The 144,179-nt window shown below is 41.3% G+C and overlaps 1 protein-coding gene across 4 annotated transcripts; it reads left to right on the plus strand.

Moving 5' to 3' along the window:
* Positions 1-66,471: 66,471 nt before the first annotated feature.
* Positions 66,472-107,732, plus strand: LRRN1 (leucine rich repeat neuronal 1). Of its 4 annotated transcripts, none has more exons than XM_089519963.1 (3): positions 66,472-66,896; positions 68,418-68,503; positions 104,664-107,732. In XM_089519963.1, the coding sequence occupies exon 3, from the start codon at positions 104,886-104,888 to the stop codon at positions 107,034-107,036; it is 2,151 nt and encodes a 716-aa protein (XP_089376089.1). In that variant the 5' UTR covers positions 66,472-66,896; positions 68,418-68,503; positions 104,664-104,885; the 3' UTR covers positions 107,037-107,732. The 4 variants fall into 4 exon arrangements, with proteins under 4 accessions (XP_089376089.1, XP_089376069.1, XP_089376099.1 ...); XM_089519973.1 differs by lacking the exon at positions 66,472-66,896 and adding an exon at positions 67,021-67,116; XM_089519943.1 differs by lacking the exon at positions 68,418-68,503.
* Positions 107,733-144,179: the final 36,447 nt, after the last annotated feature.

The following is a 144,179-nucleotide window of genomic DNA, read 5'->3' on the forward strand; positions in this document are numbered from 1 at the left end:
GTTGAGAATTACAGGGTGTGATACTTATCAGTCCTGATGATAGGTTCTTGGAAAATAGAGTGGGGTTCAGGGAGCTTCTGAGAGCAACAAAGTGAGTCAGAGAGAGCATCTGTGCACATAGCATCTATGGACAAACTGAGCAACCATGGCGCAGGACAGACCATCCAAAAAGGATGGTATTCCAGCACCCAGCTTTGCTCCGCAGGGAAGCCGCAGCCTCCAGACTGCGGGACTTCCCCATGGAACAAAAAGAACCCGCAAAAAGCCGGTTCTTCTTGCGGCACCATTATGATGCCGCAGTGAGCCAATGGTGCATTCGTGATGTCACAATGGTGCTGCAACATGCAGACGCTAGGCATCTGTCACGTAATGATGGTGGCGCCCATCTGTATGAGGTGCTGCTATTTTGACGCCCTCGTCAAGTGTGAGGGACGAGGGGGGGGGTCTAGAAGCACCACCCCTCGCACGTGACGAGGGCATCCTATCACACCCATCTGGACTGGGCCCATGAGCACAAAATGTGTGCAAAGCAGCTGTGTCTAGGGCAGATATTTATATCCCATTTCATAGCTTCTAGGGGTACATGATGCTATCTCACAGTGTAACAATTCCCATGGAATTGTCAAAAGGAGCCAGAACAGCAGATGGTTTTAACTTTTGAGTGACAAAACATTGATAGGATTTGTGACAATCCCTGGATAGGACAGGAAAGGTAAATAGAAACAAAGCCTGGGATGGGGTATAGTCTTTAACAGCCTTTGCAATGGGACTCCATTAAGAAGAAGTGTGAAGAGCCTGGGGGAGGGCGGAGTAAGCAGCAAACCATTTACCTTTTATTTTAATAACATCTAGGTCTCCCATGAGTTTTCAGGTCAGCATGCCTTCTCACATGTGTAACTTCCTAGTGTTCCAAAGGCCATTGTGACCTCTTAAAAACATGCAAATGCTATATATCAAATAGGACAATTAGAAACCTTATATTCAGTGAGAGGGGTGTAGGGTATGCTAACAATATGGCACAAGGTTCCCTAATCTGATCAAACTCTTCCAATTAACTCTTAAAATGTCCCATGGCAGCTTCTGTAATGAATTTTCCACTGTCTCATATAGTTTGACCCTGAATGAATAATTTGACTTCTCTGGATGAATGACTTCTTTTGGTCATAATAACTGGGAAATATATTGCCTGTAGCCCAATCTGAAACATATGCTCAAAAATAAATCAAACTGAGTTGAACCCATTGAGTTAAATGTGTATTGAATTTCACCCTTAAACCTGTTGCATTATGTCAGAAAATTAGGCCAACATTTCTATATATATATTAGCATACCCACACCTTCAAAATGTGATAATTTAGCCTGGAGACTATAGGTAACTTGTTTTTGTTTCTTGTATGAAGACGATTGAGGAGAGAGAACTGAATAAAGAGAATGGAGATGATGAAGATTATTTTGAATTGATTTTAACCTGCTTTGGAAACCTATAGCCACTTTCCCTCCTTTTCCTTTTCACGTGAACTGCAGATGTCTGAAAGATTGGGTAGTGACTTTCCAAAGCTTCAAAAGAAAGCAAAGGGATTTCATTGATTTTTGGTCTTTTTCTGTAAATCCTCCTCATGCTGAACAAAAGATGAATCACTCAAATCTTCTGTTCCATTTCTGAGCCAACAATGGAGTACTGTTTTTTTAGCAACATGAAAATATTAAGCACCATTTCCTCAAAATAAATGGCAATTTATAGCAGTTTCCCCAAGCTGCAGGATGCCAGGTAGTTCAGAATTATACCGATCCCTCTATTATTACCTTTGGTTTTAGTGGAATCTGTACACTTTTTCTTCTTTTCAGAAATACACTGTATTTAAAATGGGATGGTTTGGTTTTTTAAATTTTCAAAGGCAATGTGGTTCATTGTTCCTTTTTGTGCTGCATTTGAAAGGTAAACCATTATTTTGATTAACAGTTTAAAAGACCACCTTTACATATTTGGTGTGTTTGAGGAATTACAGAATTTGACTTTTTGTTGGTAATTTCTAGGTAATTGCTTTCCATAATCCCTGCAATCATCATCTGCTCAAATCATTCTGCTTTTTATGGCATTTGAAAGTATCTACCTGCAAACAGTTATGAATAAATAATAATAGTTACAAAATCAAGCTACTTGTGATTTTTTTTTGTAGAGAGATCTTATAGTACCTTTAGACTAACTGAAATAAAGAAGTTGACAGCATGAGCTTTCGTAGACTTCAGTCTGAGAAAGTAGACCGAAGTCTATGAAAGCTCATGCTTCCAAACTGTTTGTTTCAGTTAGTCTCAAAGGTGCTACAAGATCTTTCTACATACTGATTCTACAAACAAACACAGTTATATCTTTGAATTCGGTCATTTTTTTATTTTCTAAATAATGAAGGTATAACTATCTTGGGTGGCTTGTAAACTGAGTGTGAGGGAGGGGTATCCCCACAACCAATTTGGGATGGTGACCTCTCTTGGTCCACATCCAACACTGATAAGTGCATTTTGTCACAACTGTAACATAATTAAGACCATCTTCACTTCCCCTGAGTCAAAACTGTAATATGTGAACATATTTTATTTAAAATATTTGGTTAGGTGACCTCACTAAACAGCAGAGGAATAATATAACATGGCTTGAGCCATGTCACGTGTTGCTATTCCATGTCCTGTTAAGGATATAGATATTGATGCAACAGTGAAGTAGACAGGAAAAAAGATGGGCTCTAAGATCTTCAGAAGAAGGCTTTATTTTGATCACCATTTCACTTGATGAGGACACAAGAGAGAGCCTTCTCGGGGGCTGCTCCCACCCTCTGGAACTCTCTTCTGCAGCAGACCAAGCTGGCTTCCTCCCTTCTTTCCTTTTGCCACAGGCAAAGACATTTATATTTAAGCAGGCTTTAAATGAAAAGTAGGCTTTTTTCATAACTGGAGATGTTTTATTTATCTTTTAAACTTTTGGTTGTTTTTAAAAATGATTTTAATGTGTTTTACACTGTGATTTTAATCCTTGTTAAATTTTAGTGCAAATACTGTTTCTCTGGGAGAAAGGTGGCATACAAATGAAACAAACAAACAAACAAACAAACAAACTGGTGGCCTGCACGATTAAGTTTAAAAAAAATATATAACTAGAATTACAACTTTTTGAATCCTCAGGATTATAACTATAACTAGTTAGTTTTAAAATTAAATGTCTGCACTCACAATTTCGGGCTAACAAAGGGCTCCACCTCAACTCTACCCTCCCTGCCAAGGTTTAAACTATATATTGCACTCATTGCATGGCATGTGTGCTCTCGATCCCTGCCCCTCCTGGTTGACCGCTCAGGAAGGAGATGCAGTAACTACGTTGTTACAATCCATAATCAATGCATCTTTTCGAGAGGGAGAATTTCCATCCAAACTAAAGCTAGCAGTGGTTAAACCACTACTGAAAAAACCCTCTCTTGACCCCCTAGTGAGAAATAATTACAGACCAGTTTCTTTGTTACCATTTTTGGGCAAGGTGATTGAGAGAGCAGTTGCCTTCCAACTCCAAGCTGTCTTGGATGATAGCAATTATCTAAACCCATTTCAAACCGGCTTCAGGGCAGGCTACGGAGACAGCCATGGTCGACTTAGTTGATAATCTCTATCTGAGCGCCGACAGGGGAAGTGTGACCTTGCTGGTGCTTTTGGACATCTCAGCGGCTTTCAATACCATCGACCACGGTATCCTTCTGGAACGCCTGAGAGAGATGGGAATTGGAGGCACTGCGCTCCAGTGGTTCCGATCCTACCTCTTAGGTAGATTCCAGATGGTGAAGCTGGGGGACACTTGCTCCTCTAAGAGGGAACTGACATCTGGTGTCCCTCAAGGAGCTATTTTGTCCCCCATGCTGTTCAACATTTACATGAAACCGCTGGGAGAGATCATCCGGAGATATGGGGCGAGGTGTTATCAGTACGCTGATGACACACAAATATGGTTCTCTATGTCTCCAACTGACGCAGTGTCTAAGGACGGCATCTCTCCTCTAAATGCCTGCTTGAAGGCAGTAATGGGCTGGATGAGCGAAAACAAACTCAGACTGAATCCAGAGAAAACGGAAGTACTAGTGATAGGCCCCCAAGGTCCAAGGAAGGAAATTTGTCAACCCATCCTTGACGGGGTCACACTTCCCCTGAAGGATGAAGTTCGCAGCCTAGGAGTACTTCTGGATTCGTCCCTGCAGTTGACATCTCAAATAGATGCGACGGCCAGAAGTGCTTGCTATCAACTTCGGTTGATACGCTGACTGCGACCGTACCTGGACCAAAGGGACCTTGAAACAGTGGTACACACACTGGTAACCTCTCGTCTAGATTTCTGTAATGCGCTCTACATGGGGCTACCCTTGTACCAAGCTCAAAAGCTCCAATTAGTACAAAATATGGCAGCTAGACTGGTCACCGGCTCTTCAAGGTTTGACCATATAACACCTATATTGAAAGATCTTCACTGGCTCCCTATTAGTTTCCAGGCACAATACAAGGTGTTGGTTATGACCTATAAAGCCCTATATGGCTTGGGTCCGAGTTACTTACGGGACCGCCTCTCCCCATACAATCCACCCCGCACCCTTAGAACATCAGGTAAGAATTTATTGGAAACTATGAACCCCAAATATGCGTCCACTTCACAAAGAGCCTTTTCAATAAGGGCTCCGAGATTGTGGGATAGCCTTCCTGAGGACATCTGTTCGGCGTCCTCATTGGAGATATTCAGGAAAGCAGTTAAAACTGAACTATTTTGCCAAGCATACTCAGATACGATGTAAGATAATGACTGACATGCCCCTTGAATGAGATGCTGCTTTATTTCCTCATTATATTGTATTGAGTATTGTATTGCTATTTGTAATTAGTAGTTAACATGCTGGATTTTAATGTTAATAATTGAGTCGGAGAATTTTAATGTATACACTGTGATTTTATTTAGTCTGTAACCCCTCTTTGATCCAACCGGGAGAGGCAGGGAAACATAAATTATTATTATTTTATTATGTAGCTATATGTTGGGAGGCAGATGTTGTTGTTATTGTTGTTGTTAGAATAATTACAGTCATGTGAGGGAAGTGATCCTGACTTTGCAATATGCTAAGGTCAGGTTTATGTATTCACCCCAGAACAGTTCTGGTCAAAACAAAAACACTGTACATGCATAGTTGGATGTGGCCATATTCATTGGGGGATTATGGAAGCTGTAGTCCAATCTCCCACCCCCATTCTTTTCACATAGCCAGAAACCTAACAAAAATAAATCTCAAGGGTGTGAATCAGAACTTCCTCCCCCCCCCCCCCCAAGGCACTAATATTGTGTGGCAAGGAGGGTTTGGGTATATATTTTTTCAGAGAGATTGGGACAGAAATTGTGCCCACTCCCCCCATGTCTAATTCATTTTGCAGGAAGCCAAGATGCTACATGGTAACTGTCATGTGGAATTTCAGCCCCACAGCAACTTTATTCCTTAAAGAAAAGAGCATCAGATGTTAGCTTCTGTTCCAAGAAGCTGACTGTTTTCTTTTTTTTTTTTTTTGGGGGGGGGGGTGTAAGAGAAGGCAAGCCAGAGATTGAGACAGAGAGAGACATATCGGAATGTTACATTTTCAAACTAATCCATTAGTTATACTATAGTTATAGTTACTGATGGTTACTGCTGTGTTAGAATTGTTATGAGCAGTTCTATACTTTCCCATTTTCCCCATTTTAGTTAGTCTATCTGAAAATCTGAATATTGGCCTGCCATGCAAAATGCACTCTTCTCTATCCACCTTGTCATCGTCACTTCACATTATACCTTCCCCCAGGCTCAGAAATCTCATCTTCAGACAAAAACTGTAAAGCAAAACTCCCCACGAGCCTCCTTGACTCTAGCATTCCCACAAATACCTCCTATGGTGTGAAGATTCTGCCTGGAATCCTGACTCTTGAATTATTACGGAAAAGACAGAAGGTTCACCTTGAGAAGCATCTGGATGGATGCTCAGAAGCATACAAGAAGCATCTGGATACATGCTCGGAAGACAGCATGCTCCCTAAGTGGCATCTTCTCCCAATGTAGTACTAGAGTAGGATGCAGCACAGTACATACTATCTAATCCTGCTCTATTTTTTCCAAACAGAAACAGCATCTGTTTTGGTATAAATGAAAGGAGGGGTAAAGGAATCTAGTGACACCTTGAAGGCTTAATTCATTGGTTGGTTGCTTCCTTGGTTATTAATCCTGCCCTAATTATCCACAGATCAGCTAGATATATTTTTGGGTGTTGATGACACTACATTTGTAATGTCTGGACATATTCTAAATTGAGCATAATTGCTTCTAAAGTTCTTCTAGGGCCAGAAAGGTCAAGGGAGTATCTGCATATGTACTCATAACCAGAATATAAGTTGCTTTGTGTGTGACACAGGGGTTGTCAGGGACCAATACTACTAGCTGCTCCTGGATGCATCCCAAAGTGAAATAGGCTTCAAGGAGATCCTGCACCATTACACCAAAAGAAGGAAATGAAGGGACTCTGTATTTGTGGGTTCTTTAAAAGTTTGGGTTATTTTAGACAGCCAATTCTGGCCTGGCAGTTCTCACAACAAAAAACTCTGCTTCTGCATTTTCTTCCTTGGCTTTCTTAAGTAATCATTCCAAGTGTTTGCTTCTTTCTGATAATAGTATGGTGTCATCTGCATATCTTAAAATGTTCATGTTCCCTCCTCCAGTTTTCATATCTCCCTGAAAATCTAATCCTACTTTTTGTATGATATGTTCTACATAGAAATTAAACTGACATGGTGATAAAATAATAATAATAATAATAATAATAATAATAATAAATTTTTATTTATATACTGCTGTTCCTGTGTAGATCATAGCAGTTTCCAACAAAAAAATTACAACAAAAACAATTATAAACAACCTATATCCCCCACAATGTGCAAACCAACCACCCATAGCAATTAAAACTATACAGCATCTAAAACCAATTATCTACAAAGCATTAAAACCATAACAAATAGCTGGATTGAACAGTATACATCATCAAGGGGAGATAAAAGATAACATTAAGGCACATGGGGAAAAGCCTGGTGGAATAGGAAGGTCTTCAAATTCCTCTTAAATACATCAAGGGAGGTGACAACACGGAGCTCGTCGGGCAGGGAGTTCCAAAGCTGTGGGGCTGATATGGAAAATGCCCTCCGAGATTAAGTATATCTTGCTTTAAGAACTCTTAATAAATGTTTCCTGCCCAATCTGAGAGTGCGAGACGGACTGTATGGGGAGAGGCGGTCCTCCAAGTACCCTGTGCCCAAGCCATTTAGGGCTTTATAGGTAATAACCAACACCTTGTATTGCGCCCGGAAGCGAACAGGCAGCCAATGTAGATCTTGCAAAACTGGTGTTATATGGCTGGACCTGGAGGATCCAGTAACCAACCTTGCTGCCATATTCTGTACTAATTGAAGCTTCCAGGTTTGGTACAAGGGTTGCCCCATGTAGAGCGCATTACAGAAATCTAACTGAAAGGTTACCAGGGCGTGTACCACCGTTTCAAGGGCCCCCCGGCTCAGGTAGGGTCGCAGCTGGCATATCAGCCAAAGCTGGTAACAAGTGCTCCTGACCGTCGCATCCACCTGAGATGTTAGGTGGAGCGACGAGTCCAGAAGCACCCCCAGACTGCGAACTGAGTCCTTCACGGGGAGCGTGACCCCATTTAGGACAGGTGGAAAGATTTCCTTCCCCGAGCCCGGGGAACCTATCACAAGTACTTCCATTTTCTCTGGATTCAGGCTGAGTCTGTTTTCCCTCATCCAGCCCATTACCGACTCCAAGCAGGCATTTAGAGGAGAGATGCCATCCCTAGTCACTGCATCAGTCGGAGACACAGAGAAGCATATTTGGGTGTCATCAGCGTACTGATAACACGGCGCCCCACGTCTCCGGATGATCTCTCCCAGCGGCTTCATGTAAATGTTAAATAGCATGGGGGACAAAATGGCTCCCTGAGGGACACCAGATGTAAGGGCCCTCTTGTCGGAGCGACAGTCCCCCAGCTGCACCATCTGGAATCTACCCAAGAGGTAGGAACGGAACCACTGAAGCGCAGTGCCCCCGATACCTAACTCCCTCAGGTGTTCCAGAAGGATACCATGGTCAATGGTATCGAAGGCCGCTGAGATGTCTAAAAGCACTAACAGGGACACGCTACCCCTGTCCATGCCCAGACGGAGATCATCGACTAAGGCGACCATGGCAATCTCAACTCCATAGCCCGCCAGAAAGCCAATTTGAAATGGGTCTAGAAAATCCATTTCATCCAAGATCCCTTGAAGCTGGAAGGCAACCACCCTCTCGATCACCTTCCCCAAAAAAGGCAGCAGCGAGACAGGCTGATGATTGTTCCGAATTAGGGGGTCTAGGGAGGGCTTTTTTAACAAAGGTTTTACAATGGCCATTTTTAAACTAGATGGAAACCGCCCTTCCCTGAAGGATGAATTGATAATACGGCGCAACATATCCATTACGGCTGTTCCCCCCCTGAGCTGCCAGCCATGAAGGACAGGGATCGAGAGAGCATGTCGTCTTCCTAACACTACGAAGAATCTTGTCCACATCCTCGGTACTTACAGACTCAAAATGATCCAGTATAACAGAGTCCACGGAAACTCTGGACACCTCTACTCTAGATTCTGAACAAATACTGGCATCGAGATCAGCCCTTATCCGAGAGATTTTATCCGCAAAGAAGTTGTTAAACTCATCACAGCAGGCCTTAGATGGTTCAAGAATGGGGTTAGAAGAGGGAGGCAGTTGGGTGATGCATCCCCTTACCAAGTGGAAACCATTACCAAACTACAAATCCCAAGATTGGATTGGATGAAACCAGAACAACTACTGCAGTCAAACAACTACAACTCTGTAGTATCAATACACTCTTACATTAGCATTGTGGATTTCATTTTAAAGCAAAACAACCCAAGCTCAGTTTGGGGTTTATGCCTGTAATGTAGATATTCTACGTTTCTCTTACACATGACTGGATCTGTCATTTATTCCCCTGTCAGACACCAGGCCTTTGCAGGATGTGGTTGTACATTGCATATCTGCCTGCCCCAGTGTTTTCTCCCATTTAAATGCTAATTCTTCTTGCAACTAAGCCCAGATGCATACCTCAGATTACATAAAGTCATTAATGCCTTATCTTGCTTTGATTAGCTTTTCATAAGGCCTTGAATTCTCCTTCTTGTTTGATAGTGATTTTTCACATCACCACAGAGCAAATTTCTTTTTGCCACCTGTGAAGGATTTTGTATGTTAAAGATCTCTGCAACATATTTGGCACCCAAGAGATTCAGATTTACACACAGCTGGGTGTTGTGGTGATGGGATAAGCTTCCCAGTTCATGCTTCCTTTATTCTCTGGAAGCCTATTCAGGAGTTCACCCTCATACAATTCCAGTTGGGTATGCAGGGATCCTGCTCATTGAAATTACATCCAACTATACTTTTAAACAGAATGAGGTGCATGTGCTAAGTGTGTGCAGGAAAGAATGGTGGCCAGATGCTGGGGGATGTCAATGTGTGCCTCATCGTGCCTGTTCTGTTAACTATAAGTTGTCCTGTTGCCTCTGGTATATGACAAAGTGGGGAGTTTTTTTGATTGCCATTGATGAACTAGAATCCAGTGCTCAAGTATGCAGAATGTTGCAGAAGTGCAAGCTGCCCATTCCCTCAGGAAGCCTGGACCAAAACTGAATTCAAATGGCTGGGACGCTGAAGTAGTTCCAAAAATAGCCCCTTCTTCTGCACATTTGTGCAGAACTATTCAAACAGAAACACTAAATACTACTGATATCAGAACCACTGACAGATTCAGGAAATGAAGGGGGAGAAGATGAAGAAAACTACAACTTTTTGTTCCAGTTGAACCATTGACAATCTGGCCTTGGTCATGAATGGCATCCACTTCATTTTTAGGTCCCTATCATGCAGCCACTTGATGTCATAGAGATGGAAAGTATGAAGCAGGTACTGTAGTTATCTCTTTGTGGGTGTACACCCTCCTGTAGTATTGCTGTGGCATTGTTCAGAGTTCTAGATCATGAGAAATAAAACAAAACTGGAGAAAAAGATGTTTCTAAATTTGTAATATCATCCATAATGTATTATTATGTGTACAGTCATGCTAATCTTGTAACTGAAATATGTATAAATCTATACTGTGCTATGTAAATGATATGAATATTACAAAGACATTGTTAACAGCCATATAAAGATGTAGGGTAAGCACTTATTTATAAAAAAAATACTCAGAAAAAGAAGATATGCAGAAAAGATAGTAAAGTTATGCATCAATAAGTAGGGGTCTTCGGAAGTCTTTTTTTTTTTTTTTTAGATTTGTCAGTCTTCATGTTATTTAATTGTCGCAACCTGTCTTAAATGTTTATGTTTAATGTATTTGTATAGTATTTGTATTTGCATTGATTGTTTGTCCATTAAAATTAATAAAAATTTAATATAAAAAAGAGTTCTAGATCGTGCAGAAAGTGTATCCATGTAGACTAGATTCCCTGCTTCAAACATTCACCCTAGTGCCAATGCATGAAGGAATATGAGTCTGAGAAACAGGAAGACATGGATGGAACAGAGCCAACCATTTGGGTCCTGTTTCTTGTATTTTGAAGCACATAGCAGGTGGATGCATAAATATTACTTGAATTAACATTAACTGGGACATAATGGGAGCTGACACTCAGACTTCTAAGCCCTGGATATGGCATTGGCAAGCAAATTTTAAATCCTGAAGTATGTAATTATGCAAGTATGAGCCAAGAACTGTTTGTATAATCCTGGCATAAAAAAAAAAAAAAGGTTTGGTTTTCAACCAGCATTGAAGTATCATTTTTCTTTTGAATGCCAGAGAAATAAGATTTCCTAACAATAAACCTGTATTTGGGTGTTACTGTTTAATGATACTTGTTGCATTGCTGTTGGAAAAACAAAGCACCAACATTGCAGCAAGTTACCTGAACCACCTAGGAGTGCCAGACATGAATAATCAGGTGGGTGTGGGGATCTTTTCCCTTCTTGACCTTAACATAGATGGAGTCTTCTTGCCATGGCCGAAGTATCCTGGCCCCAGACCTCCTCCAATTATCTCAGGTCCTCTATACTGACACCTGGTGGTTATTCACACAGTGGCTTGGAACAGCCACTGTGTGAGTGAGTCACTTGCTTTGGAGGTCAGAACAAGGTGCCCAGCTTCAATCACATGGCTAGGCACCTCGCTTTGACCCCAGACCGCTTTGACTCACCACCATTGTGGCTGTGCTGGGTAGCACAGCAGGACTCATTTTCAAACGGCTTCCAGGCTTCAGAATGGAGGGTTGTGGGTCTTCTGGAAAGATCTGGAGCACACAGAGAATGTTCAAATGCATTTTAAGAGGGGTATACACTGCGTTTGGTACTGAATGGTCTCGATGTTGTCTGGTCTGTTCACATCAAACTTTGCAGTATTTGGGTTGGGTTGGGTTGGGTATTTTCAAGTTCCCTGCGGAGAGGACAAGAGGAGGCCAGTTTATTTGGCATATGCAGACAGGGCCCATGATGGCTAATAATAATAATAATAATAATAATAATAATAATAATAATAATAATAATAATAATAAATAATAATAATAATAAATTTTATTTATATCCCACCTCTCCCTATGGATTGAGGCGGGTTACAATAACACAAAATAGTAATAAAATACATAATACATATGTACCAACAAACATACTTTTATGCTGAACACAAAGGGTGCTCAACAATGGCTCCTTTTCATCCTGGAGAGAAGTGACCAGTGGGATCCCACAGGGCTCTGTCCTGGGCCCAGTGCTATTCAACATCTTTATCAGTGACTTGGATGACAGAATTGGAAGCATTCTTAGCAAATTTGCAGATGACACCAAATTCGGAGGAGTAGCTAACACTCCAGAGGACAGGATCAACATTCAAGATGACCTGAATAAACTAGAAAGTTGGGCCACAGCTAACAAAATGAACTTCAACAGGGAGAAATGCAAGGTACTGCACTTAGGGAGTTAAAATAAAATGCACAGATATAGGATGGGAGACACATGGCTGAACAAGACTATGTGTGAAAGGGATCTGGGAGTCCAAGTAGACCACAAGCTGAGCATGAGTGAACAGTGTAATGCAGCAGCTAAAAAGGCCAATGCAATTTTAGGCTGCATCAGTAAAAGTATCATATCTAGATCAAGGGAAGTAATAGTGCCACTCTATTCTGCTTTCGTCAGGCCCCACCTGGAATATTGTGTCCAGTTCTGGGCGCCACAATTCAAAAAGGACATTGAGAAACTGAAGCGTGTCCAAAGGAGGGCGACAAAAATGGTGAAGGGTCTGGAGACCATGCCCTATGAGGAACGACTTAGGGAGCTGGGGATGTTTAGCCTGGAGAAAAGAAGGTTAAGAGGTGATATGATAGCCCTGTTTAAATATTTGAAAGGATGTCATATTGAGGAGGGAGCAAGCTTGTTTTCTGCTGCTCCAGAGAACAGGACCCGGAACAATGGATGCAAGCTACAGGAAAAGAGATTCCACCTGAACATTAGGAGGAACTTCCTGACAGTAAGGGCTGTTAGGCAGTGGAATGCACTTCCTCGGAAGGTGATAGAGTCTCCTTCCTTGGAGGTCTTTAAACAGAGGCTGGATGGCCATCTGTCAGGGATGCTTTGATTTGGATTTCCTGCATGGCAGGGGGTTGGACTGGATGGCCCTAGTGGTCTCTTCCAACTCTACGATTCTATGATTCTATGATTCTATGATTGTAGATTTATTTGATTTTGGGAAAAGGCTCTAGATGGAAGGCTAATTTCTCTTGTTTTTAGGTTTTCTATAGGTAGAAGAACATTTACTCATTTTAACCAGCAATAAATAAATGTGTGTGTGTGTGTGTGTGTGTGTGTGTGTGTGTGTGTGTGTGTGTGTGTATTACAATTCCTAATGTTAGCATAGAAGTGTTTGACCTATCTAATGGGGATATGATTGAGAGGGTCTTTTTAGTGGAATATCTTGAAGTCTCCATAAAAATTGGATTGTAATTTAATTAGCTTCCTTTCTAAGTAATTAACTCAGAACTTCTAATCATTTAAGCTAAGTGTGCTTTGATTCATTAAGTATGTTATTCTAGTTTTATCTTTTTATTAAGTTATTAAATGCTAATGTTCAAGAGAATATAGTCAACTTGTAGCCGAGGCAGAGGGGAATGGGCGTAGGAAAAGTAGCCATTAAGTTGATGACAATTTTATGATTACATTTATTATTCTATCTACCTTGTAAGATAGCTTTCTTTACTAGCCATATCTGTAATAATGCTGTTATTAGAATATTAAAGGTCATACTAGATAATTGATTAAAGACAGACCTAACAGCTATACTTTTTTTATCTTATTCTAGAGCAGTGGTACCCAAATCGTGCTCTTAAAGGGATTTTGGACTTCATCTCCCAGAATCCCAGACTATTAGCCAACGTGGCTGAGGCTTCTGAGAGCTTAAGTCCAAAATCTCTTAAAGGGCATAGTTTGGGGACCACTTCTCTAGAGAAAGTGTAGATGATCTAATCTGGATTGGAATCCTCAAGTGTGAGAGGTAGGTGCACTTTAACTATTAGTTACCACACTACAGCAGCTCTTATTGTCAAGTGATCCATTTGTTAGATAGATTTCTTTTTGGCAAGCAAAAAATGCAGCCCCTATGATGTGGATGAGGACCCAAGTGAAAGGTCAAGGAAAGGTTAAAGCACCTCTACCTCCCATAAGATTGTCCTAATGTATACTGGATCTTTTGTGCTTTATGTGGACTAAAAAAATGTAACAGATAGTTATGCCTTTAAGATATTGTCCAGTTTGGCTTTCAAGAAGCCATGAGCCAGTGCCTTCTCCCTTTACAACATCTGCCCAATAAATATCTACAAGTCCAATATGAAATATGCTGATTAAAAATGCAAATGTGTCTTGCCAGATTACACCAAATGTTCATCTAATCCCAGTATCCTGTTTCCAACAGCATCAAGCCATATGTTTCTATTCAACTATTTGCTTGTGAGAAAGTGGTATTCTGAGTCTTCAATTCCTTCTTTTTCAAGCTCTGGAAATAAGGCCAGGGGACTAGAGATCTCTCCATTCACTCCTTTGTTGTATTTTGCTGAGGCATTTCTTTTCTTCTTTGTCCTGTGCACAGTAATGGCAGCATAACATGACAGTGGGCGAGGAGAGACAAAAATAATAAGTACAAGAAAGAATTCTTACCACGCTGACTTCCCTCATAACAGATTCCAAAATATACCAGTCTGCTTGGCATTATTACCAGGAGAGATTTTAGAAAATATCACTGAACAGCCGCTATGTGAGTACTTAGGAAAAAACGCTGCAATTTTTTCAGAGCCAGAATCATTGGGGTGAAGCAGACGGGGCAAAAGGAGCAGTCGGAGGTCACTCCGTCCCCGATTGCTCTGGGATGACCACATGCCATAGTCCCAAGGCTGGCTACTGCCACTGTCCCTAGTGGGCTGTGGCAGGAGTGGCTTTTTGCCACTCATTTTTGAGCCACCTTTGGGCCTCCTTAGGCATCCTCAGAGTGATGTCCAGGCAGTTAGAGGCTATGTGTCATTTGTGCGTTTTGGGCCTTCATCTAAAATCTAGCCATGACAGATTTTTTTTTTAAAAAATGAATTACATGCTTAGTAGATCATGGGAATGACGTGTATATTTTGTACAGTACCTTGGTTTCAGCAATGTTTTCAGCAAGGTTCTCCATGCTGTTCTCATGGACAGCTTGGTAAAATATGGGTTAGATGATGCTACTGTTAAGATTTATAACTAGCTGAGAGTTCAAACCCAAAGAGTGATCACCAGCGTTTTCTTTTCATCCAGGAGAAAAATGAAAATGTCATTGCCACTGAGTGCTGTCCTGGCCCCAGTATTGTTCAACTTGTTTAATATAAACAATTTGGATAAAGGAGTAAAAGGGATGCTCATCAGATTTGTCGTTGACATCAAACTGGGAAGGGTAGGTAATTCCTCAGAAGAGAAAATTAGGGTTCCAATTGACCTTAACAGATGTAAAACTGGGCCAGTTCTAATCAAATGAATTTCAACAGGTATAAAGATCTACATTTAAACAGGAAAAAATCAGATGCAAAAATATAGGATGAGTGACTCCTGACTTAACACAGCCTCATGTGGAAGAACTCTAGGGGTCTTAATAGACCATAAACTAAACCCAAATCAATGGAAGCAAACAAACCCAGCAGTTGATTTCCAGCCTGCATCAATAATGTCAAGCTCAAGGGGAGCAACCATACCCAATATCATCTATTATGCTTTCCTCACCTTTGACCTGATATTCTGTGTTTAATTTTGAACATCACTATTTGGAATGGATGTCTGTAGGCTGGGACATTTACAGAGTAGAGTTATCAAGATGCTAAAAGCTCTGGAAGCCAGCCCTCTGAAAACTGCTCGATAGAAATAGGTATACTTAGTGGTCTGCAGAAGAGAATACAGAGAGGTAATGCAGTAGCCATCTTTAAATGTCTGAAGGACCATCATGTGGAAGAGGAAGCAAGCTTATATTCTGCTGCACCAGAGTTTAGGACCCAAACCAATAGTTCAAACTACAGGAAAAGAGATTTCAGCTAAACATGATAGCCATTTGACATTGAAACAGACTTACCACTAGAAGCAATGAATTCTATATTATTGGAGATTTCTGTACAAAAATGGATGGCTGTCTATCAGACATGTTTTAACTGTGGATTTCCTAAATTAAATCTCAGGGACCCTTCCAACTACAGTTTTATAATTTATATAATTTTATAGAAGTATATGAAAACAATATTCATCAAGCTTAATTCAGGAGGCAAATCTGTACTTATCTCAGAGTATTTATTTCTGAGTAGACATGCATAGGCATGCAGAGTGAGGGAGCATTCACATTCATTTTTTGTCCTGAGGAGATGCATATCAGGCTTGTTGTTCCCATTTGGGTTTGCAAATCTCTTCAAGTCATTGTAACACCTGTGTTCTCCACACATGCCATCGTTTGGGATAAAATGGAGCCACCTCCCTTCCTTTGAATGATACAGAGCAATCTGAATCAATTCAGAAGCTTATTTATACTGCCAACAATGCAGATCAATGCGGCTCTTTTAGGAAAGGCTGGGGGGGGGGGGTATAGTTATTGAATATCCTGAGTTAAGTAGTTTTTTTACCAGCTTTCCCCACCAAACTTTATCAGGATGCGTGTGAATAACAAGGATTCATCCTTGATTATTTTCATCATGTGAACGGGGCCTGAATTTCAGGTCCTCTGGGAGTAACCTATTGCAGCCGAGAAAGACTAGGCTTGCTGCGGTTACCCAGAGGACCTTCTCATCGGCCGCTCCTAGACTATGGAATGACCTGCTGGAGGAGATCTGTCACATTATGACTCTTGATGTTTTTAAGAAAGGGGTCAAGACAGATCTCTTCCAGAAGGCCTTCCCTGATTAATTGACTGATTGATTGATTGATTGTTCCATGATACTGATGTGAATTGCCCTGTTTGCCCCATGATGCCTCATTTTAATTAAGTTTAATTTAGTTAATTTTATTTATTGAATGTATTTTATGATGTGTGTTAGTTTAATTGGAAGTAAGGGGATTATGTTATTTTTATAATGGGGTTTTATTGCTTTTAATGCTGTATTTTATTATTGTTACCCGCCTCGATCATTTGGGGAGAGGCGTGCTATAAATACATTATTATTATTATTATTATTATTATTATGCTTATATAAAAGTAGATAAACATGCCTAGCTTTTTTTAAAAAAAAATTCAATTTTGATCATAAACATTTCCCAAACATTAAAAGAAATCTTCTTCAGAATCAGCAAAAAAAATGTATAGCAGTAAAATAGCAATTTCTTGCATACCTAGGTTGTGCTTTTTTCATCATTCTGCTACATAGAGAAGCTATATATGTTGGTGAAGTATGAAACTGACATCTAAATGCATATGAAGCATTTTAGAAGACTGAAAATATTCTCTATGAGGAGCAATTTCTGCTATCAGTTGTTGGTCTACTTGTAATCTAGTAAATATCTTTCCCTTGCCCTTGAGCTTACTGGCAGAATTTTGTGTTCAGATGAGAATATGTTTGGTTGCAGGAAACCTGAGACTTTTTTTTTCTAGTCTAGGCTGAGAAAATTGAGATGAATCTTACATTTTCAAACTCCTCCATAGTAAATAAATGTGGCATGGTCTAGGCAATGTGATGTGCCATGAAACTTGCACTGGTATTTTCTTCCTGGTTTTGTGTTTAATTCCTAGAGATCTAGTACACTTAAATCAAATTTATCACATGGCAAGTTTGACTGAATCATTTTTTTTTATTATGCTGTGAATCAATATGAAAATATACACTCTAAAGAAGAAAGAAGATAAGGATAACATGAGTTATAGCCATTAATCTTTTTGAAAAGCCATTTATACATTACAGTATGCAAAAGCAACAACCTTCTTGAACTGGTTGAATTGAATTTAAAGTCAAAATCATAGCAGTGTGAACATATTTTGTTTATCTCCTTCTAGTTTTCAATCAGAACTAGTCCCTTTTCTTTCAGATAAATTATTGTGAATTGTTAACATCATATGCCTAAATGAAGCTAGTGATTCAGTAGGAGGAGGCGAATACCAAACACTGATGCTTAGAGTTAGGGAAATAATGATCACCCACTTTTATGACTCTTCAGAATGAGAAGCAATTTACAATATGAATCCAAGTATCATGAGACCCAGAGAAGGCAGGGGAGCAGGAGGGTGCATAAAGAGAATAATTCTTACACTTTTATGAAGAACATTAACTTCACACGCTGCAGGGAGTTAAATGCAGAAGCAGCTGTTCTGGCTGAGAAGTGACTTTTGCAGAAGCAGCACTCAACACCTGCTTTTGTATACTGATGATGCGGCATATCCGCAGCTCTGTTGGCAGGATGATAAGGATACCTGGCACTGAGAAACTGAATTGTAAAAGTAACATCATCTGAGGCAGGAAGGACCAGAAGATAAATGTCAGACTTAGAATAGGTTAACTAAAGCTGCATCCGTACTGCAGAAATAATCCAGTTTGACACCCCTTTAACTGCCATGGCTTAATGCTGTGGAATTTGTTGTGGTATCAGAGCTCTCTGACAGAGAAGGCTAAATGTCTCACAAAACTATAGTTCCCAGAATTCCATACCATTGAACCATGGTAGTTAAAGTAGTGTCAAAATGGATTATTTCTGCAATGCAGATGCAACCTAAGTTGCACAGGAGTGGCAAAACCTTACCAAGGTCAGGCAGTCAGAAAAAAGGACTTCTCAGAGGTGCCCCCCTGCCCTGAAGTCTTTTTCATGCTACATGTTAAAGCACTTTGAAACCACTCTAAATGCCATTGCTGCATCCTATGGAATTCTGGGATTTGTAGTTTGGTGCGGCATAAAGGAGCTCTAGGGCTGAGAATTCTGAAATACCTCACAAAAGTAGAAATCCTAGAATTCCAAGTAGTCATCACAATTAAAGTGATACCAAAGTGCTATACCTGTGTAGTATGAAAGAGGTGTTGTTTCTGTTGTGTGCCTTCAAGTCATTTCCAATTTATGGCAACTCTAAGTCGAACCTATCATGGGGTTTTCTTGGCAATATTTATTCACAGGAGGTTTGCTATTGCCTTCCCCTGAGGCTGAGAGTGTGTGACATGCCTAACGTCAACCAGTGCGTTTCATGGGCGAGTTGAGAATCAAAGCCTGGTCTCCAGAGATACTGGCTGCTTTTTGGAGAGTTTTTAAAGATTTCTCTTCTCACTGGCTTATTTGCTGCTGTTGGATATTTTGAATTTGTTTTGACTGAAGCTGTTTCTATTTAAAATACTTTATATTTAATGTAGTTTTTATACTATAAGCCATCTTGGGGAAAGTATGGTCTTGAAAGGTGCCAAGTCATGGAGTCAATAAATAAGTAAATAGCAGCAATGAATCCATATTGAATAGATTGCCAGCCTTCACCTGGAAGCCAGAACTCTTGAATACGAATCAGCCTGAGTAACTGTTCTTTTCCATTTTCAATAACATTACCACACACATCAGATGGGAGGAAAAAATATTGATTTAAAGAGAGAGGAAAGGAATTGGGAAAGCAGCTGCAGACAACTTTTGACTTGGTTGGTAAAGATTTCATAAGATAGACCAAAAGCCATCAACTTCAGACCCTTTGGCTACTTTGTTCACTTGGACAAGTTGTTTCTATTTGCTTCTGGATTTTGCAACAGAACCTGGAAGACAGAGTTCTAGCAGCAGTTTCAAGTGAGCAGTGCTAGCCTTCAGTAGATCCCAATATACAAAGGCAATGCACAGCTGCTTCATGTGTTACTTTTCCCCCCTAAAAGTGTCCATATAAGATGTTTCATATGGAGTTAGCTTGTTTTGGTACTTATTATATTATTTGAAAAAAACAAGTCACTGTTGTCACTTCTTGCAATGAAAATAAGAGGTGACTTGTTTTTGGTAACTGTTAAAATATTCATTATTTTTCTATTATTGATGTTACTTATTTGAAGGGAGGAAAAAATCTTAGCCTTGATAATCCAGTGACATAAAAATGGGAAATTCCTTTGAAAAAGCCTATGAAATGCCTTTCAAACATTTAAATGTAACTTTTGAAAGTAAATGTATGCCATTATTTCTTACATTAATAAAGCAATTGCTTTTCCTGATTACATTATTTTTTGAAATGTGCCTTAGTTATAGCCTCATTGCTACCACTCCTTCAATGACCAATTACCATTAATTGTATTACTTGGAACCAGTTATTTAAAAACTCTTCTTAAAACTCTGTGTATCACAATCTGTTCAAACATACCCCATTTGTGTTGCTCTATCTGTGGGTCTACATGCTATACTCACTACTTTTCATTCCATTATACACATGTTGTTCTTGTTAACCTGCCTCAACTTCCTACTCATGGCAACCGTGTGAATGAGACCTCTCCAATAGCCCTTGTCCTCAGTCTCTCTGTTCAGGTCCTGCAGGCCCAGGCTTGTGTCTTCCCTGATCAAGTCTAACCATCTGGAATGTGGACTTTCTTTCTTTCTACTGCCTTCCACCTTTTCTAGCATCATTGCCTTTTCTAATGATTCATTTTTCATCATAATGTGGCCAAAGTATGATAGCTTCAGTGTAATAATTCTGGGTTCCAGGGATAGTTTGGGCTTGATCTCATCTAGCATCCATTTGTTTGTCTTCTTGGCCATCCATGATATCCTCAGCACTCTTATCCAGCACCACATCTCAAATGAGTTTATTTTCTTTGTATCATCTTTTTTCATTGTCCAGCTCTCATATCTGTACATGGTGATGGGGAATACTGTCAGGGATTTGAAAGGTTAAAACACAGCACACAGGGAAATGCTTGATGTGTGTGTGTTTGGCCATGAGCATTCAGCAGAGCAGCAAGGTTGATCAGCACAGCTGAAGCTCATTGGCTCAAGGCCACTTCAGTATCCAAGTGCACTTAGCCATGGATGATGAAACCATGTGTCTAGATTGCACAGGAGACACATGACATGGTTACACACCTGAACTCACTGGGTTTGGGAGACCACATGGTCTGGAGATTATATAAGCCCAGGGGTTGCAAGGGTGCGGTGTGAGTTTGTAGAAGGAGTTGCATTGGTATGGTTTGGAGTTTTAGAGATCTAGTTTTGTATTATAGCACTGTGAATAAAGAGCACTTTGAGGACTTAGTTTCTCTGGTGGTTTATCAGAAGAAGCTACAGCATCGGTTTGCTGTGTGTCCCCGGAGGTTCCTACATTGCTGCAGTTCCTGGAAGACATCCAGTTGCTGTCATCCCAATTGGACTTTGGAGCCACGCTTCGGCTTCTGGAAATTTGCCAGCTCTGCTCCAAGGGTCTGATTTAACCCCAGGACTCGTTTGAGTTGCTGATAGTTGTTGTTGGACCCCAGCAGTTGCACTGACAAATACAGTGGTTTAGACTATCCTCACTTTAGTGTTCAGAGTTATGTCTTTACACATTATGATCCTGTGTATTTCTCTCTTAGCTGCCCTGTTCTCCTTGTCGTCTTCTGATTTTTTGACTGCAGTCTCCATTCTGATCAATATTTGAACAAGATATAGGAACTCTTTTAACTATTTCAATTGTTTCGTTGTCTAGGGTGAATTCATGTAGCTCTTACAAGGTCATTATTTTTGTTTTGTTTTTTAATGTTCCTCATTAATCAAGTGACATTCTGCTAATTGAAGAATGGGCTTCTTACTGTCATTGACTTGTTTTGTTCCTCAAAAAATGCTACTTTAAAAAAAGCTATTTCCTAGTTGATAGCTAGTCTGGTAAATGGGAAAAAATAATTTTGATCCCTTTGCTGGCCTCTTGTGACATAGTTTTTGTTATTTGATGTTGATGAACATGAGTCAACAGTGCAATGCGGCAGCTAAAAAGGCCAATGCAATTTTAGGTTGCACCAATAAAAGTATAGTGCCTAGATCAAGAGAAGTAATAGTGACACTCTATTTTGCTTTGGTCAGGCCCCACTTGGAATACTGTGTCCAGTTCTGGACAACACAATTTAAAAAGGATGTTGAGAAACTGGAGCATGTTCAAAGGAGGGTGACTAAAATGGTGAAGGGTCTGGAAGCCATGCCCTACGAGGAACGACTTAGGGAGCTGAGGATGTTTAGCCTGGAGAAGAGAAGGTTAAGAGGTGATATGATAGCCCTGTTTAAATATTTGAAGGGATGTCATATTGGGGAGGGAGTAAGCTTGTTTTCTGCTACTCCAGATCACAGGACCCGGAACAATGGATGCAAGCTACAGCAAAAGAGATTCCACCTCAACATTAGGCGGAACTTCCTAACAATAAGGGCTGTTGGACAGTGGAACACACTCCCTCAGAATATAGTGGAGTCTCCCTCCTTGGAGGTCTTTAAGCAAAGGCTGGATGGCCATCTGTCAGGGATGCCTTGATTGAGAGTTCCTGCATGGCAGGGAGTTGAACTGGATGGCCTTTGTGGCCTCTTCCAACTCTATGATTCAATGATTCTATGCATCCAATCCACTCACCTCCCTCTAGAATTTGTTGCACTTTCCAGATTGTAATCCCCACATTCTTTTTCTGTTTTTCTTCCAACACCTCATTTCAATATTTTAAACATTTGCTTTCTCTCTGCAGGATTAGCACTAATTTAGCAAGATGAAATAGAGTAGCAGCGGGAGGGAAATGAAAAGAAATGCAATAAACACCCATACACAAACACATATACAATTTCTTTTTTAAAATCTTTGCATTGTCACCCAATGATTTGCAGTGCACATACAAATACCATAGTGTGTCTGTCTCCTTCCCTCCCACCCCCCTCTCTCTGTTCCCCAATTCCATTTCAAAGTGATAAAGATATAGATTGCCAATTTCTTGCATTAGGAGACAGGATATAAAGTACAGCTTAGATGGAAATTCAACCTATCTCTTCTCTTACACACTCAGAAATCTACTTTTAATGCTATGCATGTCCCCAATGGCCTAATAATCCTAAAGGCACCAGATCCCATCTGATCTTGACAGCTAAGCAGGGTTCACACTGATTAGAACTTGAATGGAAGACTGCTAACCAGGTGTGGTAGGATATATTTTAGAAGGAACTGGCAAAATCACCTCTGAGAATTCCTTGCCTAAGAAAACCTTACGGAAATTCATGGAATCACCAAAAATTGACAGCTGACTTGAAGGCGCGCATGCGCGCGCATACACACACACACACACACACAAGCCTTTTACTGCTCTGCGGAGGAGGAGAAGTGACTCCGAGGTGTCCAGCTCCATGCCTTTGGCAGGATGCAAAGTGGTGCCCTGAACCCACAGGACAAATGAAATAAACTGGCCAGTGGAGGGGGAACAGCTGTGGAGCAGTGGCACAAGGCTAGACACCTCTCCATTGCTTTCCACCTCCACTGGCCAGATTTTATTTTATTTTTTCCTGATTTTCTCCCAGAATGGCTGTGTTGGGGTGCAACATGTAAAAACTAGTTTGGGAGGGCAGATTTTAGTCACTGCATGAGAGGGGAAGACAATGACAACATTTAGCGTTATGCAGACTTAAACTGGACTTATACAGTCGTCCCTTCCCTTACGTGGGGATCCGTTCCGGAAACACACACACGCCCTCGTGTAAGGGAAAAAACGAATGGGGCCCATGCCCATGGTGGCATGGCGGTGGCAACGTGGGGCGCACCATTGTTTTCTTCCGGCGTGCGGCTCCCTTCCTTCCGGCGTGGCTGGAAGCTGCTTAAAACATGCCCGCATGTAACATGGGTGCAATGTAGAAGAGTATGTCAGCAACAGCATGCCAGCTAGATGTATTCCATAGATACAGATATATAAGCCATATGGAAGGCCATACCACATACTGAGGAATGAGGGATAAAGTGGCTCAGGTGGTTAAGATACTGACTCTGTTGAATGGAAGATTGGCAGGTTAGCAGTTTGAGGCCTGAGTGCTGCATGATGGGGTGAGCTCCCATCACTAGTCCTAGCTTCTGCCAACCCAGTAATTCAAAAGCATGCATATGCAATTAGATAAACAGGTACCACTTTGGTGGGAAGTTAACAAATTTGGTGCAGTCATGCTGGCCACATTACCACCAGAGCAGTTTTCGGACAATGCTGACTCTTTAGCTTAGAAACAGACATGAGCACCACCTCCTACAGTCAGTTACGACTAGACATTCATGTCAAGAACTACCTTTACCTTTTACCACATATTGGCCTGAACATTAACCTGATTCTTCCTGCAAAAGTGATGTAGGCACATTTGTCACAGAACAGCCATCTCTTTTCATTTGCATGCTTTTCATTAAAATGGAGATTTGGAACATGGAATCTCACTGTGGGTATTCAGATATAGAACCATGAGACAGACTGACATGAGCTTACTTTTTGTTTCAATGGACAATGCATAGATAAAAAGTTAGATTTTCAGTGAGTGCCACATAAGCTGCCATCAGAAATGCAAAATAAAGAAGTATAGAACAATAACAAAATCTATTAAATATTCATTGACTGCTTGGTGAGAATTCAGAATAAGTAGGTTAATTTAGCAATGGCTTGCATGTAATAACTGCTTACATCTTTTCCCATACAAAAAAAAAATGAATTAATACTAATTCATTAAGTTTAGATATGCCAGCAAGGTTTAGAATCAGGGCTTTAGAGGATAGGTTCATTAATAACTTCCTGGCCTGTGCAAGAAATGCATTTTCCCTGGTTGTCGATAACTGAAATTTAAATATGCAGCATTTTAGAGCAGAGAAGAGAAATTTCTAGCTCCAGGGGCCAGATTGTGGGACCATCTGGGTCACCACCACGCCCTTCCACCCAATGCTTTGTTACTTAGCACCATGAAATCTTAGGGATACCTTTAGAGCTTATCACATACTTTAAAAAACCCCGACTTACCCCATCCATTTTCACGTCTATTATGCGATACAGTTGGGTATTGTCTCAGGGAAAATGCCACCGATACCGCTGCCCGACTGCATCCCACCTCAAACCTGGATAGAAGCCACACTCAGCTGGCTGATTTGCAAAATTATATGCCCTTTATTTTCAAGATATGCTTTCACCCTAAGATTTCTCTCCTTGCCCTGAGAACAGGAAAAGAGGGAGAGAGGGCAAGGTCTGGGTATGAATTCAGCCTGAAGGCTGATGGTTCTTCATCTTCATTCTAGAGTTTAAGGGTTGATTTTACAAAAGTTACTTTAGAATCACAGAATCATAGAGTTTGAAGATACCACAAGGGCCATCCAGTCCAACTCTCTTCTATGCAGGAATGCAGAATCAAAGTATCCCTGACAGATGTCCATCCAGCCTCTGTTTAAAGAATGAGAGTCCACCACTCTCTGAGGGAATGTGTTGCATTCTAGAACAGCTCTCATGGTCAGGAAGTTCTTCCTAATATTGAGTTGGAATCGCTTTTCCTCTAGTTTTAATCCATTGCTCCAGGTCTTATTCTCTGGACCAGCAGCAAACAAGCTTGCTCCATCCTTAATATGACAGTCTTTCAATATTAAAAAAGGGCTATCATATCATCTCTTAACCTTCTCTTCTCCAGGCACAACTCCCAGAACTCTCCAGCCAACATGCCATCAGCCTGCTTCTTGCTGCCTCTATTCTTGGTGCCTCTGTCTTTTGAGGAAAAGAACAGTTATGTTCTAAAGAGCATTCAGTCTTGGGCCATGTATGCATGGGCCAGAATACTCTAGGAAAAGCCTGAAGTATTTTGGCCCCAAAGTTGCCCTATCATCTACACAGAGTGGTGGTTACATGAATTGCTCCCTCTCAGGCCAAAACTGAGATGCCCAGTGTCAAACACATGACTGGATGCCTCGTTCTGACATCAGAGAAAGTGACTAGCTTCAGCAGGTGGCACAGTGGGGCACACTGTAAACAGCTGCTCAACATTGCTCCACAGGGCCCTGGATCTTCTGGAAAGATTAAGAGCAAAATGTGACTTTTAAAATCCACGTTAAGTATAGTATAGTATAGGTATAGGTTTGGGGGCTGAACTGGCCGTACATCATCCAGACAGTTTGCACCAGAATCAGAGACTGAGCCTTGGGTCCTCCAGATGGATCATAATAAGGATGCGGGGAGGATTTGTTATTTGGCCCATGTGGACATAGCCTTGGTTACATTAGCTGATGATGTCATTGGAGCACTGTAGGAACCAATTTCAGAATGTCTGCATTAAATATTGATCCCCTTCCCCCCCCCCCCCCCGCCATCACCTCACCCTGCTGCCTAAGTACATTCCACAATGAGATTCAACTAGGACGAGAACATGTTCTCAATTTTCTTGAGGTTTTTCAGTGAAAATGAATTGTAAAATAAACACTGCTTATACAGCACAAAGAAGAAAGCAATTTCAAAATTATTCTCCTGGGTAATACAGTAAAAACAAGGCAGAGCCAGTAATTCATTTTGAGACATCCCTGCACATTTCAATGGAAATCCTAATACAAATAATGGACTCTGTGCACCTGTAATTTCTTTTCTATAAACCCCATTTACATGAATGGGGCCTGTGTGACAGGGTTCTGCAAACTAATGCAATGCCTGCATATGTCAATGGCATTTGCACAGAAGAAGCTGAGTATGTAAAGCTTTATGAGTTGTATGAATGAAAGCCTGGCCCTTACGTAGAAACAACCACAATACAAGGAGGACATTGTATTTGTTGACATTAACAAAACGCTGTCAACAAATATTTTTTATAGCATATGGTTTCCACTTACTGAATATTTCAACAATAATTCAGAAGACTTCCATCCCTCCATGGTGACAGGCCAATCTATGAAATGATATCTTATCCTGATATATGAGTTACAGTAAAAGACACAGATTGAATATGAAATAATAATAATAGTTTATTTATATCCCGCTTTTCCAATTTTTGATCAAAGCGGCGTACAAGTTTAAGTAAAAAAACATCAAGATAAAAACAATTACAACAGTATCTAAAAACAGTCACAATAACAATAAAAGCAACAGGTTCAGCTAAGTGGGGAAATCCATAAACATCACAAGGTTGTCAAACCGAGGGGGTGAAACATGAAGTAACATCTCATGGGAAGGCTTGAGAAAAGAAGAAGGTCTTAAGGTTCTTCTTAAAAGTATCTAAAGATGTGGTGGAGCGGAGCTCATCTGGAAGATTATTCCATAATCTTGGGGCCGAGATGGAAAAGGATGGCAATGAATTGTGATATTTAATGACAATTTTACATTCTCTCTAATGATATGTAATGCTATTTTTGTTGGGGTTTTTTAAAGATTGTTTAATAATGACTTCATAAATAAATTTCTCCAAAGGGGGGGAAAAAAGCAAAAGCCACACAGTGCATCCCTAACAATACAGGTCTAGTTAGAAATACCATATATACTTGTGTATAAGTTAGGAAATTTTAGTCAAAAAATCAGTCCAAAAAATCAGAATCAGCTTATGCATGGGTCAATGTAAAAACTGCACCTCAACTCTGATCAAAAAAGGAACCATCCTCTTATCTGAGTAGAGTGGCAAAAGGCAAGAATTTAGTCCATCCTCGGATAACCTAAAAGAAGCACAACCCACCTCTACTCTCTCTGCCATGCCTCTGACACGTCTGACATATGTTGAGTGCATGGATAAAAAAAATGGTGGCAGCTCTATGGTGCTTCTCAAATGAGCATTGAGAGAGTAGAGGGGGTCATGCTTCTTTTATACATGGGATGGCAATGGTTCCTTTTCTGATAAGAGTTAATACTGTATCTTAACTTTGATCAAAAAAAGGAAACACTCCTTCTCTGAGTAGAGGGGTGAAAGGCCTTTTCTAATGCCGAGATGGGGATATGACGGTGACTGGCTCCCTGAGGTGGCACTGGTGCGTTCACCTCAGTGGAATTGATTTGAAGAGCCCTGTGCTGAGCCCCTAGGTTTTCCAATGGGTGATATCAAAATCCATAATTTTGGCCTCAAACCTTGTCCTTAACTTATATATGAGGTTGACCTATACATTAGTATATATGATAAGTTTCACAGAACTCAGTGGAATTTACTTACACCAAGGTACATGGATGCAAAATTGCAGCCCACACATAATACAAAGCTGAATGAAATAGTGCAAATGTTTTTCTGTCAAATATTGCTTTGTTAGGATAATATAATTTCACATATTGTCAAATGTTGATTTCCCAAATTAAATTACATTTGTTCAAAGACATTTTTGCCAATTACAAATGGGTAGAATGCTGTGCTTAGTGTAAATGCATTCATTCATAAGAGTCCTCTTCTCTCTTCAGTGGAAGAAGTTATGCTAAATGACTGAATGAAAAAAGACCATGCAATACACATTTGATTTAATATGATCTCTTGAAAACAAATCAAGTATTATTGCACTAATTTCATTGTCTAAATGCTAACAAATGAAGTAATTTGCTTATATATATTTCTCCACCTTTATTCTGCTTTTGCTCACAAATGATTTGTCAACTGCAGTATCCAGTCAAATTCATAATATATCTTATTGCGACACCAGAATGTAAGACCAGGATTCAACTGAAGTATGTGACTAGTGTAACAGTTTGTTACACTTGTGTTTTCATTTCTTTGAACAAAGAAGATGTGCCAGCGGCAGTGGGAGGAGATGTCTTCTGACTCTTGCTGGCTGTTTCTGAAATGTCTGGCTCTCAGGGGTTTCACAGACCCAATGCAGTATGGAAGGCTTGGGTTGGTGTGATGGTCTCAGAATCTTCTCCTGCTTCTGCTTTGAGTGGGATGGGACCTCCAGAGGCTATCTATGTTAGCTGCCGCCACCCATTGATTTGAGTTCCCCTGCATAGCAACACAAGGGGATTTTGCTGAGATTCCACTTATACTTTCAGTCTTTGACTCTGCAAAGATTTATTCACTCACTGTCCAGGTAAAGAAATTGTGAGTGAGAAAAAGGCACAAGATAAGAATGTGGAAGAGAAGAAATATTTTTAAAGGAAGGCTTTGAGCAAAAAATCCAAATTAGCAAAAGGATGTCTCTCTTCATGAAGGGAAACTTTTCTTCAGGTACATTTAGAGAAAGTTACAAGTTATAGAATAGAATAGATCATTTCAACCAAAGTTACCACAATAACCATAAGCCCTCATGCAAACTTGTTAAATAGCTACTCACAACCAGATGGGATCTGGAGTTCTGGTTTTTCATGGGAGTAACTAAGGGTCTGCACAGACCGCCCCTAAGGGGTGACCTGCAGCCACCACTTTTAGCACCAGATCGGGACCACAGCAACCGCATGCACTGGCCCCGATCTCACCTTTCCGTGGCACAAAAAGGAACCACAAAAAGTGGCGGCACAGCTTTTCAGCAATCCTTTGGTGCTGCGTCATGTAGATACAGTGCCAGAGGAGTGCCGTGATGCTGCTTGCCATGTGGTGTGGCACGCAGCATCATGCCGGCCTGGGGGCAGAGTCGGGGTGTGCATCGTGTGGACACCATGCCCCAACTCTGCCCTCAGGCAAGCCTTAAAGGCTGGTCTGTACAGCCTATAAGAATCTGAAGCTCTCCTGAGGTGGGACAAATAGGTTCCCCAGTCCCCAAAGCATCCTTTTGCTCTTCTTTGTTAACTCTGAGAGGCTTTTGTATCATGGTCACCTGAGGCTTTTAAAACCTCCCCTCGAAGCATCTGAAAGCTTCTTCTAACTGGCCATCTCATTGTGCAGTTGTCTCTCACAACCTGTGACTTCTTCCAATGTTGACCCCCCAATAAATAATAATATTAATAATAATAATAATAATAATAATAAATTTTATTTATATTTCCCGCCTCTCCCTGTGGATCGAGGTGGGATTACAACAAAAGAATCAACAAAACAAAATACAAAATACAATATTATCTGAAAATAATGTACCTATAAACTCAAAACATCATTAACCCTTTGTGTCCCTAAATAATAGAATGTCCAATATGGATAATCAGTTGGATAATCATTTGTATCACATGAAGTGTGCTTGTCCAACCCATCCCTCTTATGATATTTTTGTTTGATGGTTCCTTTGGAAGTCAGCCATTTGAGAAATCAGGAATACAGGGCAAAGAGAATTCTCTTCTCACTGCTATTGCTGATTACTTTTCCTTCCTTTTCCAAGCAGTGTTTTCTTTTTTACTTTACCCATACCTTTTAGCATTTTTATACCACTGGTGGAGTCAGTAGGATCTTGGACCATCTGATTCTAACTTCTGATGTGAAACTTCCACTTCAAAAACCTGAGGGGGACCATTCAGATGTTCCTTAAACCTATGGGGTTCAACCAGCCATATCACTGTTAATTTATTTACGTCCCTTACAATAATTAAAAGGAGGTAGGTAAGTGGGTAGGTAGATAGGTACATGCTGGCTTACAATTGCAAATTCACAAATTGTCTAATAAATGTCATAAATTTCATTTTTAAAATTTTGGATATGTTAATACAGTTATGAAAAAAGTCAAAGGCCCCGTTTGCAAATTTGTTGTACTTTCTCCTCATACTGCATGAATGAGCTGTTAGACAGAAGGCTCAATATATGACTGAAGCACCCATACACAGAAAATCTTCATTGTGTGCTGAGTATGCATCTGTACAAACTGACAACCACCCCCCAAACACACACACACTGAAAGAGAACTTAATGTCTATGCTTGAGCACAGCTTTACTTCCATCTCTGGATTTCCTTTCAAATTTTCTCCTTGGCATTTCCTAACAAGTCTGTTTTGTTCTACTTTGGAAAAGCCCAGAGGGCTGCCCTAAGGCCTCATTCACCATGGCAGACATAAGAGTATTCTTCTGTGAATGGATGGAATCAGCCATCCTCAACTAACTTGTTTCCCTTATTTGCCAGTCAACTAAAGGGAAGGCTAAATAAACAGAAAGGCCACCCAAGGGAGCAAAGTCATCATGCAGTATGAAGGCATCTGCTGCAGTGCTGAGGTAAAACAACAACAACAAGAACACACAAACTCTAGCAAAAATCAGCTATCTCTTGTTTTTCTCCCACAATATAGAGAAATGGGACAATGGATCCACAGGCTGCTAGTCAAACTGGGAAATAAAATGAAGCAGCACCCAATGCAAAATCCTTGCAATACAGTGAATGGAAAGATGGATGAGATGAATTCAATAATGTTAGAACTGGAGGTAAGAAATGAAAGATGACAGAAAGGAAACATGGCTATACCATATTTTCACACGTTGAACTTGATTGGGATGGGTGAGAATTTCGTTTCAGTTTGTTTTTGACTGGAATTTACCAAAATCTGATTTTTTTTTGGGGGGGGGGGAATCCAATTGATAGATTTGCCCATACCTGCCCTGAAGCAGTTTCCATTCATTTTACTGTTGGAAAATCAAGATGAATTCGGTTCATGGGACGGGCTGCAACTGAATGCATACTTAACTGACAGCAAGAAGCAAGGCCCCATTGGAAAGGAAGGGGAGTTATAATATGCATATGATTGCTCTGTAAGTCATTTTCAATGAAAAAACAGCCCTCCTGGGTATAAGATCTTGATTCCTTCGTAATCTCAAATTTATGAGAGTGGTTGGCAAAGAAAAAAGCTAGAAGAATAAGAGCTATACTTTAAATGAAAAGTGAAAGTTCTTGTCCACTCTTGGGTGGAATCTATGACCCATCCCTGGTCCAATTAACCTAATCCCTGGTTCACTCAAGGTCTCTTCATGGTCTCCCCTGGCTCATTTTCCCAACCTTTGCATCACTTGTACTCCCCCACCCTGAGCTTTCTGTAATTCTTCTACAGGACTATTCTGCCCCTCACCCTTCACTTCCCAACTCTGCCTCTAGGTCTCACAGAGTGAGAATGAGTGAGAGAGACCTTGTATTCACTGTGAGCACAAACCGCATGCAAAGAGGCTGTACCTGGGGCTAATATTTATATCTCATTTTATAGCCTTGAGGGATAGTTTGTGCTATCCTACAGTTTAACAAAGCCCTGATGGTCTTCCGGGGAATGGACTATAGGATTCCAGAATGACTGATGATTTTAATTTGGAAGTGACAAAACATTTATTGGATTTGAAAGAACCTCTGTATAGTTGGAGAGGAAGGGCTAAACAGGGACACAATCCAGGGTGAGAAGGAAATATCATCTTTAACTGCTTTACAGAGGATGGAATAATCAACAAATCCATTCAACCTTTATTTATTGCTATCTGGGGTCCAAAACACACTGCAGAAACAATCCAGTTTCAGACAGCTTTAACTGCCTTGACTCAATGCTATGAACTCCTGGGAAGTGTAGTTTATTGTAGCACCAGAGAAGGCTAAATGTATCTCAAAACTACAGTTCCCAGAATTCCCTAGCATTGAGCCAGGGCAGTTAAAGTAGTCTCAAACTGGATTATTTCTGCAGTGTGTTTTGGACCTAGGTCATCCACATGTCTTGGGCAGCGTGCCTTTCACATGTGAAACTTCCTAGTATTCCAAAGGTCATTGTGACCTCTTAAAAACATTCCTAATGCTAGATATCAAATGTGAAAATATAAAACCCCATATTCAGCAAGTGTAGGGTATGCTAACAGCCTTTCCCTTGATCCTGCAGTACCTATCCCTCTTTTGCTTCTGTCTGGTAGCGAAATCTGGAATGTAAATTGTACCTTTTTGTATACCCTGTTTAATATCATGTCCCACTGGTGATTTTATACCATTGCATTAGTGTTTTTTCCCTTCACCCCCACATGCCAGTATTGCTGCCATTTGTGTTAAAATTTGCTGAATGAGGAACGGCACCCAGCTGGCCATGGGCATAATAAAAAATAATAATTTGAGATCAGGGTACTAGGTGGGATGAATTGACAGTCATAGTCCACTGGAGGAAAAAAAGGAGTAGTAGTAAAGAGATGTGCAGATATGGAAAAGGAAGAAAAGCTGCCAAAATGCAGTCACTTTATCAGCTGGATGAAGGTTGGAGACTTGCCTCATTTCCCTACTTCCTTAATGGGGGCCGCTGGCAGACTAACTCTGGACCAAAGCCGAGCATTTTAGCAATATATACCTCTTTATTTATGGCTAGGATTGTTTATATGGTGCCCCAAAGTCCAGATTTATCTTGCTTTTCATTAAATATCTTGTTGTTCAAAGAAATGATAGATAGATAGATAGATAGATAGATAGATAGATAGATAGATAGATATAAATATTTTGTTTTAAAAGGCGTAACTAACTGCTCCACCTAAAATGTGAGTTCCTTTACAAACCACTGTTGCCTTTAAAAACCATAAACCATAGCAGGAATTGATTTAAGAAAAGAGAAACATAATGTAGGAACAAATTCTCCACATTCCCCAGGAGCACCAAATAAAACAAACATAATATGCTGGAAAAGCACCCATATGTACACATGTCAGTGGTCTAGCACTGGAGGAAATAACAGTTTGGGGAATGTAACTGTTCACATTGCTCTTGCACTGAGCTATCATAAAAACACCAGATTTCATCATGTACACTCTCCTGTTATTTTCCTCATTGAATAGCTGGCTTCATCTTCATTAAGGCAGTGCTACTTCAGAAATGAAGAGCTCTTCCAAGATCTTAGGATAACCCTCTTATCAACAATAAAATCAAAGCAAGCAACCTATAAATATGACAGACAGGATTTTCCTTGATTCAGTTTTGATCTTTAAATTAAAACATTTTCTTTCTTTTTGATCTTTTTAAAAATCTAAACAACAGCTGGCGCGATGGGGGTGGGAGCGCATAGACACAGCTTTTCTATCTAGTCTATCTAATCCTTGTCCACACTGTGGCAGGATTATAAATCTAGTTGCTATGTAGAAATACACATACAGATTAGAAACTCCTAATCACATGTAACTTGTCCATTAGGTTGACTTAAATTCTGAGAGGCAAATACTGTGATTTATGTACACCCTGCTTTCCTGATCAGTTTTGTTTTTTAAAAACTGAAGAATTAATACATAAAGTTGGGTTTTTAAAAAAAATAAAAGTAGATGTGGGCTCCTAACTGGCTCCCAGACTTTCCAAAATTGCCCATATCTGCATTGTAACATTGCTATCAACCAGAGTGGATAATACTGAGCTAAACAGACCAATGTCTGACTCATTATAAGGCAGTTTCAGATGCTTTCTGGTCTTTTCAAACTGTACTAGACTTACCATTAGACAGGGTAAGCCAGAAATTTTAGAAATAGACCAAAATAAAGCTGCTTCAGGTCACTTTGGAGGTATGGTATTTCAATGATGCATGTGTCCTAAGAGTCTGGAAGCTACACCAAAGCTGCACTCCAGTCCTTAGGTCTGGAGCGTGGCTTTGGTGGGGCTTCTGGACTCTTAGGACGCATGTATCATTTAAACAGCATACCTCCAAAGTGACTCGAAGCAGCTTTATTTTTGCCTTTCTGTATCAGGCCATTGTCTTCTTTAGTGGTCCATGGTTTCTCAGAACTCTTCTCCATCTCAACTGAGTTGATTTTTTTTCCCCTTTCTTCATTGTCCAGCTTTCACAACCATCCATAGAAATGAGAAATACAATGGCATGGACAATCCCATCTTTAGTATTTAATGATATATCTTTACACTTCAGGATCTTGTCTATTCCTTCATAGCTTCCCTTCCAGGTCCTAGTCTTCTGATTTTTTTGTCTGCAATTTCCACTCTGATTAATGACTGAGCCCCAGTATGGAAAATCTTGAACTATTTTTCAGTTGCTTCGTTGTCTAAAATTATGTGGGTCTTCTGTGGTCATAATTTTTGTTTTCTTGATGTTCAGCTATAAGCCTGCCTTTGCACTGTATGCAGACATTAGCCTCACTGTATTCAGAGGGATTTATTTATTCCCCAGTAACAATGTTTAGAACTGCAGTACAAATAAAAAAAATTGTAGTTGATACAATTTGCTTGCATTTTGCTTGTATCATATTGTAAGTCCTGACTAGAGTAGAACCATTCAGTCAATGAAGTTTAAATATGTATTGACTCACCAGACAGCAGTTGATCCAATGGGACTAATTGGGACTAATGAACAGGATTCCAGGCAATGGAGTCTTGTAATGCCTTGAGAACTAATAATTTTACCATAGGACCAGATTTCATAGACTATTACACTAGAGCAGTGCATCTCAAGCTATCTGATGTGGGAGACAACCATTTTTTCCCCATGTTTGTGACCAAAATTGATTTGTTTTTCTTTTCTGGAAACTTGCCATGTATCAGCAGCCAATGGCTGAGGGACTGACACCAGTCTGTGCAACATTATTTTGACTAGCAGTGTTATAGAACATCTGATGAAATGGGCTCCTGTCTATGGAGGTTTATTCCACAATAAATGTCTTCATATTTATGATGCTGCAGGACTATAGACTCTTTATAATCCTTCAAAAGTGTCATGTATTAAGAATGAAATTCACTTTTGACATCCCACAGCATACACCGGACGATGTTGGTAAAATTGTATACAATGTCCAGAAACAAAGCATACAACAGCACCTTAACTTTGCAGTTAACTTACAGTTAACTTATTTACATTTAGCAGATTTTCAGGTAAAAAATATAATTCCTATAACATTTTTAAAAAATTGTGATCTGGCAGCTTCATTTCATCAAGCCGCTAGTACGTGTAACTTTTAAAAGGCAGTGTATTGATCTGTACCGAGTAACAACTGTAGTGCTATATTTTGATTTATGAGGGCAAAAATGTTGACTCCCCACTCGTTTATTATTGTTCTAAACAGGTTTGTGTGCCAAGAAGGTTTAAGTGAATTTGAGCTTAGTAATTAAATATTTTGTGAATCTGGTATTAATCAGTCATTTCAAAATATCATGAAAATGAAAGACCTATCAAAAAAGGGGGTCACTATAAATAGTCATCCATGGAATAAATAGATTTAGATTTTTCCTACCTGAATGTGGATTTACCTGCTCCATGGAAACAGAAAGAATGAAAGATTAGAACAGTAACATGAGAAGCTTATGAGTTGTTGCATACAATAAGATACAGTGATATTTGCTTCTTTTAAAAAGCTCATTTGTCACAAAAGGGAGTGATTTAAAAAAACATTTAGAGTCATTCAGTTCTTTTGGCAGAATAAGGATCTAAACTGAAACTAGACCATGGAAGTCTGCATTTTTAGATATCCCTATGTATTCAGCACATGAATTAAACCTCTGGGAGAGATCATCTGGATTTTTTGGGTGCATTGCCATCAATATGCCGATTACACCCAATTCTACTACTTCTTTCAACCACAATCTAAGGTGGCTGTCCTGATCCTGAACCAATATCTGTGATCAGTAATGGACAGGATGGGCAAACATACTGAAACTTAATCCAGACAAGACAGAGGTGCTCTTGGTCAGTTGGAAAGCAGATCAAGGAATAAGGATTCAGCCTGTGTTGGATGGGGTTACGCTCCCCCTCAAGATGCAGGTTCAGGTGTACTCCTGGATTCAGCTGTGCACCTGGAGGCCTAGGTTTCCACAGTGACCAGGAATGCTTTTGCACATCTAAAGCTGGTGTGCCAACTGTGCCCATTCCTTGAAATGCTGGATCTGGCTACAGGGTACAAGACTTGGTTACATCCTCTTTGGATTACTGTAACCCACTCTACTTGGGGCTGCCTTTGAAGAGTGTTTGGAAACTTCAGCTGGTCCAAAGAGCTGCAGTCAGTTTGTTAACAGGGTCAGATTACAGAAACCACACAATGCCCCTGTTGAAACAGTTCCACTGGCTGCCAGTTTGTTTCTAGGCACAATTCAAAGTGCTGGTTGTGACCTATAAAGCCCTAAATTTTTTAGAGTTCCTACCTCTCGGGCAGATTCCAGATGGTGGAGCTGGGGGACTGTCGCTCCGATAGGAAGGCCCTGACATCTGGGGTCCCTCAGGGAGCGATTTTGTCCCCTATGCTTTTTAACATTTACATGAAGCCTCTGGGAGAGATCATCCGGAGACACGGGGCACGGTGTTATCAGTACGCTGATGACACCCAAATAGTTTTCTCTTTGTCTCCGTCTGATGCAGTAACTAAGGATGGCATCTCTCCTCTTAATGCTTGCTTGGAGTCGGTAATGGGCTGGATGAGGGAAAACAGACTCAGCCTGAATCCAGAGAAAACGGAAGTACTGGTGATTGGCTCTCCTGGTCTGGGTAAGGAAATTTTTCCACCTGTCCTAAATGGGGTCACGCTTCCTGTGAAGGACTCTGTTCACAGTTTGGGGGTGCTTCTGGACTCATCGCTTCACCTTACTGCTCAGGTGGATGCAGCGGTCAGGAGCACCTGTTATCAGCTTCGGCTGATACGCCAACTGCGACCCTTCCTTGGCCGGGGGGACCTTGAAACCATTATACATGCTCTGGTAACCTCTCGATTAGATTTCTGTAATGCGCTTTACATGGGGCAACCCTTGTACCAAACCCGGAAGCTTCAATTAGTGCAGAATATGGCTGCTCGGCTGGTTACTGGATGTTCCAGGGCCAACCATATAACATCAGTCCTAAAAGATCTCCATTGGCTGCCTATTCGCTTCCGGGCCGAATACAAGGTGTTGGTTATCACCTATAAAGCCCTAAATGGCTTGGGCCCAGGGTACTTGGAGGACTGCCTCTCCCCATACAATCCGCCCCGCACTCTCAGGTCGGGTGAAAGACATCTTTTAAGAGTTCCAGACGCTCGATATGTATCAGCTCAGAGGGCTTTCTCTATTTCAGCCCCTCAGCTCTGGAACTCCCTTCCCAATGAGCTCTGTACTTCCACCTCCCTCGATGCTTTCAAGAAGAACTTGAAGACTTTTTTGTTCCGCCAGGCTTTCCCCCCGTGAGCCTTGTGGTCATTCTTTTCCCCGTGGCAATGTTTTTGTGTATTCCATTCTACACAGCCACTTGTATAGGGTGTTGTTAGTTTTTGGGTTTTTTTAACTTTTTTTTTAACTGTTCTTAATTATTAACTTTGTATTATTTCATGCTAATGTTTCAATTGTCTTACTCTTTGATGTACACCGCTGTGATCGCTGGAATAGCGGTATAGAAATAAAATTTTATTATTATTATTATTATTATTATTATTATTAAAGACTCCAGTCCAAGCTATTTGGGAAACCATATCTCCCTGTATGAGCCAGCCCTGGCTCTGAGATCATCTAGAGAGGCCTTTAATCTCTCAGTACTTTAATCTCTCAATACTGGGTCTTCCTGAAATATTTTTGAAATGAATAAAATTGTTATATTCCTCATCAAGAGCATGGGTTATAACCAGCACTTTTTTCACCTCATTCTCTTTTACAGTGAAATGGGATACAAGGCAAGGATGTCCATTGTCTCCTTTAATATTCAATTTGTGCTTGGAACATGGATTTGTTCATGTCGGTTTAGAGTTTAATTTTTTTCTTAGATGATCTATTGTTGTTCATTTCAAAGCCCTAGGAGTCAATCCCTGTTTTGATTAATTTGATTAATAATTTTGGTAAAATATCTGGGCATTCAGTTAAATGGTCCAAGTCAGAAATACTGCTAGACAAACTCTAGTGTATTTAAAGCATGGCAGTTTCGATAGTGGTCAAATTCTATTTCTTATTTCGGTATAATGATCCCTTGGGACTTATCTTAGATGATTAATCCTTAATATAAGTTAGCTGATAAAAGATATTGCACAAGATTTAGAAAGATAGCCAGGCTTAAAGATGAATCTGTAGGGTAATGTAAACATGATTAAAATGAATGTTATACCTAGAATTGTTTATTTTATTCGTGGAATTCCTCTACTTATACCTTGCAAGTATTTCCAAAAACTAAATGTATTGTTCAGGAGATTCTGGAGGGGCTAATCTCTTCCTAGAATTTCAGTTAAAATGATGTAAATGCTAGTCAAAGGGGGATGGGATCAGACCTTCCAGATCTTACATACCATCAGGCATGTCATGTATTAATTTTTGGATGTATCCACAAAGTAAGTAATCTACCATGGTCAGCCTTGGAATTTTCATTTCTGGCACCTCTGTTCTAATGGAGAGTGCTTGGTTCTCATTTTATTAAAAAGGGCAGTGCCTTGCCAACAATTTCAGCAGTTAGAACTGTGTGACAAATATTGTCTTGTCAACTGCACTTTGATCCATACACTCATGCCAACTTGACTATATGGAGGAACCAGATTTGAAAATTGGTAAGGAACCACTTTTATGGAATGTGTGGGCTGATAATGAGATTGTTACCATAAATCAGATACTTGGTGTTGATGAATTTTTGCCTGTTTCAATTTTACTTAAACTACCTCAATAAATAAGTCTATATATTTTATTATCTGTTATCTATAAATTAATATGGCATGTGCGATTTACAACAAGAATGGGATAGAGAACTGCAATATAAATTCTGACTAATAAATGGCCCTTGGTTTTAACATCGATAAGTAGTATGGCTGCAGATCTCCAACTACATTTTAAACAGTAGAAATTGCTCTTTTGAGTGTATTGGTTTCCACAACATCTATTCAAGCAAGGATTTTCTAAATCAGCAAATTTAATACTGCTAATGCTTCCTTAATGCAAAAGTTTTGATATTCTCTCATGGTAGCTAAGGCTGCATCTGCACTACAGAAATAATCCAGTTTGACACTATTTTAACTGCCATGGCTCAGTGCTATGGAATTCTAAGAATTGTAGTTTTGTCAGATATTTAGCCTTCTCTGTCAGAGAGCTCTGGTGCCACAACAAACTACAGTTCCCTGAATTCCATAGCATTGAGCCATGACAGTTAAAGTGGTGTCAAACTGGATTATTTATTTAGTGTGGATGCAGTCTACATTTTGTGAGATAGTAATCGTACAAGGAAATTTGGTTTTGGAAAGTTCCTTGATATTCATGGATGTTCATGTTCTTTTGAATTCTTTACCTGTTTCTTGAAAATTAACAAATGGCCAATAGAAGTGGATTTTTGGCAGCCTTTTGACTGCAAAAAAGATTAATACTTCCTCACTAGAAAGATCATATTTCTCCACCTGTGATCCAATGGATAGAAGATCTAATACTGTTTGCAAGATTTAAAAGAAGGATGTACAGAAAAAAAATACAAATGGACTTATATTTGGACAGCTATTATAGAAACTTATGACAATGTGATTTATTTTTCCTCCTTTCACATCTTTATTTGCCTGCGTTTGTTATACTGGAACCTTATTGTACGCAACTGAGATCCCTTTTGAACATAAAACAGGTCCATTAAAATAAATGGAACCTAGGTTAGCTGTAGCTTAATGGGTTTTCTCAAATTTTGACAGAGTCTACATCCAACCTTTCCACAAACATGACATCCAATGGTGGGTGGTGGCTTTCTAGCCAGAGGGACACTGAGGCTGCTCCAGGTTTTAGTTTGAAATTCAGTAGTGTTGTCCAAGGTGTTTAATATCCAGAGTTGCTACATCACTCTACAGACATGGAACATTATGTCAGAGACAGTATCAGAGTAGTTGAGAATTAAGGAGCACCTCACAAAAGGGCAGTTCTGGGAATTTTTCCATGACTCAGATTTTAACACAAGGTGAAGCAGCATTCAGAGGCCTCACAACAGTCACTCCTTTAAGAAAAGCATTATGCATTCCCAAAGCACATACCCAAGCTTTAACTTGGAGACTTTCATACCACAGAATGATTCCACTTTAACTGCCATGGTTCCATCCTGTGGAATCCTGGGATTTGCAGTTTGTGAAGGGGCATTTAGAATTCACTTGGGCCAGTGTGGTGTAGTGCTTTGAACAATGGGCAAAGTCTTCAAGAGACCACAGTTCCAATTGCCAGATACCCATGTAAATGAGTAAAGTAAAGATGAGTTTATCTTAAAAACTAGGTCTGAGGCCTTTAAACATCATTATAGTGCTATAATTCAGTTTGCCACAGGAACATCCTATGAAGATCTGGGATCGGGAGTTTAGGGAGAGGCACTCAGAATTCTCAGCTGGAGAGATCTAGTGCCTCACCAAACTACATGATTCCTGAGGATATAGCCAAAGCAGCTAAAATGGAAGATAGTGCCATAATCACTTTGTATGAAGTGTCCCCAAACTGTACCAACATCTGTATGGGGTGTAGAGTTGGTGGAGAAGGCACTGACAGTTTTCCAGTGCATGTTTGGAGGTATTTTCTGGCAGGACCCATCCCCTTCACTATACAACTTCATGTCCTGCCCTTATCCTTAATAAGATTTATTCCCAACAGACACTGAAGGGGGCAGAAATATATTCAAAATGTTCCTCTCATGGTTCTGCAGTTTTCCTCTGCACTTTACATTTTGCATATCTAAACAATTTGTTTTGTTTCATTAAATTAGCAGCTACCTTCTTTGATTAAATGGTACAGCTCCTCTTTTAAGTTATTTTTGTCTGCAATCATTTTAAAATTAAATGAACTTTTGAGTACCCTTTGGGAATAGCTCATTCATCAGACTGTCCCCCCTTTTAAAAGCACTATAGCGGAGAACATTTTTGTTTAATTAAGATATGCTTTTTGTCAATTAAACCAAATGGTGGAATATTAACCCTAGTTTGTTATCTTTAAAAAAAGAAAGAAAATACGATAGCATAATAAAACACCTTTTCACCTCAAGTGATCATTGGCAAGGGCAAAACTTTTGTTCAGACAGCTGACAGCTTTAATTGTAACATTACATTGGCTGTGATTAAATTCTGTTTAAGTAAAGCTCTCCAAAAGAACCTTCAGTGTTTTATCCAGTTCACATCAGATTAGCCTTTCAGCAGAAAACGTCTTAGTGCCATCCTGCTTTTCTATCCATATCTCTTGAAGCTTCAAAACCTGGTTTAATTTAGAAGAAAACATTTTATTGGTTAGTACAAGGAACCTGTGTTCCTACTGTCAAGACTGAAAAACATTTAGCACAGTGTACAATTTTTCTCCTTTGCTTGTAAAAAAAAGGTTTTATGATTCTGACAGTGTGGTCAAATAGATTGCCATTAAGTGTTTGGTGTATTGGTGTTTGACAATGCCACCAATAAAAACCGAATTAAAAATTATTGTTCATAGTAAAGGATTACAACTATACTGGGATGTTATATGGAACTTGTAATGGTTTCCATTGTTAATTTCTGTGACCCACAATATTCACGTTTGAATAGGGGATCAGAGACCATAGCCATTGGCCATGCTGCCTGGGAAAAGTGGAAGTTCTTATCAAAGTCATTTGGAGGGTAACAGTTTAGGAAAGGCTGTTCTCAGCTGTATCTGCACAGCACAAATAATGCAGTTTGACATCGCATTAACCAGTTTGACACCACGATTTGACACCATCATGGCCCAATGCTATGGAATTATGAGATTTGTAGTTTTCTGAGATATATAGCTCCATCAGGGCTAGCCTGAAAAAAGAGGCTCCTCCTTCCATAACTGTCATCTTTCAATCTGTGAGGGAGAGAATAGGCTGGCCCAGCTCCATCAGGGCTAGCCTGAAGAAAGAGACTCCTCCCTCCATAACTGTCATCTTTCGGTCTGTGAGGGAGAGAATAGGCTGAAGAGATTCCACCTGAACATTAGGAGGAACTTCCTGACAGTAAGGGCTGTTCGACAGTGGAATGCACTCCCTCGGAGGGTGATAGAGTCTCCTTTCTTGGAGGTCTTTAAACAGAGGCTGGATGGCCATCTGTCAGGGATGCTTTGAATTGGATTTCCTGCATGGCAGGGGGTTGGACTGGATGGCCCTAGTGGTCTCTTCCAACTCTACGATTCTATGATTCTATGATTCTATGATAACTGTCATCTTTTGGCCTGTGAGGGAGAGAATAGGCTGGCCCAGCTCCATCAGGGCTAGCCTGAAGAAAGAGGCTCCTCCCTCCATAACTGTCATCTTTCAGCCTGTGAGGGAGAGAATAGGCTGGCCCAGCTCCATCAGGGCTAGCCTGAGGAAAGAGGCTCCTCCCTCCTTAACTGTCATCTTCCGGCCTATGAGGGAGAGAATAGGCTGGCCCCACTCCATTAGGGCTAGCCTGAAGAAAGAGGCCCCTCCCTCCTTAACAGTCATCTGTTGGCCTGTGAGGGAAAGAATAGGCTGGCCCAGCTCCATCAGGGCTAGCCTGAAGATAGAGGCTCCTCCTTCCTTAACAGTCATCTTTCGGCCTGTGAGGGAAAGAATAGGCTGGCACAGCTCCATCAGGGCTAGCTTGAAGGAAGAGGCTCCTCCCTCCTTAACTGTCATCTTTTGGCCTGTGAGGGAAAGAATAGGCTGGCCCAGCTCCATCAGGACTAGCTTGAAGAAAGAGGCTCCTCCCTCCTTAACTGTCATCTTTCGGCCTGTGAGGGAAAGAATAGGCTGGCACAGCTCCACCAGGGCTAGCCTGAAGATAGAGGCTCCTCCCTCCTTAACTGTCATCTTTCGGCCTGTGAGGGAAAGAATAGGCTGGCCCAGCTCCATCAGGGCTAGCCTGAAGAAAGAGGCTCCTCCCTCCATAACTGTCATATTTCGGCCTGTGAGGGAGTGAATAGGCTGGCCCAGCTCCATCAGGGCTAGCTTGAAGAAGTAGAGCCCTCCCTCCGGTACATCTGCTTTGATCCAGGCCTCAGAGGGAGAGAAGAATGCTGGACCTGATCCCCTCCCTCCCTCACCATTCCCTTCTCCTTTTGTGTCGTGTCTTTTAGATTGTAAGCCTGAGGGCAGGGAACTGTCTATTATCCCCTCTGTTGTAAGCCACCCCCCGGATTCCCAGTGATTGGGCGGCATATAAATAAATCCTATTATTATTATTATTATTATTATTATTATTATTATTTTCCTTCAGAAAGATCTGATGCCATAACAAACTCCAGATCCCAGGATTCCATAGCATTGAGCCACAGCAGTTAAAGTGTTATGAAAATGTATAATTTTTGCAGTGCTGATGCAGCCCTAGACACAAAAAGCTGAAAATGAACTTTGAGAAAAACAAGAACACTGTTATAAAGAACTCGTCCATCCATGACAGGAGCAACAACACCAGCAAGTAAGAATCATTGGAAGGTGCATGTCAGGTGAGTAACTGGTTGCAGGGCTATTTGACCTTGCGACAAATGTAAATATACTCTCATCAGAGTTTTTGATTTTGGTACACCAACTTTAAGAACTGGTATGAATCAGCAACAATTGCTAACAGCCCAATCAGGAGCATATGTCTATGCAAAAAGTAAGATTAATCACTTTCGGCACACTTTAGTCCCAAGCAAGTTGATATAGGACTGCAGCCTAAATCAGTAAAATATTAAGACTGATTTTCTGTCTGTGGTTACATACAGGGAGGTATTACTGTGCATTTGATTTACTGGCAACATACTCCCTTGGAAAACCAGATCATCAAGTGAAGCCAGTTGGAACCATTGATTAAGTATTGATTCTGTATTCCGGCCCTGAAGAGACCTAGCTCTCTGAGACTTCATTTGCACTTGTGGTATGTCCTCAAGCAATGAGGCCACAAATAGTCTTCCTGTAATGTGCGGCCAACATTAAGTGTTTGAAGATGGGTTCCCAATCAATGAGCTTGATCCAGACTTAGTCATACTTACAGCAAAATCATTTAAATCAATGGGATTGGCATTAGACTTAAACTGTCTGAAGCCACATTGATCTTAATCAGACCCCTTAAATGTGGCTGAGTATGTCTTGGCCCATTATCTAAACATATTCCATCATTTTTATATATTTATAGAGTTTGATTTAGAACTTCATTCAACTGGTGTTTTTCTTGAAGTTCCTTGCATGCCCTTAGTGGTTTCCTCTTGTATGTATGAGAACTGACCTGACGGGAGACAAAAATGACTTCATGGGTACATGATGCTACACTTACCTGTATATGCCAAAGCTAAACTGTCAAATAACAGTTTAGGGGAAAACCCTGTAATGCACAACATAACATAAATGTCCCACAGGTGGTATTGTACTACATCTTCCCTCTCAACCCTCATGTCATTTTTTAGCTGCTGCAGTGCCCCCATAACATTGATGGCTGGTAAAAAGTAGTGGGATCTGAGTGTTCATCTACACTGTAGAAATAATGCAGTTTTGCAGAACTTTAAGTGCTGTAGCAATATCCTATGGAATCCAGGGATTTGTGGTTTTAGCTTTCTCTGCCAAAGAGTGTTGGTGCCTCACAAAACCACAAATCCCAGGATTCTGCAGGATGGAGCAATGACAGTTAAAGTGGTGTCAAATAGCACTATTTCTAGTGTAGATGTTCTCTGGATTTGCCCTTCTTGCCAAACACAGACTGATAACATCCGAGGTCGATCAGGATCCTCTGGAAGTCTCAGGGGGCAAAGTAATCATTCTGCATCTGGCTGGAGTGACATCGCCAAATACTTCTCTAACCTCGCACACTAATCTCCAGGGGTTCCTGGATAAAATGCATTATGTACATCCATTTGAACATGGCTTCAGGCCTGGTTTTGAGATAGACATAGAATCATAGAATCATAGAGTTAGAAGAGACCACAAGGGCCATCCAGTCCAACCACCTGCCATGCAGGAAATCTGTCAAAGCATCCCTGACAGATGGCCATCCAGCCTCTGTTTAAAAACCTCTAAGGAAGGAGACTCCACTACACTCTGAGGGAGTATGTTCCATTGTCGAACAGTCCTTACTGCCAGGAAGTTCCTCCTACTGTTGATGCGGAATCTCTTTTCCTGTAGCTTGCATCAATTGCTCCGGGTCCTAGTCTCTGGAGCAGCAGAAAACAAGCTTGCTCCCTCCTCAATATGACATCCCTTCAAGTATTTAAACAGGGGTATCATATCACCCCTTAACCAGGGACGTAGCCGGGGGGGGGGGGTTCTTGGGGTCCGGACCCCCCCCCCCTTCCATTAGAAAAATGAATGGTGTGTGCTGCTGCGCCGCCGCACCCAAGCCCCATTATAATGGTGGCACTTAGTCTGGACCCCCCCCCTTCCTAAAATCCTAGCTACGTCCCTGCCTTAACCTTCTCTTCTCCAGGTAAACATCCCCAGCTCCCTAAGTCGTTTCTCATAGGGCATGGTTTCCAGACCCTTCACCATCTTAGTCGCCCTCCTTTGGACATGCTCCAGTTTCTCTACATCCTTTTTGAATAGTGGTGCCCAGAACTGGACACAATATTCCAGGTGGGGCCTGATCAAAGCAGAATACAGTTGCACTATTACTTATCTTGATCTAGACACTATACTTTTATTGATGCAGCCTAAAATTACATTGGCTTTTTTAGCTGCCACATCACACTGTTGACTCATGTTCAACTTGTGGTCTACTTGGACTCCCAGATCATCACATGTAGTCTCATTCAGCCAGGTGTCACCCATCCTGTATCTATGCATTTCATTTTTCTGCCCTAAGTGCAGTACCTTACATTTCTCCATGTTGAAATTCATTTTGTTAGCTTTTGTCCAGATTTCTAATCTATTCAGGTCATTTTGAATCTTGATCCTGTCCTCTGGAGTATTAGCTACTCCTCCTAATTTGGTGTTATCTGAAAATTTGATAAGTATGCCCCCAATTCTGTCATCCAAATCATCGATAAAGATGTTGAATATCACTGGCCCCAGGACAGAGCCCTGTGGGACCCCACTGGTCACTTCTCTCCAGGATGAAAAGGAGCCATTGTTGAGCACCCTTTGGGTTTTGCCAGTCAACCAAATATAAATCCATGTAACATTTGCCTTGTCTAGCCCATATTTTACCAGCTTGTTTGCAAGAATGTCATGGGGAACCCTGTGAAAAGCCTTACAGAAATCAAGATATACTATATCCACAGCATTCCCTTCATCTACCAAGCTGGTAATTTTGTCAAAAAAAGAGATTAGATTTGTCTGGCATGACTTGTTTCTCTGAAACCCATGTTGACTTTTTTTGTGATTATGGCATGCCCCGCTAAATATTCACAAACTCTCTGTTTAATGATCTGCTCCAAAATCTTTTCTGGTATTGATGTAGGACTAACTGGACGATAATTGTTGGGATCTTCTTTTTTTCCCTTTTTGAAGATTAGAAGATGGGGACAATGTCACACTTTAGCTTTTCTGACTTTACCCCTACATGTGCTCGCTATTTGTTTGAATTCCTCTTTGGAGATTACCCCATTTTTCCATGTCTTATACTTGGCTTGGGTCAGTGGATGACCTACACAAGGAAATGGACAGGGAATTGTGTTCTGCTGAGCCGTTTTGCTGCTGCTTTCCATACCATCTACCATGATAATCCTCTGGACTGTCTTGCTGGGTTGAGACTTGGAGGCACTGTTTTACAGTGGTTCTCTTCTTCTTGGAGGAACCAACCCAAAAGGTGGTGCTGGTTTGACAGCAGGATTCCCGGCATTGGTATGTGGTACCCCTCAGAGTTCTTTTTGTCGCCAATGCTGTTTAAAATATACATAAAATGCTGGGAGAGGTTGTCTGGAGATTTGCGAAATTGTGTCATCAATATGTGAATGACACTCAAGTCTCTCTCTCTTTTCCATCTAATTCCAAGGAAGCTATCTTGGTACTAAACCAGTATCTCTTATCAGTAATGGACTGAATAAAGACAAAACAAAATGAAGCTTAATCCAGACAAGACAGAGGTGCTCCAGATCTTAACTGACAGAGGTAGAGGGGCATGCAACAGGTATGGAGTTTTATAATATCTAAAATGTGTTTCATGTTTTTCCAAAAGTCTTTTAAATTAACATCTTAAAAGGAATATCTAAGGAGATTATTGCATTAGCTTCTCTGCTGGGATAGACCTGGGATATAAGTTTCTTAAGGCGGATCCTATCTCATTCCCCCATCGCTGGGCAGTATGCAACCCGTATGCAACCTTGGCAGCTTTTCAAGAATGGGATTTACCTTGAAAAGATTCTTGAAAAGATGCGGACCAAGCCCAGAGAAGCTTGGGTTGTATAAGGGGTACATATTACACAGCGATGGGTGAATTTGATATGAATATTACGTCCAAGGTCTGTCCCGGCAATGTAGCTCATGCGATAATCTCCTGAGTAGAACTGAATATTTATTGCTTTTAAATTTTTGCATTACATATTATTGCCAGCTGTTTGAATTCCATTTTGGGAGACAAGTGGGATATAAATCACATAAATAAATATCCAGCAAAATCCTTCACTATTCTGGTTCTATGTTGCCCCCATATCTTAACAGGTTAAGATAACAAACTCAGTGTTGTCCCTGTTATTTGTGCAAGCAACACACCTCTGAGAAATAATAATCATATCAGTACTTACTATATTAAACTGCAATTTTTCAGAAGTTAAATGAGTAAATGCTTGTTTCTCCCAGGAATAATTATCATCATCATCATCATCATCATCATCATCATCATCATCATTTCAGGGGGATTCAGTGGTGCATATGATATGCCTATAGTCAATAGCACAGTTTTTTGTGTGTGAATTAAGGTTACCAGATTGGAAGTTCATAATTAAAAGATACCATGGAGCAGCACTCTTTGTTCCATGAAGATATATTGGCTGCTCAGAAATAAGGGGCACCCATTATATTCTCTTATAGCCTGTGGGCCTGACAGTCCTTTGGAATGAGGGCAGTCTTTTAGAAGAGAGACATCTGGCAATCATAATATATGTTCTAATGAAAGCCCCTGCAGTTTGTGCAAATAATTAACTGGAGTGAGTGTGTGCAGTTGGAAGAGAGAGAAAAGGTTACATGAGTCTACAAAGTAGTGACCTAAGCAAACCACTGAATAACACTTACATTCATTCCATTAAAAACATGGTACTTAAAACTTTATTTATTTACTGCATTTCTCCCAGGAGGGTTACTTAACTGTAAACTCTTTGTGTGTGAACAACACACACACACACACCTTCAAATCATCCGTTGACTTATGATGGCCCTATAAATCAAACAGGATCTGGTACCTTTAGGGCAGTGGTTCTCAAACTTTTTGCCCTAGTGACCCCCTTTACATCTACAAGCATTGTGGTCCCCTGCTCAACATAGTATATGAATACAAATATTTTGTTTAGTGTGCATATTTTAATTCGCATATTCATGCATATTTATACCTTAATAGAAATAATAATAATACCGTTCAAATTAGAACAGATTTATTTAAGTACATTCAATATGTAACTCAACATGTGTGTAAATTTTACACATATTTGTCTCACGTACAGCCACACTCACATACCCTTGTGCTCATGGATGTGTACACAGTCATGCTCTTTCATTTTCTCTTTCACTCACACATATATTCATTTATTCTCTCACGCACAGTCACACAGAAGCAGCAATTCCCTTGGGGCTATGCAAGCATACACAAATGCATATGGGAGCATGTACAAAAGAGATGACGTGTGTGTGCATGAGAGAGAGGGAGAGAATTCTTGTGGGTGTCCGGGAAAGCAGCCAAAGGGCTGATAAGGCAGCTAGTTCCCAAACAAACAAAGCCCCTCCCAGCACAGCAAAGTCAGTGTGAGCTACACAGTCCTGGAGATTCACAGTAGTTCTACCAAAAGGGATTACCAAGAGAATTGTCAGACGGTCCGAGGTTCAGGGTAACAGATAGGCAGGTCAATAAAGCAGTCCAAGGTCAAGGTTTCCGGGTAGTCAAGACAAGAAGCCAAAGGAGCCAGAGACAGTGTCTTTCCTCTAAAAGAGTCAGATATCCACTGGCCAAGAGTCACACATGCTCCAGGTGCTTAAGAAGGCAAGGAGCTGGCCTTCAGCTGTGTCTGATTACGAAGACGCTTCTGATAAAGCCTCCGAGATCTTCGAAGGCCCTCTCTTTCTGCTCGACGCTCATTGAAGGTAGGCACACTGCCCAGATCCTCCTCCATGTCCACAGCTTCAGCACCAGGCAAACTTGACTGCTGAACCTCTGGAGGGGCCATAGGCTCTGCTCCAGCAGAACTAGGGCCAGCCTCTGGCTCCTCCATTACAGGTTCAAGCCCCAGGGGCTCTGGCTCCTCCATTACAGATTCAGGTCCCAGGGGCTCTAGCTCATCCTCTGAGTCCTCCAAGCCATCCTCCAGGCTGGGCATGACAGTGGGAGACTGTGTGTGAATGAATGTATCTGAGGAGGAGAGAGTCAGTTTTCTCCTCCAGGGCAGAAAGGAAGGAGGGGAGAATCAGGACATCCATGTCATACACACACACCCTTGGTGTCCTACTCCACAGTTTGAGAACCACAGTTTTAGGGTATTTTGGACCCCTAATGTTAAACATTACAAACACTTAATCTTAATCCAGAGTCCACTAGGGAAACAATAAATATCCAAAGTAGGTTCTTCCTGGAAGATGGGGAGGAGGTAATTTTTTGGCTAGTTCCCCCTTTCCCCTGCAATGCATTGTTCCCATGAAGTACCATAACATCCCTAAGTCTCCAAACATTCAGAGAGATATGGAGGGGGGGTTGCTGAAGGAAGGATGAATCAAAATAAAGCCACCTCCCTGCCCCTTTCCCTCCACTATCAGTAGTCCCTGAGCAAATTTCTGCTCACTGCAGCTTGGGACCTAAGTATTCCATTTTCCAGATCCTTTCCACTCCCTATGTTTTGGATATTAAAAGCATTGTCTCCCTTGCCTACCAATGCTTTAGGGAAAGGAGGAGTCAATGAAGCATTGGCTTTAATTTTGTTTGCAATAATTTGCTTTGATTCTTCATATTTAGCTTCATCCATCTAATTGATTTTTTAAAGCATTCTATTTTCTCTTTAGCTATTCCCTGAAAATAACTAATGGATATCTCCCTACAAGGGGGCATCATAGTTAAGCACAAATGTAGACAAACACACACTTACATTTTTTTGGAAACAGTGTTAAATTGTTTTAAAGGCAAGCTCTGTTCTCATGAACCCTGAAATCATTAATAATGTTTAATTAAAGGAGTCACTTGAATGTGAAGTAGAAAAGCAGCTTTAAAATGAACATTTCTGTTTGTCTGTCTGAAAAAGAAACTCTACATCTGATTAAAAAAAATCTGTCTGAGCCCCCAAAATAACAGGTGTTCGGAACGATAAAAATCAAGACAAAAGTGGGAAAGGCTTTTCACATAGTTTCCTCCAATTTCTACGGCAACCCAGCTTTTGACAGAGGGCTTCTGACTGCTCAATTTGATGGCCATACAAACTTATAAAAGCTGAAGCATGGCGTTTCCCAGGGGAAGGCATAATGAAATAAATGCATTCATGAATATGTATGGCAGTTGGCGGCCATCTGTTCTCCAACATCTTTTCTTAGAGCGACTTATATTTGCGCAGAAAAGTTGTGTCTTCATACACATTCCAAACACAAGCCCCAAGCAGCCCTGCTAGACATGCAGGATAACCAGTTCAGAGTAACATAGGTTGTATGTCTTTCCAAGCATGGACCAAATGGCTATTACTGTATAAATCTCAACATATCTTTAAGATCATTGTGTGGCTCAATGAGTGTCAGTGGAGGTTTAGTGGTTGATAACACCCAGTTTAAAACTCACTAGGTGACCTGGTGTGGGTGATAGCGACATTAAAATAACAAGGGCTGCATCCAGGCTGCAGAATTAATGCATTATGATACCACATTAACTGTCATGACTCTATCCTGTGTTATCCTGGGATTTATAGTTTGTCATGGCACCAGAGCTCTCTGACAGAAATGTCTAAGTATCTCACAAAACGACAAATTCCAGAATTCCATAGCACTGAGCTTTGTTCTTGGGACAGCTTACAATTAGAAATAAGTAAACAACAAATGTTGAGAAATGTATAAACTATAAAAATAACTCCTATAGATAGGACACCACCTTAAATTGGTTTCAAACTTCATTAATTCTGCAGTGTAGATGTAGGTAGGAAGGAGCCATGTATGCTACTCTGAGCTTGTTGGAAGATAGGTGAGATATAAATGTAATTAATAAATAAATGTAATTAATTAATAAATTAATAAATAATGTTTCTCTGTGTCTCCGACTGATGCAGTGACTAGGGATGGCATCTCTCCTCTAAATGCTTGCTTGGAGTCGGTAATAATAAAATAATAATAAACTTTTTATTTATATGCCACCCTTCCTCCGATCAGGGCGGCTTACAACATATTAAAATACAACAAATTAAAATACACACCAAAAAAATACACACAAACCAACAGTAAAAAAGCCCCATAGGCCAACCTCTTGGCCACGAAAGAGGAGGGAGGCCCACAGGATATTTATTCGGGGAATGCCTGTTGGAATAGGAAGGTTTTAAGGTCCTTCCTAAATTGGGCCAGGGTAGTAGACGAGCGGAGCTCTGTGGGCAGCGCATTCCAAAGGGCTGGGGCAGCTATGGAAAATGTCCTCCGAGAAGTGGAGGCTAACCTAGCCCCAGGCACCTTCAGTAGCTGCTGCCCAGTCGTTCTGAGGGTGCGAGGCGGAATGTACGGTAATGGGCTGGAAGAGGGAAAACAAACTCAGCCTGAATCCAGAGAAAACGGAGGTACTGGTGATAGGTTCCCCGGGTCCGGGTGGTGAGATTTGCCATCCTGTCCTGAACGGGGTCACGCTCCCCTTGAAGGACTTGGTTCGCAGCTTGGGAGTGCTCCTGGACTCATCGCTCCAGCTGACATCTCAGGTGGATGCGGTGGTCAGGAGCACTTGTTATCATCTTCGGCTGATACGCCAGCTGCGCCCCTACCTGGACCGGGGGGACCTAGAAACCGTAGTACATGCTCTGGTAACCTCTCGATTGGATTTCTGCAATGCGCTCTACATGGGGCAACCCTTGTACCAAACCCGGAAGCTACAGTTAGTGCAAAATATGGCAGCCCGATTGGTCGCTGGTGGTTCCAGGTCAGACCACATAACGCCTATTTTGAAAGACCTTCATTGGCTGCCTATTTGCTTCCGGGCTCAATACAAGGTGTTGGTTATCACCTATAAAGCCCTAAATGGCTTGGGCCCAGGGTACTTGGAGGACCGCCTCTCCCCATATAATCCGCCCAGCACACTCAGGTCAGCAGGGAAGAACTTGCTAGAGGTCCCAACTGTACGTTATGCAAGGACCTCGCAACGGGCCTTTTCCATCTCTGCCCCAAGACTATGGAATAATCTTCCAGATGAGCTCCGCTCCACCACATCTTTAGATACTTTTAAAAAGAACCTGAAGACCTTTTTCTTTTCTCAAGCCTTCCCCCCATGAGGTGTTAGTTTAAGTTCCACTCCCTCGGTTTTTGACAACCTTGTGATGTCTATGGATTTTCCCCATTCAGCTGAACCTGTTGTTTTTATTGCTATTGTGGTTGTTTTTAAATACTGGTTTTAATTGTTTTTATCTTGATATAGTTTTTCATTCAAACTTGTACGCCGCATTGATCACAAATTGGAAAAGCGGGATATAAATAAACTATTTATTATTATTATTATTATTATTATTATTATTAAATAGGGCCCTATTGTATATTGGGTTTTTGAGGGGGTGTTTACTGAAATAGAACTGTGCTAATAGCCTCACTTGGGCTAAAGTAGAAAAATTCAGACTTTACAACTGTAGCCAAATAGTATCCTAATAGATATTTGGCTACTAGATGGACATGAGCAACAACAGATGATCTGTCTCTTTTACTCTTGGAGTTTTAGGTCAGGCTTGATGGCCTGTTAACTTTTGCAAAATTATTGCTGATGCTGATAATGGATTTTTATGCTGATACCGTTGTTTTTAAGAGGATTGTGCTCTTGCCCAATCCCAAACTATACAGCTTCAGAGACATAGCTATACTAGTCTGGAATATCAGTATGGAAAGGGAACTTGTAGCATATTTGAGACAAAAAAAGCATCAAGTAAAATCATCAAATAGTATCAAGTAAAATATTGCAGGAAAATAAAAATAATGTCATTTATGTAAAGAAAAAGATGAAACCATTGAGCAGCTTATCAGTTTATGCAGCTCATAAAAGTGTCATGATAAAATGGCTGTAATGATACATATCCTTGAACAGTGACTGCAATGGGTTGGATGTTGGTGAACAAGCTGAAATGTAGCCTTAACAAATTAGAAAATCTACTGGTCACTAGGAAATCTTGCCTGTAGATTGAGATTCAACCTATTTTGAAAGTGGTCATCTCCCACAGAAGTTCAGCTTTATAGTTTGAGAGTATCCCTTTACTCTGTGCTGTCCCTGGACAATGATGGCAAGAAGTACTTTAGCATAGCACTTCTTAGTGCACCAGCAATGACTCTTCTTGCATTGACTAAATTGGCAACAGTCATAAAAGTCATCTATGCTTTAGTTACTGATAGCAGAATGTGAATTCACAGCATGTGTGTATTCAGATTGATTCCCTCCTGGATATTAAACTGGTTAAAGAGCTTGTCTAATTCCCTGGAAAGCAATCATACAGAGCCTGCTTTCTTGTTTAAATAAGAAAATAACTTTTATTAACAGAAAAAACATTGAGATAGAAAGGTAGGATAGATGTAGTTCTAAATAACTAAACAGCCAGAAGAGACAGTAGGATAGATCTAGTTCTAAATGCCTAAATAGGTAAAAAGGACAGTAGGATAGATCTAGTTCTAAAGAGATGGTAGGATAAATTTAATTCTAAGTAACTAATAGAGTGAAGAGACAATTGAATAAACCTAATCCTAAATATTTAAATAAGCAGAAGAGACAGGGGGAAAGATCTACATAACTAAAAAGGCAAAACAGACAGTAAGATAAATCTAGATCTAAATAGGCAGAAATGTTAGTAGGACAGATCTTGTTCTAAATACACAGAAGAATATACAATAGTATATAGAACCTGTTCTAAGTAACTAAATAAATGGAAGAGATATGTACCCTGCCATGGACCACATGTTTCCCACTCCTAAATTCAAAAGCAGCTGGTGGATCTGCCACTGTGGAGGTGGCAAATCTACTCTGGATTTTAATGCTGCCCCTTGCACAGCTGCCATGTTGAACAGGAGCTTTGTCAGTGTCAAACCTCTGAAGGGTTGGTATCCAGCACCAGAAGAGCTTCCATTCATTTCAAAACAGCTATAGGAGTAGAAGCAGTAAAATCAAAGGTGGATTCACTGCAGGGACTGGGCCTCCAGCCATTCTTGCCTTAACGTCACCAGAGGCAGCTAAATTGTTGAGTGATACATGGTACTGAAATCACATTACTTTGATACTGAAAGATTTACACTTGGCTGTTGCGTTCTGAATCCATTGCAATGTACTAACACGTCTTAAAACAGAGGTGGGATCTTCATTTTGCTCCCATTTTGTGGAAGGCATTTCCCTCAGAGCTGCAACCAGTTCCCAGTTTTGTTGCTTTTAGAAAGGATGTAAAGCCACATTTCCTGCAAGTGACCCATTTTGATGATTTTATTGCCTCAGCTTTTCTTTTAAATTTTTTGATTATTATTATTATTATTATTATTATTATTATTATTATTATACTTATTTGTATCCTGCTCTTTTCCTGGAACTGGGACTCAGGGCAGCTGAACAATATTAAAAGAACAATACGATTAAAAACATAGTGTGTGACCCTGTTGGTTCTATTGGACCTCTCAGCGGCTTTCGATACCATCAACCATGGTATCCTTCTGGGCCGCCTCTTTAGGATGTGACTTGGAGGTACTGTTTTACAGTGGCTCCATTCATTCCTGGAGGGGCGAACCCAGAAGGTGCTGCTGTGAGACTCCTCCTCAACCCCCTGGCCATTGGCCTGTGGGTTCCCTCAGGGTTCTGTGTTGTCCCCTATGCTATTTAACATACACATGAAACCACTGGGAGAGGTTGTCTGGAGTTGTGACACTAAATTAGGGTTGCCATTAGTCAGGGCCTCCAAACCGGGACAAATGTAGGACAAAATTTTCAAATGTAGGACCTTTTTTGGGGGTCCTACATTTGAAAAAGAGCCTCGCTGAGGGGAGGATTCCTTCTGCGCTTGGGCTCCGTTCACGGAGCCCAAGCGGAGAAGGAATCCGCCCCCAGGGAGGCATTCTTTTCCCCTTGGACTCCGTTTTTGCCAACGGAGCCCAAGGGGAAAAGAATCCCTCCGCTCAGCAAGGATTCCTTCTCCGCTTGGGCTCCGTTCACGGAGCCCAAGCGGAGAAGGAATCCGCTCCCTTTCCCGGCCTCTGTGGAGGCTTGGCCTTCACAGAGGCCGGGAAAGAGGGAGGAGAGCGCCCGTGATCGCCTCAATCGCCGCAATCGCGGGCGGCCCCCCCTCCCTTTCCCGGCCTCTGTGGAGGCTTGGCCTTCACAGAGGCCGGGAAAGAGGGAGCAGAGCCAGGCCACCTCCCTCGGTGGAGGAGGCCAAGCAGGGAAGGGGCCTTGCTCATGCGAGGCTCCTTTCCCTGCCTGGCGTCCGTCGCAGGGGGGGTGTCCCGGGGGTGGGGCCAAACCGGGGCGGGACCGTGCGGACTCGCCCCAAACCGGGAAAGTCCCACCCCCAGGCGGGATATGGCATCCCTACACTAAATTCTACTACTACACTTCAATCCAAGGAGGCTGTCCTAGTCCTAAACCAGTGTCAGTCATCAGTAATGGACCCAATGAGGGCAAATAAATTGAAACTTAATCCAGACAAGACAGAGTTTTTGTTGTTCTTGTTACCCTGAGTGCTCTTTTTAAATTGATAGACAGGACAGAACTGTAATAGATTTTAAAAAAAATTAAATTAAATGCAAAGAAAGAGACATTGGGGTTTTGCTTCAGGCTGCAAAACCTCTTGACCAAGCACTTTTGGCAGTGTTGAGAATACGGTCTCTTCATTGCACCAAGGATTTGTGGTGGAATGTACCCTAATGGAAGTGTGCTTTGTAAGAATTGCTTTTCATTGGTTAGTCCTCCACGTGGAGAAAGGTGTAATTGCTGTCAGAGGCCATGCATCCTTTTTTTCCCCCTTGCCTGTCCCCATGAATTGAGGAAGGGAACAACAGCAAATTAAACACATATTATCATCATGTTCTCATCATGTCATCTCTACACACATTCTGGAAGGGTTCAGACTGTTTCATCCAACTGGATTATGTACCAGCATGGTATAGTGGTTTTGAGCACTGGACTATGAGTCTGGAGACCAAGGTTCAAATCCCTTCAGTCATGAAAACCCATTGGGTGACCTTGGATAAGTGACACACTTAGGAGCCTCAGAGGAAGGCAAACCCACTCAGAACATATCTTGTCAAGAAGTCCCTGTGACAGGGTCACTATCAACTGAAAACAACAAAAATCTGATTATGGCCATCACTCCAAAGTCTCTCAGATAGCAAAGGAACAAAACTTGCACAACAAACAGAAGAACTATTTCTATTTGTTTGATTTACATAATGTTTTCTATAGTGTAAGATTTGTTCCATGTACTTTATTGTGGTGGTAAATGTGTAGGTAAATGTTTTCCAGGTTTTAGTACAAAATTTAAATTAGTTATACAACATTCTGAACTATCTTGGGGACAGGGTACAACCTCTTTAAAATTCAGGTTAACCTTGTATCCGACTCAATGCTCAACTGACATGGAAGCCCCCAGCCACCACTGTATTTTATCTCATTATTAGCTACTTTGGATAGTACTGTGTGATGTAACTTCAATTTACAATTAATTTAAAGAGATATTTAATTATTATTTTTAAGCCAACTGTTTTCTTCCATATGTACAAACAAAAGAAAGCACATGTATGTAATCATTGTACGTGGCAATCTATCCCAGGCTGTTTGCCAACTGAAACACAAAAACAATTTCCATATAGGATTTTTAAAACAAACAAACAAAAAATTACAAACCATCCATCAGGTTTAGAACCGAGATGTGTGGGGATATATATAAATCCTGTACAGCAGTCAAATATACATGTTATATTTATTCAGCTGCTAAAATGATTGTGAGATTTAGGCAGTTTAATCCTATTACACTAACTTTGCATGGTTTTGGTTGTATTTGTTGTGTTGCAACCCTAAGGCAAACCAGAAGGGTGGGGCAAGTATCATTTGCCTACCTCTAAGAAAGTATCACTTTCCCTGTGGGTTTCCATGGCTAAATGGGAATTTCAATAAAAAGGCACTGGAAGCAATATACAGAAAAGTTATATGAAAGAAATGAAAAAGATGAATGTCACGTGGAACAAAGAACCACATGAAGATGAATTCCAAAATCTAAAAAGCGAGGTGGAAGCTGCAATAAAAGAAATTAATAAAAATAAATCACCAGGTACAGATGATATTCCAACTGAACTGCTACATTCCATACAAATGAAATCAGATCTAGTGTTAATTAATATATTTCAACAAACATGGCAAACAAAATGGTGGCTAACAAACTGGAAATGATCAATATACATCCTCATCTACAAAAAATGAGACACAAAAGACTGCAGCAACTATAGTACCATAGCATTAAATTCCCATGCAAGCAAAATTCTCCTCAAAATTCTGCAAAATAGACTCCAGCCATACAAGGAAAGAGAAATCCCAGAGGTGCAAACATGGTTCAGGAAAGAAAGAGGCACTAGGGACCACATAGCAAACATGCAATGGCTAACGGAATGTACCAAGGAATTTCAGAAGAAAATCAGCATTTGCTTTATAGACTATAGCAAAATCTTTGACTGCATAGATCACGAAAAGCTATGGATGGCTCTTAAAGAGATGGGAGTGCCACTACGTCTGATAGTCCTGATGAGAAATTTCTACTTAGGACAAGAGGCTACTGTTAAAACAGAAAAAAGAAAAAAAGAAACTGAATGGTTCCCAATTGGCAAAGGGGTCAGACAAGGCTGCATTTTATCTCCCTAATTGTTCAACACGTACAGAGAAAATATCATATGCAGAGCAGGTTTAGACTCAGAAGGAGGAGGAATGAAGACAGGAGGAAGAAATATCAACAATCTAAGATATGTGGATGACACCATACTACAGTCCACCCTCTGTATTCATGGACTTGCCATCCATGGATTCCAGCATGCGCGGATGGTAAGCCCATGGGGGGGAGCAGAGGAGGTAGCAGTGGTGAGGAAGAGGAGGAGGAAGGAAAAGGAGGAGGCAGCCATGGTGTGGTGAGAGGAGGCAGAGGGGAAAGGAAGAGGAAGAAGAGGTGGCAGAGGCAGCTGCGGCAGGGGGGAAGAGGAGGCTGCCACCTGCCATGATGAGAGCAGCAAGGTGGGCTTCAGGTGGCTGGGGCAGCAAAGTTCCATTGCCCGCAATGGTAGTGCAACTACATGGCCATTCCACCATTGAGGACAATAAGACTTGAGCATCCATGGATTTTAGTATCCACAGAGGGATCCAGAACAGATCCCTCATGGATACTGAGGGCCAACTGTACTAGCAGAAAACAGCACAGATTTGGAAAAACTGCTAAGGAAAGTCAAAGAAGAAAGTGCAATGGCAGGATTAATGTTCAACAGAGAAAATAAAAAATAATGACCGCAAAGGATCTACCTAAGTTCAACCTAGACAATGAGGAAATCCGAACTGTAAAAGAAGTCCAATACCTTAGATCAAACATTGTTCAGAATGGAGGTTGCAACCAAAAAATCAGAAGACAAGGAATGGAAAAGGCAGCTATGAAAGAACTAAACAAAATCCTAAAGTGTAAAGATAAACAACTGAACACTAAAACCAGAATCATCCAAGCCACTACATTCCACATAATCATGTACATATGTGAGAGCTGGACAGTGAAGAAAGCCGATAAGAAGAAAATCAACCCATTTGAGATGTGGTGCTGCAGAAGAATGCTGAGGATACCATGGATAGTCAGAAACACAAACAAATATGTCATGAACAGATCAAGCCTGATGTCTCCCTGGAAGCACAGATGATCAAATTGAGGCTGTTGTACTTTGGCCACATCATGAAAAGGCATGACTCATTAGAAAAAAGCAATGATGCTAGGAAAGGTAGAAGGTAGTAGAAGGAAAGGCAGACTGCAAGCTAGACAGATAGACTCAACCAGGGAGGTCAGGGGTCTGAATTTCAGGACCCAAGCAGAGCAGTGGTAGATGGGGGATCAGCATTGTGTCAGCATTGACTTGAGGGCAGTCAACCACAAACAATGACTCCTGGAGCATCGTTCAACACTCAGACCACTACACCTCATTGATTCTCTTTAAGCTGCTAGTAAGGGGCAGAGCTTCTGTGCCTTTCATGGTTGGGTGGAAAAGTGCTGCTTCCCAGGCAAGTAACATCTGCTGAAATTATTTCTTCTAGAATCAAAGAATCTGGAATTGGAAGAAACCACAAAGGCCATCCAGTCCAACCCCTTCTGCCATGCAAATTTGCAGGTTTCTTCTACTTTTAAATCCCGTTTCTGCCGGGGATTCATCTAGTGTGATAAGGTCCTATGTCCACTTGTGCAACTTCTGACTGCAGGAGGACCTAGAGATTCCTACAGAATCTGAAAATAATGAAATCCTCAAATGTCCAAGCCACAAATGTGTTGGGCACACTATACAGTATTTAATTTTAACACCTTTATTGCAAGCCACTTCAGGAGGGCTTGCAATAAAAAGATGTGGTGGAGGAAAGGATCTTGGCTGGGATGATAATAACTTCTCTGTACAACCTCATCTTGTGACTAAAAAAATACTTGTGTCTTAAAGCAAAGTTTCCCCTTCCTCTGCTCTGTTGCTTGAAGATTTGAATATGTGAGAAACAAACATAGGAACAAACAGGACAGCTTAATTCACTGGTTTGTTTTGTTGATCTGCGCCTCCAATACTTTTTGATTTATGGCAACCCTAAGGCAAGCCTATCATAGGATTTTTTGGCAAGCTTCTTCAGAGCGGGTTTGCTTTGCAATTGCCATCCTCTGAGAGTGTGACTTGCCCAAGGTCACCCAGTGGGTTTCCATGGCTGAGCAAGGATTCGCACCCAAGTCTCCAGAGTCATGTTCACCACTCAAACCATCACACTATGCTGACACTTAAGATTCAGTGGAGGTTTGCCCTTGCCTTCCCCTGAAGCTGAGAGAGTGTGACTTGCCCAAGGTCACCCAATGAGTTTCCACAGCTGAGCCAGGATTTGAATCCAGGACTCCAGAGTCCTAGTCTGGCCCACCCATTTATCCCTATCTTTTCAGCATCCAGAACAAACTTAATGGAAAGCTTTCCTTCTTCTCTCTGGCTCTCCAAAGCCAGCAAATGAGGTGTGCACTCTTTCCCTTGTTGTTGTCGCTGCTGCTAAATCACCCCTCAGTTCCCTTTTGTGTCTCCAGGCAGCTCTTCAACACAAAGAGAAAGCCAAGGAGAGGAGAGAGGGAGAAAGAGGGAGAGAAGGGCCAGCCCCATGGAAGAAGGCCTCAGGCAGAGGCCAGGGCCCTCCTCCTCTCCCGGGACCTGGCCTCCATTTCCACCTGCTGTCCAGGAGGAATTCCTAAAATGTTGAGCATCACAAAGAAGCGTGAAGTTCCAAGCCGCTCTACAGCCGGGTGGCCTCCTCCCGGGGTGTCGGAGGTGTGCAGCTGCGCACCGCCCCGGGAGTGCCACCCACGGACTGCGGAGCACCAGCAGGACTCCTTTGCCACAGGCAGCTTGGGCCCTTGGACGGCAGCCGGAGAGGGGCACTTTAAGACTCTGGGGGAAGGCTGGGTTGTGGAGCTCGCCAGGTGAGAGCGGCGAGCTCTTAAGCCGCTTGTCGGACCTCCCCGCCACGCCCCCTTTGCTTCTCCACCGGAGCCCGCGGCCAAGCCGCTCTACAGCCGGGTGGCCTCCTCCCGGGGTGTCGGAGGTGTGCAGCTGCGCACCGCCCCGGGAGTGCCACCCACGGACTGCGGAGCACCAGCAGGACTCCTTTGCCACAGGCAGCTTGGGCCCTTGGACGGCAGCCGGAGAGGGGCACTTTAAGACTCTGGGGGAAGGCTGGGTTGTGGAGCTCGCCAGGTGAGAGCGGCGAGCTCTTAAGCCGCTTGTCGGACCTCCCCGCCACGCCCCCTTTGCTTCTCCACCGGAGCCCGCGGCCAAGCCGCTCTACAGCCGGGTGGCCTCCTCCCGGGGTGTCGGAGGTGTGCAGCTGCGCACCGCCCCGGGAGTGCCACCCACGGACTGCGGAGCACCAGCAGGACTCCTTTGCCACAGGCAGCTTGGGCCCTTGGACGGCAGCCGGAGAGGGGCACTTTAAGACTCTGGGGGAAGGCTGGGTTGTGGAGCTCGCCAGGTGAGAGCGGCGAGCTCTTAAGCCGCTTGTCGGACCTCCCCGCCACGCCCCCTTTGCTTCTCCACCGGAGCCCGCGGCCAAGCCGCTCTACAGCCGGGTGGCCTCCTCCCGGGGTGTCGGAGGTGTGCAGCTGCGCACCGCCCCGGGAGTGCCACCCACGGACTGCGGAGCACCAGCAGGACTCCTTTGCCACAGGCAGCTTGGGCCCTTGGACGGCAGCCGGAGAGGGGCACTTTAAGACTCTGGGGGAAGGCTGGGTTGTGGAGCTCGCCAGGTGAGAGCGGCGAGCTCTTAAGCCGCTTGTCGGACCTCCCCGCCACGCCCCCTTTGCTTCTCCACCGGAGCCCGCGGCCAAGCCGCTCTACAGCCGGGTGGCCTCCTCCCGGGGTGTCGGAGGTGTGCAGCTGCGCACCGCCCCGGGAGTGCCACCCACGGACTGCGGAGCACCAGCAGGACTCCGAAACTGCGCAGCTGCGCAGCTGCGCAGTTTTTTACGGGGCTAGGGAAGCTGTGGGTTAGATTGGGCAGAGGATGTCTGCAGTGTCTTACCTCTGCCCTTTATTTGTTTGTGTAGGGTGGGCGGGGGGGAGGGTATGGACGGCGGGAATGCGCGGGCTGGGGAGGAAGGGGATGACATCGTTCTGAGCGGAGCTCCTATTGAGGTAGTGTGGGGCAGGGGGAGGTATGGTGGTGGGAGGAGGGACTTGCGTTCCAGGGGAAGGCGAGATAGATGCCTCATATCCATCTCTCCTTCCGGTCCCCCTCCCAACCCAAGGAACCTGAGGGTCGCTCCAACCGTGCCACAAACCCTGTCGCTGCTCCTGTGCAACGCCAGATCAATTAACAACAAGACCCACATCCTCCACGACCTGTTGGAGGACCGTCGTTGTGATCTGGCTTGCATTACCGAGACCTGGTTGGGGCCTGAAGGGGATGCAGTGTGGGCTCAGGCCCTGCCTGCCGGGTTCTCGGTGAAGGACCAGCCCAGGTTAGGTGGGCGGGGGGGGGGTGTGGCCTTGATACATAGGAACACCGTGTCCCTCACTAGGAACCACATTAGACAGACATCCTATATTGAGTGTATTTACCTGACCCTTAAAGCTAGGGACAGTCTAGGGATTCTGTTGGTGTATCGGCCACCCCGTGCGCTAACGGACTCCCTTAACGAGCTGACACAGCTGGTCGCTGAGCTGATGTTGGAGACGCCCAGGCTACTTGTCCTGGGTGACTTCAACATCTCACTCACGGCCAGCTATGTTCCATCCGGTGCGGCTCGTGAATTCATGGATACCATGGCTGCCATGGGCCTGTCCCAGCTAATCCAGGGTCCCACGCATTGCGCGGGTAATACCCTCGATTTGGTTTTCTGTTCTGATGTGGAAAATCCGTGGGCGGAAATATTTGATATTTCCCCCTTGCCATGGACGGATCATTTCCTGGTTGAGGTGAAAATCAAGGTCTCTACCCAGATCCCTCTCGGGGGTGGTGGACCTATTAGGATGGTCCACCCTCGAAGGCTAATGGAACCTGCCCGGTTCCAGGAAGCCCTAGAGGGGTACATGGTTGGAAGCGACGGCGACTCTGTTGATGCCCTGACTGGTATCTGGAATACCGGTCTCTCGAGGGCTATACACAGTATCGCTCCCAAGCGCCCTCTCAGACCTGCTTCCAAACGTAAGCCTTGGTACACGGAAGATCTCCGGGCAAGGAAGCGGGAGCTGCGACGGCTAGAGTACCGTTGGCGGAAACACCTTCGCTCACACGACAAGACTCTCCTAGCCCAACGGTTAGAGGACTATGGAGAGGCGATACGAGCAGCAAAGAATTCGTTCTATGGTGCTCGTATCGCGTCCGCGGAGTCGCGTCCAGCAGAGTTGTTCAGGGTAGTCAGGGAGCTAACTCAGCTCCCTCCTGCCCTGAACCAGATCCTTGAACCTTCTAAGGCCTGCTGCGACCTATTTAACGACTTTTTCGTGGATAAAACTTCTCGTATAAGCGAAGGTCTTAACGCCGACATTCAAGCAGAACCTAACGTAGAAGCGTCCAGGGCCTCCGTGGACTTAGTTAAGCTGGATCAGTTCGAGTCGGTTAGTACCGAGGATGTGGACAAGATCCTCGGAAGCGTTCGGAAGACAACCTGCTCTCTCGATCCCTGTCCCTCGTGGTTAGCAGCCCAGGGGGGACCGGTTGTAACCTCTCTGTTGCACCGGATAATTAATACATCTTTGAGGGAAGGGCAATTTCCATCTGTTCTCAAATTGGCCGTGGTAAAACCTTTGTTAAAAAAGCCCTCCCTCGACCCCCTGGTGTATAATAATTATCGGCCTGTTTCACTGCTGCCATTTTTAGGGAAGGTGATCGAGAGGGCGGTTGCAATCCAGCTTCAGGGGGTCTTGGATGAAACGGATTATCTGGACCCATTTCAAACTGGCTTTCGGGCTGGTCATGGGGTTGAGACGGCCATGGTCGCCTTGGTCGATGATCTCCGTCTGGGCATCGACAGGGGAAGCGTGTCCCTGTTGGTGCTCTTGGACATCTCAGCGGCTTTCGATACCATAGACCATGGTATCCTTCTGGGACGCCTGGCAGAGGTGGGGATCGGGGGCACTGCGCTCCAGTGGTTCCGGTCCTACCTCTCTGGGAGGTCCCAGATGGTGCAGCTGGGAGACGTGTGCTCCGATGAGAGGCCCCTTAAAACTGGGGTCCCTCAAGGGGCCATTCTGTCTCCCATGCTATTTAACATTTACATGAAACCGCTGGGAGAGATCATCCGGAGACATGGGGCGCGGGGTTATCAGTACGCTGATGACACCCAGATTATTTTCTCTATGTCTCCGACTGATGCAGCGACCGAGGATGGCGTCTCTCCTCTCATGGCCTGTTTGGAGTCAGTAATGGGCTGGATGAGGGAAAACCGACTAAAGCTGAATCCAGAGAAAACGGAGGTACTCGTGATAGGTTCCCCTGGTCCAGGAATGGCGGTGGTTCCACCTGTCCTGAACGGGGTCACGCTCCCTGTGAAGGACTCCGTGCGCAGTTTGGGGGTGCTTCTTGACTCGTCCCTTCACCTGACTGCTCAGGTGAATGCGACGGTCAAGAGCACCTGTCATCAGCTTCGGCTGCTTCGCCAGCTGCGCCCATACCTGACCCAGAGGGACCTTGAAACTGTGGTACATGCCCTGGTAACCTCGAGATTGGATTTCTGCAATGGACTCTACATGGGACAGCCCTTGTACCTAACCCGGAAGCTTCAACTGGTGCAGAACATGGCTGCAAGGCTGGTCACTGGCACGTCCAGGGCCAGCCATATAACACCGGTTCTAAAAAACCTCCATTGGCTGCCCATTTGCTTCCGGGCGCAATACAAGGTGCTGGTAATGACCTATAAAGTCCTAAATGGCTTGGGCCCAGGTTACCTGAAGGACCGCCTCTCCCCATACATTCCGCCTCGCACCCTCAGAACATCTGGGCAGCAATTCCTTAGGGTTCCCGGGGCGAGGCTATCCTCCACTTCTAGGAGGTCTTTTTCCACCGCCGCCCCGGCCCTTTGGAACACGCTGCCCTCAGAGCTCCGCTCAGCCACCTCCCTGGCCCAGTTCAAGCGGGAGTTGAAGACCCACCTGTTTGGCATCGCATTCCCCGACTAGCCCTTATAAGCCCCCCCGCCATACGACCGCACAGACAATGGGTATCTAACCTAGGGGCATTTGTTATTTGTTATTTGTTATTGTTTTTATTTGTGTTTATTGTATTTTAACTTTACATATTTGATATTTATGTATCCATGTATTTTTATCTCTTGTTAACCGCCCTGATCTTTGGAAGGGCGGTATATAAATAAACCATTTATTATTATTTATTTATCTATCCCTCTGAGCATTTTCAGCTTCTCTTTCTGTCCAGGAAGAATTCCCCAAAGATCCTCCATTTGGAGCATCACCAAGAAAGTTGAATTTATATTGAGCTGAGTGTTTTGAGCTTTTCTTTTCTGTCCAGGAGGAATCCCAAAACGTCCTCCATTCTGAGCATCACTAAGAAGCTGGAATTGACAGTGTTAGTGGTTCTGAGCTTTTATTTTCTGTTCAGGAGGAATACCAAAAGGTCCTCCATTTGGAGCATCACCAAGAAAGTTGAATTTACATTGGCATGAGTGTTTTGAGCTTTGCTTTCCTATCCAGGAGAAATTCCCCAAACACCCTCCATTTGGAGCATCACCAAGAAGAAACATGACTTTATCCTGATACCAAGGTTTGGAGCTTTCCGGTCCAAGAGGGATCCCCAAAACGTCCTCCATGTTGAGAACTTGGAGTTTCCATTTACTATCTGTGTCCTTTGGAGCTTGGCTTTTGTGCCCAGGAGGGATCATCATCCCCAAGAGGCCCTTCCCTTTTGAGTAGCCCTTTCCTGGTGAGGAGGAGGGCTGCCCTCCCTCTGGCCCGACTGGGAAGAAGAAGAAAGAGCTCCTCCAGGGGCGGGGGCTGGCCTTCCTCCTCCTCCTCCTCCTCTTTCCTGGGCGCTGAGGAGGCCATCTGCTCAGAGGAGAAGCTGGGGGGGAGGAGGGTGAAGGGCTGCCTGCCTTTGTCCTGCTGCCTCCTGCCTCTCTGTCTCTCCATCTGGGGCCTGGCTGGCTGGCTGGGGGGGGAGGCAGGGCGCAGCCAATGGCGAGGGCGGCCACCAGCTGACCCGCTTTGGGCTGCCACCAGGTGCGCAGCGGAGGCGGGCGGGAGCAAGGCCAACCCCGAGAGAAGGGCGGGAAGAGGAGGAGGAGGAGGAGAGAGCCAGAGAAAGACAGAGACAGACACTGGAAAGCAGCAGCAGCAGGAAGAGAGGAAGGCAAGGGAGAGCCAGGAGGAGGACAAGAAGAAGCAAAGGAGGAGAAGGCGAGGGAGGCACTGCTGGGGCTGCCCAGAGGGGACATTACAGCCTTGCGCTTCGAGGAGGAGGAGGAGGAGGAGGAGGAAGAAGACCTGGCTCTGGGACCTCCGTCCTTTGTTCCTCGCTGGTTCCCCCCTCCTTCTTTCCTGCCAGGGGAAGGGGGCGTTCTTGGTGATGGTGGTGGGCCACCTGAGAGCCAAGGGCGGCCGGAAAGAGCATCCCTCCCGGCTCCTGCGCTGAAGGAAGGAGGGAAGGAGTTGCTTGCTTGCTTGCTTTGCCTGCCTTTCTGTCCCAGCGGGGCTCCCTTCTGAGGTGAGTTGGGGGGAGGGGGCAGGAAGGAGCCCCAGAGTGGCTGCTGGGGGAAGGTCGGGGAGGGAGGGAAGGAGAGGGAAAGGGGGAGGAAGGAGAGAGAAGGAGGGAAGAAGAAGAAGAAGAAGAAGAAGAAGAAGAAGAAGCAAGAGGAAAAGAAGGAGCGAGTTTTGCCTGGAGAGCCCAGGGACTAGGGATGGGTTTGCTTGGAGTGCCTGGAAAAGTGAGTTCCTTGGGCAAAGGTGGGCTTTGGTTTGGGAAGGTGGCCGAGGGCATTGCAACCAGGGACTGAAAGGAAGAAAGAAAGGGTGGGTTGTTGTTGTTGTTGTCGTGTTTCCTCTCTCCTGGGGGTTGCTTGTCAAGTTTCTTGTTCACTTTTGGGTTTCTCTCCAGAGGAGGTGCTCTTGGCAGGTTTCTGCTGAGGCCGAGAGAGTGTGACTTGCCCAAGGTCACCCAGTGACCCTGGTCTCCAGGATTTACTCAACTAGAAATCGAACTCATGAATAAGTCAAGGGCAGAGTTTGGGGCCAAAATGATGGATTTTGATATGGCCCATGGATAAATCGAGGGTGAGATTTAGGGCCATGTAACAATGGATCCATGAAGCAAAGGAAAACAATGCCAAAGAGCTTACAAAATTCCAGCGGGAATAACTGTGCTCATCCTAAAGGCTGGGTGGATGGGAGAGTAGAAGGGGGTCAGTGCTTCCAGGGCAGATTACACTCTTCCCTTTCACCAGGGAATGAGTTAAAGTACAGTACTTACATTGACCCATGGATAAGTCAACTCAGATTTCTTGCCTCTATTTTTTGACTTAAATTTCTAGACTTATACATGAGTATATGCAGTAGTCCAACGCTCCAAGCCTTACACAGCTTTGGCTCCTGGCTAGAAATGGGCCAACACAGGGACCCAGGGTAACAGACCCAGGGGGGGACTTGGTCTGTGATTGCTGCCCCCTTGGAAGGGAAAGAGTAAAGAGGAATTGCCTCGGTTGAGTTGCTTCATCCCCCAAGTCTTGCCTGGTAGGGAAGGATGAGGCAACTTGGTCCAAGTCCCTTCCCTCTTTGCTGAAGGGAGGCAGAGTTGGGGGCAGGGGCTACCCTTTGAGCTTGAAGCCCCAGGGGTTTCTCAGGTGAAGGCTCGCCATCATTGACCAAAAGTGGGCAAAGTTTGCCAGGCTGCCAGGCCGCCGCCTCTTTGCCCTGCTCTGGAGGCTTCATCCCAGACTGAGGTGCTCCTGCCCCATTGTCTTTCCGCAGAGCCCTGGAAAGCTTTCAGTGCAAGTGAGCCATGTGGTCTCTTTGCCGTTGCATTGCTGGCTTCGGCGGATTTCTTGCGGCCAGGAAAGTTAGATCTGTCCAGCAATGGCTAGGATAGCAGTCAAGATGCTTATTTGGTCGTATCCTCTGTTGTAAACCGCTCGGATTCCCAGTGATTGGGCGGTATATAAATAAATCCTATTATTATTATTATTATTATTATTATATTAATGCTCTCTCTCTTCTTCATATCTCTTTAAAGAACACCTCTCTGTGTGCAAGCATTCTTGCCAGAATGTTTCCCAGACGATCACCTTCCATGCAGTTGAATCTTCTTATTTCTCTCTGGTTAGTCGAGGGTTGATGTTTTTTCCCCTCCCTCCCCTCCACCTCATAATCTCTTTCTCTCTTCCTTCTTAGCCCCCTCTCTTCCCTTTGTTCATGTTGATTTTTAAACCAGATTATCTTGCTGCAATGGGAGAAAGAGAAAGAGATTTTAAAAAAAATTAAAGCTAGTCACCCAAGACAGGAAAAGTATACAGGGTGTGTGTGTGTGTGTGTGTGTGTGTTTTCCTTTCCAATTCCCATTTTGTATGGTGAAAAAGAGACTGGTGCTGTCTGTCCAGTGGGGTGGGCATGTGTGTCCCCCTTAAATCTCTGATTTGCATGCAAATGTGAGTGCACCCTGGCAGATGTCTTGCCTCATCCATTCACATGAAGGAATTTGAAAAGACAAGGAGGCTTCAGTTTAACAATAGACCTTAAGAAAACGGTATAAAGGCTCAGTGTGAGAGCCCCCCCACCCCCCATTTTCTGTGTGGAAATTATACAGCTTTGCTGTCTGTGGTAATCTGACCCATTATGGGACAAAACCTTTTCAGAAGTTTGAGGCAGCCTCTGAATGCCAGGTAGGCTATAAGAGCAAGCAGGGCCTTTATCTTTTCCAACTTGTTTTAACAGGGGCAGAGTGGTCTGGTAACTTTGAGACTACATCCACAAATGAACCCAGTAAGTCTGAGCCGTTGTGTGAGGAGAACTGAGTGCCCTGAAGCACAAAGTCCTGGGGTTGATGTTGAAATGTTAAGATCTGGATATTCCGGGCAAGGATTCCAGACAAGGTCACCTAGTCAGCAATTGGAAGGTGGTCTTCATCTTGGAAGAAAAACTAGTTTCTGAGGAGACACATCAGGCAGTAGGAAGAGATTAGCTCCCTAATAAATTAAAAGGCTTATCTAGATTATAAATTTTAGAGTCATAGAATCATAGAGATGGAAGAGACCACACAGGCCATCCAGTCCAACCCCTGTCATGTTGGAACTCAAAATCAAAGTACTCCTGACAAATGCCATCCAGCTTCTGAGGTCAGAAATACAGTAATTCATTTTAGTGTTAGATACAGATTCTCTTATTAGTATGGACTGCAATAATATGGAAACTTTATTTATTACCGTGCATTAGCTTTTTTATTATTATTAACTACACTATATCATGTCTTTCCACCAGTGAGTTTGAGGCAGCATACTTGGCTCTTCTCCCCACTTTATCCTCACAACAGCTTTTAGAGTTAGATCACAGGCTGATGAGAGAGTAACTGACCCAAGGTCATCAAGAGGTCTTGGAACTTGAACCTGCCCAACACCATAACAACTACACTACAACTGAAGCCTTTAAATTAAGCTCCTTCTAGTTTCATTTAGTTCCTGAAAAATGTTTTTCCAGCAGTAAACTGCCAATTTGCTAGCAAACAAAACAAACGGGAGTATTGCAAATAAGTCTGGAAAGGTGACTAGTCCACCTCTCTACAAATGCCTGTAAATTACTATAAAGTTGTCCCTGTCACTGGAAGCATTTCTCAGTTTCTGCAGGTGACTTGGTGGCTTTGTACTTCCTTTAGGCATGTTGCAAGAATATATTTTTATGGGAACCTGGAAAGTTATGCTGGCAAGACTGCTAGTGAGAGAACCAGTGTGGTGTAATGGTTAGAGTGCTGAACTCAAATTCTGGGAGACAGGGTTTGAATCCCTGCTCAGCCATAGAAACCCACTGGGTGACTTTGGGCAAGTCACGCATTCTCAGCCTCAGAGGAAGGCAGTAGCAAACAACCTCTGAACAAATCTTACCAAGAAGACCCTGTGATAGGTTCACCACAACTCAGAAAAGATAATATAATCACAACTCAGAAAAGACTTGAAGGCACACAGCAACAAACTACTGGTGAAGTCTGAGAAATCGTTGTTCCACTGTGCACACAAGCCCTTTCCTTTTCATCCTGAGTGATTTCGGTTATATCAGCATTACATAGTTATCTCAGTTTCATGCCACTTTGATTGTCCCAGCCTAAGGAATCATGGCATTTGAAGTTGGGGGAGGTTCCTAGAATGATCTGTTACAGAGCTCCGGTCCAGTGCTACTCAAAGAGGTGGTTCACGAATTGATATTGGTCTGGGAACCATTGGCTCCTGGTCTGCAGTAATCTTCCAAGAAAGAAAGAAACAGTTGTAATCATTTGGCTGAAATATAGTTGTCCCCGATATATAAGAAACAAATAACCAGTCCTCCACATCATATAGCCTGAGAATCAGTGAACTCTTCTAAACTACATCCCCCTTATATCAGCATATAGTATAGAATTAAATTGATTTAATTCTTAATTCCTCCCTTTTCAGCAGCTAACACTCCCAGGGGGTTCCTCAGAGTGGAACCATGACAGTTAATGAAACTGAAATATCTGATATATTCCAGACATACCTTTAATTAACCATAATAGGACAGATCTAAGTTACAGTGTCTATAATAAGATCCCAGCCTTCTGAATCTCGCATCATCTAGATAAGACTTGGAAGCCTTTATGGCAGAGTAAATCTATAACATCCCATATTTGGATTCCAATCTGCCAATCTTACTTAGCTCCTGAACATGGAGTTGGCATCAGTTACTGAACCGATAGACTTTCTCCTTTAAAAAAAGTTGTTTGATGTAGTAGATGCACCTGAGTTTCCTTTTCTTATTGCATTAGTTTTTTTGTTTACTTTGTTCTTGTGCATTTTCTTGTCATTAGCATGGTCATGAGTATGCAAGAGTAAGAAGAAGCAGAAAAGTAAACATTTAATTTATGCTGGAAAAGTTTGTGTTGGAAAAGGAGATACTCAGTGGTACTCAGGCTTTTTACCCTTGGGGACCCCCTTTGTATCTACATGTGGACATCGTCATCGTCCCCCCATTTAGAATATAAATAAAAATATTTTATTTTATTAGTGTGCATATATTCAATTACACATTCACATATATTCATATTTTAACATTTCATAAGGAAATAATATTCAAATTAGAACAGTTTTATATAAGCAAATTCAATGTTTAACTCTATGCATGTGTAATTTTAACATAAAAACATTTGGGAAAAAAGGAGAAGGAGGAGAGATCAGGACCTTGAAATCTCATGCCCCCTTGAGCAACTTTTGTGCCCTCCTGGGGTCTCATCCTGCCATCTGAGAACACTGGTTTAGATGTTCTCTGGAAGAAAGGAAGAAATAAATGTATTTACTGTATACACTTGAGTATAAGTTTGATTGTGAGTTCCTGCATGGCAGGGGGTTCGACTGGATGGCCCTTGTGGTCGCCTCCTACTCTATGATTCTATGTTTCTACATGAGTATATACAGTAATACTCTGCTCTGTAAAAATCAACATTCATTCCAGTTCTTGGTGACCTTTGTTTTGTTTGCACCTCGTTTCCCCCCTACTCTCTGCCTCTTACTTTGTTTGCCTGAAAGATTATTTCATGCTCACAGATATCATCCTTGTACATGGATGTAGTTCCTTCCAGCTGTCTAGGATCAAGCATCACATTTTCAGACAGCCATCAGCCACTTCTCCAGTCCTACACCTGACCATCTACTGTAATCAGTCTCTGCTCTTTGTTTACAGAGCAAGCTCTACAGTAAAACAGAAAAAGCAACGTAGTGTTTTTCTTCAGAATCACACTGACCAGCATAAATGAAAGACCTGCTTACAGATGGAATTTACTAGATTGCTCTAACTTCAGAATATTGAGTTGGAGCAAGTAGTTCAAGGCTCTTGAGGGTTAAGGTAGCATGTCATTAGCAGGGCAGATGCCCTTCAAATGTAAATCATGGAAATTTTAGGATTGGATAGCTTCTGTGCTGTAGATCACACTTGCAACCAGCTGCTCTTTCTGTAAAGCTTGAGGCAGAAGTATGTCTATTAATATTAATTCTGCTAATCAAAGCTCAAGGAAATAAGAATAGCATTGTAATTTAATATAATGTGCAGCAGCTTTAGAGTCAGTAAACTTGCTCTTTTGTTAGTCTGTTTTTATAAATGCATTTCATTGTTTAGTTAGTTGATACCTGAAAAGGTATTAAAAAGAACTGTTTAGGCTTCAAGGGAAGTGTTAAAATCTATCCCTTATGTTAAATGAAAATCAGTTTGCATAACAACAGATTAGCAGGGGAAATCTCTTTATGTATGATGAAACTTCTTGGAGCAGTGGTGAAGATTTTGCATTGAAATGAGTCAACAGGCATCAGTCTAATTCTAGCATAATCAGTGACAGATTTACTTATAAGAAACCACTTTCTTCAATGCAATTTTGTTTCATCTGCTCATCTAAAAAGAAGAAAAGGGCCCATTTGTTCCATCAGATCCCATTATTTCATCACTAGAAGAACTTTTCAATATGGGTTTATCTGAATGCATTGTATATCTGGGTTTAATTTTCCATAGTTAACCTGGAGATGAACAATATCTGTTCCAGATATTTTTTGTTTTTGTTTTTTAAACCTATACAACTGTGCTGGAGAATGATGCAAGAGGAATCCCCCCACACATGCTTTTAAGACTGCAGATTCAGTTGATAAACTTATTCTTTTGAGGTTTACTCAGATTCTCTGAGGACAGTGAAAACATTTGTATGTATAAACTGGCAGCCTTTGGGAAAGCCTGATAAGGTGATTCTAGTTGATTCAGCTCCATTCATTTCAATGGAGATTACTCTCAAGTCAATGTAGTTAGGATGACAGCCTGAAAGTGTTTTTGAGGAGGGAAGAGGGCAAGGGATCAACCTTTTAAAAAGGACACGGGAAGATTAGTTTAACAATCATTCACATGCACACCCCACCTTTTCAAAAAGGGATAAAACAAGAATAGGGAACCAACCACTAGTCTTAATCTGACAAAGTTTGAACAGAACTAATGAATATATGTTAATAAACCTGTGTTTATTGCTTATTTAATTTTAATGCTTTAAAAACAAAATCAGAGCTTTGAGGAATTAAAAATGAATCGTAATTTTTCAGACCCAGCCATCCCAGTTCACAAATAATACTCTTTTTGGCAGGCATGTGGTCCCCACAGCTGTCCTCTCATTTGTGTATGAAATAGAAACACTGGTGTCATTTGTAGGTTACCATAGCTACACGAACAATACATGTGTGATACTTCATCCTTCCAAGCTAAAAGGGTTTTTCAGTACTGTGACTATAAAATGTCTCCCAGGCAAGAAGGAGACTTATAAGAAGAGGGCCTTAAAAACCACACACACCTCTCATTTCTTCCCTTTTTAAATCACTGTCCATAATGTTAACTTGTCACAGTGCTTCTTTTCAACTTAACAAAAGGTAATTACCAGCCACCAGCCAAATAAAACACTCTGGCCAGCCAAAGACCATGTTCCCCCTGCGGATTGCAGGTGCTTCATAGGCTCATGAGTCTGACATTTGAATAATATTCACAGAGTAAGTTTTACCTGGTGAGCAAGATTTGGCAGGATATTTAAGATTCCAAATGATTATTTTGACTCCAAATGTTTATCTTGACTCCAAACTGCTATACTCAAATGAAGATAATTCTGAACTTTATTCGGAGTTCAGTTCTTTTTCTTTCTCTCTCTCTCTCTCTCTCTCTTTTTGAAATGTGACATCATTTAGTTAATGTCTGCTCTTCATGCAACTTGTCCCTGCCTTTGCTGTATTCATTCTAACTATATTTGGGGATGAAATAATAGACAAGTGGGGAAATGAATTAGGATTAACTGACAAATTTTTGGATTAGGTAGGATTAACGACGGATTTTAGAACAAGTATAAAAATGCTGAAAGTTAGTTTTGGGGCTGTTTTGCCTCTTGTAATGCTGGTTAAGGAGGTATGATAACTTCTTTCATTTCTTGTTGAAATGTTATATCTGCTTCGTCTTTCTTGCTCTCTGGCATTTAGATGTTGGCAAATAATTCTGTTAGATATTACTGTGGCAAAATAGCTAAATGTGGTTCCAGGTTGAGCTCCTACTATCTCTAGTCCACAGAGTTTTGGATGGCACAATGATGATAAAATGCTATGCATATTTAGTCAGAGTGTCACTGTGTTCAGGGGGCTTCCTCCCTGGTATGTGTGCACAGAATTATTGCGAGAGGCACTGGAGAGCTAATGCCAGTTGTATGCACAGCTTGAAAACGTTCCTTTCTTAAAGATTACAACTCCCAGAGTCCATGGCCACATCACTGTGGGATTAATGAGCTAGGTGGACCTAGTTAAAGAAGCTGTGTACATTCACTTACTGGTGCCTTCTGGTCAGAGCTTCTCAGAGGGAAAGCCCAAGGCCCCACACCAGTGAATGAGCCTGATGCTCCAAATGCAGCAGGGCTGGCTCACCACATTCTGAACAGATTGAACTAATTATACACATTACAAGTTAATGAGCATCTCCCCTCACCCACCCTGCCCCTGCAGACCATTAAGAGAAGTGTCTAAAATTGCTTAAGTGCACACAGAGTTTAATTTGCTAGTTCACAGGAAATATGTCTGTTGAGTACCAGATGCTAGAGATAAACAACTGGGGCTACTATTTCCTTCATGGCATGAAAGCTTTAGAATTGCATGGCTCTATGTTGCCAGGATCACTGTATAATTCAATGGATCTCAGTCTGGCCTACCAATCCAGTTCTTACATGTGTAGTCTGTAAGGATTCCAACTTTATCAATATAGTTTACACAATATGTACTTCCCCCCCCCCCTTTGAGTGCAAAACTTCTGTGACTCTGTAATCTAATGAAAACTTGTGCTAAGAGCAAAAATGGCCTTCCACACACACCCCACCAACTTTCAGATTTAAAATAACTAAAAAATTTTTGCCTTCAAATCTGAAAAGCTATTGACTTGTATTGTGTGTTTCATTTTCATCGGCAGTTCTTTGGTGCTAGTTTTACAGGGCACCACTTTTGAGTGTGTTTCAGTGTAGAAATTCTATTTTTGAAACACCTTACAGTTTAGTATGATATTTCATGTTTGGGGGATTTTTTCATATTCTTATAAATATGACAAGTATTACCATCTTGGGAAGCCATGAAGGTGTTTATTCAAACATAGTGTCATTTTTTTCAGTGATACTGATATATATATATCTCCTCTGCTCCCATCTTATTTCCAGGTTAGTAAATGGCTTTTTAAAGAGACATCATTACAATCAACAGTCAAAGCTTTTGAACATTATATGTTCTCTGGAAATGTTACCTTTATTTTACCATGTTTGCTTGCGTTTGCATTGCATGCTCTCTTCCTTCCTGCAACCAGAGCTGTATGGTTCTAAGTCCTTCTCCTAACATGATCACATAATGTAGGATGCATTTCATGGTCATGGTCTCAGTGGTAATTGATGTACACTGTCTCTCTTTGAACCCTGGCAGTTCCATAGCAACAACAGGTCTGTTTCCCTCTACATTTTTTGGCTTCAGGCATCCTGTTTTAATTGAAATCAGGGGGCCTTTCATGGTACCCATTTATAGTGCAGCAGTTCCACTTCAACTGCCATGGCTGCATTACATGGAATCTTGGGCATTGTAGTTTGGTGAGGCACTAGAGCTCCCTGACTGAAAAAATCCTAAATACTCCTCCCCAAACTGCAAATCTGAGGATTCAGTGTACACAAACTTTGTTTCATGTACAAAATTATTTAAAATATTCTGTATAAAATTACTTTCAGGCTATGTGTATAAGGTGTATATGAAACATAAATGAATTTCATGTTTACGCTTTAATTCCAACTCCAAGATCTCATTATGTATATGCAAATATTCCCAAATCCAAAAAATAAAATAAATTGAAATCCAAAAACACTTCTAGTCTGAAGCATTTTGGAAAAGGGAGACTCGACCAGTAATGAAACTATTAAATTCATCACAATCGACAATGTAATCGAAACATACTAAAAGGCCATTTTGAAGAGATGTGTCTTCATACCCTTCCTAAAAGCAGTGAGAAGGTAACTTGTTCAGAATTTTGAAGGGAGCACATTCTCCAACTTGGATGTAACGTATTTCTAACAAGCTACTTATGGAGCACAGACACCCAAAGTCAAAAAAGACAATCTGTCATTATTATGACTGGAATCCTCTCGGTGACATACCCAGGTATAATGTCAAATTAAACTTGCACATGTCCTTTAAAAGTCATTACAGAAGGAGGTATTCATTACCTCCTGTGGACAACAAGCTCATGACCACAGAACCCACCACTTCAGTGCTCTACCCCTCACTCGATGGCCATTTAGCTGAAAGGGCAAATCGTTTAAGTTGTCTACCTATATAATTACCTGATGTGGTTTGGATCCATAATTAAAATTCTCCTTTCCATTCATGTTAAGGTTGTCCATCTTCAGAAACTAATGGATCCATATAGATTCCTGAAGGTTGTCAAGGAGCTTCCAAATGGTGTGGCTTGTTTTCCTGTTGACGTCTTTGTGATACTTTTAGCAATAGAGAGCTACCTTGAGTGGTTGGCATGATTTGTCTGAAGCACACACTTCCACTTCTTAGAACCTGTTCACCCTGGCTTACCATAGAGGTCAGGATCATGAAGCAATGGCTTGAACACAGCCGGCAAGTTGGGGGGAGCCCTCATAGTGAATCAATGCAGATGCAGATAAGAGCTCATTACTAAGCCCTCTCTGGCAGTAAAGATAACTAAAAACCAGCATTTCTCTGCTACTGTTGTGTCTGTGCAGTGCATTCCAGTTAAGCTTTCCTGAGTGTTTTATGGCATTCTGCAACATTGCCCAGAAGATGAAGTAAAGGTACCTATTGTGATTTTACTTGGTAAATGTTTTGAAGAATTGTCTCTTGAATTCACCTCAGCCTGGCTGCAACAGATGCTGCTATCTATCTTATGGGTGTGCCCAGTGTGCTCTGTGAACCTGTTTTGTTAAATTAATGTCATTTGCATCCTATGGATGCAGAGAAGGAGCTTGAGTAGGGTGGCCTACATGTTTGCAAAGTTACTTTTAAAAATATAATTGCTTTTGAGGCCTGGGAACTTTTAAAGGTTTCTTTTCTTTTCTGTTTCTCAAAAGGAACTTTGAGAATTACATTTGATTAGTTTAAAAAAACTGAATTCTACAAACTGCTATCTGATTTTTTTAAAAAAGAATATTCCCAGAGGTTTCAATCTAGTAACTCTCTCAAAAAAAGGAGATAAAATTAGTCTAGCATGACTTGTTCTTGAGAAGCGTGTGATGGCCCTTTGTAATAGCTGTGTTCTTTTCCAAATGTTCACAGATTGGCTGCTTAATGATCTATTCTAGAGCCTGGAAATTTGGTAGTTGCTTGAACACTTTCATCTACCTTTTGAAGATGGGGATGTTTGCCCATATGCAGTCTTATGGCATCTTACCTGCTATACATGAATTTTCAAGAAGTATAGATGGAGGATATTATCATATGGAGGATGGGATGTCATTGTCCCATCCCTGTCCCATCCTTCCCACGTGATTGCAGGAAGGACTTTCAGACAACACTGCATTTATCTGGACATTATCCTATCTGGAAAGTGCGAGTGACAACGATCGCATGAAAGACTTCCATATGACATCACACTGATCCTGTCACTGAATTGTCATTGCCTGGCATTTTACATTAATGGTACCCCAAATTTGGGATGGCGGTGTGGATGTAGAGATTTGTTGAGCCATAAAAGTGGCCTTTCTTCAACCATGGTTTAAAGAATATAAGAATGAAGCACCAAAGTAGGTGAAGTTAATGATACTTTTATCATTAATGACCTCAGATTTTAACCGAATCAGCATATATCCATATCCAAAACACGTACCAATAACACTTAAATGACCAAAAAAATTACTCAGGGACTGGAAAATTTAGCATTTATTTTGCTGTAAGACAGAAAGTATACACTTCTTAACAGTTGTGGCCCATACATGTTGAGTCTTCCTTATCTGGAATTCCTAAATCCAAAATATTCCAAAAACTAAAACTTTTGTAATGGGTTTCTGAGATAGTGACATCTTTGCTTTCTCTTGGTTCTGTGTATGCAAGCTTTCTTTCCTACATAAAATAATAATATTAATAAAATATTATGTATAAAATATTATTTAAGATATGTGTGTAATGTGTATATGAAGCATAAATGAATTTAGATTTAGATTTTCATCCTATCGCCAAGAGATCTCATTCCATTTATTATAGTTATTATGTTGTGTGCCTTCAAGTCATTTCTGACTTATGGCGACCTTCAGGTAAACCTATCATGAGGCTTTTAGGGGGTGAGAGTTTGTGCCTTGCCCAAGGTCACCCAGTGGGTTTCCATGGCTGAGCTTGGAATTGAACCCTGATCTCCAGAGGCATAGTCCGGTGCTCAAACCACTACACCACACTGGCTCTGTCATTATGTATGTGTGTACAAATACAAGATATATATATATATATATATATACACACACACACACACACACACACACACACACACATACAAAATCCAAAGCACTTCTGCTCCTGAGCATTTCAAATAAGGGAGACTCAAGCTGTGTAGTAATTTAGGAACTTCAGTAGCTCACTATATGAAAGATCTTCATATACAGCGCACCTGTGACATATGCAGCTTTAACTTTACATGGAAGGTTAAGCCACTGGGGAATGAATGGCGTGCGCGTGCGGCACACTGAAAGCAGGAACGCTCCCCCATTGAAACTAATGGGGTTTGAGCGTATGCATTTTCCCCCATATGCAGGGGGGTCCGGAACATATCCCCACATATGGGGAGGGGCCACTGTACAAAGTGTATGACAATATAAGAAAACACACATAAGAACAAACACCAAACTTGATCGTTGTATCTCATGCGTGTTGTATTTCAAAAGAGATCACAGAAGTTATTTCATGGGAATAATCCCTTCCCTTTTAATTTTTGTGTTTGTCCATTTAATTGTTGTGTATAGCATTTTGGTATATAGCAGCGATCTAGTAATCAATATTTTTGCAATGATCAAGTATTTTTTTCTTTAAAACTTACTTTTAGGTCATTACTGTTAATATCTATATACAGTGATGCTATTTGTATACATAGGGCTTTGTAAAGAATGACCTGGGACCTGTCAAAAAATGAAAGATCCCTATCCCAAGACATTCTAAAAGAGATAAAGGGGAAGAAGAAATTTTGTTTGTGTTGTATGTGCCACTTCAGCTATAATAGTACAGCATTGACTAATGAGCTTCTATTACAAACTTCTGCTTTGATGAATGAAAATCATTGTCAAAGTTAGGTAAAAGAAATCCATTGTCTTACTTGGTATAAGAACACAATTTGGAAGTGTTCTTTCTCCATATATAACAAAATTGTGACACAGAAGCAGAGACCAAAATCCTATTGTCTCTGCTGGTGTAGTCTTGCTGACAGCAGAAGTTATAGCAAGAAAACAGCTATAGACAGTGATGGGGGAAAAAAGAAGAAACCACTGGCAACAACAGATGCTGCAAGCTCTTGAGCTTTCTGTTCCCTGAACGCTTGGTTTCTGGGAGGAGTATTACCAAGGTAATGTGGGAGAATGGTTTGAAAAATCACCTACACCATAGGACATACTCTCTTGGCTCTGGAGAATCCTGCAGAAGCCAGTCATCTGAGGACCAAGCCATTTGGAGGCAACAGCCTTCTCCTTTGCCACTTTCCTCTCTCTGTTTGAATCAGGGCTGGGGAATAGGAGTAAGGAGTAAAAGATTTTTTACAGGAGTAGGAGTAGGAATAAGGAGTAACAAAATACAATTTTATTATATTGCACTGGGGAAGGGACTGGGAGGCAAAAGAGACATTGACACACGCACACACATGCCAACCTTACAAATCAACCGGGGCTTTTCCCCAGGGCTGAGAAGTAGGAGTAGGAGTAAAGGAGTAAGAGGTTTTTACAGGTGTAGGAGCAGGAGTAACATTAAGAAAAAATCTCTTACCCTGGAGTAGGACAAGGATAATCCCAAAATCACCACTATTCCCCAGCCCTTGTTTGAATGAAGAGAGACTAAAATCATTCATGTAATGATCCCTCTATGCCAGGGTGCACAAGTACAGAGAGGTTGGGGACCATCTCCCTGCATCCCCTAATTTGGATGATTTCTTGAACCCTTTTCCAGGATTTTTGAAGAGTGTTGTGGGCTCTGTGTGATAGGAGAAGGAAACCAACACATTTGAGACCAGGTTTAGGTTGATATGGAGGTCTGGGGATTATAATATCACTCCAAAATCAGCATGAAAGAGCTATACAGAAATTTTAGAATGCAAAAAGCAATGTAAATTTTGCTTAAGTGTGTTTTGAAAAAATGTTAGTCCCTTCTTCTTAGCTGCTAATTGTTGGCCTTTATTTTTTATGGTTAGTAATAAGTCATTTTTTGTTCTTATTTTTATTATACATTTCTGAAAACTCTTTGGATGATAAACTTTAGAAGTCATATTTGCCAAACTGTCAGTGGCGCGCCCCACTCTCGCTATCTTTCGAAACAGTTAACTATCGAATAAGAACAATGTTGATAGCTTAAGTTGTATGAAGGTAGATAATAATGTACATCAAATCAATTAATTTCTATCCACCATATATTGATACTATTGATATTATTGTCATCACAGTCATTAATGGGAAATGACGAGAGTGGGAAGGGAAGCAAAGCTGTGGCTGGGGGAAACTACAAGATTATGGATTTAGGCAGTGGCCAATTGGAGTAGTGTGGGGCAGTGGGAGATATAGCGATAACAGGGTGGAAATGAAATGTAAGGGAAGATGGGAACGATGCCTGAAATCTATCCCATCTTCCATCCAACCTGTTAGCCCAAAAGAACCAAGGGTCGTCCCAACCATACCACAGACCCTTTGCAATGCCAGGCCAGTGAGGAACAACTCTCATATAATCTATTATTTGTTGGAAGAGGAGAATCTACACTGTGGAAGTAATGTAGTTTGATGGCATTCTAAGTGCTGTAGCTCCATCTTACTGAAACCTGGGATTTATAATTTTTACTGGTCTGTAGCTTGCTCTGCTAATGATTACTAGTGCCTCACAAAACTACAACTATAGTATGGAGCCATGACAGTTAAAATCCCATCAAGCTGCATTATTTTGTAAATGTAGAATCTACAAAAACTTTTGCTACAATCTTCTTTTTCTCAATTGGTCTCAAAGATGCTACAAGATCACTTTGTATACTGCTATAACATGGTTATTTCTTTGAAATTGATTTTCGCTATTAGAAACTGAGTTGGCTGTTAGAGAGAACAAGTGTAGTACAATGCAGCTGTGGTGTCCTGAATTGAAATATTCCATCACCTTGCTGACTTTTAGACAAGCCAACCTGACAGGGCTGTCCAATATAAATATAACACCTTGTATTCCTTAGTTTCCTCATCTGTTCAGAAGGAAGAGATACAAATGTTGCAAATGCTCCTTTGAACAGAACTGTTTTTCTCCTTTATTTGGGAAGAGGCTTGCCCAACAAGTTTTGCTGAGATCCTGCATTACAAAATGTAGCTACAGAGATGTGGTGATTTTCCAGAGCTACTACCCAAGCCCTGCTTTTTCAGCAGCACAATCTGTGCACATCACAGCCATATCCAGCCAGTGGGGTGGGGCAGCCGAAGTGTGTCCAGCTCTCTTCTTATACTAGTTGTACTGTGACAGACCGACTATCATAGCCCACTCAGCTACAGGAAGAGAGTAGGAACGCTCTCCATTGCCCCCCTGCTCTATGGCAACATGCAAATGGTCATGTTTGAGTGGGGAGAGGGGGTGCATTACTGAAAATATGGGTTTTGAGGAAACCTTTGGTCATTGCAGGTGCAGTGACTGTAAAAGTGAATTCTGATAGCACAAGCCAGACTTACAACAACAACAACAACAACATTATTATTATTATTATTATTATTATTATTTATGTTTTCCCGCCTCTCCCAGTGGATCAAAGCGGGAACATCATAAGTGACTACGATCTCAGCCTCTATTTTCTGTTGAAAAAGAGAAACAAAACTTTGCAGTTATATATTCCATAGTCTGTTACTTAGTCTGTTACTTAACAATAAAAGACACTTTCCTACTGCACAGCTGATCTCTCACAACTGCTATCCAAAGCACATCTGCCCAACTTTATGCCATCCAGAATATTAGGCTACAACTGCTGTAATCCTATTGCTGACATCTCTTTGGAGGACAGGAGGGTAGAAAAGTATTGCACTAAAATTCAGTTGTATTAAATTATTCCTTTCCTCAGTCCTACAAAAATAATGCACCACTATTGTGCATTAAGGAGCTGAAAGAGTCATTAGTACTAAAGGTATCTGTCATTCCTCTAGAAAAGAAATGTTTATCTGCCAACAGAAACTTCCAACTGATCTTGCCCACAATTTCATTCACAGTATGGTAAGGATTTTGCTTATGGTCAGTGGCAGAAATCTAGAAGTGGGATCACCACCACACTAACATAGGAGCCACCAGCTAACAATATGGCTTGTCATCTGTTTGGTGCACTAGTGCTAATTCATACTGGAAAAGCAAAGCGTACTGCCAGCTGGCCTTATAGACAGTCTGACTTTATAGCATATAAGCTTGTGTGTCCTGTGTTAATAGAGCTCTCACAGGACAATGACAATATTTTTATTGACTAGTAGAAATACATAAATAAATAAAATTTTCTGCAAGATATTTTGGGGAGCAGGGTTGTTCTGTGCTCCAAATTACAGTCAGAAAAAAAGAATAAATCTCAATAAAACTGGGCCAATGCTGCTCCAAAATAGGGGATTCTATTGATCCATGGGTTGGTTTTGAAGGATTGGCTTGTTTTAGAGTATCCGTATACCTTTTGACATTCAGTCTTAAAAGGAACACAGGAAGTGGCTTCCTTCCCACTCCCATTATTATCATTGTTTGTTCCCTGCTTGGGACTCAGGTTACACACTGAAAGAGATGCAATGCAAATACAAGATACAATAGTTAAAAATACAAAAGATTGACATTTAAAAAAGAATCATACTGTTAACAAAACTATAAACAATTTAAAGCATACAATTAAAATCTTAAGAAGCAGTTTAAAACAAGTATAATTAAAACAGTACAACACACTGTTACAAGCCCTTCCTTTAAAAATCTTCATTTCTCAAGAGCCTGTTGGAATACAAAAGTCTTTGGCTGTTTATGGAAGGACAGCAAGTAGGGAGCTATTCCAGCCTCACTATAAAAGGAGTTCCAAACTGAGAAGGTCCTATCATGTATCCTCACTGCCCCCATATGGGCAGATATGGTCTGTTAGATAGAACGGACTTAAGTCAAATAGGATTTTAGGGTGTCATAACCAGTACTTACATGAATTCAGACCATGGATTCACTTACCTCTTGAAGTGGAAATTGTGTGGCCCTCCAGGTCTTGTTGAACTGCATCTAGCATCAGTCCTACTTAATATAGACAATGGGCCCATACAGACAGGCCAAACTAAAGCTGCTTCTGGTCACTTTGGAGATATGCTGTTTAAATTATGCATGCGTCCTAAGAGTCCGGAAGCCGTGCCAAAGCCATGCTCCAGTCCTCATTTTAAAAAGTCCTGAATATTTGAAAATATCCAAAAAGTGCAAAGTCTCTTGCATCTTGGCTGGGAAGTGGAAGGGAGGCCCTTTAAAATTTCATTCTCATATGCAAGAACAAAATAAGCAAAGCTTTGTATACGTATTAGTGTCAGAAGAGTAGTTGTCCTCATCTTAGCTGCAGATATTGGGAATTCAACCAAGATTTTTTACCATGCAAAGTGTGTTCTCTTCTGCTGAGCTGACCAATACTCACAGGGTGAAAGGTGAATGTATGACAACTGTTTTGAACAGATGAGTTCCTAATAGCGTTGGCTGGAAAAAATGTGTGCAGATTCCTAGGCACTAGAAATTTCATTCCTGCTTTAAAACTTGCAACCTCTTACTTGGTATGACATGAATACTGAATTGTCTTATTTCGTCTATACTTGCATGTTTTAAAAGACAGGTATATTTTCTGCAAGCAACTGTGGAGGAATCTTGGAAACATCATTACAGCTATAATATCCCTAGCGTATGTATAGATGCTTTGGGTCCCTTGACAGCAAAAAAGCAGGGTATACATTGAATTGAATAAATAAAAACAATACCATAGGAACAACATGAAAAGAAGTGCTGCATCTATTAGCGTGTTATAATTCTTTCTGTTTATACATTGATCTGTTTGTTTGTTTGTTTCCCGCTCTTTTCCAAGGACTGGAACTCAGAGCGGCTTCACAGCATTAAAAAACAAACAAAGTTTTTAATGTGTCAATAAAGTTTAAATTAAAAAAACAAACAAAAAGAAAACAGTACAATTAAAAATATTTTTTTAAAACGTACATTAAAAAGAAGTTTTAAACTGGTCCAACATCCCAGCCTGTCCTTCTAGCTATTCCTTAAATGCCTATTTGAACAGGTAGGACTTCACCTGCCAGCGGAAGGCCATCAAGGAGGGAGCCGTTCTGATCTTTCTGGGCATGGAGTTCCAGAGTCTAGGGGCAGCCACTGAGAAGACCCTCTCTCGTGTCCCCACCAACAGTGTTTGTGATGGTGTTGGGATGGACTGAAGGGCTTCTCCAGGGGATCTCAGTCCGGGCTGGTTCACACCAGGAGAAACAGTCTGCCAAATAGTGTGGACCTGAGCCATGTAGGGCTTTGTAGGTAATAACCAGCACCTTGAATTGTGCCCAGAAACAAATTGGCAACCAATGAAGCTGTTTCAACAGGCACATTGGATGATCTCTGTAATCTGCCCCTGTTAACAGCCTGGCAGCAGCTCTTTGAACCAGTTGAATTTTCTAAACACTTTTCAAAGGCAGTCCCATGTAGAGCCCATTACAGTAGTCTAAACGGGATGTAACCTAGCCATGTACCACTGTGGCCAGATCTGGCTTCTCAAGGAATGGGCAAAGTTGGCACACAAGTTTTAAATGTGAGAAAACACTCCTGGTCACAGCAGAGAGCTGGGCCTCCAGGTTCAAAGCTGAGTCCAAGAGTACCCCCAAACTGTGAACCTGTGTCTTCAAGGAGAGTGTGGCCCCATCTAACACAGGCTGGATCCGTATTCCCTGATCTGCCTTCCGACTAACCAGGAGCAGCTCTGTCTTGTCTGGATTAAGTTTCAACTTGTTTGCCCTCATCCAGTCCATTACTGAAGACAGACACTGGTTTAGGACCAGGACAGCTTCCTTGGATAGAGGTGGGAAGGAGTGGTAGAGTTGAGTGTCATCTGCATATTGATGACACCGCTCCCCAAAACCCCGGACAACCTTTCCCAGCAGTTTCATGTATCTGTTAAACAACATAGGGATCCCACAGAACCCTGAGGAACCCCACAGGTCAGTGGCCAGGGGACCAAACATGAGTCCCCCAGTACCACCTTCTGGGTTCGCCCCTCCAGGAAGGAGCGGAGCCACTGTACAACAGTACCTCCAAGCCCCATCCCAGAGAGGCGTCCCAGAAGGATACCATGATCAATGGTATCAAAAGCCTCTGAGAGGTCCAGGAGAACCAACAGGGACACACTCCCCCTGTCCGGTTCCCTGCATAGGTCATCCACCAAAGCGATCAAAGTTTCTCTGTTCCATAGCCAGGTGTGAAACCAGATTGAAATGGATCTAGATAATCCGTTTCATCCAGAAATCCCTGGAATTGGGAAGCCACCACACATTCCAAAACTTTGCCCAGAAATGGTAGGTTAGACACTGGCTGATAGTATTCATTATTGTGGGATCCAATGATGACTTTTTTAACAGAGGCCTCACAACAGCCTCCTTTAGGAGGGCGGCATTGATTACCCCCTTTACTCATTCAGCCAGTCCCCCTCTGGCCTGTTTAATAAGCCAAGAAGGACAAGGGTCGCAAGACACATGTGGTGGTTCTTACCTCTCCAAGGATTCTGTCCACTCTGTCCACATCACCAGGCTGCACAAGTTGAAAATTATCCATTAATACTGGACCGGCAGGAGCCAAGGTTACATCCACTGACACTAATGCAACTGTAGCATCCAATTTGGACCGAATCTGAGTGATTTTATCTGCAAAATGCCATGCAAATTCTTCACAGCAAGCCTCTGAGTGGTCTGCATTTTCTACTTGAGGGTGAGTGAGTGAGTCCCTGACCACTCGGAACAGTTCTGCTGGCTGACTCCTTGCAGATGCAATGCTGGCAGCAAAAAATGATTTTATCTAGCATGTTCTGTATATATGTTTGTATGCCTGCAATGCCACAGAGTAGGCTTTCAAATAGGCTTTAGCCCGTGTTCGATCAGATTCACTCCGAGTCTTCCATCAGCGTAACTTTAGTCTCCGTCTCATTCGCTTCATCAAAATCAAATCCCTGGAGAACCAGGGGGCTGCTTTGGCTCCACTCCATGAGAGGGGACGCTCAGGAGCAATTGTGTCCACCGCCCTGGCCATTTCCCCATTCCAAAGGCTGTTAATCAGATGTGCATGTTTTTCCCCTATAGGTCTGTAATGTATACCTTAAAAAGAAAAATATCTGAATGTGCACAGTTGTTCTTCCTGTTAGTACAGGAATACCTGGTTAATCTAAATGAATTTAGGTCTCTAGGACCAGATGAATTACATCTAATGGTATTAAAAGAACTGGCAGAAATAATCTCAGAGCCACTGACAATAATCTTTGAGAACTCCTGCAGAACAGGAGAAGTCCCCAAAGACTGGAGGAGGGCAAATGTTCCCATCTTCAAAAAGGGTAAAAAAAGAGGAGCCCAACAATTACCAACCAGTTAATCTCACATCAGTATCAGGAAAGATTCTAGAGCAGATCATTAAACAAAGAGTCTGTGGACATTAGAAGGGAATGCCATAATGACAAAAAGTCAACATGAGTTGCTCAAAAACAAATAATGCCAGACTAATCTGATCTCATTTTTGGTAAAATTACCAGCTTAGTAGATGAAGAGGATGCTGTGAATATAGCATATCTTGATTTCAGTAAGGCCTTTGACAAGGAGCGTGTCCAAAGGAGGACAACTAAAATGGTGAAGGGTCTGGAAACCATACTCTATGAGGAGCACCTTAGGGAGCTGGGTATGTTTAGCCAGGAGAAGAGAAGGTTAAGAGGTGATATGATAGCCCTGTTTAAATATTTGAAGGGATGTCATATTGAGGCAGGAGCAATCTTGTTTTCTGCTGCTCCAGAGACTAGAACGCGGAACAATGGATGCAAACTGCAGGAAGAGATTCCACCTCAACATTAGGAGAAACTTCCTGACAGTAAGGGCTGTTCGACAGTGGAACACACTCCCATGGATTGTGGTGGAGTCTCCTTCCTTAGAGGTCTTCAAACAGAGGCTGGATGGCCATCTGTTGGGGATGCTTTGATTGAGATTTCCTGCATGACAGGGGTTGGACTGGATGGCCCTTGTGGTCTCTTTCAACTCTATGAGTCTGTAAGCTCCCCCATGATATTCTTGCAAACAAACTAGTAAAATGTGTTATAGGCAATGCAATTGTTAGGTGGATTTGTAATTGGTTGACAGGCCGAACCAAAGGGTGGTTAGCAATTGCTCTTCTTCATCTTGGAGATGAGAATGACCAGTGGGGTGCCACAGGGGTTCTGTCCTGGGCCCAGTGCTATTCAACATCTTTATCAATGACTTGGATGAAAGAATAAAGGGCATGCTTATCAAATTTGCAGATGACACCAAATTGGTAGGAGTAGCTAATATCCCAGTGGACAGGATCAAAATTCAAATGACCTGAATAGATTAGAAAGCTGGGCCACAACTAACAAAATGAATTTCAGCAAAAAAAAAAAAAAAATAAGGTATTATACTTAGGGCAAAAAAAAAAAAATGCAATGCATAGATATAGGACAGGGGACACCTGGCTTAACAAGACTACATGCGAAAGGGATCTAGGAGCCCTAACAGACCACAAGTTGAACTTAAGTCAATAGTGTGATGCAGTAGCTAGAAAAGCCTATGCAATTCTAGGCTGCATCAGAGTGAAGATGTGCACATCCTGATAAAAAGGAGGTAGAATTTCCTCTTGGATGTAGTTGAATTGGTGGTTATAGATGATGTCACTCCACCCTTAAAGCTTCCAAGATTTTAGCAGGCTAGGTGGGCTGATGTCTTGGATGAGGGACAGTATAGACTCTTGTCCAATCGGTTTGTTACAGTGTATAAAGTAAATCTTAGTAGCCTCCAAATATTCTGACTGGGAGGATTCTTGAAGTTGTAATCTATAAGATTTGAAAGAAATATGCTCCAAGAAGATGAATTCACACAAGGAAGCTGTAGAGTAGGTATGTGAGCCTCTGCAGATAAGCCATTTAGGCTTGCTGAATTCCAAAATCCAGTAGAGTAATCTATTTGATTCTGTAACAGAGTAGAAATAGCAGATTACAGAACATTTGGGTGAGAGTGGGTGGGCACTGTTCTGGCAGGCATCTCAATACCTGCAGACAGAATGAATAGAACAGGTTTGTGATTATGTGTCTCCTAGCAATGATGCTCTTCTCTGAACGGTGTCAAGAGACCTTCCTTCCTTCCTTCCAAAAGCAGAACCAACTGGAATTGTTTTTATTATCCTATCGGTTCTGATTCTGTGCAGTGTTTTGATACTGTTGCAGATATGATAAGAAATTTAGATGTGATCTGTTGAAATCTAGATGGAATAACATTCTTTCTCTTTGTGATTTGCCTTTTCTTTAAGGTTGAATCATAATGCAGTACAAAATAATTATTATAGAAGAGGTTTAAGTAAGGGTCAAGCATTAACAAAGTACTTCTTCCCCAAATATCTAGTGTGCTAGAGTCAAGTACATAAAAATAAATGAAGTATTTATATGTGTACTTACCATGAAGTTATTGTTCTTCTAATAGCCTTTGCCATTATTATATCAACTTAAATGTACATTTAGAATCCATCATTAATTTTTATTTTACAGTTTTGCATACTAGCAAAGGGTTTTCCTGGTACTGGAAAATCCCCTGATGATAGATAGATTGCATTGAAATAAGGAAGTAATCCACGGGAGGCAAGATAGCTCGATATACAGATTAGATATCCTATGTCTAGAAGAGTTCTCTACATAAAATCAATGATGTTCTCTTCATTTTTCTTCCCAAGCTGTTTTTTAAAATATCATAAGACTAAAAATAGGGTCAAATCCAAAGGGTCAGCTCCATGAGTGAATGGAGTTTCCATGAAAAGACAGAAAATTGCAGTTACAAAATAGAGGTTTCAGCTCTTCCTTTTCATATTGCCTGAGAATCTTAACTTTACTTCTATCGGTGACGCATAGTGGTTTTTAATCTGCTATCTGAAGACTGCTGGGGGTTTGTGATGTCCTCACAGGGGGTCCATGAAAGCTTGAAGAAATGGTATGAGCTTTTACACTAGAGTTTAAGATAAAAGGAGGGAAAATGAGAGAAATCAGCTGCTCAGGCACCTGCCATTTTTTTCCTCCTGTGATTGACCGTTTCCCTCTCTTCAGGTGGGTGCCATGAGCTCTGCCATTATCCTTCTCTTCCAGTGGTGAGCTGTAAGTCTGAGATTGGCTCTGGAGATATAGAATGGAGAGAAACACCATACATGCAACACTCCCTTGCTTTGTTTGTTTGTCATGAGCCTTTGGGAAAAGGAAATGGAGAAACCAGTAAAAGTCTTAGACTTTTGCTTGCTGGCAGAACTCTGCTCCTTCCTTTTCAGTCTCACATGGCCACTCTATCAGCACATGAACAAAAATAGGCCTGTGACTCTCGGTGCACCTCTCAACCGCCACATCCTTTCTGGGCAGGAGCTGTAAACATTTTATACTCTACTATATTAGAAAAGTCTTGTGAGGTGCAACTTAAGTCTCTTTTCTTTATGGATAGGCTATGTTTGATGCACATTAGCATTAGCTTGATTAAGTCTTGATGTTCCTTAGCAACAAAAGATATTTAAAGGGTTCCATGTGAAGAAAGGGTTAAGAACCACTGACATAGAGCATAAGGGCCCTGCCGGATGAAACAGTTGTTTGATCCAGCACCCTGTATCCCACAATAGCCAACTATGTGCCCATGGGGATATCACATATAAGATATGAGGGCAACAGTGGTCTCTTGCACATGTTTCATGGTGAGTTGTACACAGAGTCATACCGCCACTGATTCTGCATGTAGTGTACAACATCACTGGTGTAGCCACTTTTAGAGTGTTTTGTTTTCCTTCATGAATTTGTATAATCTAAATGTATGTCATTTAGAAGTCATCAGAATTTGTGGTTTTCAGTACATCTTGTAGTGAATATCATAGTTCAGTGATACACAATAGGAAAAAACATATTACCCAGCCTCAGTGGATGATCTTTACTTTTACTATCAGGAGAGAGCAAGTAAACTCTTCCTCTAGCTGTGAATAAGTTAGTAAAATGGTTTCATGTCTCTTTCTTAATCACTTTTTCACCCTCAAGCTTTAAAACTTCATAACCTTTCCTCATACATGAGTTGCTCCACTAATTATTTTAGTTGCCATTTTCTTCATCACTCTGCAATATCCCTATTGATGTGCAGTGACCAGAACTGTACACAGTATTTGAAGTGTGGTAGCACCACTGATTTGAATACAATACTGGACATTTGATTTTCATTCCTTTCCTTTCAACCCTCAAAATGGAAATAATCTTCTCTACAGGTACCTCATACTGTGACAGCATTTTCATTGGACTATCTCCCATGCAGAGGCATAGTAAGTGATGAATCTTCTCCAGCTTTCAACACAGATTTTAAAGGAGCTATCAAAGGTGTGAACTCTGTCCCCCCCAAAAAAGGTTCAGCCCCTTGGAGAGTTACTGGAAAGTTGAGATTAAAGCCCAGTATTATTTCCCTATTCCACTGATTTGGGTGCCACCAGCTGCCACTGTATCTATCGTAATTGCAAGATTTTTCCTTTCCTTCTGTGATCACTGCTGCATGTGAAGCTGCAATATTTCTGCTCCAGTTCACATAATGTGAACTGCTTGTTTACACTTAGTTTCATTTGCAATTTTAATGAAACATTCTTGGAACATTCAGTGTTGGGGAATGTCAGGATAAGGAAGGTCCCTTTTTTCATATGTGGTGGGCTTGTAAAGTTGAAAAATTATTTGGTTTAAGATGTACAGTCATCCCTCCATATTTGTGGCTTTGATATTTGCGGATTTGATTATTCACGGATCTCATTAATATGTTCTCTCTAGGACTGTCTAGGTCCTCCACTGCAACTCTGTGGTCAACTTTAACTAAACGTTGCACTGAAAGACCATTTGTAGCTACTCCAGTGCCATTCTGTGGTCAGTGTATGTTGGACATTGACCACAGAGTTGCACTGGAGGACCTAGAGATTCCTAGAGAAGTGTCCTTCAGGTAAAAACATGGTGTTTTTGTTATTTGCGTTTTTTCTATATTCATGGGGTCTTGTTCCCCTAACCCTAGCAAATATGGAAGGACAACTGTACATATTAATTCACAAAATCTTAAAGGTAGATTTTGTAGGGTTACCAGAAATGTTTCTGCTGGGCATTATGGATAAAGAACTGGACAGTAAACATGGATTGCTGCTTCCTTATGTGATAACAGCAGCAAGAACATGGTTTGTAAAAACCCGGAAATGGACTGAAACACCGGTGATGAAAGAATGGATTGTTAAGGTAGCTGAATTACCCCAAATAGTCAAATTAATGTGAGTTCTAAAGGATAGGCCAATTGAAATTTTTTGGAAAGATTGGAAATGGTTTATTGGTTTTTCAAGCAATAGGAAACCTGACAGTGTAATAATGTGTGACTATGGTTACTAGTAATTATAGTACAATTAATCAACTGCCCCTATCAGCAGGCTAGCCATCAATAGAATGGAGCATCTATGGATGGCCCACCCCAATGGAGACATGTGCATGCAACCTTGCGAATGGGGCCATGCACACATTGGTGTTGATTGACTGTGATGGGACTTGAGGTGCTGTATATTTTGATATCTGCAGCTGGGTCCTTAACCAAACCTCCACTGATAAGGAGGGCTGACTGTATTTAGCTCGACCTGTAATGGTAGAATAATATACTGTATTTCCATTTTATTTTTCTTTACAACTAGGATTGTGGGACCAAAGCGCTGTTGTCTCTTTCCTCTGCCCTTTTTTCCCCTTCTCAATTTCTTTTCTTCCTCTCTCTGTGTTTTTATCATTTTGAAGAGATTCTGCTGGAAGATTTTCACAAATCCATTCACACAATGGGTTTCTCTTTCCTCTTCTTTCCATCTACTGCTCCATGAAAATCTGTTCAAGAGTGATGTTGAGAGGCACTTGCAACATTTACCTTCTCCCACTGTGAACAGAGGGGGTGTACGGACTGGCACTTTATGCTGGCCTGCACCGAAACTAGGGCTCACGTCATTCACCATGATGATGTCTGTTGTGCGCAGTGCCTAAACGGCGCTGCGCACAAGGAGTATCATAAGGCCACACCGCGGTGCTTATGGCGCCCATTCTAGGAAGCAAATAGGAGCTGCATTTCACAACTTCTATTTGCATCGGGTTGGGGGCATGTCGTGCAGCTGCTGCATCCCCAACCCAGTACTTCCAGAGAAATCACTTTATAATGATTGAGATCCTGCACTGCCCAGCATAGTTGAGGAGTTCCTCAGATGGAATTCTGCTACAGCTCCTTATTCACCACCCCCAATACTTACAGTTTTGCTGTGACAGCCCTGCTAAATGGCCATTCCATGGTTGTTGGACAGCACAGGAGATTGGAGAAGTGTCTGAATGTCCACCAAGGATAGAGAAAGACGAAAGATGTCATCAGCAAATGTATTAGAAAAGCTACATTCCATACTACAGGCCAAGAACTGTCTTTTTCTGAAAAGTAACTTTAGTGCTTCCACATATAGACTGCAGTTTGATGACACCTCCTGCCTTAAGTCCTACTGAATGTATTAAACATCCTTGAACAGATTAGGATTACACTGCATGCCATTCATCCAACAATCTACTGTACTTCCATCGTCCCCAGACACCTCCCTTCTCCTGACATTTCTTTATGAGTTTAAATCAGGGTCCAGAACTGGCTGGTTTAGGCAGAAAGACTTAGAGCCTTGCTAAGTAGAATATTTAAGTGAAAAGATAGAATCCAGTCCATAGCTATGGTCAGTGCTCCAGTTGGATTCTGTTTACTTTATTGTTCTAGTATCATAGGCTACCTGTTTACTTAAAGGTCCATAATAGCAATAATCTCAACTTTCTCGTTGTTGATGATGAGGCAGAAAGCACTCAGATAACATCCATGCAGTACACATTGAATATTGTTCCCTAATCCAAGTGGAGGAGACCAACAGCTTGAAAGTAGGAACTTGGCTGCATGCAAAAGGAAAGAATGAGTGCCGGAATGCAGTTGATAGCTAGAACTGTGAAGTAGATTATGCTTAGAAGCCAATAACCTAAGAAATCTGATGGAAGATGAAATGAGATGTTTTAGAGGAGTTACCATTAGGCTGCCATAGGGTATCTTTGAAGATGGGACCAGGCTTCATGTCGTATGTTGTGCTCTCAAGATTGTTGCTGGGACAAGCACATGCTATACTGAGTTGGGGACAATGCAAGTATAGAAGACATGCTGTTACAGCTGTTAAAATCAATAGGTTTCTGCCCAGTGGTGTGTAGAATAATTTATGAAATGCTTGGTTTACTCAGAGGCAGATTTCGAAGCCTAGAAAGTGACTGTCTGGAAGGGGTGGGGGGAAATACAGTAGCTGAAGTTAGCTTATCATTGCCAAGTCAAGTATTATCCAATTCTATTTGCCTTGCAGGGATTTTTGGTTTTTTTGTACGGTCTTTAAATGCTTATAAAGATACTTTTATTCCCATAGAAAACAAAACAAAAAGCAATCTAGTTGTGTGAAAAAATGACAGCCCATTATTTGCAAGCACTTATTATTTCTGATGTGTCTAATATGGCTTGGTAATGCTTATTTTACTAAAGGCATTTAACTAGAGGGTGACGGATGGGAACAATGCTACTGTTCTCTGGTTGACTTTTGTGGATGCCAGTGTGTTAACTGGCTGAAATGTAGCTGCATTTGCCATGGAGCAAACAACACAAAATAGGAATAATAACAATGTACTGATTTTATATGATCCAATGAAAGTAATAGCTGTAGGCTAAAGAGAGCACTGCTGCGAGAGGCCAAAGATTTCTTGCATTCTGCTTTCTCCCAATTGGATAACATTCCTGCTGTTTTCCTAAGACTGCTGTAACTTGGAGACAAAGGCGCTGTACAGATGGGCGGATATGGTGCCCGGTCACGTGCTAGGGGTTGGCCGAGGACGCAGCGTCCATACCAGCCTCACCCCTAGCACATGACGGGGGCGGCATGAAGCCCTAAGTACATTCCTTTCCAGGCCGCGGGGAAGCAGCGTTTTTCCGCTTCCCCGCGGCCTGGAAAAGTGGTGGATCAGGGCCTCCAGGGCTGCCGCTGTGGCAGCTCAGGCCCCAATCCGTTGGGGAAAGGAGTGGGTGCAGGCCGCCCCAAAAGGGCGGTCTGTATCCTGCCAAATATCTGATCTTGATGTCTCTGAACATGGAGGTTTCCCGTGCCCTCCAAGAATTTGTCCAATCAGCTTTTAAAGCCATCAAGCCTAATGGACTTCAACAGCAAATTCCACATACAGGTTGAATATCCTTATTCAAAATTATTGGGACCAGAAGTAGTTTTTATTTATTTATTTGGATTTTGGAATATTTTCATATATATAGTAAGATATCTTAGAGATGAAACACAAGTGTAAACACAGCATTCATTCATGTATATAATTCACACACTGCCTGAAAGTAATTTTGTACACAATATGTTTAATAATTTTGTGCATGAAACAAAGTTTGTGTACATTGAACAGTCAGAAAGCAAAAGTCTTACTATCTCAGCCACTCATACGGACAATTCTGGATTTTGGAATATTTGGGATTTCTGTATAAAGGATACTCATAAGTTTATCACAGAGGACTGGAAGAACGGGAATGGAGCTGTGGGAGGTATGGGAAACTGTTTGGGGACTCCCGGCAGCATTAGCGGCATTCTCCCATGCGATAATATACATTTTCTCCTGTTCCATTCCCTTCCCCTCTGTTCTTTGCTCCTTTCCCATTCTCCAAGTCCCATGTGATAAACTTATCAGCCTGTATCACATGTAAGAAATACTTCCTTTGGCATTTCTGGAATCTTCCACTAGTTTGTTTTGTTTGATCTCCTTTCAGTTTTCATGAGAAAGGTCAGAAACTTCTCCACTTCTGCTGTTTTCCTGCATAATTCTCTATTGTGTCACCCCTAACAACTGAAAAGCCTCACCTGTAGCCTTTTCTTTAGTAAGGGAGTCTATTCCCCATAGTTTTCTATAAACACATGTTTCTGCATTCCATTTTATCATGTGCAGCCACCAACAGCTGCTAATGCTGCTTCCTAGCTTTACTGAGATGCTGGTATAATTCTTATTTAAACTGCTTCCTTGAGAACTTAGAGTTTCGGAAAGAAAAGCTTTCAAGTTAGCATAGTTTGAATTTGTTTTTCACATGATTGTGTTGCTGCTGTCATGGCTCACCGAAAACAAACTTACAGGGTTTAAATTGTTGACATAGCAACATGTATACAAAGTTGAGGTGACTGTGTAGTTGTCGATAGGTTTTCAATCTTCTCATCCAGTTTTTCTCTTAGATTAATCATGAAATAGTGTGTTCACTTTATCTGAAGTTCATTATTGAGGCGGACCTCCACCTATAAAGACATGGGGTAAATGGTTGGGTAATTTATATGGATTTGGTTTCCTCACGAGGGAGGTGGTCATTTTAAAATCCAGTTGTGCCATGGTCACTAATGGGCCAAAACCATCTTTTCATAGTTTTTCAAAGAAAGAGTTTTCTCTGCATATTACCTCCAGTCCTAAAGCATTGGCTTTCTACCTTTGGCCTCCAGGGGTTTTGGATTTTTAATCCCAGAATGTTCAACTGTTTGCCATGCTATCTGGGCCTTCTGGAAATGAGAAATACAAAAACAATCTGGAGGGCCAAAAAATGAGAACTGCTGCCTTACGGCAATTCTGCACACTACATGGTGGGCAATTGGTTCTGTCAAGCTGAATACTGATAAACTGTAATCCACACATTGTAGCAACCAATCTCTGTGCCAGAGACTGCTGTTCAACAGGTGGATGAGACCAGCAGGGGTACCAGATGTAGCAGTTGGAAAATCAGTGACAGTAATTCTACACCCTTGCAATTGTTATAATTATTATTATCATTATCAGTGTTTTAAATTCATGTAGAATCCCCTTTTTTCTAGTACTGGGACTCAAGGTGCTTGTGTGTGTATGCCTTCAAGTCACCTGTTGACTTATTGTGACCCCATTAATTTCATTTTTAAAAAAGGTAATGGACACTCAGAGGTGCTTTGCCATTGCCTTCCTCTAAGTATAGCCTACAGCACCTGATATTCCTTGGTAGTCTCCCATCCAAGTACTAACCAGTTCTGTCTAGTTTCTAAGATCAGGTGTGGTCCAGTACTTTTAATACAGATTAAAATATAGAGGAAAAACCTCAGTAAAATGTAATGTAAAAGTTACCTTGTAATGCAATGAAACAATTTATAGAACTGAAAAACATAGGATAAAAACGACATCACACCATTAAAAGGATATTACAGTCAATTCTCCAAAGACATTCAGGATAGAAAATTTTCACTTGCTAGCAGAAGGACAGCAAGTAGAAGGTCGCCTTTGCCTCCCTAGGGAGGTAATTCCAAAGTTGTGGAGAAGCCATTAACACGACTCTCTCCCATGTTCCCACCAAATGTGCCTGGAAACATGATGGGACTGGAGAAGAGCCTACTCCTAAGATCTTAGAAATCAGATGGAGATCTAGTCCTTCAGATAAGAATAAGAAGTTTCTTTGCAACTGGAAGTGTCTCTTTAAGTACCATCCTATTCAGTATTCAGTCCAGTCATTTCTTGATACAAAATCTGGACACATCTTTATATTGGGCTGGACTCTGTCCTGTGGGTGAAATGTGGCCTTTATTTCAAGCTGTTTAATAACAAAAATGTAAGCTTTTAAAAGATAGGAATGTTTATATGAACTAATTGGTTGCAATGAATTATATATGAAATCATACAGTTTTTAATTGCTTTTTAGCCATAGGCCATTGCAATAGTGTCAAAATATGGAGATACAGCATTATGTTTCAGGCAATCCAGAGTGTTCAAACTCTTGCTCTTTAGTATAATAAACTATTATTCAAGAAAATTCACCAACATTTTCATAGATGGTTTCGCCCCCTGCCTCCTCACAAAGACAGCTCCATTAGCCTTTGCAATCAAACCTGATTTCAGATGCGGCCATATGTAAAACGTGTTCCTTTTTGTGTAATTGCTTTATCCTAAATCCTTAACAGATATTCCTTGTTCAGGCATAAAATAACATGCAATAATATTCAGAAGTGTGAACAGCAATTCATTTCTCATTCCAGTCAGGATTTTCAAATCACTTGGAAGCATTCATTGCAGAGAATGCAGGAAAGGTTAGCAGTCGCAACAACACTGCAGAAGTGAAGCAATGATGGTTCTGTGTATTACTCTCTGCCCTGAATCCTATTGGTTAGTCCCATCTAGAGTAAACCTATTGAATAAAATTGTTAAAGTGATTAAATTCCATTACTTCAAAGGGACTACTTTGGTTCGGACTGACAATGGGATTCAGATTTCTGTTTTAACTCATGGATTTGTGATGGCTCCTTCCAAAGTTTTACTAGAAACATTAAATTTTGCATTTGTTCAATTTCAGGTCAGCTCTGCTTTTATAGACTTCTAGGACAATAGCTTATGTGGACAAAGACATGTACTGTAAAAGTTGTACTCTAGTAGATGGCATTAGCAATGGTAGGGATTGTTCCTAAAGAAATTAGGATTCCTCCACTCTTTTTCCAACCTTTTTCTCTGATTGCTTGCATGGAAGGCAGAGTCCCTTTTGAATCTCAGCTCCCTCATTGCTTTTGATCAGGAATATGTGGAACCTTAAATCTTGTAGGACTGTAATTCCCATCAGCCCTAGCCAGCATAGCCAATGGTGAGGGATTCAGTACAGCATAATCAGGAAGCCACATATTCCCTAGTCCTGGGTTAGATGAACTCCTTAGTTCATGTGTTTATGATTTTCTATAGAAAATGTATATGTTTCCTTGTCATTGACACATTACAAGAGTTTAATGTATTTTGATTATTTGTGTGTGGAGGGGGTGTATAAACATTTGTACATATGGACACATTTTGTGGGGAAGAAGCATTGTTTTGCTGAAAATACAACATCCATTGTATTTGTTCAAAATGCAACCTCTTTTGAGCAACTGAAATACTTGCAAAAAGCCTAAAAATCTGAAAAAGGAGCAAAACATTTGTAATCTTACCCACTGGAGAGAAGACCTTTGAGATTTTTCATTTTTGTGTGCAAAAGCTAAATATGTGCATTTGTGTACATACGTGGTATTTTAGTCTAACATTTCATTATGACTTATGCTAATAAACCAAACTAAATGAGCAGACTTCTTCCTGAACCAAAATACATATAAAAACACAGTCAGTCTAACCTATTTCTGAGCTAAAAGGGCTTTGGGAAGTCTAAAGCAGAGAGAAATCGGTGTTATGTAATCATTTCCTCAACTAATACTGCTTCATTCCCCTTAAATTACCCCCCCCCCCAAAAAAAATAAGATTTCAAAAGAATGTGAACTGACTTCAGAAACTATGAATTATCAAGTTGGGAATTAGTGTTGGACTCCTTTACATTTTCCTCTCCTCCATTTTCTATATAAGGATCTTAGTGTGTATTCAACTATACTTCTATCCGAGGAGGAGAACCTGGGCTCATTGTTGGTTTAAATAATACAGTAAAATAAGCCATGAAAACACAATTTCTTGAAAAATTATATGTCAGTAATTCCCCTTTATTCTCCAGACCTACACTACCTATCAGAATCCTTGCATGCATTAAATCCCTTATCTGCAATGTACTGAGGAGAGGTTTTCACTCAGTATCACAGTTCACATTTTAAAAAAAGCTGGCCTTTGTCCAGTAGACCCATTGCTAAATGAGGATTGGCTAGGTTAACTGGCATCTTTACTTTTTCTTTGAGATTCAAGAGAAACTAAATTCTCATTATGTAAAAAGGCCAAATGTGCATTTAGAAAAATAATCTTTCTTGGTGGCTGCTTCCTGGCTCTCAAAATCCCTTCCTAGTGAGGTTAGACTGGACCTTCCATAGTGTCTTTCTGGCAGCAGATAAAAACATTTTTCCAATGGACCTTTGGGAACTGAGTGTTAGGGGGGCAGCGGAAGGCTTATAATAATATGCAGTATTTTCTGTATTTTTAAAAATGTTTATAATAATAATATATTTATTTACTTATACCCTGCTCTTCAGCCAAGGCTATCAGAGCGGCTTACAAATTGTGTATTAGACATTTCCCTGCCCTCAGGCTTACAATCTAAAGAGACAAGACACAAAAGGAGAAGGGAATGGCAGTGGGGAAGGGGGAAAGTCCAGCAGATCTGCTCTACCTCTGATGCCTGGACCATGGCAGATGGACTGGAGGGAGGGCCCTTCTTTATGGCTCATATTTTACATTGTCTACTTAGTTACAGATGTGAAAGTAAGTCTAACGGGCCTGTCTTATCTATGGGTGCCAAATCCAAAGATTTAACCCACCATTGCCTACAAATAAAAAAATAATACCTTCTTCCAAGTGGTCGGGGCAGCAGTGGAACTGATGGCAAGGCTTGGCCACCAGACACACACTTCTTGGGCCTGCAAGGCAAGTGACTGGCAGATTCACTAGGGTTGGAGGAAAGACACATGGAGGCACAAGCCTGTACAGTAGTAATACAGTCTCCCCTTGCCTTATGCGGGGGATCCGTTCCAGACCCCGCCGCGTAAGGCGAATTCCGCCTATGCTTGAACCCCATTGTTTCCAATGGGGCTCATGCACGATGGCGTGGCAGCGCACAGGGCGCCACTGGCACATGCAGCCATTCATTTGAATGGGATGCGCCGCCCCTTGAGCCCCGTGCACGTCCCGCGGCTTGAGCGCATACGCTCAAGACCGCATAAAGCACACCCATGTATAACACGGGCACGCTGTATGGTGAAGAGCAATTGCAGCACCTTGATATGACTTCCCCCCCCCCCAGGCTGTTGAAGCTTGAGGCTGTTGTGTGCATGCTCATGCATCCCGTAAAGGTGGGAAGAGAGATCATAGAGTTCAAAGAGACCCTCAAGCACCATCTAGTCCAACCCCCTGCCATGCAGGAACCCAGAATCAAAGCACCCAAGACAGTTGGCCATCCATCTTCCATTTAAGAACCTCCAAGGAAGGAGACTCTGTCACTCTCTGAGACAGCATCCTGCCTCGGACCGCATGACTGTCAAACAGCTCTTACTGTCAGCAAGTTCCTCCTAATGTTGAGATGGAATCTCTTTTCCTGTAGTTTGAATCCATTTGGGTCCTGTTCTCTGGAACAGCAAAAAACAAGTTTGCCCCAGCCTTAATATGACATCCCTTCAAATATTTAAATAGGGCTGTTCAAGACGCAGGCGCCATGTGACAGAGTGAGCTCCTGCCACTAGTCTCAGCTTCTGCCAGCCTAGCAGTTTGAAAGCATGTAAAAGTGCAAGTAGATAAATAGGTACCACTTTGGTGGGAAGGTAACAGAATTCTGTGGTCATGCTGGCCACATGATCACAGAGTCATATTTTACAACACTGGCTCTTCAGTTTAGTAACAGAGATGAGCACCGTCCCTCTGACAATCGTGTCAAAGGGGAAACCTTTATCTTTTTTATCATCTCATCTTTCTGTAGCTTTGCATTGGTATCTCAGTCCTCCACCTCCAGCCATTGTTGTTGTTTCTGCTGCAAATACCATCTCCTTCCTATCCAGCTTCAGGCTATTGAAGCTTGAGGCTGTTATGTGCAAGCAGCCTCCTTTTGACATCACTCCTCCCCCTGCCTCCAGGGCTTATTACTGCTGCTGCCAATGCCACTTTTGTCTATTCTAATTTTTGTAAGCTGCCTTGAGCCCAGGGCTGGGGATACCATTAGATATAAATGAAACTATCCTCATAACCACAACCATCATCACTATCCAATCACCAATGTACAGTTCAGTTGTTTTTCCTGACCTTTTATTGTAATTGGAATTTCTGGCCTAATCTCTACATTTTTAACTGCTTTTGTGCTACAGTCATACAATAATTAAAATCAAGCAAGATATCCAGGAAAAAAAATACGCTATTAAAATTTCTGTAGATTTTAATTTGTAAATATGTACATTGGATTCCTTTTAGTCATAGGCTAGAAAAAGCAGTATATAATATATTCAAATTCACATCTCCACACAGTAAGCAATGATGGCTGGAATCCTGTATCGGCCTATACTTAACTACATACTTAAGGTAACTGTTTCATGTTTGTGATTACTACTTAATCACTATTGTGGCACTATTGGAATGATATAACTCACACCCAGGCATCAGTTATATGGGAAGAAAGAGGGCTATTCTGTTGATAGTCAGAGCATGGTTGAATTATGTTTCCATCAGGTTGTGTGGGGTCTGGCCAGAAGTTACTTGGTTAATTATAAGCTCATACTGTATGAGATTTCTGACAATGTAAAATAAGAAACCAAAAGTTTCATTTGTCACTTGTAAAAGCATTGTGCATAGAATGCTTAACAACAGATATTCTGTTTAACTAGAAATGTTCAATGGAATGGCATGTAATGTGCAATTGATGGGACATAAATATTAACAAAGCAATACATTTGAATTTGCAGCTTATCCTGAATCTTGCTGTGTTTGTATGTTTTACCATAAGCTCTGTATAAGATAAGTAAGCCTCATAAACAGACATAACTACAGGAGTTTTAAGCATATAATTTAAAATAATCAATCTGCTTGCTGCACAAAGGTTATATTGTGCTTTGGGATTTTCACAAGCAGACTATTAATTCATGAAATCAATTACAGTAAAGTAATGGCATATTTGAAAAAAGAAACTTTGTGGCTTAGCAGGGATACTGGAAGTGATTGAGAGCCCAAATCATAGAAATATTTCCCATTATTGAAACATATTTATTTTCATAAAAGCTTTCCTTCATCTGTAACCTAGCCATAAATGTTTAAGACTGGTTGTTAGTGTTCTAATTTAAGTGGCTGTACTATATTGCATATGGATTTCCTATGCATTGACTGACATATAAGTTGATAAAGTAAATAATCCTAACATTCATATCTACAAGAGGAAATATTTTGCATATACAGTGGAGAATAGCTGGTGTTTTGGAACCTATAGTTACATGAAATAGATGGAGAGAGCTGTCATTTCGTAAAATGATAATGTTTTCCTTTATGGCTAAGGAACTAAACACCCTATGGCTGCAAAAAAAAAATTCATTAATGTGTGTTAACTGTGTTTCTGTGTAGGGACTAGAAATACAGTCCTCCCTCCATTCTTGCAGACTTGGGATCCGCGTTCCTTGACTATCCACGGGAGGCAAATGAAGGGGGTTAAAATGGGGTGTGCGCCCATGGCATATACCTGCATGCCCCTGTGGGTGTGCAACTCCCTTCAAGCCAATAGGGCTTGAATATGCACAATTTTCCATTTTCACGGGGAGGGGGCAGAACCGATCCTCCGCAAAAACAGAGGGAGGACAGTATATAACTACAAATTATCTAGTAGCCACCTAGAAACATGACAGTCCATGACTCTAACTAACCATGTGAAGATGTATCAAATACAGCATCTGTTTGCTTTAGTAAGCAAAACTTTACCATATCACTGAAAATTATTCATTCATCTTATAAAATTAGAAGTTGTGTAATCTGTATGCACGAGAGAGACAAATCAAGAGGAACAAGTGTGAGGAACCCCATGAGGTGTCATGAGATATTTTGCTATACTGTCTCTGATCCAAACTGTGGGTTTTTTTAGGTTAATAGATCCAAACTATAAAACAAAATACAAAACCCACAAGAGTGATACCTTTATTGGCCAGCCAAAATGCACAGAACACATCATGCAGGATTTAGAAGCTACATTGGCCTTTTCAGGAAAAGATGTTTTAAAAAATCATACAGGAGGAAGCAAAAAAAAAAAAATGATGGTACTGATGTCACAGACCTGCATTTTGTATAGATGCTATCTCTGCTGTAGTTGAATTGGTTTGGAGGGATCTCAGTATAGGCAGAAACCATGCCTTTCATGGTCATGTGGGGGCCAAGACAAAGGACAATAAAATTTAAACCCTGTTAACAGCAGTGAAGCAACTCCTCTTGGAATCCCGGATGTCTCTTGTGAAGCTATAGGCCCCTTTCCTGGGCAGAGAACATTTAATTTCTTAAGAAGTCACTGTACTACTACATCTGAGGGGGGGGGGGGGGGAACCTTTAGGTGTTGTATAGGTAAAAGTCAGCCAATTATAATCCAAAAATAAAGTTTTACCTTTCTTGGAGGTAGAAACCTCAAAGAGTTACGTCCCAGTCCTTACTTCCCACTTATTTAGAATTCCTCTGTTCTGACTGAATATTTTGCTGGACATTCATCAAAATAAAACAAAATACAAAATACACAAAGGATTGGTACCTTTATTGGCCAGCCAAAATGCACAAAACACATGATGCACACTTTTAAAGCTCCAGTGGCTTCTTTATCAGGCAAAAGGTGTTTTTTAAAAATCATACAGGAGGAAGAAGTGGAGTTTTGAAAGCTTGCATTATGTGTGTTGTGCATTTTGGCTTGCTATTAAAGGTATTACCCTTTTGTGGATTTTGTATTTTGTTTTATTTTGCTGTATGGCCAGCATAGTTACCCCTGAATGTGTTTCCTAAATCCAAACTGTGATTTTTTTCTAAGATCAAGAAAAACAAGTGAATACCTATTTGACAGTACATTCTGTATGTTTGTAATGGTCAGTAGATGCCTTAGAAATTCTTCTGATATTGTCCTACTGTAGATGGCATATAGAGAGGTTCTAGCATGTGATTAAAATATATCAGGCATTGTGTAATATCAGGGTAAGGGAGTTAGAAGGTTTTAAATGGAAAAAAACATAAGATTAATTTCGTGTCTGTCTTTTTTTTTTCATTTCAGACACAGCAACACATATTGATGAAAGCTTGCACAGAGTGAAAGGTCTCAGATTGGCAAAAAAGAAGACGTGGATCATTTACTTATTTAACAAACATCATAGGAGTATCTTCCACTGGATGCCTGAGCATTTCAAACAAAAAAGTCTTTTTCTGCTCAGTAACTACAAATTTGATCTGTTATTATTTGGTAGTGGTTAACAAGCACAACCTACAGCAAACCAATATGGCCCTCGTGAATTTTCTATTAACAGTTTGCCATTTGATGTTGGGATTGCTCATAAATCCATATATTGCATCTTCCCTACAGAGTAATGAATGTCCACAACTATGTGTCTGTGAGATAAGACCCTGGTTTACACCTCAGTCAACCTATAGAGAAGCTACAACAGTTGACTGCAATGACCTTCGTTTAACAAAAATCCCCAGTAACCTTTCCAGCGATACGCAAGTTCTTCTCTTACAAAGCAACAACATTGCCAGGACCACAGATGAGCTCCAACAGCTTTTCAATTTGACAGAGCTGGATTTTTCACAAAATAATTTCACTAGTATAAAAGATGTGGGGCTGTCAAATCTTACTCAACTCACTACTTTACACCTAGAAGAGAATCAAATTACAGAGATGACAGATTACTGTTTACAGGATCTGTGCAATCTTCAGGAGCTTTATATAAACCATAACCAAATCAGTTCCATTTCTGCAAATGCATTCTCAGGCCTGAAGAATCTTTTAAGACTTCATCTTAATTCCAATAAATTGAAAGTTATTGATAGCCGTTGGTTTGATTCTACACCCAATTTGGAAATTCTGATGATTGGAGAAAATCCTGTGATTGGAATTTTAGATATGAACTTTAAGCCACTATCAAATTTAAGGAGTCTGGTCCTGGCTGGGATGTATCTGACAGACATTCCTGGAAATGCGCTAGTGGGCTTGGATAGTCTTGAAAGTCTCTCATTCTATGACAACAGGTTGGCTAAAGTTCCCCAACTTGCACTTGAAAAGGTCCCAAATTTAAAATTTTTGGATCTTAACAAAAATCCAATTCATAAAATCCAAGAAGGAGACTTCAAAAACATGCTTCGGTTGAAAGAACTTGGAATCAACAATATGGGAGAGCTGGTCTCTGTTGACAGGTATGCACTCGACAATCTTCCTGAACTTACCAAGCTTGAAGCAACAAACAACCCAAAGTTATCTTACATTCATCGCTTAGCTTTTCGGAATGTTCCTGCTCTTGAAAGCCTGATGCTTAACAATAATGCCTTGAATGCAGTCTACCAAAAAACAGTGGAATCTCTTCCAAACCTGCGTGAAATTAGCATTCACAGTAATCCCCTCAGGTGTGACTGTGTCATCCACTGGATAAACTCGAACAAGACCAATATCCGTTTCATGGAGCCCCTATCGATGTTCTGTGCTATGCCACCAGAATACAGAGGACAGCAAGTCAAGGAGGTATTGATACAGGATTCTAATGAGCAATGTCTTCCAATGATTTCTCATGACACTTTTCCAAATCATTTGAATTTGGATATTGGCATGACTGTCTTTTTGGACTGTCGGGCTATGGCAGAGCCAGAACCTGAGATTTATTGGGTAACTCCACTTGGGAATAAAATAACTGCTGAAACCCTTTCAGATAAATACAAGCTTAGTAGTGAAGGGACTCTGGAAATATCAAATATTCAAACTGAGGATTCGGGAAGGTACACATGTGTAGCCCAAAATATAGAAGGTGCTGATACAAGAGTAGCTACAATAAGGGTGAATGGGACACTTCTGGATGGCACTCAAGTGCTGAAAATATACGTCAAGCAAACGGAATCTCATTCAATCCTAGTTTCTTGGAAGGTTAACTCTAACGTTATGACATCCAATTTAAAGTGGTCATCTGCTACAATGAAGATTGATAATCCTCACATTACATATACTGCTAGGGTCCCAGTTGATGTGCATGAATACAACCTCACACATTTGCAGCCCTCCACAGATTATGAAGTTTGTCTTACTGTGTCTAATATCCATCAGCAAACTCAGAAGTCCTGTGTTAATGTTACAACAAAAAATGCAGCATTTGCCCTTGACATTACCGACCAAGAAACAAGTACAGCCCTGGCTGCGGTCATGGGGTCAATGTTTGCTGTTATTAGTCTTGCTTCTGTTTCTGTCTATGTTGCTAAAAGGTTTAAGAGGAAAAACTATCACCATTCATTGAAAAAGTATATGCAAAAGACCTCCTCTATTCCCCTGAATGAACTCTACCCTCCACTTATTAACCTCTGGGAAGGTGACAGTGAAAAAGATAAGGAGGGTTCTGCAGAAACCAAGCCAACTCAAGTGGACACATCCAGAAGCTATTACATGTGGTAACTCAGATGATATTTTGCTTCTGGTAGTAAGGAGCACAAAGACTTTTTTGCTTTATTCTGCAAAAGTGACAAGTTTGAAGACTTTTGTAATTTTTGACTTTGCTAGTTTTGTGGCAGAGTGGTGAGGACAGATGGATATTTCAAATTTTTTTTAGTATAGCGTATCGCAATTGTTTTGACACACACAAAATGGCAGCTTCACCTAGCTTCCACATTTTTTAGTTGTGCTTAATTTAACAATGCTGTTCTAACTATGAAAAAAAAATTGAAAGGCTGGGATTGCCCTTTCATTTACAAGTCCCACGACCCCTTTCTTCTGAAGCCATCAACAGAAAGTACAGTGTTCTGCAAAATCTTTAACTATACCAACTTGAAAATACATTAAACCAGCTTTGTCATAATCTGGTCTAAAGACTCCTTAGCTTGAGATAAAACGACGAGATTTTGAACAATGTTAGTTGGCTGTACTGTAATGTTGTATCAACTGATTGAATGTTTGTTTTTTGACTATGAACAATTTTCTTTCTTTTTTTAATAGCTGAAGAGACTTAGATAAAGCTAACAAAGCAATTAAAGTATGTACATCTTTTCCAGTGTAACAAACTAAATGTCAGTTGTTCTTTTATTATATTTAGTAGAAACTTTTAAAGAAAACTTAGATTTTTTTCTGTAATCCACCAACACTTGGCATAGAATGAAGACAGAAGTATAATAAATTATAGTTTTTGTTCTGTTTTGGGTTTTTTTTTTTTTTTACAGAAGTGTTTTCAAAAATGTATCTTTTTAATTACACGGTCAGCTTTAATGTATGACATAAAATATATCCACTTTATAAGAAAATATAAAATTGTAGGTGTGTAGGTAGGTATTCCTCCCCCCCCCCCAAAAAAAAAAAGATAGGTGGGAAGGAGCGGCCAAAAGCCACTCCTACCACATGTTGATTGGGTCTGCAGCAACCACACAGCCCATACTGAAAGCAGGCCACCACCCAGGCCATGCCACCAGAGGCCGGATTATCCCAGCTCCTTTTTGCTCCCGTCCAAAGGAATGGAATGCGGCACCGGAGTGGCTTCGGACTGCTTTGAGGGTGTTCGTAATGTGAACAACATGCCCCCAAAGTGGGTGGAAGCCACTTCTTTTTAGCCCATCTGTTTTACCAGGCATGAGTTTTACTCACCTTTCTATATTTTTAAGAAAACCTAAGCCAACAACAAGAACAACAAATTTTATTTATTTTCTACTTCTCCTCAAGGCTTGAGTCAGGATACAACATGTTAAAATACAAAACACAATTGAAAAGAAAAGACATAAAACCAGCAGGTAAAATACGACACTGTAAAACCATTAAAATACACATATAAGTATATTCTGTAAAAGTTATGATTTAAAATTCATTGGGTAGGGCTGCTGGAAGAGATGTGTCTTCAATGTTATTTGAAATGCAGCCAGCATTTTCAGTTGTCATATCTCTTCAGGCAGGTCATTCCAGAGTTTGGGGGCAGCAGATAAAAAGGGCCTCCGGGAAAACGTTGCTAGTCTAATGCTGGCTGGTTGGAGCAAATATTTCCCAGAAGACCTGAGTGATAGATGAAAATTCATTAGAAAGATATGAGGAAGGAAGAGGGCAAAGGTATGTCAGAAGCATGGAATTTGATATGTTACACCTGTAGCACTATGGTTTTTCTTCAATAGCTTATGAACTACATGGCAGATGGTACATGTGCCAACTGTAACTGAGAAGCATAAAGATGAAAGTGAGCTCAATAAAAGTTATTTGCGTCTGCAATACTAAAACAGATATTAGGGAATGAGCTCAACAAAATGCCATTCACAGTGAAACAGTTTAGAATTGAACTGAATTTACATATTTACATAACAAAATAAATAGTATTTGTTTCTGCTGTTGTACAACTATCTTACAGCACAAAGTACAAGGGGGTATCGTAAAGTTTTAATTATCACCTTTAAAAAAATTGATAGAAAGTTTGTTTTGATTTGTAGTTGTTAACTTTTCTCTACATCGTCACCATCCAGATTTACACATTTCCCCAGTGTTTCTTGACCCTCCGAATACTGTTATTGTAGAGGTTTGCAGATTGCGCCTTAAACCACTCTTTCACTTCATGAATGACATCGTTTGTGTTGTCGAATTGGCATCCCCACAACTTATTTTTCATTTCTGGGAGCAAGAAAAAGTCACTTGGTGTAAGGTTGGGAGAATAAGGCGGATGCTGCAAAATCTCAAAGCCACACGCTCTTGTTTTGTTAACTGCAATTTGAGATGAGTGAGCTGGTGCATTGTCCGCTAGGAGACAAATGCCTCTGAAGAGCATTTTTTTTTTCAGAACATTTCACAACTTGTCAAGAAGATTGCTGTAGTATGTGATGGTTTGCCCTTTGCAAGATAATCTGTGAGAATGACTCCATGACAGTCCCAAAAAACTGAGAGCATGACCTTCCCTGCTGACTTCTGCACCTTTTTGGGGGGAGGGGAACCGGCATGCTTCCACTCCATGTTCATGGTTTTGGTCTCTGAATCATACTGATAGATACAAGATTCGTCCATGGTTACTAGATGACCAAAAAAATCCTCTTCATCCTGTTCCAACAGTGTTAACATCTGTCTTGAAAGGTCATGCTGTGTTTGTTTCTGGAAAGGATTAGCAAACATGGAACCGAGTGTGAAGACACCTTAGACTTGTACAATTCATCATGAATAATTTCCCACACACTACCATAACTGACACCAGTTTCATTCATGATCATTCGATGATTGCTTATCTGTCTTCCAGGATTAAACATTCCACTTTCTTCACTGTGGCCACTTCGTCTGTCAATGATAGTATTCCAGGTCTTGGCTTCTCTGTGAGGGACGTGTGACCAGTTTAGAAAATCCTTTTCCTGCTCACAGTAGTGTCATAAGATGAGCAATCATTTCCATAAACTACTATCATCTCATCATAAACTTGCTAGGCACTATTACCCTTCAAATGCAGAAACTTTGTCACACCGTGAGCCTCAATCTTCCCCATCTTACACTTTAGTCTGGCACAAACTGTAACAAAAATAAAGGACACAATGAGCTGATTTTCTCAACATCATGCACTTAGGGGTCAATTATGACACTGACATAATTTCATCAATATACCATAATAACTTCTGGGTGATAATTATTACTTTACGATACCCCCTTGAATAATTCCATATAAATGTGTAGGTTCAAAAAGAAGTTTCAGAGCCTCTACAGACTGGCGTTATACACCAGTATGGTGGGAGTATGGTGTAGACATGCCAGCTGCCCCCACACCAGCATCGCTGTTGGCACAGTATTTAAACACACTGTGCCAAAGGAGCACTGAAAAGCTGCTGCAGCTAGGGTGCCCTATCCGAGGCGATAAAAGGAGCCATTTTTGTGGCTTCTTTTTGCACCACGGAAAAGCCAGATTGGGGCCACAGCATGTAGTTGCTGCAACCCCAATTGGGCAAGGAAAGGGACAGTCTGTTCAGCCCCTCAGTTACAGTCTGGTGAATCACTACCATAGAAAGAGTGATTGCTTTGGATGGTCAAGTCCCATTATATACAGTGGCATAGTAAAATGGTGTCCCTTACATAAAACGGTGAACTGCAAGATATGCTTTTTGTAATTTCCCCTCCCAAATATTTTCAAACCATGGTTGGTTGACCCTGTGGATGCAGAATTCATGGACAACTGAGGGCTGACTATAATAAAACAACCCCTGATGTGAGAGGAGATGTTGGAATACACAGCATAGAGTGCTGCTGTACACGAGAGTGTTTAGATTCCATATCCCCTAGCTTGTGTAACAGAGGGCAAGAGTGGAAGTGAGCTTGGCTTACTAAGTGGCAATTGTCTTTTTCTAATGAGGCAGACTAGACTGCTGACTCATGACTAGTGAAAGTAGTTTTTCTCTGGGAGTTTCTTAATATAAAATAAGGGGGCTGTATGTCAGACTTGAGCTCTTTCAAACACTTTCTTCAATATGCCATGCACACAAAGCCTTGTTATGCGACCATTCCCATACATCTTCACATTCTTTTTAGGTGTCTAATTTTTGGCATGGTTCCTAGAAGGAAGACTTTTGGCTAACTCAGTTAAATTAGAAATATTTGCTGTAAGAAAAGAAGGAGAATATTGAGGCATTAATTTCATTGGTTAAAAATTACTTATTTTGTTTACTTATAAAATTGTCTGTGAGCTGCACTTCAGCCTGAAAATGCTGTGTACATTTAAAAACTGTTAACATAATTTGCACAGATAGATTAAGAACAGGGAATATCCATATTTAAAAAGCAGAAGGGCAGGGTTAATTACATTTAAAGTTATTTGAAAACAAGACATTTGGAAGATTTTTAAATGTAATTAACTACACTCTTTCAAATTGTGCCCATTGCAGTTATATTTTGAGGTGTTCTTTCTTTATTTAAGCCCAGGAAAATGACAGTTAGGTCATTCCAGCTGCCTTCATATGACTCCCTCATTCCTGAATATTAAAAAGAGAGTTTTAATGTATTCTGTAGTCCAGACTGGCCAACTGAGTACATTCTTTCCTGACACAACACCCGTGTTCATCTTCTTGTCAAGAAAGGCATTTTTTTTTCCAGAATTCAAAACTTTCTTCTTATGTCAGTTTCTCCAAGCCATGCTCAGAAACTTGCAGAGTCCTGTAGCCCTCTCCTGCCAGTTGTGTTGTACTCATTGGATCACTGAGATCCCACCAAGATCAGAAGTGCAAAAGGCTTATTGATAAAGCCTATAATTGAAATGCCCATCCACCAGACTTAATTTGACTGTGAAATTGACCTGGAAGCTGTCATCAATGCCAGGGTGTGGAATGTGCTTGGGAGCCTATGCACCTCCAGGGGTTGTTTGTCTGCAGCTATAATTTTCACTGGCCAAGTGCTATCCTGGATGGGGTTGATGAGAGCTGGATTCCAATATCATCCAGAAGGTCCCAGATTCCCTGATCCTGATGTAGAGCATGCAAAAAATAATTTTGAGAGACAAAGGGCCCTTGAGCATATGCCAAATACTTCTTCTGTACCACTGAAAAAGTGCATTGTGCCTCTGTATACAAGGAACTAAATATGAGCTGAAGCAGATGGCCCAAATCAGGCTGGGACCGCAGCAACTACATAGTCCCACCAGGAGCAGATTAAATCTGCTCCTAAAAGGGCCAGCTCTTGCCAGTTTGGTGCAGGCTCAAAGTGTGCGTCATCTTAAAACCATGACCCCAAAGCTGCTTTATTTGGCCCATGTTTTGGGACTATGAGGTTGGCCTCCAATATTTATCCATATAAAAATTAAATGTAACCTGGGAGACTAACCTAATTGCTTAGCCTCCCTCTGCATCATCATCTGTTGTGATTAAAAACTTCAAGTGTTTCTGTCCTACAATCTCCCAGAGGTGGCCTCTACTCATTTCAGTGAAAAAGGCTAGTTTCTTCATTGTGTTCATGATGCTTGACTCCTGTTTGTAAAAGCCCAGACCTGAACCTGAAAAAGAGGTGGACTGTTGCAAGAAAGATAATCAATGTCATACTGAGATGAAGAGCCATTTTTAGAGGGTCAAAATCCGACCATATCTCTCCGCCTCTACTGCCAAGATCCTGGTCCATGCCCTAGTGATCTCACAACTGGATTACTGTAATGTCCTCCTGGCTGGGCTTCCTCTTTCTCACCTCCGTCCTTTAATCTCTGTCCAGCATTCAGCTGCACGCATTATCACTTCCACCCACCGCTCTGACCACATCTCTCCTGTGTTGGCATCCCTTCACTGGCTCCCTCTCCCTTTCCGCATTCAGTATAAGCTCCTGCTGTCGACATTCAAAGCCCTCCATGGACTGGCCCCTCCTTACTTATCAGACCTTCTTTCTCCTCACCTTCCCACCCAGGCCCTCCGTTCTGGTAGTCAAGGTCTGCTGTCTCAGCCCAGGATTTCCTCTGCCCATCCTGGATTCACCCCTTTTCACTTGCTGCCCCTTACTCCTGGAACCTTCTTCCCCCACAAACGAGCCATCACTTCTTTAACCAGCTTCAAAACGGTGTTGAAGACCATCCTGTTCAGAGAAGCCTTCCCAGGCATTGCATAATTGTCGCTTACTATTTGATGTTCTTTTGGTGCCTGTTTATCAAACCATTTCCTGTATTGCTATGTACTGTATATGTTATCCTACTTGAGAGTATGTATCTTCCCTGGAAGAAGATTAACCATCCATTATGAAGCCGAGCCCTCCCTCCAGTCCATCTGCCATGGTCCAGGCCTTGGAGGTAGAGAGGAACTGCTGGACCTCTTACCCTTTCCCTCCACCACTCTCTTCTCTTTCTGTGTCATGTCTTCTTAGATTGTAAGCCCGAGGGCAGGGAACCGTCTAACTAAAAAGATTGCATGTACAGCGCTGTGTAAATTTACAGCGCTTCATAAATAAAGGTTAATAATAATAATAATAATAATAATAATAAAGTAATATAATTTCTGTACGCTGAGGCAAAAAAACCATAGATTTTGAAAACTGCTCTTGGAAACAAAGATGATAGTAACCAATATAAAGATATAAGAAATGTGCTAGAGTGGACCAAAGAACTATATAAGCCATAATTCTGTCCTCTCATTGTTCACGCCCAACTCATGAGAGTTCATGAACAAGTTAAAAAGAACTAGTACTACAACAGAGTCTTGGAGAAACATCACTGTTTATGGAGATTATTTCACTGCCCCTCTCTCCCTACCTCAGCATGGGATAAATACTTTTAAGCATGGATTTTATTGTATGCCTCCTTGCCCAGACCAAAGGCATCCTGCCGATCTGGACTTCTGTGGGCACTTTTTGAAAGAATGGGTTTTTCCATTCTTTGCAATTATGGGAGAAGTCCAGATTGGGTATGGGATGCCTCCAGCCTGGGCCTGGAGATACGCATTAAAATCCATGCTTAAAAGTTTTCATCCCTCACCAAGGTCAGAAGGGAAGGACAAAAAAAGGCAGTGTGATAATCTTTTCATTGAAGGAACTGATAATTTATACCAGTAATTTATACTTTCTGTTTCCTACTCTTCAACCAGGTTTCAAATTTCAAATAAAAATGTGTACCAGCTGATATCTGCATGTTTATTGACACTCTCAGAGAACACTAACGGGTCAATGAGGTAGATTCTCTTTGCAAGAGCCATATTGGGGTGTTTTTTTTACAGTGGGACTTGTTCTGTATTTGTGCTAACTTTAAGAATGTTTTCCAGCGATTTACCTGGAACAGATATTATGCTAACCAGTCTGTAATATCCTGGATCTCCCTTGATTGCTTTTTTAAAAATTGGGTTCTCTCCAGTTCTTCGTTAGTCTTGGGAACATCTTGACTGATGTCAGCAATTTCACATTTGAGTTCTTTTAAGATCTCTCCAGTGGATATTTTCTGAACCTGGGACCCATGATAGTGCTATTATTCCACTTTAACTGTCATGTTTCTGTCCTATGAATTCTGGAATTGGCAATTTAAAGAAAGGCATTTAGAATTCTCAGCCAGAGCGCTCCAGTACCTCACCAAACTACAGACTGTGGCAGTTAAAAAGGAATAATAATGCTATAATTCTGTAGTGTGGATGAGGCCCTGGTGATTCTTTTGTTTCTCTTTGTTAAGACGATCTACATCATCTGTTGCCAGCACTATTTGCCTCAGTTGTTCAGACTTCCTTTCTGAAAATGATCAGGCAGATATCTACCCTGCATCTTCTACAGTGAAAATTGATGCAAATAATTTCTTCATCTTCTCCTTGAGGAAGTAGGCTCAAGACTAGAAAATTTCATGCTACCACCTTCGATCTTTCAGTTAGTCTCAAAGGTGTTGCAAGATCCCTTTGCATACTGATTTTCTAGACTGACATGGCTATGACTTTGAATTCTGCAATTTTTAGTATTCCTTTGTTATCATCCAGCAGTGCAACTGTTTCCGTACCTCACCTGCTGTTCCTAATGCATTTAAAAATATTTCATTTTTAATCTTAATCTTATAAATGAATACTGAATAAAAATGTTATATGTATGTATACATCCCCATCCATATCCATATGACTTGCACAGACCTGTACTCCCTTCTGCTCTTGTTTGGCCAAGACTTCCATTTTTTGAAGCAAGTCTTCTTTAATAGTTTCCTTGATGCTGCCTCTTAACTATGATGACCTAAACCACTTGGTTCCAAATGTGGCAGTTACTTTAAATTTATGAATCATTTCTTGCAGCCAGAAGGGGTCCCAAAACAATTTACAAAATTATAAAAATACAAAACACAGTGTATAACTTCACGTGAAATCTAAACTGTACAAATTATATACTATATATTAGCTCAGGGAGGTGCTCTATAACAGTGGTTTTCAACCTTTGATCATCCAGATGTTTTAGATTTCATCTCCCAGCATTCCCAGCCAGCATGGCCAATGCTCTGGAAGTTGAACTCCAAAACATTTGGAACACTTAAGGGTGGAGAATCTCCTCTCTAAAAAGAAATACATTTTCAGTGCTATCAGAAGGCAGTGAGAGGTCAAGAAATATCAACATGGGACAGATTCTCCTCTCTCCCCTGACAAAGGTCATCATGAAAGGTCACCAAGGTGGTTTGGGTGATAAATCTAGGCCAGAACCCTGCTTGAAATGAAACCAAGAAGTCTGAGCTAGAATGAGCACCAGTCTGACGAAAAGTAATTCACACTATAGTAGACCGATGCATGTAATTCCATTCTTCATGCTCTCTCCCAGGGGAGTGTATAATTTTAAATGCCTGGCAATGATGCCATAACACAGAGTTTGAATCAGCTTTTTTTGTTGACTACTGCTTGCAGGAGCAAGGAAGTAAAAGTGAGAACTATACATGCTCTGCGTCTAGCTTCTCATTCTATGGCCCATTTCTTCACCTTAAACTTTAATGAAAGCATTTTTTTAAAATTTTACATAGGTTTATAGACAGTGGCCTTCCTATTCATAGGCTTTAAGGACACCAGCAACTTTCCCCAACAGGATTTTAGTCAGCAGCTCAGCAAAACAGCATGCTGCTCAGAAAAATTCTAGTTAATGATTTATTTATATTTTGTTTTAGTCTGTTTCCAGTCTTAATCCTTCAGCAACTTCCTTCTTTATATTGCAAGGGCTCTCCCTTGGAGAACATGACCACTGATGATTATGTCAGTATGATTCAAATCAAGCACAAGCAACTCAGCCAGTGGAATTTTAATTTTTACCTTCACCGCAATCTATCTTGCTACCGGTGTTTCAACAGAGAGTAAATGAAGGGTATCTCCCTGAGTAGCACTCAAGCCCAATGTAATTTGATGCACCAAATAGGATTAGGCCCAGTGTAATTTTGTTCATTTGTTGTGAAGCCAATTAAAAATCCAGCTTTTTTCCCCACCTATTTTAAAAGAAGCTTTGGAATGCATGTTGGAAGTGGCTGCTGACTGCTAAACAGTAAACGGGGTAGAGGTAACGTTTGAAGGTCAGGACTAATTTACACACAATATATTTTACAGCCCTCATGAGGACTTTGTGTATGTGTATGTTGCTTCAAACAATAATGAGATTTTCTGGCCCATCCTACATGTCTTTACCTCACTCTTTTGTTTCTGTGTAGTTAGCCAACTGTTGTTAGTATTAACATAAGCAATATCAGTTGTTGTGTTATAAGGCTTTGTATGCCCATATGACATGAAAAGCCCTTTCTGTTGATTTTGTGCAGATAAGTAGAAAAGCATGCTTGCTGGCCTCATGCTCAATCTATGTGCTTTAGCCTTAACCAGTCTTCTATAACTGATAATTTCCAGATGAATTGGATTACAACTCAAATCATCCCTTCCAGCGTATGCACTTTAGCACTCAGATTAACCAGCTCAGGTTAACAGTCCACAATTTCAAACGTGTGGTGAATAACTCTGTTCCTCGTGATGCATTTAACAGAAGTATGATCCGGTCTGGTCAAAAAAACTGTCCATATTAGCTGAGGTACTGCCTTGAGCCATCATACCTTTCAATTGTCCTGATTTGGTAATGATAACCCATGTTAATCCTCTGTCATCCCTGTTTTTCAACTGCTTTTAAAATGTCTAGATTTCTCTTTCCTCCTTCCATTTTCTCCTTTTGTCCTCAGACTGAACTCAGTTTGCAGCAAATGAAGTAAAGTGCAAAAGCAGTTTGTTCTCAGTTAACTCAGCTGGGGCTCAGCAGATAAGAAGAAAGGCAAAAAGTTTGCAGTTCCCAGTAGGTACAGGCAAAAGCAAACTGTGGCATCCTCTCCTAGCTTGTATGTTCTTCAATAGCCTTTGCCATCTTGACCACACTCTGAAGTTGTTTGGCCACAGTTGTCCCATTTTTCATCTGTGAAATTTTTAAGGGTATGAGTTCCATAACAGATATATATCTTCATGAAGAGTTACATGTTGACTGTATTAACATCTCTTGTGTTGAATGGTAACACTGCACAAGCAAATGGCAACTGGATACACAATAGAAGGCACAGCTGAATATACAAGTGAATTCACAATGGCATTGCATGTGCAACTACACTTCCATGACCTTGAACTTTACACAAACATTGCACATCAGACCACTTCTGTACAACAATTTATGCAAGCATAAGACACCAATAGGATTCTGGTTATTCAGTGGTCTCCATTCAGTGATTCTATAAATTGACCCTAAGCCAGGAATACATATTTATGCCCAAATCTGTCTTTTTCCATCCTTTCTCAGATCCATTCTTATTTTGAACTTATTTTATTACCACTGAATTACAGAGTTTCTTACATAAAATGCCATGTAGTGTATGCTGATAACTCTTTAGGACTCCTTAATTTAGCAAAAACACCTAGAGGAAATATTCAAAGATACAGACGTGTTAGTCTGTAGAATCAGTATGGAGAGAGATCTTGTAGCATCTTTGAGATTAACTCAAAGAAAAGTTGGCAGCATGAGTGTTTGTAGACTTCAGTCTACTTCCTCAGATACTCAGATGCTACAGGGAATATATTATTGAATCACTCATAGGTTGCACAAAATAGCCATTTGTTGAATATGAAAGTTACTGGCAAAATGTCTTTTGGGTTATTATAAAACTAGTGTTGTGAATGAGGCTCATTCTGATCAACAGCTAGTCTTACAGTAGTGTTGCTAAGTCTGCATGGTGTGGTTGGAGTATGACTGGAGACCAGGGTTCAAAGCCCTGCTCAGGCATGGGAACCACTGGATGATCCTGGGCAAGTCACACACTTTCAGCCTCAGAGGATGGCAATGGCAACCCCCCTCTGATGAAACTTGCAAAAAACAAACAAAAACAAAACACCATGATAGAGTTGCCATAACTCAGAAACAGCTTGAAAGCACACAGCAATAACAACAACAACAATGTTGCTAAGCATTTGCTCATTTGTGTTTTCAGCCTAGGTGCCATTTTCTGACAAGTTCAGAAATGACTTCCCAACTGTTGTTTGGCTGATGTTTCAGAACGTACAGTGTTAAAAGCCGCATCTGTGCAAACCCTTTCATTATACACTCCATTTCTGACCTGAAGTTAAGTTTGCAACACAGTCTTGGCTGCATTTTTTCAGTAGCTTCACTTGCAATTTGAGGCACTCCTGAGGGAAGCCATAACATTATTGGAAAGGAACATTTAATTTCCGCTAACAACTGAATGAAGATAAAGCCAAGTTCAGTCAGCACTGCCCTCAGCGATACTGCATCAATATAGAAAGTGATGACTCTTATCTACAGGCTCATGGTCAATTTGCATGGAAAACAGAAAAATGATGCAAATGTGAAAAGGAAGAGACTCCTGCTCGCTATCAGAAATGCAGTGCTATCAGCATCACATCTTTATCGTCCAACATGTAAATAGCAAACGATGCGCCTTTGTAATAACCCTGAGGCAAAGGCAAACCACCTCAGAATAAATATTGTCATGAAAACCCCATGACTGCTTTGCCTTAGTTTTGCCATAAGTTGGAAACAACTTGAAGGCACACAACAACAGCAACAACAACAATACCAATAGCTAACCTTCTTCAATAAGGGATTGTTACAAACAAGACAGCAACCAAAGGGAGAGAAAGGATGGAGACCGTGGGTGGAAACACCTTCTACCTGCTATGCCCAGCTATCCAGTGTCCTTGATACCTGTCCCTCAGAATGAAATGACTGCAAATGCTTAAAGGCACTGTTTGTGTATATGTGCACATGTGTGTGCACAGACGTTCTCCACTCCAGTGAGCCAGAGGTTCTCCAACTCCAGTCTAGAAGAAATGTCATTCTGTCCAAAATGCATTTAGTTATGCAGTTAACTTCAAATAAATGGCACAATTTAAATTCTATGTATTCAGAAATCCATGAACACAAAGGAAACACACAGTTGGCACCTGCTTATTTCTCCTTAAAGACACCAGTATCTTACCTGGTTGGCCACTCCTTTGCTTACTGCCTCTGCCTCTGACAGATATTAATAAAATGTCCCACTGTCAGCTGCCTAATAAAAATGGTACAATATATTCCTGCCCCTGGCACCCAGTTGTGGCATGCCTTGTTGACTCTCCCCAGCCGGAAGAGGAGGAATCGACTGCAATTCATTCAGCAATTTAACTGTTAACCTATAATTGTGTAATGGGCTTCAAATCTGTGTGTTTGTCACATGTTCTGGGCCATTGAGCTTCTTTACTAGCCTATTTATCCATTAACCTTTTGCCTAAACTAGATTACACAACAATTCTCTGCATGTTTGGTGTTCAGAGAGGCTTACTTCCAAGAAAATGTACATAGCAGTCTAACTTTCCTCTCCCAGTAAAAGTAAGCATCCTCAGGAGGTGTCAGTGGTTTCCTTTGGAGAGGATTGTAAAAGCATTCCTCTGGAAATGATGAAAGATGAAGTTAAAACAGGAATAAAAAAGCTTGTGCATCTGTGTCAATAAAGTTGCCACAGTCTTCAGTGACTGTCTATATTTAAGTTCCCCCCCTTAAGAGTACATATAGCCCTAAGGGACCTCTTCATTTTTGATGGAAAGTTCCCAGAGAAATTACATCACTTAAAATAGAAACTGTATGGCATGGTGTGATGTGGAAGTCAAATCTGCAAATGAGGAGGATCAATTGTTTAATGATTTTTAAATTCAACATGTGCCTTAATTTTATCATACTAAAGTTAACCCTGCCAACCAAATCTTCAATTATGGCCTTCAGGTTCCAAGAGTATCACATCTCTAACCATTCCTTCAACCATACAAAACAGTGGAACTATTGGCTGGAACCCTGAATCTTAGGCTGCAATGCATACCTAATGGTGATAATGGAGCTATGTTGCAAACAAGATATGCAACCATATTAGAGAACAGTGATGATAAACAACAGGGCATTGGACAAGATGCCACACTGTAGAATTGTGCACTGCACATCTGAGCTTTGTAAAAGGTGGGCACATGTTTTCTAGCTGGGCACAAGGCACCCATGACTTCCTGATGCCCTCTATTTTGCATTATCAGTGTCCTGTGGCTCCATTGGAGGCCATTCACCCTTCTTTGTGTTTTCATTGAACAAAGGTAGCCTGTCCTGCTGGGTGTCACACTATTGTACACTACAACTGTTTTGCAATGGCCACATTGTTCACTCTACTTATGCAGTGATCCCATTGGTGCAGCTACAATAAAGCTCCCCTACTAACAATACAACCATTGCATAACACCACATTTATAAACTGTGCAATCATAAGTTGGTTTACAACATTGTAAATTCCCAACAGGAAATGCTTCTAATATCATGTAAGGAACTATACAGTACTTACTAATGCAATGGTTTTGCTAGGCAGTGCAATGGCTGCCAAATGGCAATGAGGCACAATTCTGAAAAATCGTAAATATGATCCAATGGCCACTGGTTGGCTGTAGGGATGATCGGGCAAATCTCCTTTATGTTGCTACCTTGCTGATGGCCTTCCTTCTCCCTCTCCAGCACCTGGACCCCTCCATAAATATATTATTGGAATGGTAGGCTCTGTCAGCTTCAAACAGGTACTCAGACATTATGGCTGCATCTATTACATCAAGTATAATTGTTTCCAGGTCAGATACACTGATACAGCTGTTGAGCAAAACTCTTTCGCTTAACCAGCAGTTTGATAATGCTCAGAGAGCTTTCTGTAATACAATCTCAGGGCACCCTGCTCTACCTCAGTGGCTTCTGTATTGACAAGTTAATAAATAATAATAAAAATTTTATTTATATACCGCTTTTCTAAAAATCAAAGCGGTTAACAGCATGTGCAAATACAATCTAAAACCATCAAAATACAAAACATCATACAAAACATCAAAAACACCAACTACAACAATAAAACCACATCTCGTGCCAGCTCAACAGTGCTGACGAGGGGGGGGGAGGATATCGGGAGTCAGGAGTCAGGGGTATGCCTGCTCGAAAAGGTGTGTTTTTAACGCCTTCTTAAATTGGTTCAGTGAGGTGGCCGAGCGGAGCTCATCGGGAAGCGAGTTCCAGAGATTGGGGGCCGAGGTAGAGAAGGCCCTCCTGGTAGTAGTAACTAATCTGACCTCCGGAACTCTTAATAATTGCTTCCCGGTTGATCTGAGTGTGCGGGGCGGATTGTACGGAGAGAGGCGGTCCTCCCAGTACCCTGGGCCCAAGCCATTTAGGGCTTTATAGTAATAACCAACACCTTGTATTGCGCCCGGAAGCGAATAGGCAGCCAGTGAAGGTCTTTAAGGACCAGTGTTATGTGGCTGGTCCTAGGTGTGTTAGTGACCAGTCTTGCCGCCATATTCTGCACCAATTGCAGCTTCCGGGTATGGTACAAGGGTTGCCCCATGTAGAGCGCATTGCAGAAATCCAATCGAGAAGTTACCAGAGCATGTACTACCGTTTCAAGGTCCCCCCGGCCCAGGTAGGGACGCAGCTGGCGTATCAGCCTAAGCTGATAACAGGTGTTCCTGACCGTCGCATCCACCTGAGATGTAAGGTGGAGCAACGAATCAAGGAGCACCCCCAGACTGCATACTGAGTCCTTCACGGGAAGCGTGATCCCGTTCAGAACAGGTGGAACCACAGCCATCCCCGGGCCAGGGGAACCTATCACGAGTACTTCCGTTTTCTCTGGATTCAGGCTGAGTCTGTTTTCCCTCATCCAGCCCATTATCGACTCCAGACAGGCAACGAGAGGAGAGATGCCATCCTTGGTCATTGAATCAGTCATAGAGAAGACTATTTGGATGTCATCAGCGTACTGATAACCCTGCGCCCCATGCCTCCGGATGATCTCTCCCAGCGGTTTCATGTAAATGTTAAAGAGCATGGAGGACAGAATGGCTCCTTGAGGGACCCCAGATGTAAGGGCCCTCTTGTTGGAGCACACGTCCCCCAGCTGCACCATCTGGAACCTCCCGGAGAGATAGAATCGGAACCACTGGAGCGCAGTGCCTCTGATTCCCAGCTCCACTAGGCGCTCCAGAAGGATACCATGGTCAATGGTATCGAAAGCCGCTGAGATGTCCAAGAGCACTAACAGGGACACGCTACCCCTGTCCATGCCCAGACGGAGTGTTGGAATGTCTTTAGAGGAGAGTGAACAAGATGAACAAAGATCTGGAAACCAGGCCTTATGAGGAAAGACTGAGGGAACTCAGGATGTTTAGAAGAAGAAAAGACTGAGATCTGACATGATCACTATCCTTAAATATCTGATGTGATGTCACACTGAGGATGGAGAAAGCTTGTTTTCTGTTGTTGCAGAGGCTAAAACACAAAACAATGGATTGAGATTACATGAAAAACTATCTAAACAGTATGTAAACATCTAAACAACAGGAAAAAAGTATTTACTGTAAGAGCTGTTTGACAGTTGAATTGTCTGCCTTGGAGGGTGGAGGACTCTCCATCTTTGGAAGTCTTTACATAGAGGTTAGATGGACATCATGAGTCCTTTAGTTATACATTTCTGCATGGCAGGTGGTTGGACTAAATGACCTGTGGCCCCTTTCACTCTATGATTCTATTATTCAGCTCTCTGATGTTGAAGATTTAACACAAGAGAATGTGCAAATGGGGGTTGAGTTTGGCATGCTGCGAGTGGAGTGAGGAAATGTAGGATACAGAGGTATAAATCCAAATGTTTGTCCTAATCAGGGTAGACCCACTGAATTAATGGAGTTTATAGAAGTGTGGATTTGTCACATTTCTTTCATTCAATGGGTCTACTTTAATTGGAACTAAAACTGGATTTAACTCACGGGATCCAAAGCCATCCTTGTCACATCAGATCTGAGGATGATTTAAATTATTTCTCTCTCCCTTTGCTATCTACAAATGAAGCAGTTCAATTGATTCCATCAACTATAGAGGTGAATAACATTTTTCTTCCTTTCAATGGTGATTCAGAGGTAGGATTTTTCCTTCCAAGATTTATCTATTGAGTTAATCTTCATCTTGAGCAATTATTGCTTGCACTCATAGGAAAGAGGTTAAGAAAGATTGCAAAGGTGTTCCAAAATATTTGGAAAAAAAATACAGTTAATGAAGTCTCTTGGGCTATTTTCCTCCATTAGGGGAAGAAAGAGATGAAGTGATGAGACTTTGCAGATCTTTTCTTTTGTCCATTTCAAAGGGGAAAAAATCCCCATGATTTCTTCTATGACTTTGGGCCTTAAGAATATTCCTGCTTGCAAAAATGTATGTTGATGGTGGTTATACGTTATTCAAAGGAAATAGAAAGGGGGGGGGGGGGGCTCATGCAAGGTTCATGGACCAGAATGCACAAGGGAGAAAAAGGGGTCAGTGTATTTAAAATGATATTCAAAATTTATCAAAAAAAAATTTCAGGTTTTCAAATCAAGATGAGGATAATTAGGTTGTGAACATATCTTTAGCAAAGGGACGGGATCTGAATATCATTTATGCTTCTTCCATAAACTGATGACAGATTTGCATTCTCGGAACCACTACTGTATATCCTTCCCATCTTTGTACAGTGGTGGGGTCCTAACTTTATCCCTATTGTTTTTTAGACAAGGATGGGATTTGTGCAGCCCTTCTGTTGGGGATGCTCTGGAAGGAAGAGCAGATGCACAATCTAAGACAACAAACAACAACAAACACTTCACTTTATTTGGTTTAGGTTACATCACTCTTGTCTCACTAGTGCCTATCAGTGACATTTAACTGTAGTTGCATTTACTTTACAGCTAGCAGTTGGAATCCTGTTGGTGACATAACACATGGATAAGATAGCCAACATGCTGTAATGGTTTGGATGTTGGACTGTGATTCAGGCGACCAGAGTTCAATTTCCTGCTTGGCCATGAAACCCAGTGGGTGACCTTGGGCAAGTCGCATGCTCTCAGCCTTGGGAAGGCAATCCCATGATAGGTTTGCCTTAAGGTCACCTTAAGTCAGAAATGACTTGAGAACACACAACCGACAACAACAACAGCAGCAGCATGGAGCCATTTTGAATCCCATTTTGGGATATAAAGCCAATAAAAAATAAATAGTCCTTCTAGATCCATTGTGGTATTCAGTATCTCCCTGTGCAAAATCCCCCAAGAAGTGGCAGGCACATGTTCCCTCTGACATTCAGGAAGGATGTAGATTGCCTGGGCAGCATCCGGCTGTAGGCAGGAGAACAAATGGAATATGTGCATCCCATATCACTAGTGTTCTAACTAAAGATTAGGGAGGGGAACAGCTGCTCATACCCTCTTCCAGCCCCAAATGGCAACACAAATTTGCAGCAGACCTGCTTACTTCATACCAGGGGCTATGCTAACATAAAGACATATTCAGCCAGTATATTTTTGTCTGCTTGTTTGTGAGTTTTTGGTTTTGTTTTTAAAAAAAAACACCCCTGTAATGAACAAATGACTGTCCATCTCAGAAATATATTTCTACCATAGCCATATATTGGTTTCATTGATTGGGTTGTCAGAATGTGTTGAAGCCATGCAAAGACAAATGTGCAATTGAGGTGGCATTTAGAAAGTGACTGATATTAGTTGAAAGTTCTTATTCCACACAGACTTTTTTCATTGCTTGAACTATCAAACCCCTTTGACTGCCAGCTTTATATTTCTGAAGGGATATTATGATGGGTGCTATCAGCTGTTATTTCTACATAAATATAACTCACTGAATGGCACATATGAAAGTATACAAAGCGTTGGAATTTCCATCTCCATTGCACTGACCTTTGTTTGACTGACATAAAAATATGGCCCTCCTCTGCAATAATATTAAAATGTTATTGCTTTAAAGGTCACTATGCCAGGATGCATACTTTGGTTAAAATTATGAAGAACAGTCTATTTTGAAGGTCGTAATTTTGAATAGGGTAAACATTTCTCTAGCCTGGATGAATGAAACATTACAAAACTATTCCAGATGGCTTCTTTGATCACTGATTGCAATAGAGAATGGAACTAGATTTTATCAGAGGAATAGGGCCTTTAAATCCCAAACATTGCTGACTCAAGAAATTTTGCCACCTGATGAAGAGCAGCAAATGGTGACCATGTCTCTAAGTCAATGTATGTATTACCTATGGGTTGTTATATTATTTTGGCACCTGAAGTAGAAAATCTCTCCATGCACAGCAATAAAATGCAGTAATAATCAATGGCCAGCCAACAGCAGCAGTGGTGGTGGCAAAGAAGGAGGAAGAGGCAGAGGAGAGAGCAGCCTCAGACCCAGTTTTGTCTTCACAATGATCTCTGCTACTATGGCCTCTGACAACCTGGGAGATCATGTCCCCAGCTAGCCTGGAAGAAATATTGGAGTAGCCCTGGAGCAATTGGGTCAGTGCCGCTAAACTTCATAGAAACAAGAGAGCTGCCTTGGAAGAATGTTTCCAGGAATATGGGGAAAACTGAGAAGCAATGCAATTCTTCTAGAAAATAAAGGAGGGGGGAGAAATAACTTTAGAGATGGAGACAAAAGGATCCATAGTTGTCTGCTGCAATGTACATTGCAATGTTTGTCTTGCCAGAAAATATCACCAGCTACACTTATGGTAAGTGCAAATTGATAGCTCGCTTTGAAGAGAAGGCCAGTGTACTACAGCTACATGTGGAGGTCCTTCAGTGCATCAGAGAACAGGAGGACTTCCTGGACAGAACACAGGGAGAAGTGATCATGCAGAAGCAAAAGGAAGAAACTGCCAAGGAAAATGAAGAGGCCTGTAACAGTGAGGAAACACCCTGAAGGAAAGTCACTATCAAGAGCAGCCTATACAGAAGGGATTTGGAACCTCTCCAACTGAGCAATTGCTTCCTACATCCTCATGGGGATAGCAGCAGTAAAGATGCTCAAACAGGAAATCAGAAACAAGGGATACTGCATTCCAAGGAAGGAATCAAGCGGTTGCCAACTACAAGAAAAAGAAAAGAATGGTGCTGTTGGAGACTTATTGCTCAGGGATATAGAGGCACCTGTATGCTGTCTGACAAGATAAATCAGGAAGTGTGCCATCTTCCTGGTGCACATATCCAGAATGTCACTGACAACTTGTCAAAATTCATCACGAATACAGATTAGTACCCCTTTCTCCTTATTCCTGTGGATATGAACAACACGGCCAAGAACACATTTGAGCAGATCACCTCTTACTATGAAGCTTTGGGAGGGAAGCTGAAAGGGTTTGAGGCACAGATGGTATTTTGTCAGTTCTGCCAGTGATGAATACCCAAGGACAGGAAGATACTAAAAGTGAATTACTGATTATGTAGATGGTGAAGACATGAGAGATTTGTCTTATGGGACCATGGTTTTGACTTCTTAGACAAAGGACCACTGGCTACATATAGGCTGTACCTCATGAAGACTGGGAATAATGTCTTTGTTCATAGCCTGGCAAATTTGATCAAGAAAGCTTTAAACAAAAGTGTGGATATGTGTTGATGATAGTTCAAATATCAGCTCAAAGGCAAGCTCTAAACACAAGGATTTGAATTCTAGAGAAGAAGATGATGGCGAAAATAGGATCTATAGAAAAACTAACAATACATCAATATAGTGGTACTCACACTTTTTATTCTTGGGAACTCCCTTTGCATCTTCATGTGGACATCACACACACACACACCAATGTAGTATATGAACACAAATGTTTTATTTAATGTGTATTTTTATTTCAAAAATCAGTTATATTAATACTTTAACATTTTAAAATAAAATAACATCATTCAAATTAGAACAGTTTTATTTATGTAACTTCAATATTTAACTCAATGTAGGTGTACATTTTACACCTAAAAGAGTTTGGGAAGACGAGGGAAGGAGACTACAAATCTCAACCTCCACCTCCCCCGGGCAACTCTCATACTCCCCCAGGTGCCATCCCACTATTTGAAAACCACTACATTAATAGGTCAGAACAAAGAAAGCCTCAAATGTCTATACACCAACACAAAGAATTTGGGAAACACACAAGGTAAGCTTCTAGTGCAGGGAGGTAAATATGACTTTATAGGCAAAACAGAGACTTGGTGGAATGGCTCCCATGATTGGAATACTATGATTGAAGGGTATGATCTATTCAGAAAGAATAGATGTGGTGAAAAGGAGGAGCTGCAGTATTATCAAAGACAAGTTCAGTTGCACAAAAATCCACGAGAGTGATCAAAGTGGAGAGCATTTGAGTAAAAAATAAGAAAAAATAATGCAACAGTGTGACAGCAGTTTATTAGAGGCCATTGCCCCAAGAAGAGGTGGTGGGCAATGCCTATTGGAAACAAATCCCAGAAATCTCAAAGATGCAAGAATTAATTATGGGGGACCTGATTCCCCTGATATCTGCTAAGAGACTAAGGAGCAAAACAAACCGCCCCTTTGGAGTGGCTCTGCACTGCCTCTTTCCTTGCCAGATTGGGGCTGTAGCCCCGATCCGGCACTTTGCTGGAGCTAAATAGAATGGTAAAATGCCACTCCTTTTAGTGCTGGCAAAAATGCGCCCCGCCGCTCTGGCGGCAACTTTTTTTGGGTTTCTTTGGTGCAGAAACAGTGTGACGCTGGCATTAGGGCAGAGACGGGGCATGTGGCATGCAGTCGCCATGTCCCCACTCTGCCCTAATTCTGGCATTTATCACCGGTCTCTGCCTTGCAGATAAATTCCTGTTTTAATAGGTAGAAGAAGGAACAAGGAAATCAGCAATCCCGGACCTGATCATAACCAATAGAGCAGAATTGGTCATGGAATCAAACTAGTTGGCAGAGACCATGTAATGCTAGAATTCGCAATTGTGGAACAAGACAAAAACAAGTATAATAAAACACAGACCTTGGACTTGAGGAAGGCTGATTTTAACAAATGTAGGTAATTACTGGGTAGAATCACATGGCTAGACATGGTAAAGAGAAAAAACACCTAGCAAAGGTGGGAGTTCTTGTAAAAGGACAACATATGGAAGTCCAAGGATTCCCCGCACACCAGCAGATTTTTTTTTAAAAAAATCCCTTAGACACTGTAAAATGGAAGTTAATCCCAGCAAGACAGAAATGACTTTGTGATACTAGGAATTGGGTGGAGTCTAAGGTAGGCATGGCAAGCACAGAAAAGAGTAGGCATACTTCAGTCCCCTGAGCATTTTCTCCTATGGCAGATTAATGGTCTAATCACACTATGGCACTATATTCCACTTTGACTGCCATGGCAACGTTCTACAGAATCCAGGTATTTGCAGTTTAGGAAGGGACATTGAGAGTTCTCAGCCAGAGAGTTCTTGGGCCTTACTAAACTACAAAACCCAGAATTCCATAGGATGTTGCCATGGGAGCTAAAGTGGTCTAGTCAACTGAGCTTTAGACTACAACTCTGGAGTCCTTGCTTGCCCATGGAAAACCACTGGGTGACCTTGGGTAGTCACACTTTCGCACAGAGGAAAACAAGGGTAACTTACCTCTGAACAAATCTTACCAAGAACAAAACTGTGATAGGTTCATCTTAGGTTTGCAATAAACCAGAAATTACTTGAAAGCACACAACAACAATAAAGATCATAATCTGATGAATTAAGCAGGCATAACTAAACCAACATAATATGTTTTCTAGTGTTGTGAAAGGAGGTACCCATTATCTCCTTATGCAACATTTTTGCCAGGCACTACAATGGCTGCTGGACAGAACCTGGCTACAGTTCCCTTGTGCTGCCATAAAGCTGGCTGCCGTTGCTTTCCCCCTTCACACTGATCCCTTCACTTTGACCTCCTGGCCTTCAGAATAAGTAAATTGCTGGAATTTGCTATTTTGCAAGCTTCAAAATAGATCTCAGCCTTTATATCAGATTTTTGAAAACATGTTTGCCAAAATTACAAGTTAAGTCCACCATGCCTCAAAAATAACACATAGGTATTTAATAGTCATCCTTTCTTGTATCATTAATCACTTTAAAGCATTTCATTATTTTTTTTAAAAAATGTAGTCTTTTGGAGCCATCATGCTTCCCAACCTTGTGGAGTAAGTCACTGCAATTAACTCTTGCTGATACATAGGTAATGGTGTGTGTCTTGATCCAGCTATAGATTGCATAGTTATCTGCATGAGGAACTGCCTGATCAAATGGGTAATAGATGTTTTTGAAAGATTCCAACTTCACTCCACTCACAATACAAAGTCCAGGGGGAGTTTAAATCTAGATGGATGAGAAATGCTAACCTCTGTGAACATAAACCTCCATGGAGTTCCTGGTACATATGTCTTCTTATCTATACTCTTGTAAACTCTGTTTTGGTTACCACTAAAAAAAAATAGTTCAAGGTAAGCATTTACAAGAAATCTAGAGAGAACAAATATGCACTAGTCAGTGGCATTTTCCTGTCAAAAATTATTGTGTAACTCTACCCTTAATGAAAGACAACACCCATGTAAGAGACATCTGGGTTTCAGAGCTAATGCCAAAGCCTTCTGACATTACCTATTAACCAACCTTTACTTCCCATTGACTCTGGAGAAGTTAACTAGCAGTTAGATTGATTTTAGAAGACACACTTCCAGTAGAGTTCCAATTCATCACAGCATTCTTTTTTCTTGCCAAGAGCAGTACAAGAGTAGATCCAGGAACCTGTGAACTGGAGAAAATGTTCTGATGACAGTGCCAGATAGTAAGAAACTACAACTTAACATGAGAGCTGCTGTGACAGCACATTAAATTTTTCAAAAGCATGCTGGAAACACTCCTGAATTTGACTGTCTCTTACATATGTAAACCTTCCATCTGACACCAGTGACAATGTTAGGGAAGAGACAAGTCTAAGCTTTTTATTGAAAAGAGACTACTCCTATACAGGAGAGAAATTATATGCAACATGCTGATATAAAAACATGTTTTATAGTGAACCTCAGGTACAGCTTCAAAACCAGAAGTAGGCAACTGGGATGGGTTCTGGCATCATGTCTCTACTTTCCACCAACCCCACCCTCAGAACTCAATCACTTTGATGAATCAGAAGTTACCCAGTGGTCACTTCCATGTTTCCATATAATGCATTCTTTGGACTTGCCAGGGAAAGTTGTGGAGGTAATATTTGATGGGAAGATTGTGCATCCATCAACACCTCACAAAGGAAGGTCATATGGATAGCTACCTTTATCTCCCACTTTGCCTGATGAAGATGTCTGTGAATTTTGTAAACTAGCATGATGTATTCTGCACTTTTGGTTGATTTAATGAAAGAATCTCCACAGTGTGGTTTACTAATATTAAAAAAAAACCTGAAAAAGTCACTTTGTTAATAAAACTGTTAATCACAACATTGTTGGTATATAATAAAGATAATACAGATATCCCATGGAAAGCAACAAAATCAAAGGACCTCAAAACCACTTGATTAAGGAGATACAAACTCAGACTTTTAAACACTTAATATTATCACTTCACATAAGTTCAGGCAAATTCTTTTCTCTCCAAGGAGAGAGAGACTTAAACTGTACTTTAGTTTCTCCACTCTTCTGGTGCCTCTCAATGTAACTGTGAATTAATGGGCAAACATAAAGCTTATGGTTCACCAAAGGGCATAAATCCATATTGCACTGTGAAGTATTTTAGCTATGACATAATTTATCATCAGTAACCAACAATTCTCTTGCTTTTCCAGGGAGGGAAAGAATTATTCTGTAATTTTGTTTAGCATGCATTAATATATTTTATTGGCCTCACTGGCCATCTCTTGTTTCAGCCAACAAATGGTTTCAGCCATAGGAAGCCATGCATTTAACTTAGCTCTTTGGGACACAGAATGTTATGACTAACTTGCAAATATACAGTCCTCATCTTGTCCCCACCAATAGTAATGTTGAATCTTTAGCAAAAATGGGGGGCATTATTCCTGCCAAGTCACTTCAGGTGGTGGGGGCACAAACCCATTTTTCCATTATAAAACAAATACAGAAGAAGGTCTTTGCTTTAAGCAATCACTTTTATTTTAAAGCTCATTAAACAACCTGAATCAGCCTGAAACCAGTATTGCTGTACCTGCATGTCTTACTCCTATCACAGGAGACACAACATAATGCTCCAGGGCTTTGCTGGTTTTCTTCCTGACTGATGTCAAGGGTTTCTATACCTACTGTCACATCACAAGGAGACATGTTGGTGAGCAGTGGTAGAAAGGATGAGGGGAATCAAGGGGGAAGGGAATGAAGGCAATTAGGAAGAAAATATTTGTATCTTATTTCACATGATCAAAGCACTGCATATCCATGACCTAATTTCTGGTTTTATGATAATTTACAATAACTAGAACTTGGAAGTAGCATGTTGTAACTAATGCAGGAAACACATTCAGGGTGTAACTGCTTGGCCATGCAATGAAATAAAACGAATTCCAAAATCCACAAAAGCATGATACTTTTATTAGCCAACCAAAATGCACAAAAAACATCATGCAAGCTTTCAAAGCTTTACTCTTCATCAGACAAAGATGTTAAAAATCATGCAGGAAAAGAAAACTGATGATGTTAGCGTCACAGGCCTACATTTCATCTCAGATTTTCTTCTGTTGTCAGAGCAATATCAATGCAGGCAGAGTAATGTAATATGAAATGAATTATGGTCTTTAAAAAAAACAGTAAAACAAAAGTACATTGTAAAAAATGAACACAATGGGTGAGAATAAATGTAACAATAACTTATCCTGGTTACTTGTTAATATTGCCTTTAAAGAGCCTTTTGAAGTAATATGATAGGAATTTTTCAAGTCTTATCAAATCTGAGCCTCCAGGCTCTGACAATAACCTTATAAGGCTAGGTATGTATGCATTTTATATCATGCCTTTTCTTCCAGCATAGGATTCAGGCAGCTTATAGCCACTTAAAAATACAGCATTACTACTATAAATAAATAAATAAATAAATAAATAAAGTAAAAAACCCCATTGACATCACAGATTTGTTTTTAAAAAGCACAAGTTAAAAACAGTTTTTAAAAGTCATAATAAAACAGGAATACCTCTGCCACCACCCCATTAAAAACTCCATCTGCAGCAACAAATTAAAAAGCAAATGCCTGCTTAATTAAAAAGGACTTCACCTGCCAAGGAGAAGTCCAGCTAGACCTCCCATTGAAGTGAATTCCATAATTCAGGAGCTGACACAAAAAAGGCTGTTTCCCATGTCCTGACCAAATATACTGAGAAGGTGGTGGGACCAAAAGAAAGCCCTCCCCTGCAGATCTTAAGACCATGGCAGGTTCATATAGGGTAGGAATTGTGTAGCCCTCCAGATGTGGAGCTCTAACCAGCCAACAGAATGCTGGGACTTGTCATTAAACCGTATCTGGTGGGCTACACTTTACCACCCATGTTGTAAGGTAAATCAGTGTTATGTTGTCCTATATTACACACAGGAAGATGGAGGCTGGGATAGAGGCTTGCTTTAAGCCACACAATGAATTAAACACAGAGGTAGGAATCAAACCAGAAACTCCCTAAGACATGGCCGAGTCTCTTTGCCACCATGCTATGCCATCTTTGAAGGATGAGGAACCTGCAAATCATCTTTCCAGACTGACTCCTGGTTACTCAACATTTCACTCCCTGTCAAACAGTCTTGCCCAGCAACAGCAGTGAGAAATATGGGGTTTCTGGGGTTTTTTTAAAAAAAATGTGGGATTATTAAAATAAAATTATAAAAGAAAGGAAGAGAAAAGGAAAGGACAAAAGGAATGCATCAGACATGATTGTGGTCTATATGATAGCATAAAATGGCAATGGCTGAATCATATTGGTTGGTTCCAACTAGAGAAGACCCACTGAATGAAATGCAAATCAAAATGTGAGTTAATCTTAAAGGAGTCTGCTTTATCTGGAACTAACAACAGGATTCAGACTCATAGGACTAAAATTGTATTTGGAGTTGCCATCTGTAGCATACATGTTCATGCCTGACTAAATAATAAAAATTAAGGTAAACATTAAGCCAAGCTTGCCAGTTCCTAATAGTTTTTGCAGTTCTGATGGCTAAAAATGCAGATTATTGTCTAAAGTAATGCAGGCATATCTGTGGGATGTCGGGAACCATGTTAGTTTCTCTCAATATGAATGTCTCCCTATGGAATAGTCAAGATGGACCACATGAAGAACATTTCATTTACCCAAAGTCATCTTCAGATGAACAAAATTTTCCTCAGCTAAAACAGGGTTTGTCCTGATGGGTCAGAGCATTGAAAAATTATTATTATTTTACTACAATTCCCAGTAGCCATGCTGGTTGAAGGGTTCTGGGAGCTGTGATCCTAAACCGTAACTTTTCCAACTAAGCTCTGTGTACAGAATGTATTACATGCATTTTAAACAAAATTAATAAGAAGAAAACCCAACAACCATCAGCAGCATTAATCACCAACCCTGTTAATTCCCCAAGTGGCTGAATTGCAGTTACTGAATTGTTTATGAATATTGAATACTGATTTATTGTATCATCCACATATAGAAATGAAAGCAAAATTAAAATAAAGAAAAGCTTGTGCTTAACAAACAAGTACAAAGGCATCATTACAATGCTATAGTTTATTTTTGTTTTGTTTTGTATTTTGTTTTAATATCCACCCTTCCCTTCATGTACAAATATACATTTCAAGGTCAGGGTGCTACTTTGCTCTTCGCTGCAGAGATTTCAAGCACCAGTAGTCCTTTGAGAAGTAGAATCAGGTTGACACATTATAATGTGTGATGTTTTGCCAGGTTAGCCTACAGAGAGCTTTATTTTCAGAAGGAAATCTCCCCCCCCCCCCCCCAACCACCACCACCACCTTTCTGGTCTTGTTCTTGGCATTTAATAATAAAATTACAAGTTACAGCAACTAACCAAACAGTGGCTGCAGACTGGCAATATTATGTGGCTATATCAATGCATGTGCTGAAATAATACCCTGAAACTATTTGGGACAGAAATGTGGTCCATCTTTGTTTTCTAAAGGTCACTAGGAAATTAGATTTAGTTCTCCTTTGTAGCAGGATATCTGCACTTCTTACATTTGTTGAAATGTAATTGACCTAGCAGACCATATAGAAACAAACTGCTTTCCCTTTGGGCACTAATTATCTTTGCATCCTGTCTGCTCTTTATATTCTTCTGCATTTCATTTCCTGCCTTGATTGCAAGCAACTGTCCTTTGACGATAATCCGTAATAAAAGAAGTTTGCTACAGTTGTAAGCATTTTCCAAGTACAGTATACTGTTCTTCTTGCACTGCAGAGAAAATTTCATTGTGGGATTATGTAAGTAAAACAATCCCCAAATACCACATTTTACAGTGCATTATTTATTCTAGCTGGTCTTCAATTTTATCTACTGAATAAAAGCAGCAACATTTTAAAGTTTCAATTGTCTGATGTCTTATCTGTTCCTTCATATTTGCTGCTTTCTTTCCTTGATCCTTGTTTCAGTATTTATTTTGTATTTTAATCATTCTCTGGAGCTCCAGCCTACCACCACAAGGATGAAGTGTGGCTTAACAATATTTTTATTAACATTTGAAATTTGTTTTATCTGTAAACACATTACAGGTAGGATTATTTCTCTTTTCCTCCAGTAGAGAGTCTGTGAGAAGTGACATGTAGATAATAAACAGAGACAGCATTTCTTGACATGGAGATACTGTGGTGAGGAGTGATACCTCAAATTCTTATTTATTTATGTATTTATTTAGGACTTTGACAGACCCTATGGCTGCTAAAGTCCAGACTGTCTATGTGAAGAACAACAGCAACAGCAATTCCTACCTCTAGAGATTACCTAGAGAAAAATAAAATAGTGTAACAGTCACAGAAAACATGCATTGTGGTGGCATTTTGTTGTTGTTGTTAAGTGCCTTCAAGTTGCCTTCAACCTATGAATGAGAGACATCCAAGTCACCCTATAATCAGCTGTTCAGCTCAGATCTTGCAGATTCATGGCCTTGGTTTCTCTGGTTGAAACTATGCATCTGGAGTGCAGTCTTCCTCTTTTCCTATTGCCCTCAATTTTCTAGTGAGTCCTTTCTTCTCATGATAAGGCCAAAACACAACAATCTCAATTTAATCATCTTTGCTTCTAGGGAGAGTTCAGGCCTGATTTGCTCTAGGACCCATTCATGGGCCTTTTTAGCAGTCTGTGGTATTCTTAGACCTCTTCTCCAGCACCACATTTCAAATGACTTGATTTTTTTAGCTCTCTTCACTGTCCAGCATTCACAACCATTTATAGAAATGGGAAATACGATGGCATGGACAATCCTAACTTTATTATTTAATGATATATCTTTACACTTTGGGATCTTGTCTAGTTCCTTCATAGCTGCCTTTCCAAGTCCTAGTTTTCTTTTGGTTTCTTGGCCACAGGCTCCACTCTAATTGATGATTAAGCCCAAGTATAAAAAATCTTAAGCTATTTCAATCTCAATCTCTTCCTCATCTACTTTAAAATTATGTAGATCTGTAGACATGATTTTTGTTTTCTTGACATTCAGCTGTAAACCCATTAGTACTTTCTGCCTTGACCTTCTACAATAATCTTTCCATATCTATGGCCTGTTACAGACTGCCAAAATAAAGCTGCTTCGGGTCTCTTTGGAGGTATGCTATTTAAATGATGCATGCATCCTAAGAATCCGGAAGCTGCACCAAAGCTGCACTCCAGTGCTTAGGAATGGAGTGTGGCTTTGGCGCGACCTCCAGACTCTTAGGACCCATGCATCATTTAAATAGCATACCTCCAAAGAGACCCGAAGCAGCTTTATTCTGGCAGTCTGTAACAGGCCTATGATATTTTCTGCTAGTATTATGATGTCATCTGCATATTTTAGATTGTTGATGTACCTTCTTCCAGTTTTCACATGTCACTCCTCCAATCCTGCTTTTCATGTGATGTTCTCAGCATACAAATTAAATCAATAGGATGATGACACCCAAGAAGATGACACCCAAGAAGGGGAGTGACACCCCAGAAGGGCCACTGGGTTGGTCCTCCACCCCCTGCAAGTCCTTCCCAGGGCTTTGGGCCCCCTGTTAGGGCCATCGTAAGGCCTTGGGCACCCCACCTGGGCTGCCATGTGGCATTGGACACACCATCCGGGCCATCATGAGTCCTTGTGGGGTGTGTCCCGGTTGCTGCAAGGTCTCGGGCATCCTGTCCAGGCTGTTGTGAGGCCTTTGCACATGTTGTATGGGTGCTGTCTGCCGTGAGGCTTTGAGTGCCCCGTCCAGGCCACTGCAGCACCACGTGCGCATTCACTTATGTGTGTGCGCATTCTCATGTGGGGCATCCACCAGAAGTCCCAACCCCCAGAAGCCCCACGCCCACACCGGGTGTCACCAAGTTGGGTGACGACACTGTGGTAGAATACAGACACCTGGCCACCTTGCCAATTGGAAACCATTCTGTTTCTCCATATTCTGTCATTCCAGTAGCATAATATATATAATATCCTGTACAGAAGCAGCTCACTAAGCACTGGCAATCAAGCAAACTGTGGGCTGACTCACAAGTGGCACCATTCACACCATTAGCATTTTCAGGTCAAAAGGCATTCCAAAAAATGGATTTAGGCAAAGTTATATAGGCCTGTTACAGACAGCCAAAATAAAGCTGCTTCGAGTCACAGTGGAGGTATGATGTTTCAATTATGCATGTGTCCTAAGAGTCCAGAAGTCGCACCAAAGCCACACTCCATCCCTAAGGACTGGAGCGTGGCTTTGGTGTGGCTTCTGGACTCTTAGGACGCATGCATCATTGAAACACCATACCTCCACTGTGACTCAAAGCAGCTTTATTTTGGCTGTCTGTAACAGGCCTAAGAGAATGCAAACACAGCAAATATAACAATTCTAGATGTCAACTATTTTCACTGTCTCACTCTCTACAATGCTAGAAATTTGGGGGCTGAAGGAAAATTTCATTGCAGGACAGAATTCTTAATTTGGAGCCAATGTCCTCACCCCTCACCACACTGTTACACCTCTGGCTTCCTCTACTTAAAGCCAACCATGTCATTTGGCATCTGGGGCAGAAAACCCATAAGTATATCCCACCCCTGCCCCCTCTCCCCCCCAAACACACACAAATACAGTGTTTTTTCACGATACCAAAGAGCTTTGAATTTAGGTCCGAAACAGATGGGCCAAATAGAGTGGCTTCCGGACACTTCAGGGACATGGTATTTAGATGATGCATGCCCCCAAAGTGGCCACTTAAGGTGACCTGAAGCTGCCAGCAAAAGGAGTGGATTTAATCCACTCCTGCCAGTGGCCTGTTTAGGACCACAGCGGCAGCCTGCATTGGGAGAGGGCCATGTGGCTGCTGCGGTCACAGAGCAATCACAGCCAGAGCAGCTGGAGATCACTTCTTCATGCCCATCTGCTTCACTTCCATATCTTCCAACACACTCAGCAGCACTTACAAGTTCATCACAGCTTGACAACATTCAGTCAGTTTACTTGGTGATGGTGTGAGTTGCAGTCTCAGCTCAGAAATGATCATCACTCCCCTGTGGCTTTGTAGCAATATGAAAATGAGACAAGTAAGCCAAATTCTACCTATTTACCTGAAATTCCTGTATTACTTACCATATGTGCACATCTTAGAAAAATTACAGCTCCCAGAATCCCATGCTTCAGGGGGAAAAGTAGTCCCAAAAGTAACTTTTCTAAATTCTGCTTATCTGAAACATAACAACAACAACAACAATTATTATTATTATTATTATTATTATTATTATTTCCTTTCCTTGAGGCAGGGAACAGCATGTTAAAATACAAAACACAATTAAAAACACCTAAAGCCACAGTTAAAATATAACACTGGAAAGTCATTAAAATACATTCATTAAAATACATCAGAAAGATTAAAAAGTCATGATTTAAAATTGACTGGATAAGCCCACCAGGAGGGATATGTTTTTAATGCTGGTTTAAATACAGTTGGGTTTTCAGCTGTCAAATCTCTTCCAGCAGTTCATTCCACAGGCTGAGGGCAGCAAATGAAAACTTACTTACTGCATCCAAAGAAGTGGGTTTATATCCACGAAAGCTCTTGCAAAAAATAAAAACCAGTTAGTCTTAAAGGTGCTGCCACATTTCTTTTTCTTTATTTCCCTCCCCCTTCCTTCTTCTTTTTTATCCTTACTTACCTTTTTGCAGGTGCATCCTGTGGCTTGGTGCTAGAACACAAAAGACAAGTGAGTGTGGGTTCCATTTTACCAGTATGGAAGCTGCCTGCTCTGCATATCTTTCTTTCTTTCTTTCTTTCTTTCTTTCTTTCTTTCTTATACAGTATCTATTCAGTGTATGACCCTGAGTGGCCTACAACATGAATTAAAACAAAATACAGCTAAATCCAACCAACTATAACTAGGGTTACCAAACTTAAAACTGGAGATAGCACCTGTCTTTTCATAGTCATATAAAAGAGGGAAATTCAGCATGTCTACTTGTCACCTAACCACATAAAAAGCAACAACAACTCAAATTCCTTCTTCTACACAATCATTAAAGGTACAAGGGCCATATCCAGTTTTCATTACATCAGCCATAGTTATAACATGAGAGAACAACTGGAAAACTATTAAATAAGCTATAATATTAAAACGAAGCACTGAGATTTAAAACATTTAATACCACAAGAAGGAGAAAGAAAATACAGCACTGCCAATTAGAAGACAGCTATAAGTTAGAGGTCAAAAGTCTGTCTGAATAAAAAGGTTCTTGCCTGGCACTGGAAGGTGGGTTGAGAAAGGACCAGTCCAGTCTCCACAGCAAACTTCTGCTCAGTGTTTATGTCCCCATCAAATATGCCTACAAGAGTGATGGGACCCAAAGAAAGCCTTCCCATGAAAATCTCAAAATGAAGGCAGGCTTGTTTGTGAAGACATTTTCTTTTGGCTAGGCATGGGGGATATGTTGGACGTCCACAACAAGAACTGCAGTGAAGGCTGCTGATATGATTCTCCTCCATGGCATGTGCATCAAGCAGGAGGGGAAGATGCCACCAACATCTATAGATAATGTCTCATCTAATTTAGCACCTTCTTTCACATATCCTGGTGTTGTCTCCAGGTGTAAAAGCAAAAATCTATTTCCACAACCAGATAGATAGATAGATAGATAGATAGATAGATAGATAGATAGATAGATAGATAGGGCAGTAACCCCATAGCTCCATGGAAAAAGTAATGCCCTTCTAGTGTAAGAATGAGTGACAGGTGAACATAGGTTTTGGTTGATATAGATTCATCTCAGAGGAGACCGACTTAGTATGTGCTATGGCAAAAATCAACGAAGTGCCTCCCGCCATCTGCTGTGGGCTTTAGTCTACCAGTGTTACACCACAATAAATCTGTCAAGCCTTTAAAATGCCACAAGGTTGTACACTAGGTAGATTCCCCAAAGTTTTCACTATCCTGAAAAAAATGTGAATTGTTTTAGAAAGAATGCTGCTTTTTCCAAAAGGGATATTAATATGTGCTGCAAACCAAGCCAAAATCATGAGTGCACATTGTCCAGTGTGCATTATGTATTTTTGACTGCAGCTGATCCATACAAATCTGTTTTGCAGTGATTGAAAGTCAGAGGGGTTGCCAATCTTTTTTTTCCCTCCAAACTATCCTTGCTCTTGTATTATTTAGCCTGGTTCACAAAACACCCACACAGGCTGGCTGGGAGGGAATTACCAACTGATAATGCAGGCAGAGGCAGTGAATAACAAGCAGCTAGAAAGCATCCTCGCCTATGAGAGTCCATTAAAAGAAAGGCGTTGGTCAAGCAGTCCGAGTCAAGGGAGACAACAGGAATCAAAGTCAACAAGGCCTAAGGGTCAAAGAAGCCAGGAAGTCTGAAATATGAAATGCAGGAGTCTGGAAACAGGTATCAGGGACAGGAATGTTGGCCAGGAAATAGACAAGTTCCTTTCAGTACTTGTCTGAAGCAAAATCAGCTATCTACAGCGCTAAATAAATAAATAAATAAATAAATAAATAAATAATAGCCTGACACCACCTAGTTCTAATCAGAGCTGGCTTGTTGCTGCTTGGCCTGCAGCCTGACTGAGTATCTTTGTTGTATCCTTTGTTGAATTTTTTGTGTGTGTCTTCTTCTTGATCGAGGACTTAAGACCCAAGCTGAGTCCTCTGTCTCATCAGCAGGTGAGTCTTGCCCTTGTCCTGCTGGCTGAGGCTGCACTTCCACGGGATGAGCTGGCTGAGGCTCTTCAGCAGGGAGATCTGGCTGCTTTGCAGCAAGGAGAGTTGCAGGCTGTTCCCTGTCTGGAAGACTTGTCTGGGTCCATTCCTTGGCCTCCTCATCAGACTCTTCCTCCAGGCCCCATTCCAGCAGCTCCTAGCCCATGATACTATTAGCCATAACATGTGATGTGAAAATTAAGTAGATGTGAAGTACAAGCTCAGAGGCAGGTACCCAGCATTCAAAACTTCCTCCCTCCCATGTAAGTGTGTTTAGGACCACAGCCTTATTTTGACTCATTGCATGTTCGCTATCAACCCTGAACTGCTTCATTTGTGTATTACCCTGCCCTTAGATACTCAAGAACAGATCCAGTTTTAAGCACCTGGCCTACAAAAACTGCTTTGTTTTCTGTGTCTTGTCTGCAAAATGTGCAGTGAACTTTTCTTTTTGTTGCAGTACAACAACATAAAGAGTTGCCAACTGTTGCAATGCCTCTCTCAATGGTTCAGCAGCATCAAAATACCCATTGGAGAGACTTAAAATTTCTAAAAACAGATGTTGAGTGTCTTCGCTTTTCTTCTCTTTGGGAGCTGGAATAGACAGAGAGTCCCAACAATACACTTTAGGAAGATATCTGTTAGGCTATATTGGCTAATAAGAACCAGCAGCTATTCAAGAGCAATATTAAGCACCTTTAGTACCGTACAGTAATTGTTATCCATCCTGGTAGTCAAATTGCTTCTAGCAATGTGCAGAAAGAACAGGATAGTGTGTGTTCCTTTTGTCCCAGACTCCAGTTCAGACTCATCTAGCGCACTGGGGGATATCTGTAGTATAAAGCAATAGCTTTAGTCATCACCAGCTAGGGGGGAAGTGATTACCAATTTATTGTCTAGAGCAAGAAGACAGGCTCTAAGGAGACTACCTCATAATTAAGCAGAGCTTAAATAGAGCAAGGAATTAGCACCCAATTTCATTTTAAATGTCAGAGCAAGGTAGGAGGCCATGTTAAAAAAAATAATAATAGAGAAGGTGCCTTCCCTTCTCCAACAAACCTTCATATCAGAAAAAGCATGTGGTACAGCAGTTCATCACTGGGTTAGTGTATTTCCTCAGGACCATACTACCAGTGTAGAAACTTGTCAGAGACTACACGTCAATGGAGCACAAAGGAGAGCTGTAGATTCCCCCCCACTGCCATTTCAACACCCTCTTGTAGTACCCATCACATATAAATGCACGTGGAATTACATATATAATCGACACAAAATCATTCATACGCATGCGCAGAGCTTGAACTGTCTAATTTTTGGACAATAGCACCCAGTACTGGGGAATTTTGGAAGATGTAGCCCCTCAAAAGTGACTTTTGCAAAGTTTGGACATGGATACCAAAGATACTTCCTCCTAGCATTTCCCCAATAACCCTATTCTCTCTCTCTCTCTCTCCCTCTCCCTCTCTCTCTCTCTCTCTCTCTACCTCTCTCTTCATGCCCCAGTTTCTTTCACCACATTCTCTCTCTGCCCCATTTTCCTTATCCTACATCTTCACACTAGCCCATATATCCCATTGTCTCTCTACACTCTTTCAAAATGCAAAGGCCAGTAGTCAGCCCTCCATGTAAGAAACCCCTCCACATCCCTTTCTTGTGAAGGTGTGCTGTTTCAGTGGTTCTTAATATTTGGTTCTCCATATGTTTTCAGTTTCAGCTCCCAGAAGTGTCAGCCACCATTGCTAATGACCAGAGAATTCTGATGTCAAAAACACCAGGAAGGCCAGTGATTAAGAGCTACAGCTGTTTGAAGGGCTGCCCAATCAAAGACCAGTTTAAAAATATAAATAACTGTAAAGTAGAGAGAGTACAGGCCTTAAAAACGCCACTAAATAATAGAGAGACTGGCATAAAATCATATGGTGAGTGTGATAATTAGAAAAGTAGTAACCATTAACAAATTTGCATATCTGTTGGCAGGACGTGAACATTTTATGCAGATCTCTGGCCTTTGGGGAAGGTGTACTTCTTTTTTTTAGAATGGTATGAGTAGTCAATCATACAGAATGGGCTTGAAAGAGACAGGAGAGATCTTATATCTCACTATTGATTTTGTAAGGCAGTGGTGGGGAGGAAACAATTCCTGGCAGGGCATTGTAGTCATAGAATGCTCATGTTCAAAAATGGTGGACAAGATCCTGTCTCTAACAAAACTTTATCAGTGTGAACTTGTTTCTTCCTTAGCTCTAATGTGGCTTATTTTTGCTTGAGATGTAGCAAAAACTGAGAAAATTTAAGTGACATCACTTGGCAATTTTGGGGGGGCACCTGGTTCAAAGCTCCTGTCTCTGAGGACCCATTGGAGACAGACATTTGGGTTCTAGTCCACTGTAGAGAGCAAGGCTATCTGTATCAATCACATCTCAAAGCTGAGCATATATGATTTCTACTCTTGGTACTTTGCCATCTGGGGCAGACATTCCACTTCAGCTAACAGAAAGGCCTGAAACATTGGATTGAACTGGGACATCTGTCTTAGAAAAAAAATCCATCAGTGCTACCTTTACTGGCCAACCAAAATGCGCAATATACTTGTTGCAAGCTTTCAAAACTCCATGGGCTTCTTCATCAGGTAAGATGTTATAAACCAAACAGAAGAGGGGAAAAAACAACTGGAGATGTTACTCAAATGCCTGCATGTTGTTTCAGTCCTTAGTTAAGATGGGGAAGATATCTTTTTTAGGCAGGGTCCTCCTCCTTCTGGCCATACAGCAATAGGGAGATTTTAAAGTTAGTTATAATCAATTTATTTTCCCATTAGCCAACATATAACTATTTTGCAAGATGACTGTAACATAATGAGGGACAAGTACACTTCTTTTACAGTGTAATTAACTCCTTACTTGTTATGGTGTGCAATCTTCCTAAATGGTGGAGGAGGAATATAACATCGTTCAAATAGTGGTTTGTGCTGTGCTGTTGTGGATATTGAAATGACAACAGGATTGACAGGAGATGTTTTTTTCTGTATCACAAACCAGCAGCTTATAGCAATCAGATGTGTGGGGCTGGTGGAGGAGAGTCAAGTAAGAAACAAGTATACCCTTTTTTAATATTTATTTTTAAAAAAAAAATCAAGGTAAAGGTTCTTTTAAATTGTCACTATAGTTGTAACTAACTACTTCTGTGGTCTAAAAGCTATTAAATGTAATTCATTGCTTTTGTAAATAATTTCCAAACCCTGTCAACTTTTACTGTTATTTACCTCTTCCCATCCCTTCTTCCTGAAGACAACAGAGTATAGCAGACATCAAAATATGTCTGGTTATTTGTCCATAAACCATGGCTATCTATCTAGTTATGGCTATCTAGCCATTAACTCTAGGACTCATAAAAATATTTTAAACCCCGGTTCAAGCAGCAAAGCTGCCTTGTCATGTTTGGTTTTAAATGTACAACTTCAAAGCA

This window comes from Sceloporus occidentalis, unplaced genomic scaffold (assembly GCF_023333645.1).
Source record: "Sceloporus occidentalis isolate IW3139 unplaced genomic scaffold, rSceOcc1.0.p SCAF_1, whole genome shotgun sequence".
In the NCBI taxonomy this organism is placed as follows: Eukaryota; Metazoa; Chordata; class Lepidosauria; order Squamata; family Phrynosomatidae; genus Sceloporus; species Sceloporus occidentalis.

What these genes read in the sequence shown, in the direction of transcription:
- LRRN1 (XM_089519963.1), top strand. Translation starts at nt 104,886, where the DNA reads ATGGCCCTCGTGAATTTTCTATTAACAGTTTGCCATTTGATGTTGGGA.